At 34.1% G+C, this 139736-nt stretch overlaps 9 protein-coding genes across 14 annotated transcripts; 5 read left to right on the top strand and 4 right to left on the bottom strand.

Annotated features, from left to right (window-relative positions):
- The first annotated feature begins 3006 nt into the window (after window positions 1-3006).
- LOC123311989 (hemocyte protein-glutamine gamma-glutamyltransferase-like) lies at window positions 3007-19632 on the top strand. Its single transcript, XM_044896153.1, has 12 exons — window positions 3007-3081; window positions 3503-3710; window positions 5815-5945; window positions 7275-7410; window positions 9214-9397; window positions 10614-10834; window positions 12768-12974; window positions 13237-13456; window positions 17288-17446; window positions 17606-17835; window positions 18679-18839; window positions 19214-19632. The coding sequence occupies exons 1-12, from the start codon at window positions 3076-3078 to the stop codon at window positions 19487-19489; spliced, it is 2139 nt and encodes a 712-aa protein (XP_044752088.1). The 5' UTR covers window positions 3007-3075; the 3' UTR covers window positions 19490-19632.
- Window positions 19633-20312: 680 nt separating this feature from the next.
- Window positions 20313-21345, bottom strand: LOC123312005 (baculoviral IAP repeat-containing protein 5). Its single transcript, XM_044896177.1, has 3 exons — window positions 21194-21345; window positions 20837-20935; window positions 20313-20703 (listed from the first exon to the last, which is right to left on the bottom strand). The coding sequence occupies exons 1-3, from the start codon at window positions 21194-21196 to the stop codon at window positions 20398-20400; spliced, it is 408 nt and encodes a 135-aa protein (XP_044752112.1). The 5' UTR covers window positions 21197-21345; the 3' UTR covers window positions 20313-20397.
- A 213-nt stretch (window positions 21346-21558) lies between these two features.
- On the top strand, window positions 21559-26404 carry LOC123311996 (heparan-alpha-glucosaminide N-acetyltransferase-like). The gene is made up of 8 exons (XM_044896166.1): window positions 21559-22028; window positions 23041-23141; window positions 23454-23575; window positions 24111-24316; window positions 24531-24789; window positions 25047-25317; window positions 25549-25673; window positions 25732-26404. The coding sequence occupies exons 1-8, from the start codon at window positions 21778-21780 to the stop codon at window positions 26092-26094; spliced, it is 1698 nt and encodes a 565-aa protein (XP_044752101.1). The 5' UTR covers window positions 21559-21777; the 3' UTR covers window positions 26095-26404.
- A 21815-nt stretch (window positions 26405-48219) lies between these two features.
- LOC123314315 (zinc finger protein SNAI2-like) lies at window positions 48220-54834 on the top strand. Of its 2 annotated transcripts, XM_044899514.1 has the most exons (6): window positions 48221-48456; window positions 50933-51201; window positions 51788-51891; window positions 53891-54102; window positions 54197-54571; window positions 54626-54834. In XM_044899514.1, exons 1-6 carry the CDS (start codon window positions 48396-48398, stop codon window positions 54712-54714), a joined length of 1110 nt encoding a protein of 369 aa, XP_044755449.1. In that variant the 5' UTR covers window positions 48221-48395; the 3' UTR covers window positions 54715-54834. The 2 variants fall into 2 exon arrangements, with proteins under 2 accessions (XP_044755441.1, XP_044755449.1); XM_044899506.1 differs by having other exon boundaries at window positions 48220-48456; window positions 54197-54834.
- Window positions 54835-65421: 10587 nt separating this feature from the next.
- LOC123309426 (intersectin-1) lies at window positions 65422-86689 on the top strand. 3 transcript variants are annotated; one of them, XM_044892550.1, is made up of 21 exons: window positions 65422-65577; window positions 65693-65894; window positions 67022-67389; window positions 67549-68053; window positions 70406-70561; window positions 70633-70862; window positions 71133-71406; window positions 71558-72212; window positions 74264-74592; window positions 74714-74972; window positions 77588-77737; window positions 78354-78627; window positions 80215-80388; window positions 82212-82474; window positions 82605-82842; window positions 82915-83114; window positions 83191-83322; window positions 83593-83818; window positions 84581-84682; window positions 84846-85061; window positions 85994-86689. In XM_044892550.1, exons 2-21 carry the CDS (start codon window positions 65716-65718, stop codon window positions 86140-86142), a joined length of 5079 nt encoding a protein of 1692 aa, XP_044748485.1. In that variant the 5' UTR covers window positions 65422-65577; window positions 65693-65715; the 3' UTR covers window positions 86143-86689. The 3 variants fall into 3 exon arrangements, with proteins under 3 accessions (XP_044748485.1, XP_044748493.1, XP_044748501.1); XM_044892558.1 differs by lacking the exon at window positions 84581-84682 and adding an exon at window positions 84481-84552; XM_044892566.1 differs by lacking the exon at window positions 77588-77737.
- Window positions 86690-87794: 1105 nt separating this feature from the next.
- Window positions 87795-91437, bottom strand: LOC123311856 (uncharacterized protein C630.12). Of its 2 annotated transcripts, XM_044895961.1 has the most exons (6): window positions 91279-91421; window positions 90772-91026; window positions 90471-90633; window positions 88630-88887; window positions 87988-88219; window positions 87795-87932 (listed from the first exon to the last, which is right to left on the bottom strand). In XM_044895961.1, the coding sequence occupies exons 1-6, from the start codon at window positions 91299-91301 to the stop codon at window positions 87811-87813; spliced, it is 1053 nt and encodes a 350-aa protein (XP_044751896.1). In that variant the 5' UTR covers window positions 91302-91421; the 3' UTR covers window positions 87795-87810. The 2 variants fall into 2 exon arrangements, with proteins under 2 accessions (XP_044751896.1, XP_044751899.1); XM_044895964.1 differs by lacking the exons at window positions 90471-90633; window positions 90772-91026 and having other exon boundaries at window positions 91279-91437.
- A 472-nt stretch (window positions 91438-91909) lies between these two features.
- LOC123314739 (organic cation transporter protein) lies at window positions 91910-106732 on the top strand. 2 transcript variants are annotated; one of them, XM_044900055.1, is made up of 10 exons: window positions 91911-92199; window positions 94569-94758; window positions 99878-99981; window positions 100100-100254; window positions 100316-100484; window positions 100811-101047; window positions 101110-101324; window positions 101651-101832; window positions 101886-102022; window positions 103430-106732. In XM_044900055.1, the coding sequence occupies exons 1-10, from the start codon at window positions 92057-92059 to the stop codon at window positions 103485-103487; spliced, it is 1590 nt and encodes a 529-aa protein (XP_044755990.1). In that variant the 5' UTR covers window positions 91911-92056; the 3' UTR covers window positions 103488-106732. The 2 variants fall into 2 exon arrangements, with proteins under 2 accessions (XP_044756000.1, XP_044755990.1); XM_044900065.1 differs by lacking the exon at window positions 103430-106732 and having other exon boundaries at window positions 91910-92199; window positions 101886-102026.
- A 2926-nt stretch (window positions 106733-109658) lies between these two features.
- Window positions 109659-128040, bottom strand: LOC123309833 (serine-rich adhesin for platelets-like). Its single transcript, XM_044893119.1, has 3 exons — window positions 127551-128040; window positions 114739-114916; window positions 109659-114330 (listed from the first exon to the last, which is right to left on the bottom strand). The coding sequence occupies exons 2-3, from the start codon at window positions 114913-114915 to the stop codon at window positions 110773-110775; spliced, it is 3735 nt and encodes a 1244-aa protein (XP_044749054.1). The 5' UTR covers window position 114916; window positions 127551-128040; the 3' UTR covers window positions 109659-110772.
- A 5574-nt stretch (window positions 128041-133614) lies between these two features.
- Window positions 133615-139469, bottom strand: LOC123307164 (serine/threonine-protein phosphatase 6 regulatory ankyrin repeat subunit B-like). Its single transcript, XM_044889384.1, has 2 exons — window positions 139166-139469; window positions 133615-134882 (listed from the first exon to the last, which is right to left on the bottom strand). Exons 1-2 carry the CDS (start codon window positions 139467-139469, stop codon window positions 133615-133617), a joined length of 1572 nt encoding a protein of 523 aa, XP_044745319.1.
- Between the last annotated feature and the right edge of the window lie 267 nt (window positions 139470-139736).

Here is a 139736-nt window from a genome sequence, read left to right as displayed (position 1 = left end):
GCTAGCCATCCCGATACTTACCTACTCTTTCGGGGTGGTAAACTGGACGGTGAACGAACTCCTCGATCTTGATAGGTCAACAAGAAAAACGATGAACATGAATCGTAGCCTTCACCCAAATAGCTCGATTCAGAGGATATACCTTCCCCGAAGCCAGGGGGGTAGAGGATTGCAATGTTTGGAATATCAACACTATCAACAAACATTGGAAACAGCAGTAAGGGTCCTAAGAAGCGAAGATCCGCTTCTGAAGTTTGTAGCTCAGCATGAACTCGCGAACCACGGAGCCTTCCTATTCCGAGCTGCACAGAGAGCCTTGGAGAAGCTCGGTATAACCGGCGTGTCGATAGATCCTGAGCGTGCAGGAGCACCGATCACTCAAGCGGACCAAAGAAGGCTAGCAAGACTGATCCGGAAGTCTCAGTCGAATACATTACTCGAACATCATATGAGTAAGAGCCTGCACTCCATATTTTTCAGGAGTTTAAAAGACCAAGATCTGTCGGAAGAATTGTCTTTCGCCTTTCTTAAGTCGGCTAGCCTTAAGTCAGAGACGGAGGGATTTGTGATGGCGTGTCAGGATGGAGTAATAAATACCAGATGGTATAAAAAGAACATCATGAAAATGGACACCCCAACAACGTGCAGAGCGTGCCATAGTCAACAAGAAACGATTATGCACATTCTTTCCGCCTGCAGAGTCCATGCTCCATCGGGGTATATAGAGAGACACAACGCGGCACTCCGAGTTCTCTACTTCCATCTGAGGGCGGCATATGAGATAGACAAAGAACCGGTGCTACCATATGTGCCTCTGGAGATTGAAGCGGTGGCCCAGAACGAGAAAGCTCGAATATACTGGAACTATCCTGTCTCAACAACGCGGCAGATCAATGCAATAAAGCCAGACATACTTCTTTTGGACAAAGAGCTGAAGGAATTGTTCGTCGTGGAATTTTCATCCCCTGCAGAAAACAACATGGTGATGAAGGAAGAGCAGAAAAGGCAAAAATACAAAGATCTTGTTTTCGAGCTTGGAACTATGTACCCAGGTCATAAAGTCAGGATGGTTGTACTAATCATAGGATGTCTCGGAGGAATGAGAGCCAACTACGTGGAAGAATTGAAGATTATTCCGGCCTGCAGATCTTGGGCCGAGATACTAGCGCACAGAATGCAGAAGGCGGTGTTGCTTGGGTCACTGCATATCATCAGATCCCATGAACTCTAGATGCCACTTGCAGCTCATCTCTTTTGTTAAGGGACGCTGCAAGGGCCGGACGAAGAACTTCTCCGTCGAAAGTGTGAGGGGTTTTTAGTGAGTAGCCAAACAAGATCTCGGAGTCTCACACAACCTAGAGTGCGGACCCTCTGGGCGCCCATAAAGGGTTTTCCCCTCACATGAAGGAAAAAAAAAAAAAAAAAAAAATAATAAAGGTCTTTATTTCCAACAAATAGAAATCCCAAGGGGAAGTTCACCCAGAGGTGTTCTACCACTTATCCCTTGTTACAGTTGAACAATTTGGGCATAAACCATTTATAAAGATATAATAAAAAACAAAAATGAAAAATACATTTCTGAGCATACTCGATAGTTCTACACTTATCCTCGGAGACTAATTTTTTAAAAACAATTCATAGACGGCCAAGGAAGTAATTTTTTATGTCAATCCGGAATCGATTTTTGGTGAGCTGTTTCAGGTGTTCAGGTATATATCTGATTTTAAATTTAGTGAGGTAGGTAATGGTTCACTTATCATTCCCCAGAGGAATGGATTGGTCGAAGGGGGCCGATTCTACGGCCACCGCGCTTCCCAGACTTGAAACCCTCAAATTTTTATCTCTGGGGACATTTAAATTCGGTTCTGTGTAGAATTTTTCATTATTATCATGTTTCATTGCAACTTTTCTATTTTAACCATGTTCTATCCTTTTTTATTATTCGGAAGAACTAAGAAAAAAGGAAAAGTGGGCATTTTTAAAAGGCCATCGAATTATCTTTAAAACAAGGTGTCACTCAACCCTCCCCATTTGAAATTTTAAGGGTTGCTGTCATCACGCTCACAGAGTTTACAAACTGGCTGGAATCTTTGAGTGTGAAATAATACTCAATGCTGAAACCAACCCTACGAATCAAAGTTTTGCATTTTTTCTGATTTTGCAAACCGGCCGATATATTAAAGGTGATACCTTTTCAAGTTGACACACTGTATATATATTTTTAAAGTTGGTTATGACTTAACTATACTGCCACTTGCAATTACTTTCTCTACAAAACTTCTGGCAAAGTTCAAATTCCACAATAATGAAAATGTTCTTTAGTTTTTGGAACAAAATCCCTACAATTCTTATGGAAAATGGTCTATGGTGGAATTTCCTGAATTTTTCGAACCATATAACCAGCTTTCGAGATACAGAGGAAATTTTAGCACGGAATTCTTAAAAATTCAGAGCAGAAAGCGTAGGCAATATATACAAAAGATTCCCCAAATGGGCCAACAACCACCACTTTTACTGTTTATGCAATCGATAGACATAAAACACATTTTCAAATAGAATTCCTTTTTGAGGCAATAAACTCTTCCGACATTTAACATGTATATATGTAATTATATTTTTTCCGTGAAAAAAAAACAAGCAGATTTGTACTAAAAATAAGAAAACTGTCGAATCAAAAAGGCAGCATTGTGCTTAAAAGTACTCCTGCATTTCTATAAAAAAATTTAAATCCTTACCTTACGTGACACTGGACCCCCATTCAGGATTATTGAGGGGGTTGCTTAAGGCATCTCCTTCATCTACCCAACATACATTACAAAGAATTTATTACAAAAATTCCAGCGGAAGAATTCTTGAGTACGACTTATAGTAGGATGTCGATACTTCCTCCAATTAAAAAGTAATCACTTGAGGGGGTGGGATGATAATTAATTTATTGGGACATTTTAATTATGAGATTGCAATATCATGCGACTTGTTGATAAATCGCATTATCATTCTATAAAAGTTAAATCGATTTGAATAATATTTGTTGTTAATTCCTTAATTCGAACCTTCATTGTGTGTAACAGGAAAATGGTGGTGAGTGGAACATGACTTCTGTAGCGATATTTTCAGTGCTTTAGGTTTATTTCCATTCGTTTGAAGAAAATCGAATATCTATCTATTGTATTTGTCCGAATGAGAGCATCTATCATTCTTTTTTGAAATGGAATTGATTTTCACAATTCAACTTAGTAATATCTTGTTATTCACCATCTAAGAGCCTTCTGTACCTATAAAAAAATACATAAATAAATAAATAAGAATATAGCAGAATTGAAAAATTCCTGCAACCAAGACACTAATATGGATTTTTTTAAAACATATTCAATTAATTTGGATAACAAATAATTTATAATAATTAATTACCATTTTGTTATTCATATGGATATTTTGACCTGACAGGAAAACCCTCAACTCTTTTCTTTCTCTTCATATACGTATCATAAATATTGTTTAGGTGAGAGATCTGTTGAATGTGGAAACCACATACCTTTACGTGAAGGAAAATGCAAGCCTCCACAAAACCGATATGTTCGATTTGGTGAATGATCCTGAAGATCCAACTCCCATATTTCGAAGGGGTATGAAGTTCACCCTGGCCATCAGGTTCACTAATGGAGGATTTCAAGAGGGATACGATAGGATTCGCCTCCTTTTCAACTTTGGTAGGTCGTTTGAGAAATTTAGGGTGGGTTTTTGCAGACTTTGGTCTCATAAGAAGCTCAACAACTTTCATCGGTCACTTTCTTACAGGGTGGATTTTCAAAAACTTGCGATTCGGCCTATTCCGTAACTTCGAATCAACAGACTTTCTGGTACATTTCTGTTCGACGCATACCCTCATTAGTCTAGAATAATTGAAATATAATACCTGCGTAATATCGGGAGAATATATAACAGGAGATAACCTATGTTTTTAAACCAAACTTTCAAATATCTGACACCGTCCACGAGAAAATCAATTTTGTTTTTATTTTCAATTTTCATTCTCGAGTTCACTTTGAAGTGCTCCTCTTTGGAGTGCTTTTCCCTAGCGAATCATCAACTGTTTGGTTTTCTCGAATCTACAAAACAACTTCTATACGCACTCCATATCCTACGACAGTAATAGGACACCCTGATTTTTAGACTGAGGAGCTACAGGAGAGGAGATACAGGTCATTTCAGCTTGCTCATTTTTGACCCAAAAAATCGAGATTTTCGAAATTGACTTTTTCTGCTAGGGTGAGTGCTAATTATACAGCATGAGTCTTTGACTCGTACAAATATTACAACAGTAGATTCTTGAGGTCAAAAGAAATACTTTTTTGATATAATAATGGAAATAAAAATTCCGAAGGAATTGTCGTTCCAATATTGGAACGACAATTCCTTCGGAATTGTTATTTCCATTATTATATCATTCTTCCGATGCGCCCGGTTAGGCGCTTGGAGTGCTGTACGCTGTACAGTACTCTTTCTTTTTGAAATACTTTTTTTCTTCACCTTTTTTTTTCGAATCGGCCATAAAAAAAATTATTTTTAGTTCTATCTCACAAACGGTTTTATCGAATGAAATGAATTTCGAAATATAGTTCTCCATTTATTTGATGATTTTTTTACGAACACAAGATATCACTCGCATCTTCATTATGACCATTACGTGCCATAAAAATAACAAAAATTCAAAGAACCCAACTCCAACTATAAGTTGGACGCTGTCTGGTGAATATTTGAACGTTTTGTAAAATAAAAGTTTTATTCATATTTTCTTGTTGGATGCGACGTTTTCGAGTAATTTGATGTCCAAAAATTAATAAGTATTTAGTAAGTATTTGAAAAATTGAGAACTTCAGCTGAATACAACTCTGTTTAAGAGATCCACAGATGTGTAGTGTCACAGATTTAGCTAGTTATTCTGAAGGAAATGTTGTCTTTCCAGGGGTGGCACAGCTCATTATGAAAATTTAAAATGGCTATCTTCTTATCAGGGCCGATTCGAAAAAAATGGTATGGGAAAAAAGTGTATGTTTTGATCTCCAGAATCTACTGTTAAAATATTTGTTCGAGGCAAAGACTCACCCTGTAGAACCGGAGATCTCAATTGGCTCGGGGGAATATAACAGGAGATATCGCACATTGAAATTTGCAATTTTTGAAAAATTTCAACGATGAAAATCTAAACGAAGGGAGATAGGCTTTCGGAGTTGCTCACAATCGATTCAGCGTGTTCGAAAAGCTATATCTATGTATTTTCATTCCAAACTTTCGAATAGGTATCTGACACTGTTTACGAGAAAATAATTTTATTTGTTTTTCAATTTTTCATTTTCAAGTTCGCTTTGAAGTGCTCTCTGGAGTGCAATTCCCAATAGAATCGTCAACTGTTTGGTTTTCTTGAATCTACCAAACAACACACATCTAACTTCTCAAAATAACTAAGATAAAAAAATCTAACATTTTTAAATAAATACAAAATAATGTACCATTTGAAGAGGGTTTTTGACTGGCATAAAATGAATTAATATATGAAAATGAATGTGACCCTTATCTGAGGCATTTCTTTTCGATTAAAAATTTGCTTCTACCAGATATTTCGCGAGATATGACAAGAAATACGAATTTATGCAAGAAACGTGACGGCTACTTCGAGGCGAAACCGAAGGGTATTGTAGAGATTTTTTTCAGGAAGGTTGCCCGAATGTTTCAACCCAAATTTGAGGTGTTCCTAGTATGGAGAGGTGGTTCGAAAAATATACTGAAAAATTTCAATTTCAATTTCTTCTTTAGGTCCAAATCCGAATCCACTGAAATCGACGCGTGGTATTGTTGCTATTACATCTTCCAAAGTGGAAGATCAAGATGAGAAAATGTGGTATGGTAATCTACTCGCGAAAGGCGAAGATACTGTTACGCTGGAAGTAAGTACAATATTATTAGGATTATTTATAGATTAATTCTCTGCAATGATATGGTCCTTTCTTCCCGGAAAGCGGACTCAAGACCAAAGCCATAGTGTTCGAGTAGTCGGCCAACAGAACTGATAATGATTTCATTATTGCCATCAATAAATAAGTTTCAATAAACCTGGAACACAAGTATATACAGTAATGTTTCAATTTGAAAAGGTACCACCCTCAATATCAGGGCCCTCATGCAAAATCAGAAAAAATTCTAAAAGAGGTAAACTTTGTTGGGTAGGGGTAGTTTTAAACGGTTGGTTCCAGTCAATTTACATCAACCCTTTGAGCGGGATGACAGCAAACCCTTTAAATCTTAAATGGGAAGGCGGTTTCACTGGCACCTTGTTTCAAAGGTAATGGGGAATTCTCCTAAATTTGGGTTATCACTGCATATGCAAGTTTAAACTGAGGTTTTAAAATTTAAATCGCTTTGTGCGGAGTTTACGATTTGGCAACAGCGCATACAAGACAATGAAAAGAACAATGTCCGATCAGCTTGTTTATAAAATAACAGCTGTTGATCTACAGGCGCTTGCTTACTGGCGAGCTTCAACTGCAACCGGCCATAAAAATCCCATAAAATCTTACGACCTTCCTCGTTCGTCGCAGACTTCATAGACAGCCATCTTTGTCTATCTCATCAAGATAATGCATTTGTTGTCCTTTATTATCAAGGCATATTTCAGTCGATGTTGCCAGCTTGTGCAATTCTCACAAAACGCTTTAAACTTTGAATACCCATTTTTATTTTTCATTTTTAAGTGCTTAAAATAATTTCTTTTCGGAAACGGTTGAAATGGTTATTTCAAAATGTGACGTTTCAAAGATATTTCATAAAAATACATCATTTTCGTCAGAAGGAGTATTCCCTATTAGGTTGCCTTTTCAAAAATGCCATAAACTTGACCTTTTTTTTAATGGTATCCTCTTCCGTTCAGGGCACCAACTAGGTAACATAGGTTCCCCTTTCCTTGGGTATAAGCATGAAAAAAGATCATTGTCACGCCTGAGATCAAGAAAAAAATACTCACTCCACCTCAACCTATTATATTGTTATTTCAAGCAACCGATAACCGATTGAAGTATTTCCTATAGCTAAACGTCAGAATATATTTAATAAATCATTGGTCGAATCCAATTAAGGAATTCCAAAAGAATTATGCAACACTGAATATAAATATGAATGAATGACGATAGTTGAGAGTAATAGTAGACCCACTGCGTCATCTTTGTGCATTCGAATGATGTCACAATTATGAGATCACTGATGACGATGATTTTCCGTAGATTTCCATACCACCTAGCGTCCCAGTTGGAATATGGAGATTACAAATCGAAACTAGCAAAGTTGAGTCACCAGAAACGAGCAAAACTTATAATTACGAAAATGACCTCTACATACTCTTCAACCCGTGGGTCTGCAGTGAGTATGATTTTCCACATACAGTGTCAATTTGAAAAGGTATCACCTTTAGTATATAGTATATCGACCCCCATGCAGAATCAGAAAAAAATGCAAAAAGAGGTTAACTTTGGTTCGTGGGGGGACATTTTATGCGGTTGGTTCCAATCAATTTGTATCATCCTTATCTGCGTGATGACAGCATTGAACTTTCTTCAGTTCAATGGATGACAGCAACCCCTGAAACCTGAAATGGGAAGGGGGGGGTGGTTGCGTGACACCATGTTTAAAAGGTAATTCGCTTGCCTTTTGAAAAATGCAGCACACTTGGTCTTTTTGTTAGTACTTCCGAAAAATAAAAAAAAAAGCAAAAGTTGTTGTCCATAAGTTTGGACCTTAGATTTTGGAAAACTTGAACTTGAATTTCTCGGCAGGCTGTGCGTATTCTTACTATCAATGGGGAATTCTCCTCAATTTGGGTTATCACTGCAAATGCAAGTTTAAACTGAATAATTATGAGTTTCATTCATGATTTTTTCAAATGCACCGCGGGAACTATTCTAAATCATTCTTCAAATATGGGATTTTAAAATTTAAATCGCTTGCTTCCGAGTTTACGATTTGGCAACAGCGACTACCAGACAATGAAAAGAACAATGTCCGATTAGCTTGTTTATAAAATAACAGCTGTTGATTTACAAGCGCCTACTTACTGGCGAGCTTCAACTGTAACCAGCCATAAAAAACCCATAAAATTTTACGACCTTCCTCGTTCGTCGCAGACTTCATAGACTTTCTCCTTTATTATCAAGCCATATTTCAGTCGATGTTGCCAACTTGTGCAATCGACATGAAACGCTTTAAATTTTAAATATCCATTTTTATTTTTCATTTTTAACTACTTTTAATTTTAATTTTTTTGGGAAACGGTTGGAATGGATATTTCAAAATGTGACGTTTCAAAGATATTTCATAAAAAATACATAATTTTCGTCAGAAGGAGTATTCCCTATTCCCTTATATCTGGGGGCTGTGCTTCATACACAACCGACTTTGAATGTCCCCAGAGCAAAAAATCTAAAGGTGTCAAGTCTGGGGAGCGTGGTGGCCATTCAATTGGGCCTCTTCTACCAACCCATTTCTGTTGGAAATGATCAGTGAGGAGCCATTATCAATCACATCGTGAGATAAATTCTCAAAATCAAAGCACGCAATAAATCTTCAGAATCTATTCAATCGCAAGAACAGGAATTAGCAGAAAAATCGAATCCAATTAAATATTTTTACTTGTGTTAAAATGCGCAGAACTAAATTGTTCAGCGATATGTATGCCTGAAATCTACCGATGACAACAAGTTAAGGAGCAGCGATATTGCTGAAAAAATTACAAACATCTTAAAGCACTTATCCTAAATATTACATACAGGGTGTCGCTATTGAGAGCTTCGATGCAATAGAAAAATAATTTTTTTTATAACGGTAATTTCAATTTAACGTACCTGAAGATTATTTTTTTTTTAAACCGTTACTTTTAGAAAGAAACTGCAAGAGGTCTTATTTGGTAAAAATGAATCAAGCTATCAAAAATTGATTTTTCAATGGTATCATATGAATAAGGAAAAAAGTTTCTTGGGAAACATGCAAACTCTAGGCTCTTTTTAGGGGAACAAAACCAAAATTTTTTTACTGCTGTCTCGCTCCAAAAAATGTCTGCCCAATTTCATTGCTGGCAGAGGCTGCTAGAGCCGAAAAAAAGTTGTGTGAAAGACCCACACTCTGTTTTCTCTAATAAAAACAAATTTTTCTATATATTGAATGTTATAGAGGATCTGGTGTATATGCCGGACAAGAGATTTTTGGACGAATACGTTCTTCAAGAAGTTGGTAAGATCTGGGTCGGAGCTTACGGAAGTGCCAAAGGAAGGGAATGGGTGTTTGGTCAATTCAACGCATGTGTTCTACCAGCCATTATGCTGATGATAGACAGGAGCAATTTGCCACATTCGAGGTGAGAATTTTTGAATTCTGACCTATTCATATTATCTCCTACATATGCCAATCAATTCAACCAATTGGTTGAAATTTTTTTAATCGAAATCAATTTTATTGATTTTATACCAATTTCTTCAATTTCCCATAACTTTCAAACCACATATGTATATTTTGATAATATTTGATTCGTTTTTTTCCACAACAACTAGTTCATACTGAATTTTTTTCAGGTCCGGCCTAGGAAAAACCGGAAAATAAGATTGAATTGAAGAAAACAGCCTGTATATCAAAATTCCTTTTATTTGATATGATATTCGAGTAAAGGAGAAGAAACTAAAGGGAACAAGGGATTTCTCTTACTTCCGCATACGATTTAAATACTCAATTAATCTTGTCAAATCTGAATATCTATGTATTCAGACAGTTTAGTCACAAACATGTAACATTTATTTTATTCGGTATTTAGTAATTTTCCCATTTTAATTAAATCTTCAGCCTCTCATCAGGCCCTTGAAAAAAGGGGAAGGAACAGATTTGTATTTGGATTAATCTGTGATCATTTCGAGTAATTTTACCTCTGAAAACGATAAAAAAAAATTATTAGATATCAGACCTCTGCTCAAAAGCAGAGGTACAAATATTGTTACATGTTTGTGACCCGAAAAATTGAATTAAATTGGTAAATTTGATAAATACCGAATGAACTTTAATTTTTTTGAAAATTTGGTTACTGTGATATCTGAATACATATTCAGATTTGACAAGATTAATTGAGTATTAAAATCTCATGCGGATGTACGAAAAATACCTTGTTCCCTTTAGTTCTTTTTGCTTTTTTCGATAATCCTTTCAATTTCTAGGAATTTTGATCTCCAGAGTGTATTTTTGGGTTGAACCTTATTTATCAATTTTTTCTAGGAAGGACCAAAAAAAAAATCATTTACTATGTCAGTATGAATTAGTTGTTGCTGAGAATGAACGCACCAAGTATCATCGAAATATATAGGATGGTTTCAAAGTTATGGGTAAATTGAAGAAATTGACAATATCAATAAAACACTGTATCTCGATTATATAGAGAGATAAACCCTTTGAATATTGGTTATTTTAACTCCCCTTGTGTCCTCTATGACCTCTATCTACCCTTAGCTTCCGCCCATTTACCAGGCAATGAATCACCTTTTATAATATGAAAATTCAATTCATACTACTTCCCTTCATTTCTTTTCAAGTCGCGGAGATCCTGTAAAAATATCACGAATGATCTCCAAAATGGTCAATAGTAACGACGAAGATGGAGGAATTCTTATCGGGGATTGGAGTGGTGATTATTCAGATGGTACAGCCCCATCAGCTTGGACAGGATCAGTTGCTATCTTGCAAGAATATTTGGACACCCAAGAACCAGTTCCGTACGGACAATGCTGGGTGTTTGCCGGTGTTGTCACTACAGGTATGGAAGTTTTTTTGAGTACTTATTGGGAACACTTCTTGTTGAAGTTCTTTTATTATTGTGAACAGAAAATAAGGTCATCCGCCTACTGTATGTTTAAGGGGTGTGTTCAAGGGTTACCTACCTTAAAAACCTTCCTTACTTTTTGCAAGATGCAAATTTGCAGTTAGAAACCTCATTTCTTGAAACCTCTGAGTGTTTGTCAAAAAAAGTAGTCTTGGTCTAATGCCATAAAAATAAACATTTCCAAGAAAAACGGCCTGAGAGAGTAGAAAACACTGACGATTTTTGTAAACATTTTTGTAATATTTTATGTGAGTGAAGTCCTTCACAATTCTGCTGAATTGTGGTTGTTCTGAGCTGCTTTGTGATTTTGGAATTTTTCTTCATTCTATACGCTTCTCAAGATATTTCACCAAATGTATAAAACGAGCCTGACCAAGGGCGGTCCTACGGGTGGCTAAAGAGGGTAATACCCCCCCCCCCCCCCCAGAACCCATAACGAATTCGATTTTTTAAATTTTTCATATGAAAAAACTAAGAAAAAACAATATAATAATTAAATGAAAAGGATTCCTTGTACAATTTTAAGAAAAAAAAATGGAACTCCAAAAGCTACCTAGAGATACCTACAGGGTGTTAGTTGAAGTCTTAATTTGAATACTGACTTGCGATGTTGTGACTCATTTTTGTTGTATTCTTATCTAATTTCCCGGAAAATCGAGAATTGTGGATTATTGAGGTCAAACGAAACTCTTTTTCCTTTACCATCTTTTCCGAAACGTCTCTGTTTAAAAGATAGAGACTGTTGAAAAACCATAAAAAAATTTTATTTTTAGTTCTACCTCTCTACCTCACAAACGGTTTTATCGAATGAAATGAATTTCGGAATATATTTTGTCATTTATTTGATCAATCTTTTTCGAACACAAGACATCACCCACATCTTCCAGTTTTCTCATTATGTCCACGTACCATAAAAATACCAAAAATTTAAAGAACCAATGCAACTCTTGAAACTATAGTTGGACGCTCCCTAATTAATATTTGAACGTTTTGTGAAATAAGATATTCTCCATATTTTCTCGTATATAATGTACCGTTTTCGAGTAATTTGATGTTCAAAAATTAAAAAATATCTGTGAAATTTGAAAAATTAGTTACTTTGGCTCAATACAACTCTGTATAAGAGATCCACAAATGTGTAGTGTCACAGATTTAGCTAGTTATTCTGAAGGAAATTTTGTTTTTCCAGGGGTAGCACAGCTCATTATGAAAACTTAAAATGGCTATAGGTATATCTTTTTATCAGGGCCGAATCGGAAAAAATGGTATAGGAAAAAAGTATATTTTTTGACCTCAAGAATCTACTGTTAAAATATTTGTACGAGTTAAAGACTCACTCTGTATAAAGAGAAGAGACTTTCTCAAAAATTCGGCACAACTCAGTACATGTTTAGTACAATCTATTTCTCAGGTTGAAACCCTAGTTTTAAAACTACGAACTACGAAAAGTATTGTGCTGGCCCATTTTGTGAAATATTCAGAAAAACATTTGGAACAAAGAGGAAATTTCAACAGCCCAAACCGGCACAGACCTAGCACAATCGACACAAAAATTTTCTTGCCTTTCAATTTTATCGAAAACGTAAGAAAAGTACCCATTTTTGACAACTCATATCTCTGACTGAGTGCATGTTTAACTCCATGTTTCTTCCCGAAATATAAGTGTTTTCGGACAAGGAATTCCCTCCGCGTCTTTAGAAAACACCCTTCAAAAAATACAAAAAAAAAATTCTCGCCTCTACTTTACTGAGTGATATATCTGGACCTAAACATTTTCTATTCTACAATAAAGATTAAAACGAATCTATTGCCATCTATCGTCTAGAATAGACCTAAGGAATACCTCTTACTCTTAATACCATTTCAGTTTGCCGAGCTCTTGGTATACCATCAAGAGTAGTCTCCAACCTGGTGTCAGCTCACGATGCGAATTCCAGTTTAACAATCGACAAGTATTATAACAAGGAAGACGAACCGATCGAAGGAGATCCAAACAATCCAAATGGCGAAGACTCCATCTGGAATTATCATGTTTGGAATGACGTTTGGATGGCAAGGCCAGACCTACCTTCTGGTAAGCTCCAGAATCATTCCAGTGAAAGAAATGAAATTTTGGAGAGAATTTCTTGGACATTTCGATATCTTTTCAGGATATAAACATTTCATTTTTTCCTCTCCCTTATTTGAAACGAAGGGTATCACTGTGAAAATATCGAACTGTCCAAGCGATAAGTAACCTGGACATTTTTTTCACTCAAGAGCCAAGTAGTATTTCATCTTGGTCAATGCTCTTGACCCAAGTTCTAAGTTGTAGAAACTAAACATAACATTTCTAGGTTATGGAGGATGGCAAGCCATCGATGCCACTCCTCAAGAACCATCAGCAAATTTCTACCAATGTGGTCCAGCTTCGTTGGAGGCTGTCAAACAAGGAGCTGTTTGCTACAACTACGACGTTGAGTTCATGGTATCTTCCGTCAACGCAGATGTCTTAAGGTGGAAGGAAGACCCCCATCATGTATTGGGATACACTAAAATCTACTGCAATAAGTACCAGTAAGTCATCATTTTTCGATTGCTAGGGAAAGACAGGGCAGCATATTTCACTTCTTTTATGTATTCGTGAAAGAGACATTATTCAACATATCGCTCCAAAGTTTGGATGCTCTAGCCCAGCGAGCACAAAAACATCTCAGAGATGTTAAAACTAAGAGATTTCGAGACATTGAACATCCACTGCGATGTTCTGTTTATACATGAATAGAACTTTTATAGAACAGCCAATGTCCGCCGCAGGCGGCTATTATATGGATGTCCCTGGGATGTCACAAAAAGAACTACTCAGAAGTTTTTTTGATAGCCTTTTCATGTACACAATAGAACATTTCTAAAGCGCTTTGCGCACACGAAATCGCTGTTTGTAAGACTTTATGTAAAATTCTTTTGTGAGGCCTTTTTTTTTTTCATTTGAATGTTTGAGGATACCACATTCTATTTTAAATGAACTACAAAGTTTTTAAATGAAATACAGAATACTATATAAGAATAAAAATATTTTAATGATACTCCAACAGGTACAAAAGGAAAAGAAATCACATTTCACATAAAAAATTGAACAACAAAAAACAATTGATAAATATTATACTACAGAAAAGGAGAATAAACAAAAAATATCTCACATTCAATAAAACAAACATAAATAACCAAAAAGAAATATCACATTTAACATAAAAAAAAACAGAAATAATAGAAAACAAACTGATTATAATATTAGATGTACCGAAAGGGAAAATGAAAAAAAATTTATGAAAAATTTATTTTCCCTTCATTTTATCGTCCCTCCTCCTCTGGCTAATATGCCGAAACCAATCTTTGGCATAAAGTTCGAATACTTTCCTATTGATTTGGAATTTTTTATGGATCACATCTACAAAATAAAAACAACTCAAACAATTAATTCACAAAATATATGAAGGTTAAGATGATTTTTTCCAATTAAAATAAGAGAGAAAATAGCTGCATGAAAGGATCTGGAAGATTTGAGTTGTATATAGCTCCTGAACAGGTTGATTTGCGAAACGATTTTATTTATTTAATTATTTGTACTGGTATTTAAAGATGGAACAATTTAAAGGAGTTTTCAAAAACAAGAACTTTTCTGGGACAATTTGAATTATTTTGTGATTCACAAGTGATGAATGATTATTATCATCGTCGGAAGAGTAATCTTACAATCTTGCAAAATATATCAACGGCAGAGATAGATTATCGAAATATGTTGAAATCCTCGATGATATGGCTTTAAACTTTATAAAGTTATTTCTTGAATAATTATAATAACCTTCCATATACCATTCGATTATTCCAACCAAAATACAATGATCTCTTATACCTAGTCCCAAATACACAAATAATATTAACCACGCAGCGTGGATTCTTTTGAGGTTATATGTATGTTTCTGGACATTATACTATACATTTAATTCATGTAATACTTACTTATTAATTGTATTTGGTTACTATGAAGAGATCGATCCTAAATTCACAATCAAAACCAACACAGAAGTAGTTACTATTATACAAGTCACCAATCAACTTTCAACTCCGAACAGTCCACAGTCCAAACTACGAAGAAAGTGGAAATGGCGGCAAAATGAAATAGGTCAATTGTATATTGTTTATTTGGAATAAACCCCCCAAGGCAAACTATGCGACGCCAAGAGAAGATATCCACACGTTTACATTATTTTCAACACGACAGTACCTCTCAGTAGGTAGACGAAGAAATGCCACAGATGGCACAGATCAGAACAAATAAAGATTTCCAATAGCCTTTGGAGACCTCTTTGGGAAGTGCATATTACGTTTCAAAGAAACATCCTCATGCCAACATTTTCGAAACATCCCAAAACATCCCTGGGATGTTTGTGCTCGCTGGGAGGTAGGTAGATGTACGAAGCACAACTGTATACCAGAGATATATCTATATCTCTGCTGTATACCGATGGTATTAATCTGTTCGGCGAATTCCTCTGACGTTTAAATCATAGAGGACAGCTCTAAATGCATTAAAGTATTTATAGAACAGTGAAAGATCGCCCCAGTCCAATGCGACAAACGCTTGGCTATATTGGAGTCACCTCTATCAGAAGAATAGTCTTTTTCTGGACAGAGTCAAGCTGTACGAGGGAAGTTACTGCTGGAGCACAAAGCACACCAAACATGGAAGCAGTATTCTAATGCCTTGGTAGAGTATTTCTTAGTTGTTCTAAGGGTGAAAAATATTTTGGAGCTCTGAAAAAATTGCAGTTTTTTTCCAGCAACTACGAAGTCACCACGTGACTGCAAATCCCAAGACATTCCCTACGCTTATTCATTGACTTTAGCCTTGCGGCTTTCACACTGCTCTCCAGAGGAAAATTCACTAATCCCAGATATCTCAGATATCAAAAGGATTAAGCCTTGTTGGAGCCCTTTCCAGGTTTTCGGGCTCGTGGTGGTGGTCGGGTCCGGGTCGCTCCTCGGCTCCCTGCCGCCGGTTGGATTCCTGCTCCACCCGCACTTCCTGTCGGAGCAGACGGTGTTCCTCTGAATTTCCCATGTACTTGCGTACAGTTCTCGCCGTTCCCAGCAGTACCGCCTTCTGCATGGCTCTATAGATATTTTCGTCCAACTGAAGTTTCCCCAAGTTCTATAGTAGTTTCTTCGGTATCAGGCCTGTAGATGATATGACAATAGGGATCGTCTTGATATCTTTCAGCTTCCACTGTCTCCTAGTTTGTTCCCGGAGATCTCTGTACTTTGAAATTTTTTCAGTGTGCCTATCTAGAAGATTGTTATTATTTGGAATCGCCACATTGATGAATAGGGCTCTGTCCTCATCCTTATTGAGCAATATGAGGTCTGGTCTATTGTGGGTTATTTTCCGGTCTATGAGAACCTTGGTGATATATTTCATGTAGTTCCTTGTTGGAATCACCTGATCCTGGATGGCGAGCATGAAGCCCTCTGTCTCAGGAAACAACCTTCCGGAAGTCAACCAGTAGTTCGACGCAGATATGTCGACGTAATCATGGTTGACCTCGTTCTGGTGCCTTTTTACTTTCTGCAGAGTGTTCGACGGTTTCCAAGTAGTCCTGCTGTAGCTTTAACGGTGTGGAACTATCAGCAACACAAACTATTTGATGGAGTCCTGATGAAGCAGCCTTGCTAGGAAATATTTTCGAAGTCCTTCAATTTCCTGGGACATACGGTTGGACAAATCAACAATTCCTCTACCCCCAAGATGTCGTGACAGCCTGGTCCGTTCTATTGAGCTTTTGGGGTGATGTTTATTGTGTTTAGTCAGCATCGTCCTTATTTTTCTCTGTAAGGCTGCTAAATCGGTGGTGGTCCAAGAGATGATACCGAAGGAGTAGCTCAGCGCCGAGCAAGCGTAGGAATTAATAGCTTTTATCAGATTCTTGCTGTTAAGGCCAGTTCTCATTATCCTCCTCAATCTTCGGGTGAACTCCTCCGTTAGTTCTTTCTTCGTCTGGCTCTGATTGATTTTTCTTGCCTGTTTTATGCCCAGATGCTTGTATGTGTCTCCTTTCTTTAATGCTTCAATTTCATTATTATTATTATTGGCAACGGAATTGTGGGACTTTTGTTTGAACTCACCGATTATTTGAAGCTCTCAAGGTTCTTGGAACCCCAGTCAGTTGAAGTTTAGGCTGAGTGCTGACACCACATCTTGTCTCCTGTGTGTTCAGGAATGTGGAGCTTATTTTAAACTATCATACATAAATGATTCACCATGCTGTTGTTTCTTCGCAGTCATTTCATATCATTTTAGTATTCAATTCGTTCGATGATAATAGAAATAAAATCTCCTATTTTTTTCAGCATCGGCAGAATAATCCTTACCAAGAAACCATTCGTCTACGATCCAAATGGAGACAGGGATAGGGAAGATATCACTTCTTCCTACAAACAGAAAGAGGGTACAGAAGCGGAAAGGCTATCTTTGTATAACGCTGTTCGAGGATCAGAAATGGCCAAAAAGTAAGTAAAATGAAAAAATTTAAAGAATAAGTTCTACCCCTTGGGATCTACATTCTGATAAAAAATTCTAAATCATTGACGACGACTTTAAACGGAAGACTAGCAATGTATTCTACCTAAGTATACCACTTTGGCGTTGGTGACTATGAAAAATTTTAGATTCTTCGCAATGCCAGATCGCGAAATGGAAGACATGGAATTCGAATTGAAAGACATAGACAAAGTGATGATTGGAGAAACATTCCAAGCAACAGTCACCATCAAAAACAAGAGTAAAGAAGTTAGGCACATAGGAGCAGCCATCACAGCTTATAGTGTATACTACACTGGAGTCAAAGCTCAACTCATAGAGAAAGCTAAAGGAGATTTTTCCATGCCACCTGGAGCAGGTGAAATTTTACTTATGGAAATTATTAGTTTGAAACTATTTTTTTGAATATGTTACATTAGAGCTCAAAATTATCATTCAAATTGCGTTGAGCCATTGAGTATTAAACCCACTGATGAGGGATTTAATACTCAATGGTTAAGCTCAACATTTGATAGGGATCGCTGACCTTCCATCAATTTATTTCAGGAATATTCGCTTCAAAATATTTCTTCTTTTGATCAGATACCAAATTATGTTTAGTTGTTTTTTAACAGGCTGAAGGGTTTCATAGGAATTTTTTTTACAAGCATTGTACTCTTGGACGCATACTTTTTATAAGGAAATTTAAGGAATTTCGAGACAAATTGGTCCAACAATACAGCAAAGCGTTAAATAACTGCAGAACAAGATTGTTGATCGGTTGTTCTAGAGAAGACAGTTTTCTAAATATCTAGACACCGGAGAAAAAATTTCTTCTTGGCATGACTGATGCATCAATGTTGCTTCCATTTCTTCAATTATTGTCAATTCAAATCGAACATATGCTTTCAAATGAGAAAAAAATGGTTTAGCAAAAAATATTCATGTTTTTTTATGCACTATCTGCAACATACTTGAAATAATCGATTTCAAAAGGCAAGAGATTGATAAAGTGAAAAAAAATATTATAAAATCAACTTAAAATATCAGTTTTTCCTAGAAGAACACATGAATAACAGATACTTAGTATTACTTAACAAAAGCCACGAATAAAGAGAAATTTATATGTGATCCCTATCAATATAATTGTTTTTGCGTGAGGTCCATTATTTTCGACACCCTCACATAAACAAATAATTTGGAATATGATTATTTCTTACAGTTGAAACTATGAAAATGACTATCGCTCCAGTAAAATATTTGGACAAGCTAGTGGAGTATGGCATGGTAAAACTTTATGCAACGGTTACCGTCAAAGAAACCAGGCAAACTTGGGCAGATGAAGACGACTTTCAAGTCATAAAGCCGCCAATAAGGATACAAGTAAGTAACAAAGAATGTTTTCAACTTTAGGGATGAAAACCAATAAAGTAGACTGGTGTGGACTTATATTAGTGTTCTGTGGTGTGGACCGGACGTTACCGAGGACCACCATGCTTGACATACCATTAATATACTTGATAAACATTTATCAATTCTGCTAAATTAAATAAAATCTGAAGCGTTTCCATTCCTAGCAACTATAAAACTTCTTCCACCTGCAGATGCTGTTGGAGTAGCAAAACACTTATTGAATTTAACAAAACTCATTATAGTATAGAAATCGTGGCATCAATTTAAATTTCAGTTAAAACCGCTTTGTCTGCCTTGTTGAATTTTGTGTTACATTACTCTCAAGCATGAATAACCTGTTTCAGATTCCGGCAGAGATTCCGCTACAGAAGAACACCACTATCAGTTTAGGATTCAAGAATCCACTTAACATGGTGCTAACAAAATGTAAATTCTACATCCACGGACCGGCCCTTCTCAAGAATTACATTTTAGCATGTCCTGACGTTCAACCCCAGCAAGATATCTCAATTGCTGCAGGTATCAACCCGAGGAGTTTGGGAGAACAAGTTTTGGTTGCAACCTTCCATTCAGCTGAACTTCATGATGTTACTGGTTCTGTTAAAATCCATGTGTACTAGATGACTTCAGATATTTGCGATTTAAAATTGAGCTTATTATATTTTCATCAGTGTTCAATAAAAAAAAATTTGACATTCTCGTTAAGTGAAACAGAAACTATTGTAATGGATGATTATTAGACTAAAATAAAACCTCAAGTTTTTCAGTTTTTCTTATTGTATTTTCAAACTAAGGAACTTGCCATGGTATACATCTGTGTTTTCCGATATCATTAATCCCAAGATCTAAACCTAATTGGCTATCAACTCAAGTAATTTTTTTGTTAAAAATACTATGTTCTACCAGCATGGCTCAGCAACTATGCCTTCAAAGTTGCCAAGTATGAAAAAATGAACTTTAACTACCATTTTTAGTTAGAGTAAATTTTGAAAATCCCCGGAAAACATTTGAATTAATTCAGACAACAAGTAGAATATTCACTGAGGATAGTTCAATTTTCAACTCCGTAACTTCCCTCAGTAGGAAGTTCAACAGACAAGACCACCACAATGAATTTTGAAAACTTTTTAGGCCTAAAAGATTTCTATAAAAAAGAAGACTAGGTATCCAACAGGCAAAAACAAGTTTGTTGTCAAAAAGAAATTGAGGAAAAAGTAAAATTTTAGTGAAAACATTATCTCATGTGGTGGGAAATAAATAAACATGCTTCCAACTCAATATATTCTGATGAAGAGATGATAATCTGCTGCTGAATTATTTAAATTCAGTTTCTACCAAAATTTGACTAATATTCATAGAGAATTCTTCGACCCCTATTGTAAAAAATTTTACCGAGTTGATCTCAATGCATCAAATGAATTCAATGTAAGGAAGAGACAATCATTGAAGCTTCATAATCATAATACTGTAAATTATACATTTTTACAACAACAGTCAGTATTAAAATAAATAAATATTTGAAAATAACCTAGTGTTTAGAATTTTTGGATTCTGCTAATTTGAATATTTCATCTAAAGTCTCAAGTTTTTTATCGAAAATATCAGTGATTATTTTCTCTCCAAAGGAATCTGCTAGATCTAAATACTGGTTAAGTGTCATCTCTCCTTCAGGGGTTCTCATCATTGCAAATTTACATTTTGAGGAGTGGCTTACATGTTCCTCCCAGGGATTATCATCTTGTTCCCATCCATCTAATTGTTTATTACAGAAGAAGCATTTAACCAAGTCAGGTTCTTTTGAAGATCCTATATGAATGAATCCTGCTTCAGCCATCTGAAAAATTAGGTAATGATTGTTTTGGAAAATGTGGTCATAAATACAATGGAAGCATTACTTTCCACCGAACTTTTTACATATTTTTGAAGCAATTAATGCTCATGTACCACCTATGCAGTATCTACATTACCTTTGCTGCATTGCATGAATGTTCTTCAGAAAATATCCATTTCTTAAAGGTTTGGAGTCTGTTCTTCTCACTTAAAAATAATACCATTTCCTCTTTACCCTGGAATGAAAAATTTAGATATCTAAATGAATATCACCTTTTAATTTGCGTATGGCGAATAGACCACACTGTTCTTATTGGATAAAAAAGCCAGGTTCTATTTCCTGGTTATTAAAAGCATATTAAAAATATTGAAATCTGTTCACTTGCAATATTTACAATCGCCCCTCAACAAGAAATATAATTCATTACTAATTCTGGAACTTTAAATTCACAATTACTCTCAGTCATAACTTGAAAGAAAGAAAACATAATTACCATTGTAACTTATATTTTATGAATGTGTTTAATGTATTTGAATATTCGCGAAAATTCGAAATTAAAACTTTCTCAAACGAAATCCGTTGAGTATTTTTTATTTCTATGTTCTGTTCAAAAACTTTTGACAAACTGTCTCAATCACAGATTATCTGGATTGTTTATGTAATGTTTTGGTCTACGCATATTCTTAATCTTTGTCAAATCGGGTTGCTGAAGGCTCTACTAGAATTACAAATTGGTTATTTGTAGAGCAGAATAGTATCTTCTATTTATAATTCATAGATTTTTTCAAATATCTTTTCTTTTTATCTCAATTCATTAATCTCTTATTCTATGCGTCTGACAAAAAAAAGGTTTATTTTTGAATCTGGCATCTGACGTTTATTGTCATTTTTGATCAACAATTAATCATTAATAACTTTTTTGTGATAGGGACTTCACAGTTGAGGTAGACGTTACAAATTGATATTTTATACTTAGTTCTAGAACCAGTACTGATTCTTGGAAATTGGAGAGCTATGGTAGTAGTGATTTGAAATTCCATTCAGAACTTGGCAACCTAGAGTGATTTTTTTATCAACATGTTGTTGGAAGCACCAAATAAATGTTCAAACGAAAATCCCACCCTTATATTTGATGAAGCATGCTTGGATGTTATAAATACATTAAATGAAACAATATCAATTTATGGACAGTATACAGAGTGCCACAACTGCAATTTTCAAAAGCTTGCAACATTAGGACCTGGAAGTAATACTTCTATTCTTTTCAATACTGTATATCCTACTGAAATATATTACACTACAAATAAAAATGAAACAGCGTTTTGTAGGTGAGACTTATTTCTTTATTCATTTGATTTGTGAATTTGGAAGAAGTGGATGAGGATGATATTTCCCTGAATTTTCTTTAGAATATTCTGTAACATCGTTCAATAAGTGCTAACTCATATTTATTTTATATTAAACTACTTTATAAGGATGGACTGTGACAAAATTATTCTGCTTATTATTAATATAATTATTGCCAATATCTAGGTGTATGAATTACTTGAAATATGTGTATGAAGTGATTTTTGGGAAAAATCGCCTTTTTCTACTTCAAATATATTTTCTGGAATTTGATGCTGTCTAAATTAATTCATTGTTTGACATGAATCATTACTTTGCATTATTTATTATTTCATACCAATTTTCCGATTGTATTTTTGGTAAACAGTTTTTATCAGGCTAGCCTTGATAATATGAATTGTTTGTGATGATTATTACTACAAAGAACAAATTGGTTCTGTTTCTAATTACAAAATTCGGCTTTTGTGATGAAATTAAAATTTTATTGATAAGTGATATCCTCTTCATAATTGGATCAAATTACTGATTGACCTGAAATTATATTGATTTTCAGAAGTATCTTTAATGAGTTGGCTCTAATCTTTCACTTTTTATATTTTTTCAACATGGAAAATACCTAAAATTCAGAATATCAATAATAAATTGAAATGAAAGTTGATATTCTAGATTTTGATGGTTGGTTTAGATTTTTATGTTTCGGGTGAATTTTAATCATGAAGCTTTTAAATCCATAGTTTATTGATAGTAAATATACATTATCTCACAACATCAAAAAGCCTACATATTTGGTTCTCCAAACTCGCAGAAGCTTTTAAAAGAGCTTCTGTGATGTATCATATTGGTACCTAAGAGAATCAGGATAATAATATATAAAAAGATTTTTCAGTAAAAAGTGTTAAATATGTATACATTGTATACCTATGTAAAATTATCTGATTAGTTTGTGTATTATTGTTCCAAAAACCTAAGTTTGAACAATAATGTTATTTGAAGATTCCAGAAGACATTGTACGAGCATTACAGATATGGATGGAATGTTACTTCAGAATGTGATCCCTTGTTCATCAAGGAACCTGCCGAAAATTCTTTCCTTCGTAAGTTTTTCACTGTATTATTATTTGAAAGTTTCCTTCACATTATTTTCGAATTGAGACCGAACTGAGTCCCAATTAAGAATGTATAAATTATCAAAATTCAAAGTTTAAAGAATAATATCAATTCTCTTCTCATAAAAAAACTGGCTTTATGAGTGTTAATATGAAGAAAAAAGTTTGAGCCCTCAAAAAAATTGTATTTTGGAAACCTATATTCTGTATCAAAATGCTTCACCCTTTTCATTTGCTCAAAAAGTTAAATATAATGACTGTGTTCAAAAGTTTCTTTATCGATGGTTTATCCTTTTTCAGCAATTCTTACTGCGTTCATTGTTTTATTTTGTTTTGGTACTATGTGGTATATGGTGAAATGTATCTACAAAAATTCTGGGAGGTTGCGAAGATATTTGAACCTTAGCAGTGAAGTAGAGAATGTGAGTAATTGGAGGAAAGAAATAAAAATACTCAATGAATGAAATATTTTGTGTATTTCAGTACTTATTTTCCTCAGGGTGGAAAGTGATTGTCACAATTGGTAGATGTTATAATTTCCTCAAATTCAAAATTTACTGATAATGGTTTATTGCGTTCTTAGAATATTCTATTTAAGGCATCTTTCTGCAGAATGATACCTAATCTAATAAGTATTATATGGCTAAGGGATGAAATGATTTAATTCAGCCCTAGAATCTGTCTAGATCATATATCTGGGAAATATCTCACAGATTCTGTTCGCACCAGCATACATTATTTCACTGAAATAAATAGTTACCTCTCGATAATTCTCAAAGAATTATTAGGGTATTTCAGGAATCATCAATTTCTTGAGGTTAAGTAAAATGATGAATTCCATTATATGGATGAAATTGCTCAGAATATTTCATTTTCATTGCTATTTACAAGTGATTAGATAAAAATGAAATCACTTGTCTGAAAAGCCTTTGTATACTAAAAATTTCCTGTACTTAGGATCTCGGAGAAACCTCAGGATCGTTGCTGGTTATTCCAAAAGCTCCAACAATTAAAAAACATCCCAATAGAATAAAGTCAATCGATGTTTTTCGTGGGCTGTGCATTGTTGTGATGATATTTGTCAATTATGGAGGTGGTAAATATTGGTTTTTTAGTCATTCTATTTGGAATGGTTTGACTTTAGCTGATCTAGTATTTCCTTGGTGAGTCTGACTGTTTTTCTTTAAGTTTACGTTTTACAGTGTGTGTCACAGGTACAAAGAAATAAGAAAGTAGTTCGTTTTTTTGTCAAAGTGACCAAAAATTCAAGGAATGCCGAGAAATAGTGAAAGATTTCAAATTACTAGAAGACTGAAAAGATGCAAATATTATCTCTTGATCTTATAACTCTTCTCTATTTATTGAATTATTCTGTAGGTTTATGTGGATCATGGGAATGTCCTTGGCCATTTCTCTCCAGAAGAAGCTCAGACATGCCGTGCCTAGACGTCTGCTATTCTTTCAGATTATAAGGAGATCTTTAATTTTGATTTTGTTAGGCGTCGTCATAAACTCGAATCATAATCTGTCAACAGTTGCTCAACTTCGTTATCCAGGAGTTTTGCAGCGTCTGGGAATTTCATACCTGATTATAGGGCTGGTGGAAGTCGCATTCAAAAAGAGAATTGAAGAAGAGGTGAGTAAAAAATGTTCTACAATATATGCGTCACTGAAAGTTTGGTTTATGAGGCTATGGCGAAAATTAAATGGGATGTAATGCAATAAAGAAAAGTTAATTTTTTCTCACAATGAGCGATCTGATCTAAGTGATTTCAAAAATTAAACTTTCTGGTGGTCTTTCTGTTGATACCTTGAGTGATAATGCCAATCATAATATGTATTATTATAGGAGAGTTGTTCTTTGTTGCAAGTAAGATAAATTGTTTTTTGCAGCAAACATCCCGTTTTCAAGATATTCTACCGTTCTGGATGCCCATGTCTTTCATAGTTATTTGCCTTTTGATACATACATGCATTACCTTCTTCGTGAATGTACCGGGCTGTGGTGAAGGTTATCTGGGTCCTGGTGGGTTAGATGATGGTGGTAAATATTATAATTGTACCGGTGGAGTAGCTGGTTACATAGACAGATACGTGTTTGGCGAACACATCTATAAAGAACCGATTAAACTTTACGAGACAAAGCAATACTATGATCCTGAAGGTAAGATTTCATAATGAATAATATTGGGAAAACAAACTACTTTTCTACACTTCTGAAATGAAGGATTCAGAGAAGAATAGTGTAGAAATTAAATTTTTTATCTATACAAAAAGGAATTTTAAAAAAATCAAAAATTTCAAGTTAATAGACCTTATAGACTTGAGCGAATGGAAGCTAATTTAAAGGCTTTTTCGTGTTCCTTTCATAAATGTATATGGTATATTTTTTCAGGCATTTTGGGCATCCTGACGTCACTATTCGTTGTATATATGGGCGTTCAAGCTGGGCGAATTTTGAACACTTACCCAACAATCAAAGATAAAGTCATCAGATGGATTGTTTGGGGTACAGTGACGGTAAGAATTTACAGTTCAGAAACAGTTGGAGAATCCCAATAACGATATTTTGTTTCAGCTTATTCTCGGCCTATCACTTAGCGGTTTCAAACAAAATGATGGCCTGATTCCAATCAACAAAAAATTGTGGTCCTTGTCCTTTGTACTTGTTCTCTCTGGACTAGCGTTCTTCATAGAAACCTTCTTGTTTTTAGTAGTTGATATTTATAAAAAATGGGGTGGAAGGCCTCTATTTTACCCTGGCATGAATTCCCTATTTTTATATATTGGTCATGAAATATTCAAGGATACTTTTCCATTTGGTTGGAAACCTGTCATATCTACTCATGGTACATATTTGTTCATGAATTTATGGGGTACCTTTTTATGGGTGGCCATATCTATCTACTTATATAAACATAACATATTCTTCTCGATTTAGATCGAATAAAAATACACAGTGCAACTTTAGAAGTTATATAATGATGAAAGTTATGACCAAACCTATAATACGCGGAATGGTTATTGATTATTTTGATACTCGAGTTTTTAATATTAGTTTGACTGCATACTTACTGTGAAACTCACTACGATTATTAGGAATTTTCGAAATATGTATATTGTAGATGTTACCAGAATATTTCCTTATTCCAATACTTATACATTTTAGACTGAATTTCGATTGTGTTATATGCCAAATTTGTTGAGAATTATTTTATGCAATGAAGTATTTAATAAAAATTGTTATAAACACACATTTTTGTACTCATTTAAAAAAACTCTATCCCTTTCTTGCTGAAAAGAGCAACTTTTCTTAATGTATTTATTACTAGGAGCAAGTTCTCTGAATATTTATACATATAATTACCTGAATCAAAATTATTAGTAGCCAAGGAAAGATATTTCAATCAATGAATAAATGGGGTGTACTAGTCCGCTTTGTAGGACGAATTTTTTCATGAGAAATTTATCTATGTACTGACAATTTCCTGTTAAGAAAAACCAATAAGGACCAATTGGACTGCCACTCCGCCTACAGATGAATGATGCCTACCTCAAACCTTCGAGTATTCAACTCCAAGGTTGAAGATACATAATGCTCAAATGTCACGGTGTAAATTTTAGTTGCATATGTAGTATTTTTGAGTTAGCTCGTTCCTAGAGCTCAATGCATACAGAGCCATCTATTGGAAGCAGAATAAATGACAATGAATTTTCTACAAATTGAAAATATGAAATTTGCCTTTTACAAAAAGGTTTAGCTACTTCCTTCTCTCTATGGTTATCTTTATCAGTGTTAAACTCAATAATAATAGGTTGTAATAATACAAAGAAATGTAGTAATGTGTAATAAATATCAATTACAGAAACTTTACGGCAAAACTACTCATAGTTAGACCTAGTGGGCTTACTCGAAAAAAAGGATATAATTTCCTGCATCAACATTCATTTAGGAGGAGTTTATATCACGAGACTTAGCCATCCTTATAAGGCGTAAAGGGAGAAAGACTATCAGAATGTGGGGTGTTGCCAAAACACTTGAACAATAAGTAGAAGTTACGAATATTACAATAGTTTCCACTTTCGTCGAAAAGATGGCAACACTTCTTAACGAACGTCTTTTTTCAATTCCACCAGGATACGAATTGTAGCCAATGGCGAGACTTTTCGAGAAATTTTTTCATATGGAAATTCATAGAGAAGATAATTTCACCTCGGAAAGTCAACCACATCAATGAATATTTGTTCTTCAATGAAAAAAATTTTGTTTTATTTTTTTTTTCTGTTTGATGAATAAAAAAAATTCTGGCTTTTCGGATGACGACCTGATTGAATTGAACTATAATAAAAACCCCATATAAATTTGTGGTTTCTGACGTAAGATATTCATTTTCTCTTTTTGAACTGACCACTAAATCCCTCTTAATCGAATTTCCCAAAGTTTCAATATATTTTCAACTAACAGTGTAGTATGTTCGAAAATTTTTCTACTATAGTACCTTTAGATAACCGCAATAGACGAATCAAACAAATTAAATTTCATAACAAACAGCATGTATCTCGAAAACGGAACCTCTATTCCGGATAAGGTTCATATGAAATTTTTCGACGTAGCAATTATACCATTCCATTTTTCGTTCCATTCCACGTATAAATACGTAGGTGCTCTGTGATATCTCCTTCAACCGAAGGAGATAATCTCGTAAGATTTTCCGAAACTCTCCCAATTGTTGAAAATAAATCACTTACAATAAATCCTAAATTCTACATCATACACCATATTGATGAGACCATACTATATTGATGAGACCTGGTACCAATAACGTCTTCAGAGCTAAGACAGGTCGACCAGACTTGAAATATTGGTTCTCCTACGAAGTTTTTATATTTTTTTACACACCTTGAAATAAGGGTGCCCACCTTAGACTTAGAGTGCCCACCTTGAATTCGGTGTAGGGTACAGCACTCTTATATCTTAATTTATTAAAAAAAATTCTATGCGGATGTAAAAGCAAATTCTGCATAGTATAGTTTCTAACTGTGTGGTAAAAGTTATACAGGTTGATTCAGAACTCGAGGCGAAAAATTGAGGAACGTATACAGGCTGCTATTCTTGATACAAAAAGTAAAATTAAATTTTTAGATATTGTCTTGTTTCCGAGATATAAGGGTTCAAAATTTCTGCATGTCATCAATTTTAAACTTTAATAGCTTATAAAAATAGGGAAAAAATTGAATCAAATGTTCAAAAATGCCACCATTAGCATCGATACATGCTTGGCAACGCAGAATAAGGGAATTGTACACTAATTGCATGTTTTTCTATTCTGAGTGGATTCGACTGCATTAATAATTCGTTCCATTAATTATTCTTTATCATTCATTTCACTGCGTAAACTTGTTGTTTCAAATGTCCCCATACAAAATAATCCAAAGGATTCAAATCAGGTGATCTCGCTGGCCATAGCACCTGACCACGCCGACCAATCCATCTACCATTGAAATTGAGTACGTGAATGTGATCTCCTGGGTGCAATTTATTTACTTTTTGTTTATGAAATGGATGTAAAACTTCGATTTTCAAGGTTCTCCAAGCAAAACTTTGGACACATTAAGACGGGCGGCAATGCGTCTAGTACTAATTTATCGAGCACACAATCTATCACTTCTTCTTCTCTCATAGCATCATAGTAATTATTCCGGGTAGCACCACCAGCACCAGTACGAGCGTAGCCTTTGAAAAGCGTCAGAAAACACCCGGAGATATGGTTGTCGTCTATTAGGATATCTCATGTTGTACTCCTGACAAGCTTTTAATGCGTTGCCATCACAAAAACCGTACACAAAAATAATATCTGCATATTCTTCTTTAGAAAACTGCATGGAGAAGGACTAATAAACCAGCAAAGCAACTTTTAAATTGGGAAACAATAAGTGTTCTGTTACCAGGTGACATTCATCTCATTTATTTCTAGGCTTACTATAATTTATGTAATTGAATTGGTTGCATACAGAACATTAATGTCCAAAAACTCGGCAACGAAACCTCATCGGCCAAAAATTTTTTTTACTTTTAATCAAGAATATGAGTCTCTATATGTCCCTTAATTTTTCGCCTCGAGTTTTGAATCACCCTGTATAATTGCATAGTTTAAGCTTTCTGCTGAATACCTTAGTACACATGCTCGCGATCAAGAAAAGATTTATTATTTTCGAAACGATTCACTTGTGCCATTGAACCTCTGACCATATTTTGTTGTGAAGAGCTAATTTAAAAATTGTTTATTTGAAAGCTGGCGTGGTGTTCTGCAGATCACCGACACGTGTCTGTTTACAGTGGTCCCAGGAAAGAGAGCTAATCGGTGGTTTCATAACATCCTCCTGTCTGTACCCTTTCTTTGGGAACACCGACACTCGACAGGAAAGGAAGTGCACAAATTCATTACTGCGCTTTTTAATCAGAGGTTTATTATTTCTAATAACAAACCTGTAAAAATATCAGGGGGTCACAATTGTTTTCTCCTCTTCTGAAAGTTTATTATTGAGAATAATAAACCAAAAAAGTTTGGCCGTACGCCGTTCAGGATTTTATGGCAATTTGTTGGTGACTTGTCCCTCCGTAAACTTTACAACTTCCCACGTATTTTTCTCAATACTCGAGACGTGCTTGATTGGACATAATTGATTCTGACTATGTACCTTTTATCTGTGAACCATGAAAATGAGCTCATATGGCAACAAAATAACTGATATGAAAAAGAAGCCAAGGGTGGCCAACCAATACTTGTTACCCAAAGAACTGTGTGTCATATGGTAATTGAGTCGAACCTTTATTCTACAAAAAAAGTTTTCTAATTTTCATATACAGAGTAAGATAAGATATTTTTATTTATAGAAAGGGAGTTTCTTGTACCCTCCTAAGAGGGGTGGACGTTAGTTAAGTGGCTAACTTTTTGTGGCACAAATGGATTGACGTTTTTTGTCATTGATTTATTTTCTTTATTATATAGGGATAAAGGATGAAATGGCTTCAACTTATTGAATTCGAATTTTCCTTTGTATGTATTTTGTATTTTGAGGTAATTATATAAATTTCAGTGTTATTCAAGATGTTTTCAATGAAGTGTCATCAAAACAACATTCTTCCGTAGGTCAGTAATGGTATACAATCACAAAATAAATGAACAAAGTTATTGATACGTTCAAACAGGTTTTGACAAAATATGGGCCTTTCTTTTTTGAATGCAAAACCGGATTTACGGGAGGGAGCTAATGTATAATGGGGTAATTTGGTAATTACCCCCCCTTATGAGTATTGAAATCCATACCATCTGTGGTCGTGCATATAAACTTTATTTCAAAAGTTATCTGAGGGTATTGACCCGCCCCCATGAAAATATATTCGCCCTTTTGTTTGCATTTCAAAGAATGGTGCTGCTTAGGAAAAGTAAAAACACTGAAAATGTTTGTGAGCGACCTCAAAAATACGTAGAAAAAGTGATATTTCGAATTAAATATGAGTAAAACCATTTTAACCCTATCATTACAACACTGCGAATATAAATACGCGTCGGACCGAAACAATAAGTGGGAAAATAATATAATAATAAGTGTGGAAATGAATCAAGTGGCGTATTTGTGTGAATAATTTAGGTAGTAGCACTGGCGGTTTCAGGGTGAGTAATCGGGTAATTACACCCCAAAGAATTTTTTGTTAACTCATATTCTTATGGTCTTTTTTCTGTATTTTTGAAATAAAAATTTTTTTTTGGAATTACAACTCCTAAGCCAATTAGCTGGGAACGCCCCTGGGTAGTAGTGTAGTGTAACATTTTAAAAGTGTAAATAAATTAGTTAAATAAGAATTTGGACTATTTTCATTATACTATACAGGGTGTTTTCTAATTGAATGTCAATATTTATGGGGGTGATTGTCGGGCCCATTTTAAGAAAAAAACTTCATATGAACATAATGTCCTAAACGTCTCACCTTTTGAGATACAGGGCAGTGAAGTTTTCAAAAATAAATCATTTATTATCAATATACCACTTCAAATATTTCAATGAAATTTGTCATACATGTAGGTATACTACGAATCAAGAGGCATTTTTTAATGTATCCCCTTTTTCTTAATTTCCACCAGTGGCGTTCGTACGTAATTTGACCAACCTATTTTGGCAGACATTGATGGTACGCCACAGATTTTTCCTGAAATAAAAATTATTTTTGAAATTCCCAATCATTTCTTACCAAAGTTGATCAGTTGACTTTTTTCAATCCGATTCACGGTTTCCGCTTAAAAAAATAAAAACCGTTTCTCTGCATGATCATAACATTATCCTTAATAAAATCATATGACAATATCACTATGCAGACACTTAAGTAGATTTAATTTTTTTAGATGAAACCCGTGCGTCGGACTAGAAGAATTCAAGAGATCAAATTTGCTCATAGTTGAATACAGTCAGTGGCGTGCCACTAACTGTCTAAATAATACCACCCTATATCTCAAAAGGTAAGACGTTTAGGACATATGTTCATATGAAGTTTTTTTCTTAAAATGGGCCCACAAATCACCCCCATAAATATTGACATTCAATTAGGAAACACCCTGTATAGCAATGACGGCTCGTCCGGGTATGCAGGGTCGGCCGGGCCGACCCAAAAATAATCGAGAAATGGAAAATAATTATAATTATTTTATTCTTCAAAACTTATTCCAAATGATTAATTTCGATATTAAATTCTCGATTAATTCCCTAGTAATAAGTACGACAACTTATTTCGATCAACGTGACGCCCCTGTCGCCCTGAGTTAGTTTATTTCGAAGTTCTCTTTCCTTACGATAAACACGCTACACGCTAGGTCGGCCAGCCGGCAGTAGCCTAGCGAAACCCTTCAAGTTATTGTACTATACAGCACCTACGTCGCACGCAGTTATCACCAAGTTGAACATCGTATTACGTCGCTGCTAGATACATACACGGTCGGCCAGCACGAGTTGGGCCTACCTTGCTATGGTTTGGTCGTTTAGTTGTCATATTTCTAGATTTCCTCATTGTCTATTCTAAGATATTATATTATCGAATGAATAGTTAATCATTAAATATTATATCTATTTTAGAAAAGAGCGTATTCGCACCTTTTAAGAGTAGTTTTAGTCAATGAAAATATAATATATCCCTAATTATAGTTAGATTTTTTTATTATTAAATGAATAGTTAATTTTTGAAAAAGGGTATTCCGACCGTATAAGAGTAGTTTAGTGATTTTTTGACCATAAAAATTCGTAATTCCTAGTGAATTTATAAGGGCACGGTGATTTCGAAGCTTCTTGAATACGCGTAGGCCGGCCGGCCGAGCCTCGGAGTGGGGATATAAGAATCGCATCCGCATCGCTGTTCCCATATTATGAATTGAATTAGGTCAGTGTCGTAGAATAAGAGAAAGGGGTGCACGTGTTTATCAGTTTTCTTCGATTCATTTCGTAAATTTTGACAATCTGAGTGGATTCTAAATTTCTTTAATTGTTGAATAATTGGAGTAGTAGCAAATCGAAACAAACTTTGCATCCTGTCACAAGATCATGTGACAGTAGAAGGAAGAATGGTGAAATAAAGGAAAAATTAGTACATTTTCACTTAAAATAAAATTGTAGATGTGTTTCAGTGAACTTAAAATTTTGATTCGTATTGACGTTTTGTGTTGTAATAAATTTGTTATCGGTATTTACAGAGAGACACCGAAGAAGAATAAAACTATTATTCAAAAGCTGGGCAAAAACAAAGAAGTATAGTACATTCTTTCTCCAAAAACAAGCCTTTATATCGCATTGAAAACGAAACTTTTATACACTGTTGTATAAAAATAAATCAGACTATATCTACAGAATGGGGCATAAGTCTGGAATAAAATTAATATTTCTTCAATATCAATCAACCACTCAAAATGAAGACACTGAAACCCACCAATTGCTTTTCAATTACCTTCTTCTTCTATCAATGAGTAGTTTCTCAACCAATAACTTAACATCAAGATGCTGAAAAACATGTCATTTCTGATTGCATTTATTTTTGGGAAATAAAATTGAATATTTTTTTCCATCCCTTACCATCAACCCTATGCAACTTATCTTCAGAAACTTAATCGACAAAAAATATATCAATATTTAATTTCAGAAAAACAGAGATTATGGTGGGATTCCGCGTTTTCATTTTCAGTTATTGGTTGAAAAAATAGATATTAATTTAATTTCATGATATTCCCCTGTATATCCTGGGTCTGGCCGACCCACACCTTATGGGCACGAGCCGTCACTGCTGTATAGGTATCATGAAAAAAGGGTTGACGAATATCTCCATCGCAATGACCAAATCATTCTCAGTAGCAACAGGTCTATCTAATTTTAGCAGAAAAAGTTAGGTTTGCCATTTAAAAACCAAACTATATACCCTCGTGAAGGGTGCATGACAAACTGCAAAATTACACATGAATAATTGCCTAATTTATTTAAAATAAAAAATGGAATTGTGTGAATATATTTCTCTTACTAATTCTGCATATGGTTGACGGAATAACTTAATTCAAGAATTTGGACTAATCTAAGCGTGCGCGTTTGGTTGCAGTTTTGTACGATACTCCCATATCTAACTTGGATAATGAATTAAAATAAAATACATCAAAATACTGTCAAACAAATTTTTCGCCAACTTAAATCCCTTAGCTGCAGCCCCCTATTCCTTGAGTATATGTGCAAAGGTGCATAACATGAGTTTTCAAAAACTCTCTTATGGAGATGGAGAGATCATTCTATCTGCTTCCTGCCAAGACCATATGAATCTTCGCAAATCGCTGTTTCTGGATTTCTCGTAGGTGTGCATTGGCAGCAGGAACACCAGCTGAAGGGTTCTAAAATAACCAAAGTTGGGGTACGCAAAGACATAATAAAATCCGTGCTTCATGTTGCATGTTCATTGAAAGGGGAGCATAAATTCGATTCTATTTTCGTCGACACTTCCACATCCATTTCCGCTTTCTTATAACAATACGAATCGACAGAAACGGAAATTGAGATTATGGTATGATCTGGATTGTCGGAAAGGTTCGTTGATTTTTTTCAAGTGAACAATGTACAGGGGAATTGCAGACGGTGTTGCTTAGCAGAAAGTATAATCGATGCAGATATCGTGTTGATCACAATATTCAGAAAATAAATATATTTAATTGTTACAAAGTTACAGTGAAGCTGAATAAGAAGAGTATTCAAATAGGAGTAGGTAATTTTTTTAATGTTGATATTTCGGCACTCTTGAGGAGGGAGATATAACCCCATTATTTTTCCTTTATCGATACCCTAGGAAATTGAAGGTAATGAGTCATTACTTTCGGTTTTAACGGAAATGAACTGGCTGATTTTGAAAGACCTCCTCATTTCGAATACATAGTGGAAATAATTTGAAAAAATAAGATATAAATCACTTTAAGTACAAGTACGGTAATAGTTATTTATGTACCAAGGACGAAAAACTGCCACTTTTACAGTAGAGCCTGCAAATTGAGAGCCGAGGCGCAGCCGAGGATAGCAAGCAGACGAGACAATATAGATATACTCCATTTACTTTTATTTTAGCCCTCGGTTGGCCATGGAAATTTGACACTTTTCACTTTGTATAGTACAAAAATGTGGGGTTATGAAGCTTTTCAAAACGTTTTTGGATTTTAAATCAACGCTATGTTGCCCGTTCTACGTAAAAGTTTCTGTTATTACGTATTTTATCACGATATCGAATATCTTCGAAAAATATGTGACGAACAGAGTTGAAGTTTATACAAACTTATTGAAGGCATACCAAATCCAGTTATTTGCATGGAAAATACAAGAGATCAGTATAATATCATAATATGCACTAGCTTGAGGAGAGTTAATGTTCGTTATCTTCTTTGGCTAAAGTTGGAATACGTTACATCAGTTCTAGATTTCAAAAATACTAACACGAAGATGAAATGCATATGATGCAGTGGTTGGGAATGGGTATCTCCCGAAGGAATTAACAGATAATTTCAAGAATGTTAATTTCTCCAACAAAAATCATCTTGCATCAATATAAGTAAAAGGAATTAAAGGAAGTTTCAAGTCAAGATGAACTTTACCTTTGAACAAAAATTTCACATGGATAAACAATTAACAGGACAACTGGAGCGTATTTGTGGCTGTTCATCTTGATACATTGATATAATAATATAATAATAATTAGGTATTTATTGGTACCTCAAGACATTTATAATGTATAGGACAAGTCAAATGAAAAATAGAAAAATCAATTTTCGGGAACTTATTCTACGATGACATTAATCGAAAATCCTGTAGTAAACTTTTCGCATGAATTCACTCAGACACTCAAACATAAAATTCTCAAATGCCACCACTTTTTTGGGTCTCCCAATAGGAGGAAATTCTTTGTCATCCTCTTCATTCACACTCTTTCTGAATGTGGAAATATTCAGCTGAAATATAAGTCGTTTAGATTCAGATGAAACATTATATAAATTCTTCTACATTGAATATGTTCGCTACCATCTGAAGTATTGTGGATTTAAGAATATCAGGGTATAACTATTCGAATGAGCGGACCTGAATTCTAAATAGCACTTCCTGAAACCCTGTCTCTTTTTTCAATCACTTTCGGCATTTTCGTAATAAAAATTGATATTAGTTGTGGCAACGGTGTTATGACATTAACGACATTTCATGAGTGCCAGCCTTACTCCGTTCTAGTTACAAAAACTTGAAAAAATTATTTCATGGCCAACCGACTGCTAAAATAAATGTGAGTGGAGTATAGTTACCCGTTTTATGGCCTCATCTAGGTGTCAGTAAACGTAACTGCCAATTCCTGTAAATTTTGTCAATTCCTGTCAATTCTGAGCTCTAGTGAAGTGTTACTTATCCATATCGTTATCACTTTCCATTCTTGATTATACTAAACACTAACATTCAGACCACGTACCAAATTTACTGGTTAAATCTGTGAACATATGTGAACAATTGTGCTACACGTGTGCTTCTGCTAACTTGTACCAAAGATCGAATTGAAAAACTGAAATGTTCATGATAATCAGTTATAGTAATAGTGTTGGAAAACGTGAAGAAAGTTGGGCAGATTAGCAGATGGTTTCGAAGTTATAGGCATCTTCATTTTCTTTTCGATATTCATAAAAATATAGATCCAATTGAATAGAATTGGAATTAAGTAATATATGTAGTTGTAAAAATCAATATAGGAAGACTTGTGTACAATTTAATGAGGATCGTATCACTAGAAAATAGGGGAAAATGTTAAAAAATTGAATCCCAGAAACTATTATCTGGAGGCCACTTAAATTTTGCGGATCTGTATTTTTGAAAATATTGGAAAAAAAACCTATTTTTTTTAATCAACTTTTAAAGGTTTAGGATTGAAACTCTTTCGTTATTTCTATTCGTGCCATTTTTGCATATGATAAATCAAGTCACCCCTCGTACAAGTGTATCGTTACTACGATATGCCGAACACGTGCTACCGATTTACGTTGTAAAAGGCGTACGCCAACGCAAATCGTAAATACACGAAGGTACGAACATGCTGTGTGTAATTCGAATACTTCAGACATGATGCATCTTGCGAAACCAATTCCATCCTGCAGTTGCATTAAACGTTGTGCTTAGAAAAAGAAAATAACGCTTCAATCGTACATCTGTCGATTTGCATCTTTGAAGTATCATACATATAATAAAGCGTTGAGTAAACAAGAAAAATCAAATTGATTGTTTTCTGAGATGGAGGTCAATTTTCATGAATTTTTGAACATTTTATTGCCGTTGAACGGACATCCTAAAATTGACAAATTGTCAGAGATTAATGAATGATGATGATATTTTATATTATTTAAAAAGCACCTGTAATAACAAGTTTGAGAACTATTTAGGCAAATTTTGTATAGACGATCTGCCTCAGTCAGTCTCGTATTTACAGGTTGATTGATTATATCTGCTCTCAGCTCCCTCTCCTTCAACTTTAAGTGCATCTGGGTAAACAAAAAAGTTTTGTTCAAAAGTTTTATGATTCAAAGTGAATTAACACCCTTATCATTTATGCAGTATGTTGCAGAAAGCCAGGGTGTAATCCTAAATCCTTTATTTCAAAGGGTTACCTTGGTTTTTATTCGATCTTTCCCAGATAATTTTTCATTTATTACCACCCTTATATAATTTTACGCATAAAAAACTTTTAAAGAATAGTGAATATTATGTTATGCAAATCAAATCAAAGGATATGAAGTAACCTTAAACATATCAACATATTTTGAATAGTGCGATAATAAAATTTTTTCCAAAAATATTTAATTCATTTTTGATTACTTACGTCAAAATCTCTTTTAAGTAAAACCTAAGTATAGGATATGTTAGATAAAAAGTTTCAGGTTTTTCAAGAGAATGTAAAAAACCATTAAGAATCTAAGGTAACCATTTTATTTAAGGAATCAGAATTACGCACAGGCGTTCTGAAATACCTACCAATTAAAAATGAAATAAGGATTTTTTGAAACTCATTTCGAATCATAAGAATTTTTTTTGCCACATGGCAGAAAAAGGGAGAGATAAAAATATATTTGTTGATTTGATGGCCGATTTTAGAATTTGTGGCGTAGATAATATACCTTATAGGCACTTAATGTTCTCCTTGAAAACTTTTGCGTTTACAGCGTTAGACCAAGAGATGGTATGTAATTCTTTTTGACAAACAGTCCAGGATTTCAGAGAATGAGGTTTTCAGCTAAAATTTGCATTTTGCTAAAAGTGAGAATAGTTTAAGGGCTTGGAACCCTTAAAAACACCAATGAAATAAACTGTACCTCTTATTGTTCTTTCAGTTTTAACAACGAAAACGTGAGAAAAGTTCCTATTATACCATTTTTTATGATGAGTTTTGTAGGTACGACAACTACACAAGGACAAAACACGTGTTTCGCTGTTATAATAATAGCCTCTTCAGGTGGGTGGAGATAAAATACTGCAATTATTGAATTTTTCTTCATCACCGGAAGACCAAATATTTATTGAGTGACTTAAACTGGATTAATTATCAAGTTATGAAAGTTTGGATTTCTAATTATGGCAATAATATCAATTTTTTCGACTCTGTCACTGCAATACCAAGGTTGTGAAAAATGTATTCAAAAATTTTGAATTTCTCCCAACATGACAAATAGAAGTAAAATATTCCTCTCTTTCGCCATTTCCCAAATTTTAAAGTACTATTTCATGGGCAATCATAATATTCTCCTTCATAGATGGTTCACACTTTTTATCGGTTAATCCTTGCAGGATCTGGGTTAGCCTTGACGAGAGTCATTATTCAAACACTACAACTTAATGATTGATGAAGTAGAAAGCTATTCAAATAGAATATCGAAAGTGTATTAAAATATAAAAATAAGCACAAATATCAATTCTGCAGAACTGAATGAACCCAATAAAGTAAGTATTAAGCAATTATTTATTTATGAAAAACCACAGCAATTTTTTCAGTTCGACCATTATAACATACGTATTGTGTTCTATTGAAGGGGTCATACTATACCCCACATCTGTCTTTTCATGTATTGCCCCATATCTAAATCATGAAGTCAAAGTTTTTCGAACTCTAATGGTTCATCTGACAATGAAAATTAAGGGTCTAAGAAATGTTAACTGAGTATTTTCAAAATATGGAAGTTACATGCAAGTGCTACATAAAAATTTAGGTAATTTTTTGTGTGCTTAGGTACATATTTAAACTTCTCATAACAGATAATTGTGAGTAACTAAGTACCTACTTAAATCTCGGGCAACTAATTCATTGTCAAAATAAAACATTTCGTGAAGAACTTAACTTTAACAACTAGATTCAAATGCCAATAGATTGTTGAATTGTTGGTGAACTTGCACCTGTTGTTATTGTTCCCAGATTATTATCGCACTCCCAAATATTGTCATTTACTACAGATTGACCCGACAAATGACATATGGCCTCTCCTCCTTCATCCTAATAGTGTCCAGATGGGTCCTATCGAGGAAGTAGAGACCTGCACCTTTTGTTCGTATAGGAAGTCAAAAGGTTCATCGCATCGCCCACTAGACAGCCTCTAGACGAAATTCCGGAAACAGCAATCTAAACATCTGAACTTCGACACGGTGGGTTGAGGGCGAATCCTTGTAATACGTTGTTCCGACCCTCGAAACTAAGGGATGCCCCCTTGGCTTTTAACCTGACTTCTGGCATACACGTGCCCGCATTTGCCCCCGTTCGACAGCTTTGCACATCGCTATGATGGATAGGCATCATTACTAGAGGAAGACGCAACAGATAACAATATCCTTGAGATTTTATCAAGGTACCTTCTATCTTCTATCTGACCAAAAGATCTAGTTGAAGTTTGAATGAGCACTTATCGAAAAATTTTGATTTTCACTTTCAGAAAAGGGGAAATAACAATGAATCTAAATTAATCTTAATTTTTTTCTTTTCATCTCATATTCCGATCAAAGCAATTTTTATTTTGTGATCACTTTTGAACATACATTATTGGATATGTAGGGTTTATTACCTTGGGCAGGGGTAGCAACCCTTTCTGAAATTTGGAATTCTTCTATCTCACATCGGTTGGTATATTATAAACTTGTTAGAAGTTATCAATGATAAACTGGAGTAAATTTCGGTGAACACGTAGTTCAAATTAATAAAATCTTTCAATAATGTTTTCCTGGGCATTTTTTAACATTATAAACATTATATATAATTCAAGTTAAGACTTACTTAATCCTCTGATTTCAATTGCACGCTTTAATAAAAATCATAAAAAAAGGAAAAGCCAAAACACCCAGCAATATCAGCAATTTAAGCCTACCTGTAGTTCTACCACATTTTTTTCAAAGGTGAGGCTTTTTTTTGACAGAAGGTAGAACTCATCAAAATAAGTCGTTTAACTAAAAATTGTCAAGATGGCTGAGATACAACCCCTAGAAGTTCGACAAAATTTCATTGAACTTCAAGTACGGGACTGTGGAAGGTGACTCCGGCATCGCAAAAACGAAACAAAACATAAACATATGGCTGGACAATGAATGGTTCAGTACCAAGTTCATCGGATTAGATCCATCAGGTCACTTTTGAGAGAATCAAAATTGATGTATAGTGCAATTTAGGGTGAAAAAAAATGTAGAAAATCGAGGCAGTTTCTTGAAAGTGCTTATGTTAGATATGTTGAAAATGTGCTATGATGTTTCCCCATTTCATCCCATTTTTACGACGATTGTTGGAATGTTAGAACAAGAAGATTGTGATGCCCATTGTGAAAAAATTCGTGAATAATTTAGACGAATTTTATTGGTGAGATTTTGAACTATTATTCTATTTTTTACACTTGGGTCCTAAGTCTCTTCTGTCAGTTGGTATCGAAATGTGCCATTTCATAAAATTGTGTAAGTTACTGAAAAATAATGAGAACAATTCGGCTATCTTAAGTTTACATTCTCATTACCAGGTAAATATCGAACGCACAAATATCCTAAACGAAACCACATGGTCGAATCAGAAAGTAAGGTTTTTCCCACTGCGATAATTCAGCTAACAAACGGTCTAGGGTCGTATTTAGGATCTGTTTCAGTAATCATTTTGATTTTTTTTTCAACTTTGTCATTTTAAAAGTTTTGTATAGGTGATTTTTGGTCAAAGCTTCATTTTGACCAGTTCTATCTTCTGTTGGAAAAAAGCCTCACTTTCAAATACACGCTGTATATAGGATATAGGTACCAGCACCATTGTATAAGCATGCTAGCACCGTTCGTTGATAAAGATGTCAACAGTTGTGTTCTTTGATATTAACGACAAAATCAAATTAGGTAGGTAGGTACTTCAAGAGAAAATTCCAATGGTGTTGAATCTATACAGGTAGTCCCCAAATTAATGCAACAAAATTTGGTTACAGATTCTCGAGACAAAATTAGAAGACTATTATTTTTGATTTTAGCCAGGAGGCCCCCTCTTTTTTGGAGATACAGCCCCCTGAATTTCCCCCCTAAAAATAGTCTTTTCTTTTTGTCTGACGATACAGTCATTCGAGAATCAATGAATTTGGTTTGAGTTTTATGATATGCGGAATCTCATAGTGCTACCTATTTTGGCGATTGACCCTTATAAGATCTTATTAGTGGGCCATAATATCAGCCACTAGTGATTAACAAGTAGAATTCCATATCATTATACAGGGTGTTTCCAAATTAGACGTGAACCTTGGAGGAGGTGTTAGTATCACTCATTTGCTGTCGTTTGAGCCATATTTAATAATAAAGAAAAATCAATAGTTTCCTCCGAGATATTTGAGTTCTTGTGTTTTTCGAAAAATTTCTCACCTTACTTTTTTCGTCAATTTTTTTTCGTTGACCAAGTTTGATTATAATTTTGGATTATTTTCATCAGAAGAAGATATGATGCGTTTGAAAAAAGCAAAACTATCCTGCATTAGATGTTGAAAAAGAATTAGTATATGATTTGAAATTTGGTATATGAAGAAAAGAAAAACCAATTTCTAATATCAATTTGCCTGCAACTTCCGAATTCCACAATTCATGTATGAAAAAATTATTTTAAAAACTTGCCAAATTCCTTCTTCATTCCCTAAAAAAGTTTTCGTTAGAATGCAGTCACTAGTTTCGTTTCAGCAGATTTTTTTATAAACAACCTTTTGAATGTCCAATATGAAAAATAGTGAATTAGTAATCAGGATAGTTTTGCTTTTTTCATTGTATAATATCTTTTTCTGATGAAAATAATCCAAAATTATAATCAAACTTGGTCAACGTAGAAAAAATTGACGAAAAATAAAGTACGGTGAGAAATTTTTTGAAAAACACAAGAATTCAAATATTTCGGAAACTGTTGATTTTTTGTTATCAATAAATATGGCTCAAACGAAAGCAAATGAGTGATACTAACACCTCCTTCAAGGTTCACGTCTAATTTGGAAACACTCTGTATAATCTAAACACTCAGGATACATTTCGTGTTTGGGTCTCAAATAAACAAAAATTCAAAATTCTATTTAAATAGAATTTTTAAAGTTGAATTTAAATTCAGTTTTAAAAATTGTTTCCACTCTCAACTGTTTGTCGCTAACCCCCTGGCCTCTATGACGCTCCATCCTCTTTTTTCGATTTCCCTTTCAACCACTTTATCCAAATTTTGTCTTGAATTCCCTATGCTCCTTCTGTTATTCACTTTCGCCTCCCATATCTGTCTTTCAGGTCTTTCTTCTTCCGTTTGCTGTAGGTGACCCCACCATCCCATCTAGCTTTCTCCAATATAATACTCCTATTACTCTACCCACAATGTAAAATTTCATACGAATCTCGAAATGCATCCAGTCATGTTTTGAGAATTTTTTTTCAAAAACCTTCTGTTTCAAAAATAAATTGCAAGTGACAAGAAACTCAAGAAAGTTTTCCAATTGAAATGGCTTTCTGATGGTTTAACAAGGAATTCAACTAAGCGATTAATATTCAGCAATTTCAAAGACATTGTGGCCTAGCATGGCCGGATTCTGAAATAAAAAGAAAACCACAACTTCGAAAAAGGGAGCTTCCTGGCAAAAATAAAAAAGGTGTCTTTTAATTTTGTCTCGAGAATCTCTGACTTAAATTAATTTCAGGATAGGTACCCTGTAGAATTAGGGCCTTCATTTATATGGAACTACTCCTTCCAATCTAATTTCTAACTACGCCTATGTTCGCCAGATCGCCAATAACTTTTAATTCAAAATAGAAAGGATAAAATATTTTAACATCATAACGACATAAATCTGGCTCTATTCAACATTATTCTCAAGTATTTTTCCAGTGAATTTTCGTCAATGACATTACTCGAAAGACGAAAGAAAAGAACAATATGTAAGAAAGCTGAAAATAGTAAAAACGTTTCCACTGCGTAACCACTAGTTGGCCCGAGATAAATTTAGAGTCGGAGAACGTCTTTCGCTGGAAAATTTGAGGTGGAAACAGTTGTCGGGATAGACTATCCTGGAGTGAATTCCACCGGCGTTACTCAAGTTAAATCTATATTGGGTGCAGGAATGCACCGGGACGCAAGGCGTCTAATTCCGTTGGCCGCCTGCCACGACCACTTCTTGCTACACTATTTTCACTGATTCATAAAAATCCCCGGTTGCTGTACCAACTTGTCAGTTTTCTTTCACGTCGAACAAAGGAAAGAAAGTGGGTGGGCTGCTTTGTTATGATGGATTCACCTCGGTCTTGATAAAATAATTATGTTCTTAGTGGATCCTGACTTAATTTTGGAGAATCTATAGGGCAGGACAATAATTATGTTCTCGGGGAGGTTCAAGACTTCCAAGAATGAAAGTTTGAACTCAGGCTTAAAATGAATAAAATCTCTCGGAAATGTTCATACCTTAGACACATTTTGAGACATGAATAACAACGAAAATGTCATCAAAATCTGAGGAATGTAACAAGTCGAATTTAATTGAAAGTAAAACAAATATATTACTCCACAAAAAAAAATAAAGGAAGCTCCTGTAGAAGATCGATTTCTGACTGTGACTACCCGTAGAGAGCCACTATTGAGTACTTGTCTATCATCATTCAGTATTATTGAGTACTCAAAGCTATCATGAGTATCACGAAAGAGCGGCTTTTGACGCTTATGCTTATAGTGTTTTGGTTTCGATTGAATAAAGAGTTCGTCGAAGACAACGAGACTTAAATCTACATTCTCGACGATTTTTGTCAGTGTGAAGTTTGAGGTAAAAAAAGTAAACCAGAGTTACGCAATAAATTAATAGAAAGAAGATGTCCACCGAAATTGTGAAAATCAAAAAATTGAAGTATAGAGCCATCATCAAGTACCTGTTTTTAAAAGGGTTAAGAGGTAAGCAGATTCACGAAGATATGCTTAATACCCTTGGTGATCAATGTCCTTCCTATGCGACCGTGAAAAATTGGACTGCAAGCTTCAAAAGAGGTAAATTTTCCATTGAAGATGATGACCGATCCGGAAGGCCAGTTTCTGTGTCAGTTCCCGAAAATATCGATGCAGTTCATGACATGATTTTATCAGACCATCGAATTGGACTAAAACGGATATCTGAAGCACTGAATATTTCATACGAACGCGTGCATCATATAGTTCACGTCAATTTGGACATGAGAAAAATTGCTGCAAAATGGACCCCCAAATGTTTGAATGTTGATCAAAAGCGTGCAAGGGCAGAAGCATCGCGTTCGATCTGTGCTCGATTTGAAAACGATGTGACTTCTTAAACCGAATTGTTACTATGGATGACACTTGGGTACATTTCTACGATCCAGAAACAAAGCAACAATCGATGGTTCTCTGGTTCTCCAAGACCTAAGAAGTTTCGTGTCCAAGAATCTGCTGGAAAAGTTCTTGCTTCAGTTTTTTGGGATTGCCATGGAGTAATCATGATTGATTTTTTGGATAAGGGTAGAACAATAGCCGAAGATTACTATTCGACATTATTGACCACTCCACGGGAAAAAATTAAAAATAAAAGACGCGGAAAGCTATCCATAGTTGTTTTGATTTAGGGTTTGAATTACTAGAACACCCCCCTTATTCACCAGATTTGGCACCATCCGACTATTATCTCTTCCCTCAATTGAAAAAAAGGTTGTAACTTTTCTTCCAACGAGGAGGTAATAAACGCTGTGGAGGTCTGGTTTGCAGAGCAAGAAGAAACATTTTTTTTTAAAGGTCTAGAGACGTTGAGGTTCGCTGTGATAAATGTATCCAATTAAGAGGAGAATATGTTGAGTAATAAAATATTTTGACATTGAAATTTTGTTTGGTTCTATAGTAGGCTAAGAATTTTTCAATATATCCTCGTATGTGATTTCGTTGAGCACGTGTATTGGAACGTTCAATGGAGGTCTGTAGTCACAGAAGAGACAAGAATCCCAAGATTTCTGAATTTGATATATTACCGAGAAATGTACTTATTTTCAACTTGATCGAATCTGTATTTTTGGAAATATTGAGAATAATATTTTTTCATGGAGAGCAAGCAGCGTTGGACGGGTTCAGCATCCAGGTGGGTGACCGGTCGCGTTTTGAATTTGAGTGACATAGAAAACAGAATATGATGAATTTATTGGTAATATGTATATTTGATTAAGGTATAACAAGGAACGATCAGATTCTTCAAACATATCTGCAAAGTGGTTTTTGTGTTATCATCTATTCACACAAAAAACAAAAGAAGTAAGTTTATTGAGTGCTTTCCAGCTGCAATTCACATTTGAAAGTCGTACCATACGTTGTGAAGAGCTGCTTTAATTTGATCATGCCTAGAGTATAATGACTAGAAAATTTTCAACAGGTAAGCGAGTTTGATAGAGAGCGAATATTTGCGACTTGCGAGGTTTCACGTGTACATTCTCAAGCCCGGTGGCGTTTTTTTTAATTTTGAAGCTAATGATTCAAGAATAACGAAAAAAATATAATCTGACAGTTTTAGCAAGCCGAAACAATAAAAATTGGCCATAAAGGTCACAAAAATCAGTTTTTTTTAATTATCTCTTCCCCTCGGCTTCAAAACTTTTTCGAATTCATTATAAAAGTTGTAGAGCATAACATTTTCTACAAATTTTGTCCTAAGCAACTTTTTCTACGTTCAAACGTTTTTGAGATATATGGCGATTAGTGCGAGGTGTTTAGCGATAGATGCTGAAGCGAAAATTCACTCGTTGGAAAATAGTACATTCTAAGGTTCAGTCACAGACAACACTAAAATTTTCGTGACTAATTTCGAAATTGTCATCATAGAAATACCTTGTCATTTTGACAATTGTAGATTAGATTGGGATCAAAGATTATAATCTTTGATTGGGATTCTACATTGACCTTGCCCTTTCGCATGTGTGGCTAATCTTCTCGCCCTTATCGCCCTCTAACTCGAGAACGGTTAAGAGTATGTAAAATTGCTTCAGACAAAAGTTGTGTAGAATTTTATTATCTACAAGTTTCATAATGAATACAAAAACGATTAGAGGTACAGGGAGGGAAATATTCGAAAAAAAGGGATTTTTATCATCTTCAAAGTGTCAGATTTAGAAAACCTCCCCTGATTAGTGTCAGATTAATGGGTCAACAGGTTTACAAAACCGAGATTAACCATCTGTATGAAAATCTGACACGCTCGAGTATGTACAAGTAACGATTTTTTTTTTAATTTTCGAAGGACCACTACGACCTTGCGTCACGTCCAAATAGTCAGTCCCTTGAAAAGTAGCTTTCTTTGGGTCCAATTAACATATCCTCCAAAAATCTGACACGCAGGAAATTTTTTTTTACCACTTCCAACTCTTCCGTACGGCCAGTCCCACCGCGCAAACTGTCAGATAAGCATGAATTCAGAGACACGTAGGGCATATACAGTATCTTAATCTGACACGCTCGAGTATGTACACCTGACGATTTTTTTTTACATCTTTGAGACCCTGCAGACGCTTAAGTCCCCACTGCTGAAAGTGCATACATCATAGAACCTTTTTTCTTTCTACCATCTAATCTTCAAAATCCAATAGGTCACCACGACGCTTTAGTAAATCCCGATTTAGCATCGTCGGCTCCCCAACTATTAGAATAATTCTATGGTTTCTATTGTCACGTGCACGTAAGCTTTCACCAAAGACATAGAGACATGGACTGAGCATTCCCTTTCCATCTGTGCATGAAATACTGTCAAAAAAAGAGATACAGGGACATAGACATAGAGACATGGACTGAGCAATGCCAGCATGAAATTGGCTATTTATTAGAAAGAGAGAAAAGCTCGTCGGGACATACCTTTCTCTTTTTTGTTCACATAAAGGTGAGTGTAGACCAATCAAAATTCTAGAAAAAGACAACTGCATTCCCGACGTGTTTTTCTCTCTGTCACTTTTTTTGACCGTATTTCATGCATAGATATAAAGGGAAGGCACAGTCCATGTCTCTATGTCTATCTACAGGGAAAAATTGAACATCAGGTCAGCTGGTTGTCTTTTTCTAGAATTTTGATTGATCCACACACACGTCTATGTCAACAGAAAAGAGACAGGTATTGGTCTAACGATAATTTCCTCATCTCTATGAAATAGCCAATTTCATTCTGCGTATAGCTCAGTCCATGTCTCTATGTCTATGGCTTTAACGTTAAGCATGCTTGAAAATTTGTTGGAGTAAATCGTGCATTCACGTTTTTCTGAGAGTGCCACTACTGCAATGAGCAATAGAAATAAGAGAAAAAAAGTGAGTTTTCAAAAAACAAGAAAACAAAAAGAAGAAAACCTCCGACGTGAAGACCTACTCATTTTGTCTGCGATAAATGCGCGTTTGTGTTCACAGCAGTATAAATGTTGAGATTGATTTCTATTGGATGCTACAATTGATTTAACATCAATAAATATGAAGCCTCACCGTAAAGCCTAAAGTTATCAGTGATAATGGGCTTAAATTTCTTAAAAAGTAAACCCCGTTCATAGGATGGTTATAATTAATTTTTTATCGTTTCCAAAGATTCAAAGTTGGTACTTATTGACCGAAAACCCACAAAAAGTACGTTGTTTTCAATTTATAGAAGGATATCGGTTTATGGAAGAGAATACGCCTTGAAAAAAAATATGGTCAGGGTAGGGCAAAAAAATAATGAAATGCCCAGTCGTCAGTCCTGTCATAATCGTACTCTGAACAAAACGAATCTGGGAGATCCACTTCGACGTAGGAAAGGTGCGGCACGTGATGGTCTCCAGTGGCGTCTGCCTGCTCCCATGCACCATTTGACGATGTTTCGGAAATCTGGAAAGCTGTGCGGGAGGCCCATCGCACCGCTTGGATCTGTCCTCGTCTAACAAAGGGTTGTAGGGTCTACATCTGAAACATCATCAGCCGGCACATCCCTACTGCTTCGTTTCTTGGCACGCGTCGGCAATTTAAATATAGAACAGCTACCGTGTTTCTCAAACTTAGTCACTTTCCGACCATTTGGCCAACAGTGCCTTACCGATCACGAAAATCGAGCCAGCTTCGTCTGTCAGCCAAATCAACTAGTTGTCAAAATTTTCGGACGCACCTGTTGCGGTTCCTCTTGCGAAAGTTTGCGTTTGATGAAAAGGCCGTGGTGGAAATTCGGTTTGAATTAAGGCATGCCGAGAGCTTTTCTACTTACCAACCGACGTTACAATTTGGAAGAAATGACGCATACAGGTGAGTACGTGTTCTTTGGACCCGCTTTAAATAGACTTAGTAGAAATAGATTTCCGTTTGTTGGACAATTTGTAACCGTTACGATTTTCATTAGGACCATACTTGTTTTCTGTGGGCATTTCATGTTCAAACTGGTGAATCGAGTGAAAATTACAAGCATTCATATTTATAAGCAACAATCTTTAGGGATAACGCAGATTTCTCGACAAATTCCATTTTGCAACTATGTTCCTGTAGGAGAACACGTGAGCTAACTTCTGAACCACGCAAATCTTTGTTATGCATCCTTCCAAATCCAAACTTCCAATAATAATGTTTTGATGAAAGATTTAATAGAACACAAAGTAAGGGAAGAGCACGTTTTTCAGGCTACAGATTTGGTTTTCCAAAAAAAAATAATAAACCTTATATGGTTAAGTTCGACCCACTTTCATGGCTTATATGTGGAAGGCTCATTGGAAAAATTCGCAAAATTTAAATTCTCCATATTTCTTCACACTCAACAACTAGCATTGGACAGTTCAGTATGTAATAATCTATGCATTGTTATTGAAATGTGACTAAACATTCTTCAAGATTTGGATGTCTCCTGCTGTGACATTAATATTTCTTGTGAAACATGGGGTCAAATATGCACGCACCCCTTCTGAGATATGGTATATATGGTCTCAAAAATGGAAATTGAAAGGCGAGAAATATTTCCTTACAAAAAAATAAGTAATTCCCTTTTTTTTGCATTGTATAGTTGTATGATCAATGATTAATAAAGTAGGTATTACAAAAATGTTTAAACATGCGTCAGTGTTTTCCACATCTTTCAGGCAGTTTTCCAATTCAAACGATTTTAATTTAAAGCATAGATCTGAAAATGGTACCTACCTTTTTTTACATAAACTCGCAAGAGTTTCAGAGAATGAGGTTTCATCTGAAAAATAGCATCTTTTGAGAAGCTCCATTTGTTTTAAGGGGAGGTAACCCCTAAAAAATTTTCTCCTATATTTTTGCGGCATCTTCTGTAGGTATACAGTAAACCCTGTAGATAGTTTTCAGCAAACAATATCGTAATAATGGTTTTTTAGTCAAATAATAAAATACTCCAGCTGTATCAATGAAAATTAATTAAGTAGGTACTTGATATAATATGAAATGCATTTTCTGCTTAGTATTCACTATTTATCTTGATCAATAATTGGCGAAAACATGAATTTCTCCTAAATTGAGATGTGATTCAGACCCTTCAATCTGTCTTGAAGTGGAAAATATTTTGAGTCCAAATCGTTTTTGAAGATTTAAATGAGCGACAGAAATCATTAGAATGCGTTTCTGCATGTTGGTATTTAGATAATTACAGTTTTGCTTGTGTTTTCGCAAGTTTTGATAGGAAAAAATAGAATCATCTGAAAAAATTATTGACCTACAGCTTTTTCTAGTAATTTTCGAAAATTCAAGCATATGCTTTAGAAGACCTCTTTCAGTCAAGCACGAACATTGCCTTTACATAATCTTGAATAATTGAATGAAATGTTGCTTCTGATATTTCTAGAATAAAACTACAATCTGCATTCAAGGAAAATACTAACAAACTTTTCATAATAACAACAGTGAAGAGAAAAAATAACTCCAAGCGTGAGAGGTTCTATAAGAATCACAACTAGTTTTAAGTCATTTCATTGAGATGTTGTTTACATTAGGATATCTATTCAATTAAGATCTCAACAAAAATTTAGTGCAGTTTTGCTAAGGGAATGCCTTAGGTCGAATGTTGAAAATTGTCATCTACCCACATATTTTTCGAGCAATTTTTTTTAGGAACGAGACTATTTCCATTTTGCTCAATTGCCTAGAATTTTCTGATTTGAAACCGACATTAAAGATAGGAAAAGACTGCCTAATTGATGAAGAATCCTAGTACAAGTTCCACTATGTCTGTTTGTCCCTGAAATCTCTAACTTTCGAAGGAAACGAGCTAGAAAATGCTTTGCAGTTGATGTAGCGGGGCAATTTTGTCAGAAGATAGCCCCTTTTCAAAAATGCATTTTTCTTTCCCTGAAAGATCTCTGCTAAATTCTCAATGTGACACTCTTGTATAATTGTGAACGCAATGAAAATAAATCTATTTCCATTGCAATCAGTTTTTCATGGTAACAAGCTTCTTTTGTGTCTTCTTCTTCCCATGTAAATACATCTAAAGATATCCAAAAATCTTACACGATTATCGCTTGGTATGCATATTCAACAAAATAAATTATTCTGGATAAATAAAAACTACTATCACAACTCCCATCCCTATGTTTGAACGGCTTTTAAAGGTGGATCTTTCTGATCCTTTACTCAAAACTTTGTTTTCACACTCTGGATAGGAATGATGATTCATTCTTTGTTATCCCTTAAAACTTTAACATTTTCATATTTCTCCATGCATTCAGTTGTTTACTGTCAACTTAAAAACTAATAAATTCTTATTTATTGAATACAGGCGATCACAACAGTGACCAACAACACGTGAACGGAAATGAAAAATTTCAAGGATCACCCACAAGAGCACCAGAGAACATATTCGGATGTCCAGATGAGCTTTATAACCTGACCAAGTTAGCGGAAATTGCCGTTGCAACAGGGGAAATTCTCGACCAGAAAAAGTTCCTGAGCGAATGTTCTACATCTGCCACAGAAACTTTTTATTCCGGATATACCCACAAGCTCTTCGACAAATCCTCGAAAATCCCAAGACCGCATTTGAACAAGGTGAGTAACAGTTCTCTTCCAATCACTATAGTTATCAACCTCAATAACCCTCTCAATTTCTTATGTCCCTCTCTTACCTCTGTTAACTCTGATGCTGACGAAGAAACCTTTGGACCAAGAAATTGAAGGAATTATTTGACTCGATATCGAAGAGGTTGTTGAAAACATTTGGACAGTTTGTGAGGGTCTGATAGAGAGTCCATGGTTGTGAATTCGCCATCTATTCTTTATTCTAAAATATTTTCATGTTTTTGTCACTTCCGGTATAACGTACAGATATTATTTTCGGTTTTTCGAATGTCATGCTTAATAAATTATCGCATTTTTGGATTCACCGTCGTATTTTAATTCGAACATGACAGTGATATTCCGAAGCTTCCAGACATTTCACTTCTATTGCCCTTGGACGTTTGAAATATGAAATTTTCCCTCTGATATTGACAAAAAATTCTACACGGTTTTGGACTAGAGACTAGAGTTACAATATACTCACAGTATATTGTTTCAGATTATTCATATCTTGGTCATTTATTTTTGAACTCTTAGATTAGAGTTATTCACGATTGAAATAAATTATAATTTCCAGACATTCTCAAAATCATCACCTGTTCATCAAAAAAATGGAGAGGATTCCCCATCCACCAGTGAACAAGGCGATCATGAATGTCCGGAGTGTGGCAAATCATACAGGTAGGTCCTAATTCCTTTGAAACAAAACTTATTGTATGAAGTAATATTCGGAAAAATTTATTTTCGGTTCCTAAATTTTCGTATTTATTCTTTCGTTTTATATATTTTGACAGTAGATTCTTGAGGTCAAAATAAGCACTTTTTTCCTTTACCATGTTTTACGATTCGGCCTGATAAAAAGATATAGCTATTTTGAGTTTTCATAATGAGCTGTGCCACCCCTGGAAAAATACAATTACCTTCAGAATAACTAGCTAAATCTGTGGCACTACACATCTGTGGATCTTTTAAACAGAGTTGTGTTCAGCCGAAGTAGCGAATTGTTCTAATTTCACAGATATTTTTTAATTTTTGAACATTAAATTACTCGAAAACGGCGCGTTATACGAAAAAATTTGAAGAATACTTTTATTACACAAAACGTTCAAAGGTTCAAATAAACATTAGATAGCGTCCAACTTAGTTTCTAGAGTTGGGTTCATTGAATTTTTTGTTTTGTTTTTTTGCTACGTTATGGTCATAATGAGAAAACTGGAAGACGTGGGTGATATCTTGTGTTCGAAAAATTTTCATCAAATAAATGAAAAACAATATTCCGAAATTCATTTCATTCGATAAAACCGTTTGTGAGATAGAACTAAAAATAACATTTTTTTATGGTTCTTCAACAGCCTGTATATTTTAAACAGAGCCGATTTGGAAACAATAGTAAAGGAAAAAAGTGTTTCTTTTGACTACTGTTAAAATAATTGTACGAGTCAAAGACTCAACCTGTATAAATGATTTACGTCCAGTTGTCCAGGAACATCAGTAATAATTCGAGAATCCATATACAGGATGGACCAAAATATGGCGATAGGACCAAATATACCTCAATAAAATATTGCTGTGGAAAAAGATAGAGGGCGTTAAAGTTGAATTTTTTATAAGGGGACAGAATAATATTTTCTTCGAAGTTCGAAGTCCTTTATTAAAAGAATTGGAAAAGGCATAGAAGTCGGAATAAGCCACGTAGAACATTTAATTTAAATTTATTCTTTTTATATTACATTGTTTTTGATTATGCTTTATCGTCGAAATAAATGAATAAAATAAATAAATCGTTACTTCAAATTCCCTTCCGATGCTCTGAACTGTTCAATTGTGTGTTTCTTAAAAACGGATGAAAAAATATACATTGAAATTATTAGCAAAAAACGAAAAAAAAAATCAACTTTAACGCCCTCTATCTTTTTCCACAGCAATATTTTATTGAGGCATATTTGGTCCTATCGCCATATTCTGGTCCAAATAATCTGCCCTTAGCCTATGTCCCAATAGTTATGAATCACCCTGTATAAATTTTAACCCTCCATTAAACGAGGTGTAGACCGTTAAATGGAGGATTGAAATTTCAATTGTCCGTTTAATTAGAATTGAAGTTCATGCAACTGGGTACTGGGTGTCAGATTTCAAAATGGAATAAACAATTTGTCTAACTATACTACTCAATAAGATAAATAATAATGACACACTCTACATCATTTTCACTAGGAAAAAGTTATTACACATTTTTCTGTATCACAATTGCTTCTTCAGTTGATTAAAGGTGAAAACCTCATTTCAGTGAGAATTATATTATTATAATTTATATTTTCTTTAGTTTTCTCCGTTACTAAAAGAATCGAATTCTCTATATATTTTGATTTGATGTGGGCGATATTTGATGAAAATCAGTTATTTAACTGAAAACTGAAATTACCTGATTTTGGCTATGAGTTATTTAGCAACTAGACTTGTCTACTTATACAAACGAAAGCTTAGTTTCTTTTCAACTCGACTAGCTTCAAGAAAGAGCTTGGATGGTAGAAAGCGGTACTAATTGTTTCACAATTTCCAAGTGTTAAAGTGATCATCATGAATTAACAAACCATAATTTACATACATATATATATTAACATACATATTACATATTTAACATGTATCGAATGAAACCAGACAATCTCTCTCTTTTTATCAGCACTTCCTCCAACTTGGCTCGTCATCGTCAAACTCATCGCAGTCCAGCCGACAAAAAGGCAAGAAGATGTCCACATTGCGATAAACTCTACGTCAGTATGCCCGCATTTTCTATGCACGTCAGAACGCACAATCAAGGTTGCAAATGTCAGTTTTGCGGAAAATGTTTCTCAAGGCCGTGGCTACTGCAAGGGCACATCAGGACGCATACAGGTAAGCACAAACTCATTTTTGCAGGTCCTGACTTCATGTCAGTGCTTTCCTCATTTTTCTCGATCAATCTAAGTCCTCTCATTTTCGGTTCCAGGGGAGAAGCCCTTCAAGTGCACCATCTGCAGTAAAGCGTTTGCGGACAAGTCCAACCTACGTGCACATATCCAAACACATTCCAACACCAAACCGCACGTTTGTGGGAGATGCGGCAAGGCCTTCGCCCTGAAATCGTACCTCTACAAGCACGAGGAATCTTCCTGCATGAGGATCCACGGCAGAAATTCCCCAGCCGCAGCTGAAAAATGTAAGGCATCACCAACGCCTGTGATCGTCTCGGTGGGCAAGGTCGATGCCAAAACAGAGAACAATCCGAAGCCATCGGTGATATACAGATCGACTGTCATATCGCCAAACCCCGAGCGTTTGCTCTACTCCAGATTGCAGCACCCTTCCATCATCATGAGCACTGGTAAATCTGTCCCTTATTGTATTTCACAAGATCAGCCTATGGATTTCTCCACAGGTTCGAAGAAAACTTTCGAAGAGAATAAGGTATCCTGTAGTCCAAACAGGCCAGCCGAGTTTGGCGTTGTTAGAGCTATTGCCGTTTGATTATGAGCATTCGTTTGATTTGATCGTGCATTTATACTCTCGATTCCTTGTAGGGACCATACTATAATTTTGAGTGTTGTGAAATTGTTGAAAGTCAAGAATTAAAGATTTAGTTACCGACGCGCGATGTTGATTCAAATTCGTGTGATCTTCAGATTTTAATTCGTGAGAATTATCCATCAACCAATCAGCTCTATTACCCCAGGAAACATTACATACAGCCCACGTTCGTTCATCATTCTTATGATAAATTAAAAAACTTGCTTGTCCGTCCCTGTGTTATTTATACACTCACAAATACATGTTTTCCAGCAGGTTGGGCGCGTAAAGCTCGGTATAGACGTGTAACGTATAACTGAACTTCCTATCTCGACGCATATGATGATATACTCCATCCAAGAATGATTGACATCCCAGTAGGTCTTGAGCAGCTTAATATCTGGTCTTGTGGTCACGAAAGATATTCAAAAATTTCTGTACTTTCAATCACAGAACTGGAATATATTAATATAACCCAGAAAAATATATGTAAATAAGAAATATTCAATATTATGGCGCAAAAATCAGCATTCAAAATTGACACAATTATGTTTCCAATTTGTAGGATTGAATTAAGAACATAAACAGCTGTACAAAATTCAAATAAACTGCAGTAAGTGCCTAGATTCACATATAAGAGGTCCATAGATCATTGTTATTTGTTCACCATACCAACCCGAATTCCGCAACACAAAATCTTAACTTATTGGTTTATAACCAATCTAAATTCGATTTTTCATAGCCACCCGAGATGTCAATCATTCTTAAATGGACTATACGATACGAAATTCTGTTGCACGTTTGTGCCAAGGCACCAAGCACAACATTCGCACATACACTATATTTTGTTTGCTCATAAATAATGAGGAATAGAAGGGGCTATAGTTGTAATTTTCAGGAAACTAAGATAAGTGACACTGCGGAGAAAAATTTTGGTAAAATGACTGTTGTCATTTTTTCCCACCTTCCTTTTTCTTTATTTTTTTCTTGGGTGTCCGAAAATTAGGTTGAAAAAAGTGAATGTTATATTCTACGTCGAAAAATGGAACAAAAACGAAAAGGCTACGTTTCCGATATACAGGCTGTTGCAGTGAATTCTTCGAAGACGATTATGCTTAATTTTCGCCGAAAAATAGTGGGAAGTGGGTAGAAATTTGTACACTCCTGAGATTTTTCAGCCTTTATGGAATGAAATAAAATAAATGATCCAGGTCACGTAGTACCTGGGGAAGGCGCAGGCAAAATGCCCCATATTTTATTTCTTGGAACATTTTCATAATGATCTTTTATTCATTTTATTTATTTTTCAATTTTTCCAATTTGGTTAGAATTCGTCCAGATTTTGATTTTATATTACATTGTTCGCTTATATAATTCATGTTCCATCACGTTTTATCGTCAAAAATAGTTTTCATTTTCCTACCATCAAAACTATGCTCAATATGCAGAAAATGTTCCAAGAAAAAAAAATTCGCAATTTTTCTACACCTTGATTTATTCCTTGGGTCATTTATTCGAGAGAGGCTGAAAATTTTCAGTACGTTTCTGGCGGAAATCAGAAATAACTTTCTTCTGCGAATCCACTTCGACCGCTTTTATCTTGAAAATAGGACCTTCCTGGATATAGGTTCATATGAGATTTTCGTCCTATTTTTCGACGTACCATATACCATTGAATTTTTTAAGTTAATTTTCCATGTATAAAATAGTTTTTCCACCTTCCAAGATAAAAAAATTTACATCAGTATTAGCTTTGCTCTTCCTTTATTTATGGATGATTTTTTTTCTGCTACTCTAAGGAAATAAATATTCATCAACCTGATTTTGCATTAATCAACCAGTTGGTTGTCGTGTTGAAATGGTGAAAAGTGGTGGGTCCTAGGGTCAATAAACGAATATATTATAAAAGATTTTACGAAATATATATGAGTTTGAAGGACAAAAAAAACTTCTATAAATGAAAAATTAAATGAATCTCAAAATATTACCATACATTCAACACTCAATATCATTGAACCCAATAAAATTATTGAGTTCAATTTTCAATATAGGACCTTTGTTCCCAACCTACTAGTGCACTGCAATTTTCAGGCGCACTGACTGAATATACAGGGGCTCTTGAGAACCATAGCAGCTTGAAAAAAACGGATGACATATTCTCGAATTCTTTTTCCTGAATACCTAATCCACATACAGAACCGGCCTATCATTCCTAGATTTTCGGTTATGAACAAGAATTGATAAATTGCCATTTTCAATTACGCTGAATTATTTACTTTGTTTCAACTCGTACTCGAAAATGGTTATCACATGCTGCGGGCACTTTTTTATGAGTAATTCAAATATGACAGGGATTTCTGATATTTCAAAAGTAAACTATAATTGAAAAATCTTTTATCTTACTAACAATTTTCTTCTGATCAAAAAAATGTAACAATTCGCTTAAATATGTCATAAGAAAAAAGTATGAATATTTTCCCGCATCTTGTTTCACTATTGAATTATAAGGCAATAAGTATAGGCGTTACCATAGCGACTGTTATTTATTTATTAATTCTTCGTGGACTCAATTTTCTGTGATGTCGAATCATTTTTTCTTTGCATTTTTTCCTGATTCAGCACTTTCGAAAATGGCAATTTTTCTATATAGCTCAAAATCTAGAAATGATTGGCCGGTTCTGTTTTCAAATGTGGATTAGTCTGAAAAAAGGAGCTCGATAATTTGTCATCCGTTTTCTTCTAGCTGCTATATAATTCTCGATAAATAGTAATCCCCTCAATAGATAACGAATTTTGCCCACCCAGTACAATAATCTCTTCGGCCACCATGAAAAAATGAAATCAACTATTTTACTATTACAAACCGAACACTCGATCAAAATGAAGATTCAGTGTTAATAAGGCTTCGGCCAAGTACTTACTTTACTTTTAGGTATAGTTAGATTTGGGAATAACATGTATTTGGATTATTTGGAATGTTATCATTATCGATAATTCAAAATAATCCGAGAGACAGAAATTTTGCTGAAATCAACGGATAAACCTTCTCTTTCTCTAACTAGTTACTGATTATAGCGCATGGGCACGTTACTAAACTTATAAAATGAAAGTGATAAGAATATGTATTATTGTCCTACTGTGGCAGCTGCATATTCATAATTAGAATTAAATTAACCCTGCTAACAAATTTTAACCAACAATATTTATGGAAAAGTTTCGTACTTCTAGTCAACCACTTTTATTTCTTTCGTCTGTTTCTTTATATGTTAAATACGACATTTGCGAAAGCAAAGTCTTCATACGATTTTTTTTCGACTTATAGCCAAATCAAATATCTATTGGATATATGAAGCGCGAATATACATGCCCATTTAAAATAACTGAGGAAAATGAGGCAGTCACTATTGGAAATGGAAAATTTGGCAATATATCTTGCAATGTAAAAACTAATGTTTGTTTTTATACGAGAAAATATATAGTGAAAGTCAGAAACTCTATATTGCAAAAAATTGAGTGTAAATGTTCTTATTACTCAAACAATAACGAAAACGTTTACGCAGTATGTATTTCGATCAATATATTGAATGAAAGAGATGCGCAAGTTGTGTACTAACAAATATTGAATAATCATTAACTCTACTAAGATTTCATATTTATTTTATTATTTATTATTTTTTATTTATTAATTTTTATTCATTATGTAAATTGAATAGACGAGAGTGTGTCTAGTCTTGAAAACGTCCTTGAGAATTTTCTAATAATCATTTCTCATAAGATGTTCCTGTTTTGTTGATTCTTCATCGCTATTTATTTAGTTATTTTTAGTTTTAAGTTTATTTTAGTTTAGATTTTTCTAGTCACTATAACAAGCACGCTTCACATCCCTTCAATTTCATTTATTGATTGATACCATAGTAATTTATTATTGCCTATAGTGACAAAACATGAGATTTAAAGCATTATTGTATAATACAAATTTTTTAAATGAGTGCAGATACTGCAGGTACAGGTTTGAGTGTACTGAGCCTGCATGTTTGACGATTTTACCGAGTCGAGTGCCTTATAACGTTGGGAAATTAAATTAATTTTATGTTCTCCCTGAGTGAAATTTCTGTAAATGTTTTGGTACTGAATTATTATTTCGTTTTCCTATTTTATGGGTTGAATAAATTTTTAATTTATACTGACCTGATGATAGGACGAATGTTCATTTTTTAGCATTAGATATGAGTTTCATATTGAATGGATCAACCAGAAGTAGTATATATTATTCAATAAGCGTGACGCAAATGACTTTCAATTATACTTAATTGCCAGTTCAAAATTCAAAATTATACATTAGTAATTACCATTTTGAACTGGCAATTGCTTCGTAGAATTGTCAGTTCAAACTGGCAATTTATATTGGCCAATTCAATTCTTCGAAAAAATCCTCTGACACGTCGATTTTGTATAAAACAAAGGCACTTTTTAATATACGATCCATATTTGTTACGTAATCGATTTCAAGTTTTTATATTTCATCTGACAGTAATAAAAAACATGCTCGGTCGCTAAGGCAACTGTTAGACAACCGTAATTTTTGACGTAAACGTACAATGACACGCTCTTTCAATTGGTATGGTCGGAAATTGGGTGTTGCCGTTAAAAAAAATTACAATGGCGTCATATCTCGAATAACGATTATACGTCACTTTGGTCCTTTGTCGAAAAATGCCTTTGTTTAAAATAAAATCGACTAGAGGATTTTTTCGAAAAACTCTCAATTTCAGCAACAATGAATTTATTCGTTACTTTTCGAATGCACTGTATAATTGTCAGTTCAAACTGATAATTATAGTGTATAATTTTCAGTTCAACTAGTGAAATGTAGATTTCTATTCGTCATAAATGAACTATATTTATAGGATAACTATCAAATCTGATAAATATCATTCATCGAATCAAATGAATCAGTTAAAATAAGGGAATAAAAAAATTATATTCTTCACATCCAAAAACTCGCTATAAAGATATCGATTGATCCATTCATTGTAAAATAAGAGCTACACTAGCTCGAGATAGGCCGTTTTGTGCAATATTAGATAACTTCTTTTTTGTATGTAATTTGTATTAATTTTTTTGCATTTATAAATATCTCTGTTGTACCTATAGTTGCTAGTTATAAAATTTTGAATATGAATCATTTACCTATTATCTGCAGAACAGATAACTAGGTTTATTCAGGAATGATCACTTTTCTGTTTTATCGTTTTTGAAAATCCCATATAATGAGTGTGAGAAATTTTATGCATTTACTGTTAGATTGTTTTCTGTGTAACTATTAAGTTTCAATGTTCCTTCGTGAGAAATAAGTATATAGATATGTACTTTTATACTATTTTGAAATAAAATCAATGAAAGCATTTCTTGAAATTCACATATGATATACCTAAATGATTTTTCGGTTCGCTCTGTTTCCAATATAATAACCCAAACCCAAAGAGCAAAAAGAAATTTGTTTGACAACTCTGGGTGTCGGCATTCTTTCAAGAACTAAGCAATGTTGGATAACTAAAATCCAATATATTGCTAATGGAAACATTATATTTATTTGGTTAAAAATTCAGATGAAGAAAAACTAAGGTGCATAAATATAATTGAAACGAGGATCGAAACTATTCGTCATGAAGTATAAGCTAGGAAATTTCGAATTTCTGCTTCTGAACGTACTGTTTAACATGTACCTTGTACTTGTACAGGGGATTCCATTTTGTGCATTGTGCATTTTGTGCTGGCGCAGTAAAAATGTCTCCAATTTTGGGTTCAAGATTACGAAGATGATAAAGAGGAGTAGGCATTCCTCATTCCTCTCAGATTTTTCTAAGAAAAATGGGAAATTTTCCCTCTGGAAGGTACCTATGTAACTTTTTAACATTAGTATGCCTGTAAGAGGTGTTGGAATAAGATTCAGATTTGATGGAGGCCTGTTTAATCTGAAGCGACCTCAATCTGAAGACCAAGACAGCTGTTTACAAAGCAGTGGTCCTCCCAACGCTTCGATCTTTACGGAAGCGAAAGCTGGACACCCTACAGGAGACATATTAAACAGCTTGAACAAACGCAACAACGTCATCTAAGACAAATAATGCACATCAGATGGTTTCACGAAGTTTCAAATGCAGAAGTCTTGCAGCGCGCGAGTTGTGCAACAATTGAGACTCAAGTAACGAGAGCCCGACTCAGATGGAGCGGCCACATTCTGAGGATGCAAGACACAAGACTTCCCAAAATAGCTAGTATAAGCGGTTTAAGGATATAATACTGCATCAATCCCTAAAATCACTTGATACCAATCATAACTGGGAACAACTAGCGTTAGATAGATCACAGTGGAGGTCTTCGGTCCACAATTATAATGGAGACTCGAGAAAAATGCCCGGAGTGTGGAAGGATCTGTAGATCGCGGCTGGGTCTCTTCAGTCACAGGAGGGCACACAGTCGCAAGTAGCCCTAGGAAATTAGGGTTTGATAGCACCGATTTTTTTTTCAATCTTTTTGTAGGATTATTCTCGGTAACGGGATAAACAGTGGCGGATCCAGCTCTCGAGAAAGGGGGGGGGGGTCACGGTCAGGTGGATTACATACCCGCCAATTGATTTTTTGGAGACAAATCAGCACCCCCAAGAGGAATAGTTCTTCAAACACCTATTATAAATTAGTCAATACTAATCAGTGAATTGGAACTTAGCTTGAAATGGACAAATTATTCTTCCAAAATTAAGATATTTTTCATTATTGGAACTAATTACCCTTCAATATTCACTTAATTATGATGAGCAACTAAAAAAAAACAAAAAACAGAATAAATGTTTACGAACACTCAAATTCAATTCAATTTTCTCAATTGAAACATTTTTTTATAAAACACAAGATTTGAGGGTTCGTCCAGTCCAGGGGGGGGGGGTCATGACCCCCATGACCCCCCCCCCCCCCTGGATCCGCGCTTGGGGATACAGCAATGAATGAATGAATGAATGTATATAGCTTTACAGCTAGTCTCAATTTCTTCTATTTTCTTAATCAATACCATCGAGTATTTTGAGTTTAATACCTACGCAATGTCAATACTCATTGGAAATATCCTGCAAAAAAATTCTTATTTAATCGATACGATGATGTTATACAGGGTGAGTGTTTGACTCATACAAATATTTCAACACTTGATTATTGAGGTCAAAAGAAACACTTTTTTCCTTTACCATTTTTTCCGAATGAGCTCGGTCTAAAAGATACAGGCTGTTGAAAAACCATACAAAAAATGTTATTTTTATCTCACAAACGGTTTTCGAATGAAATGAATTTCGGAACATAGTTTTTCATTTATTCGTTGAATTTTTTTCGAATATAAGATATCACCTACGCCTTCCAGTTTTCTCATTATGACCTTTACGTACCATAAAAATACCAAAAATTCAAAGAACCCAACTCTTGAAACTAAATTGTATGCTATCTAATTAATATTTGAACGTTTTGTAAAATAAAAGTATTCTTCATATTCCGCCGTTTTCGACTAATTTGATGTTGAAAAATTGAAGAGTATCTGTGAGATTTAGATTTGAAAAATTGGGTAATTTGGCTGAATACAACTCTGTTTAAAAGATCCACAAATGTGTACTGTTATAGACTTAGCTAGTTATTCTGAAGGTAAGTTTGTTTTTCCAGGCGTGGCAGAGCTCATTATGGAAACTCTTTTTATCAAAAGGCCGCATCGGAAAAAACGGTATAGGAAAGAGTGTTTCTTTTGACCTAAAGAATCTAATGATAAAATATTTGCACGAGTCAAATACTCACCCTGTATATTGTTTATATCCAAATGAATCCTGAATGAAAAATGAAATTTCGAATTTCCACCCACGGGCCACAGATTACAGTTTACTGTAATCTGTGCCACGGGCCCCGAAATAGTACGCCTATGGAGCCCGAAGGCCGAAACGAACTGTCAAAAATCAATGGTTTCACACTATGCCACGTTGCCAATATTATATATGTATAGTTGAATCAAAGTAAATTAGTTCAAATATTGTTCCAGATAATGACGGTTAAATCAAGAAGATGTAGCAAAGGAGGCGCAATTTATAATTCATCACTTCGTCGGAACGATGATCACAGCATCATTAAAGTCTATTGACAAAAATTGCTATATCTTCTTGGTTAAAATAGGGTTTCTTTATTTCGCGCCCCTTTTGGTGAAGCACTTGGCAAGGCGTTGTGATTGCTATATAAACGCCAGCTTGATTCCCTCCGACTTCTTTTATTTCGACCTAACTCCTACTGCATATGTACATAAGGTAAGTGCCTACCCTAACCCTACTACCCTTATAATTTAAGTTTTTCCTTCTTTTATTTTCATTGAAATGGCGTGCACGGGATGTCTTCTCTCTCATACAGAATTTATTTGTATGTTGAGAGATGACCGTATGAAAGATTTTTTGAGAGAGCATGGTGTGATAGATTTGGTGAATGAGATGAATTGTCCAAAATGCAACACACCTTGCGCATATTATCCCTCATATTCAAAATTTATGTGTAATAATACAATCGCGGTTCCGAATAGACGGAAAAGACAAAAATGCCGTTTTGTCAAATACGTGAAAAATAATTCATTTTTTTCTGGTTCTCCGAAATCGGTTGAGGAAATATGTAGGTTTGTTTCATATTGGCTTATAGACACGAGGCAGGAAGATTTAGAAGCAGAGATGGATTGGTCATCTTCGACAGTAGTAGACTGGACCATGTTCTGTCGCGAGATTTGTTTGGTGTATTATACCCAAAATAATGAGCGTCTAGGGGGACCAGGCAAAATTGTTAAAATCGTCGAAGCCAAATATGGTAAAAGAAAATACAATAGAGGTCGGATAATTGACGGGCAATGGATATATGGGGGGATCGAGAGGGGCTCCAATAAAGTATTCATGATTCCGGTCGCAGATCGGAGTCGGGACACTTTATTGGAGCTGATCAGAGATTGGGTTTTACCTGGTACGACCATCATCTCTGATTGCTGGAGAGCCTATGACTGCTTAAGTCACGAAGGCTACCAGCACCTCTCGATTAACCATTCCTATAATTTCGTTGACCCTGAAACAGGGGCTCACACCCAGAATGTGGAGCTTTTTTGGAGTGAAATCCGGGATCACATCCCGAGATACGGTAGGAGGTCAGAACATTTCCTTTTTTATTTAGCAGAATTTAAACTTCAGAAGTCATTCAATAGAAAAGAAAGATTCCATGAATTTTTCAAATATGTAGCGTACGTGTATCCTACGAACGCTTCAACTTCTGGTGGGGATTGAGCCGTCAATTTTCACGAACTTTATTGTATTCGCGTGTTGAGTTCAGGTTCTATTTTTAATTCTTTATGGAAATAATTCTGTTTCTGATTCTTCCTGTTTCATCCTGCTTCTTTATAGAATCAATTTCTGTTTTCTCATTTTTTTTTAGAAAAATAATCTTATTTCACTATATTTTCAAAGAAGTTCTGCTAAGTTTTTTATTTACTTTATTTTCACCTATTCCCAAACTATCCTAACTGCCTTTCTTTTCCTTCTATTCCCAATAATCCTTTCCTGGCAAAGGTGGCCCAAACCTCCTCGTGGTCTTTGCTGGATTGCTTTTCCAATATGTTATTATTTTAATTCCAAACGCGAGCAAACATTATAAATATAATATTCAGTTTACCGGCCCCTTAAAGGTCTTCGAAATATTTTGCATATTGATTCTATACTATATGATGTTCTTAAACTATGGTCCAATTTCAGCACTGGCAAGCAAATCAATAATGTGTTCTTTTTTTAAATATGATCATTTTTAAGAACGCTTTCAATTCGTAAGGACAGAATGAATGTCTTGTCATAGTTTCCTATAGCTAAAATTTTTTACTATCGAGACATTCAGGAATATAACTTCAACTACTCTACTTAATAATTCATTTATATATTGGAAAAGTAAACAAAGATGGGCTTTTCCCATTCCAACAGTTCGAAAGAAATTCACTGACCAACCGACAAGAAGTTATAGCAATTGTATATAGCTATATCTACTTGCCAACCGATATTGAAACTTGGCAACATGGCATAGTGTTACAGTTCGTGGGTAGAAATATCATGGGGGTGGGGGTAATCAAAGATTAAAGAGTTAACTCTATAATCTTTTGATTAGGGTAATGTTATGATGTAGGTAAACATTGTAGGCAATATAAAAATTCATGGTTTTCCACGAAATTGAAGCTTTTTTACAGGAAAAGCTTGAAAGTTCATAAATTGAACATATCTGAAGACCCTTAACGGGTATTAATTAAGAAATCCTGAGGATGTATTAAGATGAACATCCAAAAATACGCGCCAGTTGTCCTGTTAATTGTTTATTCATGTAAAATTTTTGTTCATAGGTGAAGTTCATCTTGACTTGAAACTTCCTCCAATTCAGTTTACTTACATTGATGCAAGATGATTTTTGTTGAATTTTTTCACTGAACAACCACGGTTTTTTAAGGTCTAAAAAATTACCCTTGAGTTAATTATGTACGCCACTGCAAGGAAACCTTAGAAATTTCAGAGAAGACCATGAAATCAGAGATTACTGTCTAAAAGAAAACTCTGCCTCTGTCTGTGGTATGGAAAAAGGTCCTTGACATTTCTTGTTATTGATTATTTTGACTTAACGTTAGTGGGAGTAGTTGTCAAATTGAAAGAACAAAATTGAAGGTGGAGATGTTTGTAAATTGTTGAAATCATGATAATGTTGTGATTATTAGAACTATTGAACAATTGGGCCAATCTGCAGGTAAAATAAATGCATCTTTACATTTACCTTGTGTACATCATTTTCATTATAGTACAATGCATTGATCTTTGATAATTTTAAAAATTCAATATTCTTAGCTCCCTTATTTTTTCAGCTGAATAAGTAAAACTCTCCATCATGATGTCTGCTGCTGGTACTCCCTCATCGGACCCTTGGGTAATATTACAAAGGGAAAGATTGAGGTACGAAGAACAATTTCGCTCTCTGAAACCGGTCAATGGAATCATAACTGGCGAACAAGCAAAAGGATTTTTCCTTCAATCACAGCTGCCCCCCCTTATATTGGGTCAAATCTGGTAGGCAATTCAATCCACAAAAATTTAGTAGAACTACATTTAAATGATTGGAGATATGACATGTGTTAATCTTTTTACTATTCTTGTGTAGTAACTCATTTGAGTACCAATTAAAATTATACATTCCATATATGAAAATATCATTTTATCAATAAAAATGTAGGTTTGAAGGACCAAAAGTGAAAATATTCCATTTTATGAGAATACAGTAGGCTCTCGAAATAGTGAGCAATGCTTTTAATGAACTACTCCAAATAGTGAACAATTAAATATTTACATTGGTACTCCATACAGTGAACAACTGAAGCCTCTAAATAGTGAACTGAAGAATTCGACAAGTCATAACAAGAAAACGGTTTAAACCTTTTCTTTCATTCACATATATTCGTCATTTCGTCTTGATTACGCGGTATCAAATCGTTGTCCAGTTTTCGAACAGAGATTACGTCCAAGATTTGAAGGAAGCCGAAATTCTTATTGAAAGTGATGAGGATAATGATATCAGAAAATTCAGGCAATGATTCACAAGCCATTACGACAACTAATGCATTAAAATCATTGAATGAGGTGATACAGTGGACGGACTGTAATCAAAATCGTATTGACTATTTTACAATACTTGTCCTAAATAATTTGAAGAATACAATGGTTCAGATGGGTCTAGAGAAATCACAGAAGCAAACAAAAATCACCTCATTTTTTGAGAAAAAACCTTGAATTATCAAAATTATTTGTATGTGTCACATTAGTACAATAAACTCTTGTGTATTCCAGTAAACTATATCGTTGCATTTAAACTTCGTTTTAGTGAACAAATCAAAATAGTGAACTGAGCGTGCACTAATTAGTTCATTATATCGAGAGTCTACTGTATTAGTATATTGCATGTATTTGGAGGAAATTTTTGAAAAATCATTACTTTCAAATTGAAAGTTTGCTGAGATTATTATCTGTACAAATAGATTTTGTATTTTGTATAAATCTGCAAGAAAATTTGATGTAACCACAATGCCAAATTCAATGTAACACTATGAAAATGAAATAATGCCATCTGATTCCTTACTATATTTACTTGATTCGATTGTGTGAATTATTGTTCTGAAAAATCAATTTTGATTTGCTTTCAGGGCATTAGCAGACACAGATTCAGATGGAAAAATGAATATTGATGAATTCTCCATAGCTTGCAAATTGATCAACCTAAAATTACGTGGTTATGATGTTCCTAAAATGCTCCCACCTACACTTCTTGCTTCTCTTAAAGCTGTTTCTACTCCAGCTATCCCTCCTCTACCAAATGCAGCTTTGATTAACGCACCACCTCGACCTGATCCTCCCAAAATTCCACCAGTGACCACACAACCACTTCACACTATGTCCCAGCCAGTACCTAACTTACTACCAAATTTAACAACATCCAATCCTTCAACTACCACCACTTCTGACAATGGTCTGATGCAGCAACCTCTAATTGGGAATTTCCATCCTTCCTCAGGTTAGTTAAACACAAAAAATTTGATTTTGGGTTCTCATACTGTTTGGGATATTGTTTGAGGACTAAATTAATAAATTAAAAATAATAATAATACTGTACTGGTACACAAATAATCAATCAGTATTCATTATTTATTCAATTTCTCAAATTTCATTATAGGTATTGTACCAACTGGTATTGTTACTCCAATGCCCTCTGTACCTTTGATGCAGACCTCTGTTCCTTTGGTGCAGCCCTCCATTCCTATGGTGCAGCCATCTCTTCCTGCTGCTGTAGCTCCAAGACAACCAGTTATGCCAACTATGCAGTCTGCCACTCAACCAGCTGTTGGAACAGTGCAGCCATCTATTGCTACTATACAACCTACAATGGCCTCCCTACCCTCTTCAATGAATATGAACCAACCCTACATTGGCACTGTACCTCCAATACCCCCCCAGCCTCTCATTCCTGGGGCCATGGCCCCAGGAGCAGTGCCGCTTACAAATGCTGGAGACGGTTTACTTTCTGGAGGATTGAAAGGCATGAGTGCAGCTCCTGTGCCAGCAGTTGGCGACACATTGCCAAACATGATGCCCCCAAGTATACCACCAGCTCCGATTGCATCCAGTACTCCAAGGGCGAGTGTGACCAGCTTAGATAAGGCTGCGCCTATTGAATCTCCGTAAGTCTGAAGATTTTTTTCTTCATATAAATAACTTATTCATAGATTGAATATTCAAGACTTTATCTGACAGAAAAGCTACAATTTCTTTTCAAAGTGAATAAAAAGTAACGCACAAAAATCATATCTTCCCTATTTAATTTTTTTATAGAGCAAGTCAATTTTTTATCTAAACAACACAGCTTTTAATATGCAAATCAGGAGTTTGTTATCGACTTTCAAATGGCAACCCTAATTTTTTGAGTCAGAAATGGATAGACCTAGTGTTGCTGAGGACGATTTAGTTGTTGGAGGTTTTTTTATTACAGGGATGATATTGTTGAACTTGTTGAATCCGAATTTTCGCTTTTTTTCATTTATTTTGTGGTTACTGACTTACATACACTTTAGGAGTGATTGATATGCCATTAGCGTAAAATAGTAATTGACGAATTATCTGAAAAAAAATCACACACTTAGAATACAGAAGAAATTCAAGAAACAGTCTATGTTGGATGTATGACTTTATTTACACATTGAAAATCCAAAATACAAACAGACATCTGCCTTTGACTGGTGTTTTTTCTATTCTTCTGCCTGCAATTTGTGTTTTCAGTATGTGAATAAATTAATATATGTACATTTCTCATATATTCAACATTCAATGTTTGATATCTTGCTTCTGCATTCTGAATGTTATGGTTGCGTTCACAAACTTACTCAGAGCAAGCTCTGAGTAAGCTCTGATTACCCGAAGCGTTCACAAACGTACTTTTAGTTCCTCAGAGTATGCTCTCTGAGCATGACCATACTCATAAAGTAAGTTTATGAACACACCCTATGTCATCATTGTATTTATAGCTCTCAAGAAGAACCAATAATGGTTCGAAACGTCCGCGATTTCAATAGGAGTTTTAGTTCTCTTTTTCCCAAATTCTCCAGTCCACAGTAATTCATTAAACAAGACAAGATTATAGAATACATATCAATTACTACCCTACATGTTTCATATACATCAACCAATCCGTGTATGTCATTGATTTCAAAATATGTGGGTAAAGTAAAAATTCTCATTCAGTCATTTGAACCACTGCAACCCTAAAAAAGAAGAAAAGTTGATGAAAAAGCAATTACCAAATCATCCCCATCAACAAAGAGTTATCCATTTCTGGCACAAAAACGGTATGCCCAGCCATATCAGAAATTCATTTGAATCTACAATGAATAATTTCGAAAATTTATTTATAAGTAAACTATAGAAACAACAAATTGTTGAATTATGGTTGTAATTTCTAATAAATAAATAAAAAAAAAAGTTCCGGTTACCTTTGAAAAAAACATCTACTCTCCTTCTCATGTAAAGGATGCATTACCAACTTTTCAATGGGGAATTCTCCTCAATTTGGGTTATCACTGCATATGCAAGTTTAAACTGAATAAGTATGAGTTTAATTCAAGATTTTTTCAAATTCACCGCGGAAACTATTCAAAATCATCCTTCAAATGTGGGGTTTTAAAATTTAAATCGCTTTGTGCGGAGTTTAAGATTTGGCAACAGCGCATACAAGACAATGAAAAGAACAATGTCCGATCAGCTTGTTTATAAAATAAAAGCTGTTGATCTACAGGCGCGCACTTACTGGCGAGCTTCAACTGCAACCGGCCATAAAAATCCCATAAAATTTCACGACTTTCCTCGTTCGTCGCAGACTTCATAGACAGCCATCTTTGTCTATCTCATCAAGATAATGCATTTGTTGTCCTTTATTATCAAGGCATATTTCAATCGATGTTGCCAGCTTGAACAATTCTCACAAAACGCTTCAAACTTCAAATACCCATTTTTATTTTTCATTTCTAAGTGCTTGAAATATTTTTTTTTGGGAAACGGTTGAAATGGTTATTTCAAAAGGTGACGTTTCAAAGATATTTCATGAAAAATACATCATTTTCGTCAGAAGGAGTATTCCCTATTTCACATGATGTGTTTAAAATTAAATTGACCTGTACCAGCATTCCCAAAAAAAATTGTACAGAACAGAAAAAAAGGCATTCCTTTTTCTTACGACCAATCGAGCAATCACGATGAGTTAGTTATTATTATCTACCCTAGAAATAATTTAAGTGGCAAAACTAGGTTTGTCGTGTCAGCTAGTAGTTAATATTTCTACATAGTTTAAGCAACAATACAGTTATTTTATCTCGTACATGTAGCAAAATTTTTAAATAGAACGTAGAACCCTGTTATTGAAAAACACAGTAAAAAGAGGAATTTTCTTGCAAAACATTTAGAATGTCCCTATTTGTCATGCACATTCACAAAAATTCTCTGTTGTATTTTAACAAAAATGGAAAATTATGTCTGATTTTTAGCCAAGCAGAATGGACTGTTCCACACCAAACAAGATTAAAATATACCCAACTGTTCAACACTACAGATCGTACAAGGAGTGGATTTCTGTCTGGAGTTCAAGCTAGAAATATAATGATTCAAAGTAAACTCCCACAAAATATTTTAGCACAGATTTGGTGAGTGCTTCTCTCCTTTCAATCTTTCTTAGATACAACCCAGAATACCAAATAAATTTTTTGTTTCTCAGGTCATTATCTGATATGGATGCCGATGGCCGTCTTAGTTGTGAAGAATTTGTTTTGGCCATGCATTTATGTGAACAAGCTTCTGCTGGACATCCAATTCCGGTGAAATTGCCACTCGATTTGATACCTCCCTCTTTCAGAAAAACAACTAGGGCACTCTCGAGGACTGCTTCTATTTCAAGCCAAGGGAGTGCTCCTCAGGAATTAGATCCTGCTTCAACTCTTCTTCAAAGTATGTTTTTGTTCAATTCTTTAGAAAATTAAGTAACCTACATTACATCAATTATAATTTTTAAAATTTCGAAATTCTCTTTAGTTGAGAAACTCAACATTTTATTAGTCAATTTCTTCATTTTAGAAGATGCTCAGATAGGTGATGTTGATACCTGGTGTTAGGTTTTATAACTAGAGTTACTACTCAAATAGCAAACATCCCTATGAGATTTTTCAATTAAAAGAAATAAGTATATATTTTTCTGACTTGAAATAATTGTTTCCACAGCATCATTTGAGGACAAGAGGAAAGAAAACTTTGAGAAAGGTCAAGCTGAGTTGGAGAGAAGGAGAAAGCAGCTTTTAGATCAACAGAGAAAAGAAGCAGAGGAGAGAGAACGAAAAGAAAGAGAGGAAATAGAACGAAGAGAAAAGGCTAGACAAGAAGCAGAAAGAAAAAGACTAGAAGAATTGGAAAAACAGATGAGAGAACAGCAAGAACAAGAGAGGATCAAGGAGGAAGAACGAAAAAGACAAGCAGAGCAGAGAGAAGCAGCTAGAAAGTGAGTATTTAGAATCTTTACCTCATTCTCCTCAACAAAATTTTGCCATTTTATCCGGAAATTTTTCGGAATAACTTTTAAGCTGTTTTGAATAATAGAAAAAAAAATAGTGCTAACATAAATTGAAACTTGACTAATATCCCACATCTAGAGAAATGGAAAGACAGAGACAGCTGGAGTGGGAAAAACAACGACTGCAGGAGCTCCAACAACAACGACAACGCGAACAAGAGAACGTGTTGAAACTGAAAGCTAAAAACCAAAGCCTTACAATAGAACTTAGTACACTCAACGAACAAGTGAAAGATTTGTCACAAAAAATATGCGATACCCGATTAGGCGTTTCCAATGTGAAATCCACAATTGATGGAATGAGAACCACAAGAGATACCCAAATGCAGGAAATGTCGCAATTGAAGAATAAACTGAAAGAACAGAATGCAAAACTTCTAGCGCTTTCCCAAGAAAAGATCAAGCTGGAAGCAAGAAATAAACAGAATCAGTTGAATGGAGAATCGGATAAGGTCGCTTTCGAGAGTAGGGAAATCAATATAAAAAATTTGAGGGAAAAGGTAGCTGACATGCAAGAACAAATTAAGGGCAAAATGTCGGACATCGAGAATAATAATAGTGTTCTGAACAACTTGAAAAGTGATCTGCAGAAATTAGTCAGTGAATGTGAGACTCTCTACCAGACCTATGAACAAAAGAGGGACGTTGTTCTCGATATGAAGAAAGCCACGAAATCTGTGGATTACAGTTCTTCATGGAAGGATGATTCTGCGTGGAATGACACTAATGCACAGGTTAGTACTTTTGAAAGTTTCAGTCGAAACGTTTTTTATTTTGAAAGCATACAGGGTGGGCCAAGGTCGATGGTATGAGGAAAACGTTGGACGTTCACGAAATTCATTGAAAACTCTTTGTTTTTTATTAGTTGCATCAATACTAGCCACTCCTGAGTGTGATCTACTCTAACCTCACTTTTGTCAAACTGACGTGGATTTGTTTGCATTTTCATGGACAATTTCCAACTTTTCCGATCTGACTTCAGGGTTTAGATTGTTACCTTAGCACTGTCTGACTATTCGACTTTCGTTTGGTTTCTTTCGCGCCGGGGAGACACAGCGGTTTCACAATCTAAGGTTAACCTTTGGTTGAGGAAATTTTACAGGTTAGGCGGTTTGCAATCACGCAAAAAGTGGTTAACTATCAATAAACTTAACCAATACCTGAAGTCCCGGGTAAACCTGAAGTGAAATCACAGAAATCATAATCGCTGTTTGAAGTATACTTCAATCAAAGATATAATAATAAAGATTGGAGTTACCAAGAATTGTTTAACGGCCGGTTTCATAATCAAACCGAGAAAATATCCCCCTGTAAATGGGCCTTAACGCATATAGCAGTAATGAAGAGGAACCGCGACGACCTAAAGTGATCCGTCATAGACCGAATTATCTCGAAGTCTACGACGATTATAATTTTTTCACAAAATTCAGACAATCAGAAATATGTTCTTTCAGTATTTTAGATAAAATAGAGCATTTGATAGCCCATCCAACAGGAAGGTATAATCAAAAAGTTGTAGAGTGGTTCCAAACTGCGCTGATCTATAGAGAATATGTTCCTTGTATGTACAGGGTGGGCAAACTTGGTGATACCTGAACTACAACTTTTTCAACCCAACGAGATAGGGGAAAATGCATCTCATTTTTCTCGAAACTAATAATGCCATCAACTGCATTCCTCTATCTTCTTTTGTTTTCGAGTTACAGGCCAAAATTAAAATTTAAACTTTGGTCATTATCTACATTTCTGTTTGTCCTAAGATTTGAAATGAAAACATTATACAGACACTTTTTTGATAGCAATCCAATGGCGTACTATGATTTTTTCTAAAAGGTACATTTGCTGAGCTATAACATAAAGATGTGTTTTTTCTTATGGAAACAGTAGTTTAAAATGACATAGAAAGACTGAGGGCGATGTATGATATATTTCTGAAACGGGGAAAAAAATGGAGATTCTTTCTAAGTCATTTTAAACTACTGTTTTCATCAGAAAACACACCACTTTATGTTATAGATAGCTCAGCAAATAAATCTGTTGGAAAAAATCATAGTACGCCACTGGATTTCTATAAAAAAAGTGCCTCCATAATGTTGTCATTTCAACATCCTAGCACAAACAGAAACGGAGATAATGACCAAAATTGAAATCGCCCAAATTCCAATTTTGACCTAAAACTGAAAAACAAAAGAAGATAGAGGAATGCAGTTGAATTCAGTATGTCCTGTTCGTACATACTCAAGTACAGGGTGTCCGAGTTAAAGTGTCCCTATACCTTATTGTGGAAACTAACTAGAAGAAAAAGTTCTAATACAAAACTTGTCTGTAATCTATTGAACATCCTGCATTAAGGTGAGTTATAAAAAATAAAAGTTCAACGGATTACAGACAAGTCTTGTATTTAACTTTTTCTTCTAGCTCCTTTAGTTTCCACAATAAGGTATAGGGACACTTTAACTCGGACACCCTGTACATACCATCGACCGTGGCCCACCCTGTATAGTGAGGATAACATAAAAGGCACCTTGATAAGTTACAATATCCTCAATCATCCAACACTGATGACCGTTTCACTCAACAATAATTAAATTCTTAAACCAGTTTAGTTCAAAGAAATCCTATGAAATAAACGCGGTTTGAAAATTTTATCATTGTTTACAGAACACAGATTCGAACAATGTTGATACAAGGTAAAAAAAAAACAAGAAAAACGGGAATTACTTCATCATTATCATTGAACATTAATATTAAATCTGTATAAATCATATCTATATTTATATTCTAGGTAAATGATTGGCCTACAGACAATTGGCAATCGACAGATTCTGCCGTAGAAGCTGAACAGATCGCAAGTGTTGATTTTGTGAAATATAGAGCGTTGTATGAATTTGTTGCCAGAAATCAGGATGAAATATCATTCCAACCAGGAGACATTATAAACGTGCCGAAGATACAAAATGCGGAACCTGGTTGGTTGGCCGGGGAGATCAGGGGACAGACTGGTTGGTTCCCTGAATCTTATGTTGAGCCTGTAGATGGTGTGGGCATTTCTGGAGCAACTTCTCAGGAATCTGCAAATACTTTTACTGGTCTATCAGACAACGCTCCCCTTGAGTAAGTTAAATTCATAAGCTCAGTTGAATGAAATTCCGTATTAGCAGAAAGATTTACTGAAGACCAATAATCCGTCTATTCTGTGATATTCTTGTAGGTTAAAAATGAAATGTACTTTCAGGGGAATAGCTGAAATATCGGAGACAACTGAAACAGTTGTCGAACCAACTAACTCTGAGATCATTTCGCCATCAGTTCAACCAGAAACCATCATAGATTATTATGTAGCTAACTACCCCTACCAATCTCAAGAACCTGGAGACTTAACCTTCAATGCAGGTGATGTGATAGCTGTGATAAAGCAGGAAGGAGAATGGTGGACGGGGAAGTTAAAAGATAATGTTGGGATATTTCCCAGTAATTATGTGCAGAAGGTCAACGTGAGTATTTGATATTCATGAAATTCCCGGTGTTACGCTTCACTAACATTTCTTTTTTTTTTTTCTAGTTAAGCTGTGTTATTGATATTGAATACTGTTAGTTGTGATTTGTTTTGTCACCTGTGTTCAATCAGAAGACCCCTCCCCAATGTTTTAGGATTTTGGAAAAATCTCGAGAAGTCAGTTTATACGAGCGAATAAAAAAAAATCAAAATTTTACCATAATCTTTTTTTTTTTGGAATTGAAAATTTCACTATACCCCAAGTTCTTTCTCCTGCTGCCGCTTTTCAACAAATTCAAGTTGAATTTGTTGTTCAATTGCATTTCCCAAAAGAGTATGCAAAAACTTCTACCTTCAAATTATTATTATCATTGAACAACTTTATCTACAATTCAGAGCAAATCTTTGAGATTTAAGTTGTAGTGTTCCCTCTCCTCTTCACTGCCCTTGGTGAATTTTCTAAATCAATATCTTGGTGATCAATAATGTTTAAAATATGAGGAACAGTGTCTATTTGATATAATTTTGATTCATCAATACAAGACTTCCTGTAGATGGTCCCAAAGTAGCCCTTTGTTATTCTTTATTATTCCTAGGAACTGGAACGATGACATTTTACCAAAATATCTGTCTTGAGCTTGAAAAAAAAAATGGTTTGAATTGAAATGAAGAAAAACCTTTCAAAGCATACAGTCCCTGGCCAGTTTATTAGACGCACTGAGGATTTTTCTTATATTTACTAGTATTGCCCGAGGAAAAAGCAGAATATTTGAATTTCATTTCCACAGAATGTCAGTTTTATTTACGACTCTCATTAAATTGTTCTATTTGGCATTTATTTTTGATGTTGTAGTATTAGTACTTAAGTATGAATCAGTACTATGTCTTCCAGTGGACGTCTTGCATTCTGCAGGTTCGGACGTTATTTCGAAAATCCACATATGAAATCATTATCCTTGAATGCAGCAAACTGAACAATTCTGCATTGATAGTATGAAGCTCTCATAGCTACATAGGGTGGCTCAGCAAAATATTAGAATTTCATGTTTAATCATCAATAAATCAATATTTTTTATTGAATATGATATATGTGAAAACCATTTACAGATGAAGTATATGTAACATATACATTCAATTTAATAATTCAATATTGAGATTTTGCATCGAATCAATGCGTCTAATAATATGGCCAGGGACTGTATTCCCTTTTCATAGTCATACTTTTCCATGTGTATTAGGGAATATATGTACTATATGATATATTTATCGTTCAAAAATGTTTGGAAAAGGAGAGGTTTGAACACATTATACATTGTTCACACTTTTCTAGAAACGGGCAACTCAGTCTCATCTCTGTCATTGACATGAGGTCCTTTTGTTTGCATAAAAAGTGTAGCACTTTTCTACACTCGATTTGATTTACACCAGTGTAAATTCAATCAGCAAACCAATACTAAAATCGAGTGTAGAAAAGTGCTACACTTTTTATGCAAACAAGAGAACCTAGTATAAACACTTTTACTGGCAGTTTTGTGATAAAAGAAATCGTCCAGGAACATTAAATCTATAGAAATTTTGAGTTTTAAAATGTACATCGAAGCCAAAATAAGTGTTTCAGAACAGACGGCAGTAAAAATTCATTTGTATTAATTAGATTATAAGGGGGTGAGTTATGTTGCACCCTCCTTAATGATTATGATGAGAAACGATGTTGGCGATTTTTTTAATTTTTCAGAAAGATCTTTTTTGTGAGTTCTTGGAAATCGATCAATCGAATCATATTGAAATTTTAGCACCCAGCTCCCTAACTATTAGATGCAACAGTTCCTAAAATTTTTCTTCTAGTCCCAGTTGAAGATCTCCTCTATTTTCTTCAAAGCATCTAGGTTACAAGGACGGTTATTTGAAAGGCTGATTGATAACTTTTTGCTGAATATACTATCGTGCAACACTATCTGTTCTTATATTTTTGTCAGCAGGCTCCCACTTTCTGAGTTACAACCCCCTGAATTTCGCCCTTAAAAATAAACTTTATTTTTTATCTTGGAATCTGTTCATACGAAAATCACTGAATTTGGTACATAGGAATTTTATGATATGCGAAATCTCATAGTGGTACCTATTTTGGCGATAGACCCCCTTTAGACACTTTTTCTGGGTGAAATTCGGGGGCTATATCTCCGAAACAGGGGGACCTGTGGGTAAAAATCAAAAATAGGGGTCTCCTAATTTTGTCCCGATAGTCTGTGATCAAATTTTGTTGCATTAATTTCGGGACAACCTTTGGAAATGGAGAAATTGATAATGTGTTATTCAATCCTAATGTTCAATTCAATGTTTTTTTCAAAATGAAATACATAGTTCCTATAGAAATCGAGAAATTCCATATGTAAGAGCCTAAGCTGTTTCAATCTCTATACTCAATTTATATATTTTTTTTTCATCAATATGTAATGCCTACCTTGCATGAAGTTTCCATTATGTTCAAATTTTCGTTAATTTCTGAACACATCATAAGACTGATTTCCCTTCCTTCTCCTATGATCAGTGGAATTATGCATGATGCACGGATCTTCCTACAGTCCATTTGAAAAAATTTATATTTTCCATTAGAACTCCACCTCTACAGCTGTTCAAGACCTTAGCCCTTCAGCTGTGAGCGCCACGACTGAAACTTCCCAGGTTGACAATGAGGTATCCCAAATCAACGAAGCTAAGCATAACGAAATACCTTTCGATTCTTCCATCTCGTCTAATGCACAGGTGTGTGTGTCATTTTTTTTTTTGTAGACATGTTCTCAGCTTATAAGAGGGGTGAATTATTCATTTGATGGCTCAGTATTGAAATTTTAAACTGTTTTTTACACGAAATTGAAATTGTCGACTAATCAAATTATATTTCCTTAAAATATTTCTGTACTATACTTGTTTTTGTTACTAATCTTTTATTAACGTACAAAGGGTGATTTGTTATTCTAATTTATGCTGGGTGTGAATTTATTGATGGATAATGGTATGGCTTATGTTGTGTTCTGTTCAATATAAAAAGGTGTTATAAAAATATGTTCTTTCTCAGCTGAAACTGAAAATTCTTGAACAATTCAATTAGTAACCCTGAGTATTTGCAAGTTAAATACACAACGCATTTTAAAATTGCTCGAAAAATTCTCTACTCAAAAAGTATAATGAAAAATTTTAATTATCACATGATCCATCCTCTGTTCAGTTTCCGTTAATTGTTGTAAATACACGTGCACAAAATGAAATATTTAAAGTCATTCTTATATTCCTTACATTCGGCCCTCCTCAATATGCTGGAACATTTTGGGATTTAATTATATTCTAATGTCTATCATTCAAGAATTATCACGTTTCCCAGGTTGTTAGAACCAAAAAACCAGAAATTGCTTCAGTAATTGCCCCTTACCAAGCAACCAGTCAAGAACAGCTCTCTCTACAAAGGGGTCAACTAATCATGATTCGAAAAAAGACTGATTCCGGATGGTGGGAAGGTGAATTACAGGCAAAGGGCAGGAAAAGGCAAGTGGGCTGGTTCCCTGCCAGTTATGTCAAAATCCTGAACAGTAGTGGAAGAGCCAGTGGTAGGACCACTCCGGTTTCAACAACAAGGATGCAACAAGAAATTGTTTTAGGTAAAGAAATCTCGATATAAACTTATTGGACGGGTCAATCTTAGGAATTGGAATTCATTCGTAGTGTTGAACAAAATGTGGCCTTTCATTTTACTATGAACACTGTACAGTCATGTTTCATTCAGGTCAGTTGCCTTTAGTGTAAATTTAATTTTTGTTTTAGTTTCTTAATCGAATATTTCGTATTGCTGTAGAGGGTGAGCAAATTTCGATGTTTTAGCACTACAGCTTTTAAACCAGTGGTTAAATCTGATACCCCATTCTCGTTCTCTTTTTCTGAGAAACTAACAAGAGTAGTAGTCATTTTTGCCACCTTCTTTTGTTTTCGAGTTATAAGCGAATATTGGAAAAATGGCGATTTCGAAATAAATTTATATCTCCGCTAATACTGATGATGAGGTATGAAATTAAGACATTATACAGGCACTTTTTTAAGTAGAATCCATTGGTGTGCTTGGCTTTTTTAGCAGGATTTTTAATTACGAAGCTATGACCCAAAGTTATGTTTTTTTTTTTAAATGGGAACACTAGATTTCTGTGCAATTTTTTAAAAGCTGGACAAAATTGGTGATACCTGAACTACAACTTTTTAACCCAACGAGATAGAGAAAAATGAATGTACCATTCATGTTGTCGTTTTTCGAGAAACTAATAATGCCATCAACTGCATTCCTCTATCTTCTTTTGTTTTTGAGTTTTAGGACAAAATACAAATTTGGGCGATTTCAACTTTGGTCATTATCTCCGTTTCTGTTTGTGCTAGGATGTTGAAATGAAGACACAATATAGACAGTGGCGTACTATGATTCTTTCCTACAGGTTTATTTGCTGAGCTATAACATAAAGTTGTGCTTTTTCTTATGAAAACAGCAGTTTAAAATGACTTAGAAAGAATCGCCATTTTTTTACCGTTTCAGAAATATATTATACATCACCCTCAATCTTTCTAAGTCATTTTAAACTACTGTTTTTATAAGAAAAAATACATCTTTATGTTATACCTCAGCAAATATACCTGTTGGAAAAAATCATTGTACGCCACTGGACTGCTATCAAAAAAGTGTCTGTATAATGTTTTCATTTCAACATCCTAGCTTAAACAGAAATGGAGATGATGACCAAAGTTGAAATTTTAATTTTGACTCGAAAACAAAAGAAGATAGAGTAATGCAGTTGATGGCATTATTAGTTTCTCGAAAAAGACGACCGTAATATGCCATGCATTTTCCTCTATCTCTTTGGGTTGAAAAAGTTGTAGTTCAAGTATCACCAATTTTGCCCACCCTGTACATATACAAAATCGTTCTTTAATTTTATTTTTGAGCAGTGTATATGAAAGAACCTGAAAACGCCTTTGAATGGCAAGCAAATCATTCTCCATATCCTGTTGCACAATACAATATTTGGGCCCTAGCTATCGAAATTTTCTCAATTTTGGAAATTTTGATATAACAATGGTTCTGTTCATTGAAGTCGATAAAAGGTCACATTCTATTCCAACTGAGATACATGTTCCTAAGGTTCATGTTGGCATATTGATGCGCAAATTTCCAGGATATATAAGTATCATATTCTCTGTTTTTCCAGATAAAGTGATAGCTTTGTACCCATATTCAGCCGGCAATCCAGACGAACTTTCTTTCAATAAAGATGACATAATTAGTGTGACGGCCAGGGAAGAAGAGGCTTGGTGGAAAGGAGAATTGAATGGTGTATCTGGCTTGTTTCCTAGTAATTATGTGGCACCACTCCAGCAACAATGTAAGTAATTGCATGACTTACGCCTTGTTGTGATGCGTATTAGATTTCGTGCGTTTGTAAATCAGCTATCGTGTTGTGTTATCTACTATCAAAAACCAGCTCAATGAATTTCACACAACATATTGAAAAAAAAAACGAAAAATCAAGTTTACAATTGATCGTATTAACTCAAGAATTGATATACGTGAAAAAGTCAAAAAATATGAATAAAAACCAACTTAATTTCTTATTTCTAGGAACAGCACCATGCACCCATCCTACCTTGTGATGCTGAATAGTTAGGATTGTTTAGCGAAATCTAGTTAACTTGAACTATTGGACATTTAGAAAGAAGCATACTATTGAAAATCGAAATATCATAGGTTTATTTGAATGTGTTTGAGTTGCGATTTCATAATTAATTGTTCTTGATGGAGTCTCCCTTCGAATATTATAATAGTTTTAGGAGATTAGGAGAAATTATTTAGAAACATAGTATAATGAAATGATTAAAGTAAAAAATTTCAAACCACTTCAATAAGTCATTTATTTATAAGATGAAATCTTTTATTATTTCCATTTTTATATTTTTATCAATAATCTCATTATTATTTAATCTATAAAGACATTTTATTATCATTACTGATTTACATAATTATTGACTCAAACATGTCTTCATGAGACCTTGCTTAAAAAAGTATTTATAAATGTTTTAAAATTGATTCCATTCTATTAGTATGTTATATTGTTATTTGCTCATTAAATTTTAATTGTGAGGTATTAACTTGAAACAACTGACACTTTATTAATATTGTTGTTTCAAGTGTTATTATATTAATTGTTGTTGTAATTTTTTACCTTTCAGTGTTTGGTAGGGTGGGTGTTTATGGTAAGATTATTTCATTTTACATTATACCTGACAATTTATGAATCCACCCTACGAAACATCCCTTTTTTTTTATTTATGCCTCAGAAATGTAATTTGAAGATCTGTTACAAATTTAAAATTTAAAAATTCAAACTGTATTATCACTTTCAAAGGGAATACTCGTATGTATCTGTTCATAATTAAATTGACTTGGCAGTAAAATCTGGTTCTTTCTTTCTGAAAATAGTATGGAAAATTCGCGATACACTTGTTTCAAAAACCAATTTTTATTCCCAAAAGAGATCCGAATTTGAAATGAATTTTGTAGGATTTCAACATAATCATTTAAATGATATATTATTCAACGAGCATATTATGTGATGGCTCTTGGCTATCATTCACGGGGAGGTAGTTTACCAAACGAAACGAAATCAAATTTGGTGCATCCTCCAAGTGAATCATATCTATAATATGCCAGTAGAATATTGTACTTTATCAACGGTTATGAAAAGATTATTAATGAAATATCTCATCTGATTTTCAATAATATCTCAATACCTGGTACGGCAACTTCTGACATTTCAATATTGATCTAGGGCAATATCTCTATGTTCAGAGCCTCTGTCTGTGTTTGTTTGATAGACCAGTGAATAATGGCTCATAAATCACACGTGATTTATGAATGTCAATGCTCCAAGGGATAGATAGATATGGTTACTTTATATATCGATAATGGATAAGCATTGTTTTGACTACAATAGTGAAAAGTACACTTTGAGTTCTTTGTAATAGTCTTATATTTATCATGAGTTTGAGGAACATTATAGTAACAATTCAATTATGGCTGGATTTTCTTTACATAAGAACAGTTAGCACATCAAAATTTGAATGTTATTGTGCAGTTTTTCAAACTTGCATCATGGTTTTTGTGGGAACACTGATTAGTATGCAATATGATTTTTCATGAAAAATGCAGCTCCATTTCATAGTGCAAACCAGAGGCAGGAGTGTATTAGGGAGTTGGTTGATACAGAAAGAGCCTATGTTAAGGATTTAAAAATAGTATGTAAAGTTTTTGAGCAGCCACTGAAGAAAAATAAGATTATATCGAACAAAGATATAAGTCGAATATTTTTGAACTGGGAAGAAATCCTCAGATGTAATCAAGACTTTTTGAGAGACCTATCAAGAAGGTTGGATCAAGGTACCGATGCTATTGGTGACATTATTCTCTATCATGTAAGTATGAAAATCATCATTCTATTCTATTGTATTTCAGGGAGTCTTGCAATACATTATGATCATTTCACTGAACTCTTTTGATTTCAAATCAACTGATTTTTGTTCTATTGATGGAATGTTTTTACAGCTACCTGAATTTACTCCATACATATCATTCTGTACGAATGAATTAGACGGTGCAGAATTACTCCAAAAATTATTAGAAAATTCAACCACCTTCAAATATTTCCTAAAAAAAGCACAATTAGATCCATCCGTCAAAGGAATGCCATTGTCGTCTTTTTTAATAAAACCAATGCAAAGAATCACGAAGTATCCATTAATCATAGGAAAAATTTTGGAAAATACCGATGAAATCCATAAAGGTATATAACATTTTTGATTAGAGTAATGAATTTAATTCGCACAATCAATCATCAATCATAACATATTTTCAGATCACAAACATCTAAAAGAAGCTTTACAAGTGGCAGAAGAATTTTTGAATTGCATTAATGAGAATATAAGGGTTAAGGAAAATTTAGACCGAATGGATTGGTTACAAAAAAATGTACAGAACGATTTGAATTTGGTGTTCAACAGTAACACAAACAAGTTAGGTCCTCGAAAATTATTACACTTTGGTGTTCTCAGCAAGGTAACAACAACAAAATATAAATGCAAACCTAATGTTTGGGTTCATTACATTCAAAGTTATCTAAAACTTTTTTTAGTTGAAGAGTGGGAAAGAGTTAATAGCCTTTCTGTTCAATGACATGTTTTTATTAGTACAGCCTAACAAAGCATCTAATGCACAGTTCTCCTTCCCTAAGGGCTCAAATAATAGTTATAAGCTTTATAGACAGGTGAGTAATATCTTTATTGAAATAATAAATGAATAAAATCGCCTAGTTAGATGATCATTATCACTCATTCATAGATTGGATATACAGGGTGGCTTTTCAAAAACTTGCCATTGGCATACCTCCGAAGTTATAAAGGTATTAAAAAAGTATTTTAAAACGTTTCAATAGCATAGAGGGGAATAATAATGACACCATTAGGCACTAACCCCGATCAACCCCCTGTGCTGAACTTTTACAGCCTAAATGATCGACATTTTGTTTGGTTTTCAGCCTGTTTTGATTCAAAACCTGTCGGTGAGTGTAAACAGTGCAGATACTCTAGACAAAAATACAGACTCAAATAGAGTGCTCAATGTTATAGATGAATCTACCAAATTGTCCTTCTTGCTACTAGCACCCACGGTAAATGAATGTAGTTTATGGATTAAAAGTATAGACGCAGCAAAGCTGCTATATTCGAAAATTTTCGATCTCAATAATACCAAATCGAAGAAAAGTAAGTACTTCTTCTTTCCTACATTTGGCAAAATGGTTGGGGTTGTAGCAAAATGCTTGAACCCTTATTCCATTGTGGTCTACTGTCTGCTTTATGACTTGACCTATATATTCATTGTTCGCTTTCTAACATAATTTACAATAAAAAAATGAAATAATATTCACAAAATGTAGAAAAGTATTTTCTGTTTTTCTTCTAATAATTCAATATATTGGCATTTTCAAAATTATGCATTACAAATCATCCAAACATTCTAAATTCAAGAAAATCTGGTTATGACCCTATCAAGAGTTGATTTTGAATATTTGTACATTTTGATGGACTGCTCATCAGCACCCAATCAAACACTGATGATACTTTGAAGTGCTAGTTATTGGAATCTCAGGGAATATCCAATTTTTTTTGTTGTAGAAAGGTTAATTTATTCATATGTATTTGTCTGTATTGTTGTAATTTCGAAAGGTCACGTTATATAGCTTGGAAGGAAGTGTGTAAGGCTACCTTTGGGCACTATAGATTTTGTCAACAATGAATTTTATGCTCTTACCAACAAGCGCCAGCTTCTAGCGAAGTTTCTAGGCGCTTGTTTAAATTCTCCTTCATATCATTCAATGTTATCCTAGTGTTCTGTAAACTTATGTTTTGCTTTTGTATGTGATCAGAAGTCCATATAGGACCAGCTTGTGGACGTCTTCTTATCGTTGTGCAGAAGGGACAAAATTTTGTTTCGATGGGTAAGCATTAACTTTCTAATTATTTTAGTTAAAGGAAGTGGTGTAGTTCTATCTGTAACCGTATTAGAAGCCACTGAACTCATGTCGAATTTTTGGAGGTATAACAAGAATAAATCACTGAAAAGAAAAGGTAGGCAACCAATTTTGAAGAGTGAATATTCATCTGAGAAAATATAGCAACAGCAAATACTTTTTGCCAAAAGATTTTGTGAGTACATACCTCCCAAGATTGCAAGAGGAGAATTTAGTTAACATTGCGTGTGGGTATTATTCTTAGGAATGTTTGTTGGCAGGAAAAAATCACGTGGACAACATTTTTTGCAAAGTAACTCTTGGTGATCAAGAACTGAAAACGGATATCGCCAAAGAATCCGCTAGCAACTCCGCAAATGGAAACCCTCACATTTCGTCCCTGATTTGGAACAATCCAATGCAGTTTCATCTGAAAAATATTCATGACGAAGTTGTCACTTTCGAAGTTTTCGAGCTTAGTGCATTCACTCCAGATGGTAAGGGCTTTTACTCTTTAGAATGAAGTTGAGGTCTGCTTGAATCATTGTTGAAAACCTTCTGAATGCTTGTATGTATGAATGTATGATTGTTGTATTATTGATCTCAAATTAATACATACAAGAAATGCCTTCAGAGACAGTTTGTCTCTGGCCTTATTATGTTCAGGGTGAGTTAAAAATAAAATACAAGATTCATATCTTCTATTTAATTGAACAATCCTCGAACAAATCAATTTTTATTTCAAATTACGCAAATTTCTATGTGTAATGGAGTAATTAGTCTTGCACCCTCCACCAGAAGCGGGGGTACTTACTACCCTTAACCTCTAAGGGAGGAGGAGGATACTTGAGTTTTCTCAGTTGGCAATTCTTACTTTTTGTGCCAGAAATGAACAGACCTTTTCTCGCTGAGGATGATTTGGTCATTGAGTAAAAGAGTATGTCACTGACCTCAAAATACACAAAAAAGAGTAAAAATTCGAATATATTAAGTTCAACCATTTAATCCTATAATAAAAAGAGGTTAATAAAAAAAAAACAATGACCAAATCATTATCAGTAACAATGCCTATCCATTTCTGGCACAAAAAGGTAGTATTGCCGTTTACAAAACTCAACCACCCTCCTCCTCCCATCGAGGGTGCATGCATCCCCAACTATACATGAAAAGTTGCGTAATTTAAAATACAAATTGACCTGTTAGAGCATTTTTCTACAAACAAGTAAATACTGAAGATATGAATTTTGTGACTTACTTTTAACTTAATCTGTATGATCAGGTGACAGAAATAGAATTTATCATTTAAGCCAATGTGCATGCCGCGAATCGTCATTTACTAAAAAATTTTCTGGAGATATAGGTTGAAGAATCATACATAATGTTTAAAATATCGTATATTATATGTTTTATAACATTGTTTCGTTTTCAGTTTCTTTGGGTCGCTGTGAGTTGAGAATCACAGATATTTTGAGAGAAACTGAAAATTCCACTGGGCCAATAATAAAGAAACTTTTACTGCGTCAGGCTGAGTCTGGGGAACTAACTATTAAACTAGACTTACAATTGTTCAAAAATTAAAGAATACAAATACTAAATCTCATAAGATTTGATTTAACAGTTCAAATAATGCTAGTGATCGAATTTTGTTAACAAAGCTTCCCATTATTATTCTTTCCCAGTGATCTCTAGTGAAACTTTCTACTTTAAATGTACAAATATTGCATCACATAGCTGAATGATATTCCCATTCATATTTATAAGTATACACTTTATATTATTTTTTTGTTATTGAAGATATAAATTCAATAATCATTAATCGAAAAGAAAAATGTTTCAACTTGAAAGACATTCATCAAACCAATGGAGAATAAAGAGATTATTTCAATCTCAAATGAATATCATACAGGTTCAGCTAAAACTTCCAGAAGGTTCCAATATATTTTAAAAATAACGGTTTTCTCATTCCCTTGTTATATTGTTGAGTAGTATGTAATGATTTATAACTTTCTACTTTGACCATGCTTAGAATTTTGTGTGAATTTGGCATTGGTGTAGCATCACAAAATACGAGAATTAAGCTGGCTATTCACGATTGAGCCAATTCCGCACAGTAAGATGGCTTGAGCAAAATTTCCCCATACACAGTGGAATATGCATAGGACCGAGCCGATTTGATGAATAGCCAGCTTAATACAGATAGATCCTGTTTGTTTTTATTATTCGCAGAGAAGTGACGTATTTTCATTTACACATGAGCGATTTAGATGTTTAATTAGTGGATATATAAAATATACGCGACCGCACTTCGATTTTAACATAAGAATAACCTAATATTATCATAAAATGGTGAGATAAAGTTCTTATGCCGAATATTTGATATTTAAGCTTCACAGAAATACCACCTGATTTCTTTAGGTTATTCTGCTGTATAAAAATCGTGTATATCACTGCCCCAACAAAGCTTACTATGAAAATGTTGCAATATACAGAAATGTTTTTCAGTCCTCATACTGATGAAAGTGTCATCGCAATGAGGCAATAAATTCAATATAATTGTCAACAATTCCCCATCTATTAAGTCCTGAGAAGTTCACATATGTCAGTACCATTATACAGTGTGAGTGAGGAGTGCTAGATCATTTAATATCTCTTAGAATTATTGAACGATCGAGCACCCTGTTTATACCCACTAACTATTTTCATCCCATATTATCATATGATTCGATTCCATGAAAATTGCAATTTTTATAAATTGAAAATGGTCCAACTATAATAGAACACCAAAAAAATTTACTATTCTCGATGAATAGATGATAAATCAATATATCATGTGCACATATTTATAAATAAGACTGTTGAAAAAATCGTATTTTTTTCCAAGTTTGAACAGATTAACATCCACTAAATTATCTTAGCATATATGCATAACTAGTTTGTGTTGAATACTTTTGTATTGTAGTTGAAACTGAAGCAGATATTTAATAATGTTATGCAATGAAATATTTAATCAAATTATTGCAGTATTGTGAAAATTGTCTTCCTCAATGTTTGTAATTTTGGCTCCTGCTGATATTATTCAGTGAGAAAATTTATTGAGATTCAATATACATATATCATATGCTTTTGTTTCATTTAACAAAAAACTATCTGAGGAGTTATCATTCCGTATCAATGCATTTAAAACCTTCATAGATTGTATTTGAATTTTTTACTACCAAAAGATAAGATTGAAGAGTGGTAAACAATTTATTTATAAAATTTGATAATTATAAAACATACCAACAACATTAACAACACGAAAATATAATTCCAAAGTTGGTGGAATCTGGACGGAGACCAAAGCACAGTGTACTTCAATTCATCATTCTCTACAGAAAACAAAAGACTAATCATATACATATATAAAAAAAACTTACTGCTTACCAATAACAGCATAACCGAAGCCAATATTTTCAGTGCCCATTCGATAAGAACAAGTGGGCACAAGAATCTCATATACATCATTCAAACCCAGGGTGAATTTGAACACCTTGTTGTATTCAGTTGTTATAGGAACAATGTGACGATCTTGTCTGAGAAACGCGGATGTACTGATAATCATTGCTCTGTGCTTATGACCTGCAAATATCAGCTGCGGTTGTAGATGTGACATCACCTAAAAAAATGGGAGTGGTAAATTATTGATATCTTCTTTATATGAGAATGAATCCATATTTTGCTTGAGAACAACTCAACCGATTTAATGAATCCTTAATGGTTCTTATACTTGGTGGTAGGTTCTTCCGTTATAAAGAAATAAGAAAACGGCGCAGAAAATTGATTAATTTAAGAAAACTTCACTTTTCAACATTGCATGTTTGGCAGTTCTCTCGTTTTAAGAATGTGAAATAAGACATTGTAGATTTCAAGGGCACTGCTTAGATCATCACTAAGATCTAAGACAGGAAAACTTTTTAATCAGGCTTATCATCGTCTTTTTTTTCGCATATGAAAGCATAACTTAACTGAATGCAGTGTATGGTGATTACAGGAAGAAATAAAGATATTTTAGACATATATTCTCACCTTCTCTACAAATACAGATGGTACAAACATCAGTGGCACATGGCTTAAAGCAATGTTGATCATGCTAGTATTATAAAAATTTCCTTTTTTGTACTTGGGGACAGAATGTGTTAGATAATTCACTTTCAGAAATGTTACTTGCTCAAATTCTATCACATCTGCTTGGTCAAAGTTAGACATAAACCTATTAATTTTTTTGGGAGTTATTCTCTCCAAGCCTTCCCCACCTATATCATTATCTCCTGGGATCCATATGTGCTGAAATATGCCTCTTGTTAATAAACAATCTCAAACCAACATTCATTGAAAACAAAATTTTATTAGTGTGTTAGTTAAAAAGTATCAAGTTTCTTCATATCACAAACATCCAGTTAAGTGGATTAATATAAAATCGATCATACACAGGGTTGTTTGAACTCAGTAGAAAGGGTTGGCTAACATTCAACGAGAACAAGCAATAGTTCGACAACCAAATCATGAAATGGACTTGGGCAATAATTGATATTTGTAATAATTTCGGCTTTCTTCTGTTCAAAGGACAACACTCTAACTAAACAACATTTTGAGAGGAAATAAAGGCAATTCACTTTCTTGGTATCAAGTGAAACAGATTATTTAAAACTATGTAATTCGTAATAATTAGTGAATCATTCGAGGAGGTTTCAAAAAAATAACATCTAGATACCTATACTACCATAAAAATAAAAGAAATCACATTGTATTAACTCTGAACTATACTTAATAGTACATATTTGGGGTTCTAAGTATCCAGAAAGGGATTCAATGAAAAAAACCTTTTGGATTTTTGCTTCTGAAATATCAAGAGCATTTAATGAAAGCGTAGTTATTAATACCAAACTGCCAGTTGAATACAGGGTGTTTCACGAAAAGTGTCCACTAGAAGTACCTATAGAACTTAATGAAATGTCTTTCTGAAAATTAATGGATCATAATGAATGGCTAGGATCTATTCAACTCAAGTATTCTTGTCTCGGGTTTCCACCGGTAATTGTCACAAATTGAGTCATTCTTTGTTATTTCAAATGGGACACCCTATATTTTATTACATCTTTGGATTCTCCATATAATTTTACCCACAGTTTATTTGAACTCACACCTACTCAAACCCCAAGGTTCTGGAGATATTAATTCAATTGTCTCAAATTAGACATAAAGATCGTCTTGAATGAATTTCTATAACTTCCTTCTGAAATACTAAAGATTTTTGAGAAGTTTAACAATTTATTCAAGACTATCTTTACTATAAATTCAAGACAAAAGAATTGAAATCCTCTGGTATTACCGGAAGTACCACCGAGACAAGAATATTTTATCGATTGAAATTCAATCTGGGAGGACCCTGTATTTTCTGAATATTTTAATTGAATATATTTTAGACCATTCATTATGATCAACAAATTTTCAGAAAAAAACTCCTTCGGATGTTTAGATAGGTATAGGAACACACTGATGATGAACATCCATAATCAAACTACATAACTGTTAGTTTTTAGTTTCATATGAAAAACTTTCTGGGCACATCAAACAACAGTTTTTTATTATGTAAAACAATAATTATTATTTAGCAGCACAGCTAGGGTTCCTTATGGTATAAATTGTCTAACAAAAAGGGACTATGGTAAGTATATCGAACTAGATCTAGAAGTTGTTTTAAGTAAGATTAGTTGCATTAGAATTGAAAAACCTAGAACTAATAGGTCAAAACTCCTTACAAGCTATTAAATCAAATGTTAAGAATAAGATTATGTAACTAAAATCTTCAATCTCTGTCAACTGAGCAACATCCATGTTAAGAAGTGATATGAAATTTGATCCTTTACCTTGTTATCATCTTGTTTAGGAAATATATTAAAAAAACGATTGAGATTCTCATTGTATTCTTCATCAGTAGCTATTGATCCTTCATCCATTAAATCACCCAAAAAAATTGTAACATCCGGTTGAGCAAAATTCAAAGCGTGACGGTAAGTTTTCTTAAGATAACTGCAAGTACATTTATGTGGAAATAGAGATGTGATATTATTGAACCCTAGTAATTTGAAGGCCAATTCCACAATCATCACAGATTTTTGCTATCGGGAAGCAAAAATATGGTACTTCCAAATCACAGCTTTAACTCACCTATCTGAATCATACTTTGTAATGAAGCGCAAATGGTTCCAAATATCTTTCTCCTCATGCTCAATAATCTGAGGGTCCGCTACCAATAAAATTTTCAGGCACTTTGAAGTATTTGAACATTCTATATGAAACCAATTTCTTTCATTGTAGACATGTGAAAGTATTTCTACATAATAGACGTAAAAAAGAGATAGAAGGAGTATAAATATGATGATATGTTTTTTACATATTGAGAATATTCTTCTATTGAAATATCTGAAATATATAATAACATTAAAAAAGCATTGTTATGAAAGCTAATAATAGAAAAGAGGAGATACGGAATTTATAACTTCAATGCAGAGAACTCAATGTTTATTGAGTTGGCTCATAGCTTACTAGAACTTCTAATAGGCTATGGTTGACTACTTTAATGTTGCAATAATTGGTTTTGTACTATTGTGTTTATTCAACCTCTGTTACTGAAATTTGGCTGTATTGGAGAGGAAAACAATTATTTGACATCACCTGAAATAAACCATCCTTAGCATTCGAAGATATCCTTCCTGTCATGTTATAAACATACTGATATTCACACAATACAACAAAAAATGTCCATAGTTCATGTTCATATTTCACATTACTTTTTTATCAACAAATAACAAAAACAAAATGATTTATTTTATAGGTTATATCAAAGAGGAACTCTTTGGTTATATCCTCTTTGGTTATATCCAGAGATATCTCTGGAACATAGACTTATACAAAGATATTACCAAAGAGTAACCAACTGGTTACTCTTTGATATTACACACCTGTGTGTAATATCTTTGGACTTATAGTACAATGTTATTTATAAGTCTATGCTCTGGAATGATATCAGAAAAACCAGAGACAAGAGAGACTTTCCCTTTCTCTATGAGAAAAACTTCCCAGAGATATATCTCTGCAAACTTCCTTGCTTGTGTTCTCTGTTCTCTGCTTGTATTCGAACTTTCTCTATGACCAAAGATTATAATCTTTGTCTATGACTAAATGCACTAAACGTCATTTTGGCATCACACATGTATGGTTTCTAACCTCAATATTTTGATATTTTCTTTTCACTTTTCAGTAGACTTTTGTTTACGGATGGGTGTAGAAGTTCGCGATGTCGTTTAATTAAATCACAGAAACACTGTAATCTGTAATAACCAACAGTTATTCAAGAACAGTTTCATTCAGGACAACCTCTTCATTTACTTTTTTCCATTCAACATATAATGTTTTTCGATTATTAATGATACAATAAATTTTTCTTCACATTATGGGGTACGAAGAAGTTATTCATGTGTTAGGAGATTTCGGAAGGTATCAAAAAAGGATATATTTCCTCTTATGCTTACCTGCTATTTTATGTGCTTTCCATAAATTGGCGAATGTTTTCTTAATAGCAGAACCTCACCAGAGGTAAGTGAACTCTGATAATATATTTCATAATATAACTCAAAAACCACCTCAAAATTTGTCCACAAATTATCGATTGAAATGTTAGTCTTAATATTAAAAAAAAAGACTATACACTTATTTTCAAGACAATAAAATAATTATATTATCGAGGATATTATTCAATTTGGATAATTATAATTCCTCAATTGGCCAATAAGTTAAGAGTTGCCTTGAACACCTTCAGAAAGAAAATTAAAATTTGTATGTGGTTGTCATGTTTTCGATAATGGAAAGTCTGAAATAATAATTATTAACTATGAATAAGGTTGAAAAATCCTATATCCTGTCTGAAGTACCGTACTAGATTATATTTTTTTTATCAATAAAGAGCTTTTATCCTCGGTGATAAAAATACTCATGATTTAATTTGATCAATTAACTGCCTAATTAAAAAATGTGTGGTCTTTGAATATAATCGCTCGAAGTTTTAGCTGTTTTGATTTTTTGAATCGAATGATTGAGTACTCCATCAATATAAAACTGTTGGCTACTCAATACTAAGTGTTGTGATATCGGAAAACTCATATTATTCAGATAGAATATTTTTTATTACTAATAACTTGATTAAGTTGAATTCTATATCTCGATTCGTAATCACCAAAAAACAATTTTTATATGATTGAATGATGAATACTGAATTTAGTAGCTTATACAGGGTATGCATAGACCTTAGTGGAAAATAGTAAAGCTACATTCACAATCAATTCACGGGCCGAAGTGCACTTCGGCACGGAAGCTTAGCAGATGGCGTTCTCCGTTACCATTCACAATGAAATTCAAGACCAAATTTCTTGCAAGTCGCAAACTATCACTTCGGCAAGGAATTTCGTGCCGGCTATAGATGATGCTGATGCTTATGTTTTGATCAGTTACATTTTTGATTCATTTGAGTATATGGTTCCAAGATTATTGCGCATGGTAAATTTCGTGCCGAAGTGCACTTCGGCCCGCGAATTGATTGTGAATGCAGCTTTAGTCTATGTATCAAGGAGAATGCGATGTCGCGTGCGATATATAGAATATTGAAAAAATTCACAAGTTTAGTATAAACTCTGTTATTTCAAACTACACACCCTACATTTCATTACAGATTTATTCTGTTATACAAAATATTAACTGCGATTTATTTGATTGATTTGATTTATTTATTCCCCAAACCTAAAATTTCTGGAGATATTAATTAATTTCCCTCAAACTTGACGTAAAGATCTCGGTAAAGATAGTCTTTTATGAATTGTTATTATAAATTACTGCAGACCCAGGTTTCAGAGGTTTTTTAGATTCTATATCTTGTCTATGGGGTGTCCCATATGAAAAAACAAACATCCAGTATAAGCGGAAATACTACCAAGATAAGAATATTTTAGTTGAATGAATCTAACCATACATTATGATCAACAGATTTCCAGGAAAAAATCTCATTTCTCTGGATACTTCTAGTTGGCACTTCGCTTGAAACAGCCTTTATACAGGGTTAGAACTATTTAGAGGGGGACTACAGGGATATCGAAATACAGGATAGCTTAATTACGAACAAGTTGCGTTTTTCAAGGATGAGTGGGTGGGTGTAAACAGTTCCCAAATATCTCTGATGGTTCCTGAGATATCTCGAAAAAACTGAAAATCAAGATTATCATTTTTTCTTCATAACTCATTTGTTTTTGGAGATAACTACACGAAATTCGGTTTGTAGTCATAATCATATAAACCGATTATACTGGTGTACTACTTTTTTGTAATTTAAGCCACCCTTTATTGTTAACGGTATTCGATATTCCTATAGTCAGCCTCTAAATAGTTCTAACCCTGTATAATATATATGAATATTGATGAAAATTTTCACTTCATAATTGCCTTCTAGATAGGTATATACGAGGGTATGTAGTACAAATCTTGGAACATAGATACATGTATTTATGTTCTAAGGTACAAATAAATTTCTTATGAAATTTTGCGATCCAATTTGATTTGTGTTACTACTTCGAGCCATACTTATAACAGTTTTCCGAGTAGTTTTTCCATCTCCCACTTCATACGAACAGAAACTAGTGTGACACAGAGTTCTAGCATTTGGTATTCAGCCTTTCAGCCCTCATACTCAATCAGAGACAGTTGTCTCTGTACTCAATGGTTCTAGAGACCTGACCAAAAACTTTGGAGAGTCACATTGGGGTCTAATAATATTATTTTTTTTAGTTTTATCTGAAACGTTCGATTTTATTAAAAAAAAATCAAATTTGCAGTTTTTTGAAATTAATAATGATGGAATATTTCTTCGAATGAATGCATGGAAACAAAAAAACACTTGAAAATATTGTATTTTTTTTCAGATGCCGACTACCATTCGAAACTAAAGATGCCACCTACAGCATAAATGAAACCCTTTTTCCAGAATATTACCCATATGATACAATCAATAAAAAATATTCAGAATGCGAAATCATAATAGACAACAAAACTGAAAAATGTACCGAATATATCTACGATCACTCTGTATATGGCTATACCACTGTTATAGAGGTAAGTGTTATTTTCTTTTTCACATTTCATCAGTTCACCTTCTTTCACCTTTAAAATACCTTCATTTAGATCGTAGGGATGAAGTCCCAAAATTAATATCGCTCAGGGTTCGTGATCATTCTTATAAATGATTTAACAATAAATCATTTTCATGAGGAATGCCGAATTATCATCAAATAGATTGGAAAATTCCTTTCGCTTATAGATAATTTCTATTAATATAAATTTGGTATGTTGTATCCTGAATGCAATGTTATTATTGGAAAGGACAAATTAAGTGTTTACCCTATGTCGTAAATTATTCTAACGGATAATGGAGTATGCTATTATTCTGCTCTGCATTCGACAGTTCCGAAAGTTTCAGCCACCTGAAGGTGCTATCATAATAACGAAACGCGAAATGAAAATCACGCAAGAAAGATGCGGTCAAGTTACTAATTAGCTTCATAATAAGAAATCCCGAAATATGTTTCAAAAAACGTGGAGGCTGAAGAATGATTGTTTACTGTTGGAATGGAAAAAAAATTTTCTCATTGATCGGAGTTTTTTCAAAGAAAATCACTGATGATAGCAATTGACGTATGGCGAAACCCATATATAATAAATAAACCCAGAATAATTAATTGAAATAAGAGAAAACAACTTTAACTTCTAGCATCAGACAAGCATGATACCTTTGAGTATTCAACCCCAATACTCAATGATGATACTGATACTGGCTGACATCTCTCAGCCTTCGATACTTTTTTTTTTGGATACTTGCAATCGCTTATTTTCTTTATGATGTTAATGATAATCCTTTACTTGAACATTTTTTCATTGTTTATCTATTACGGAATTTTTAGTTTTCAAATAAGGTCGACCACTTTTCAGGCGTTTTAGGGGAAACTGCGCGACTCGCTACGGGATGAAATTTTGTACTACTTACTACTATAATATAATAATAGTCGTCCCAGATTTTGACTCATATCACTTCTAAAGATCAGAGGATTGATTCAAAATCAATACTTTGATAATGCAAGCTTAACTTCTGTTTACAGAATAAAAAGAACTATCTAATAATGTGTTTCTTGGGTTATCACTTCGAGGGCTATTCTTATTACGTCTATTGGATTGACATTATATTTAGGAATTTAGGTAGATTTTTTTTCCAAATTTTTGGGTTGGATGTTGAAACACCAGTTCGATTGGACATACTGTATAGTGTATGGTATTCCGCTTCCAGATTGTGATGTGTGTAAGTTGCTGATTCTTTTTTTTGGAAGATTAGATTGTTGAAATTTGGAACTATATTCCCAAATTTTCCTCATAAATGGACCCGTTCAGAGATAATGAGGTCATGTTATATCTCTCCAGTTCTAGCGGAGGTTATCTTACGTATGTTTCATTTACGCTATTTTAATGATCTAAAGGATCGCGTTTTTAACGGAACATTAGCCTCTTGGTAATTCTTTTATAATAATATATGGCATTCAAAATTAGAAAAATTCCAAAGCTCCTATTTTTACAGTTTTTGGTACGCAAATTACAACGATATCTTCTAGAAAACACTCCTATACCTAATCGAAATTTTCGGCTAATGAACTCGATTTCGACTATGGGTTTGTTTGAGTTATTTACAGCATGCGGAACCTTCAGTCATGCCAATTCTGCTCACACTTGATACCTGATTTCTTTTTTTCTTCCACTTCAAGAATATTACTCGTACTAACAATAAAAATTGGCCTATATGAATATTGTTCATCGAGGCTCTCAAATTGATTGCTCGAAAACTATTGAATAGATGTCGCCGATACTTTGCACTTCATAAATAACATGATTTTTACAAGTTTCATAAACCACTACACCATTTTCGATACCTTTAGATTGACGGAGATAAAAATAAAAACAAGTTTTACTTCAACCCACATGATGATGGATCCGCTATTATGATAGCGGGACAAGTGCAGTATTTTATATAATAATATGTTTAAGTTCTGAAAATTCTGTCAATATCAGTTTCACCTTTGAGTATTCAATGGGGTGAATACTCAATAGTTTCACTCAAAAACTACTGAGCTAACTCCGTGAAGCTCTTAAAACCATCGTGAATGGCAGTCACTGCCTTTTTGGACTAGATTAAATCAATTATTAGAAGTTTCCGCGAAGAACCTGGACGGATGACGAGTCAAATTTTTTTTTATTCATACGACGCAGAAGAAAAGATCAGCTATGAATAATCCGCACGGTTTTTTCGCTGAATTTAAAAAAAAATTTCATTCAAAATTATTCGCCTGATTTTGATAAACGAAACATAAGAATATATTCCAGAAAAATTCTTCGATGTGTATTTATGAATCTCGGGATGTGCAGTTTTTCAATCTGCCTTGGCACAAGATGAAATTAATAATTACATATCAAAAGAAAAAAAAGAGGATTCGATTTTGGAATGCTATATTATCTTGGCGATGTTGATAACCTGGAAATTTTCCTTTCATTAGATATATCCGTTCCTGAATTAAATTTGTTTAAAATTTATCTATAAATATAGTGTTCACAGTTTCTTGAACTATGATGAAATGATAACCATATTTATATCGCATCCGAAGGGTTTTATTATCTTCATCTGCAGTAAAGGTCACGATTATAATTCACTTGAATTTCTCTCTTGGAAATGGCCTAGTTGAGAACACTATATTATGTTGAATAAATAAAATATGTATTTCCTGTTCTTACAATTTAATTGGGTAATAAAAAATGCATTTCGTATGATGAATTCTAAGGGATCCCCAGATGTAGAACAAAGGTTCTAATTCAATAACCTTTTTTTCTGGCAGAAAATTCAAAAGTTCGACCAGAAAATCTTCATTATTTATTGAAAAATCGTTTCAACTCGGATTTGTTGAATACGACAAATGCAATTCTGAACATTAATTGACTATGAGATTATTTGAACTCATTGTCAATATTAATCCAATATTTCAAGGCTATCCCTTACATATTTATGTAGGGGGTAACCTTGAAATATTGCAAATTCCTATATGTCACTAGTGAGTCCAGACATGTTATCTCTAATAAGCTTCCAAGCATGACCATCGGGTAATGAGACACATATACATTTGAACTACATATAGAGAATTAATTCACCTTTGCTCTTGAAATAGCATTAATGAAAATCATGAATTTTCCTGTTATTAATCACTGGGAATAGGGGAAAAATGCAATTTATACAGTTCAGAATTACCTGTAGAAAAAAAAGAGATCATTTCGAGGGGATTGGATCCTATTTCGTTTTATATAATGAAAAAAATCATATGTATTATGTAGAACGTCTTCCGGATCCAGCTAAGTTGCTATGTACATAGCCCTAGTTTGCTGAAAATTTAAAATTCAATGTAAATATTTTCACGCACGAACTGGATATCATTTTTAATCGTATTGCATATATTGCAGAACTTTGTAATCCTCATAGGAAATGTACGATTTCCATCTTACATTACAAATATCAGTGTTGCAATTCTTGAGCAATATTAAATTCACTTATTCAGCATTCAGCCTTGAACTTTTTCTTGATGAAGTTCATTACCTAGAAATAGGTCAGCGGCATCATGAATAAGTAACGTATTCTCGATTTCCTATACCTGGTGTCCTATTAAAAAAGACCAACTCCTGATATTTCTCATAGTGTACCTAATGATTAGGAACAAATGGAATACGAGTATCATGTATCATATCGACACTATTGACATTTGTGACGATTTACGTCAAGGAAGCAAATGATGCTGTGGGTTCAATGATCCATCTATTTAGAAAAATTTAAGACTCTTTTCTGGTTGTATTTCTTTGAAACTTGCTTTCTTCTTCTCGCTTGAAATGCATTAGAAATGTTTCATATTGGCATATAATATACAGGGTGTTCCTAAATTGGAGGTACAAACGAAAAAGGGGGATTCCTTGACTGATTTTAAGAAAAAGTCTCATAAGTTTTCTTGTAGTAATACATTTATTGTAATGATTTTACGAGTTTGATCAAATTTTTATGAATAATTGCTACAGGTCGGTCAAATAATCATAAAAACTAATAATGAATTTATTCATCACAGCTTACTAACTCGATTTTTATGACATTTTGGATTATTCTGAGGATTTCGAGAGAATCGTTCAAAATTCACAAAACAACAAGAGACCATAAAATTTAGTATAACAACAAAGCTTCTTTTTACATTTTTTCAATTTAACAGTGACTCACCAATAAAAATACGTTCTGAAGCAAAACAGGGGACAGTCTTTCATAACAAATATCACCCTGTAGAATTTGCTGTCGAAATCGGCATGTCCATGATAATATTCATCCAAATTTCAGTTGAATATCTTTTGAAAAGTAGATACTATAAGAGAAAAAAATTCTAACTAAGGACACCATGTATCTCGAAAACGAATCGTTGGCGGTCTCATGCTTATGAGAATTTTTTTTTCTTAAAAATTTCTCAAGGAATCTCCTCTTTTCGTTTGTACCTCCAATTTACGAACACCCTGTATAGTGCGTTAAAAGTAAAGTACAAATTCATATCTATTGTATTTACTGAGTATTTTGTATAAAAATAATTTTCTTTTTAAATTACGCAACTTTTCATGTAAAATTGAGGAGTTGCGGGAGTCATGCACCTTTTACTAGGGGTGGAGGGTTGTTAGGTTTTTTTTATTAAGAAATCCTCATTTTTGTGCAGAAATGTATAGACCTTTTGTTACTGGAGGATAATTAGGTCTTTGGTGCTTTTTATTTAATTCGAATTTTTATTTTTTTATGTATTTTATACGCTTTAGGAGTGATAAATGTTTTCGAAGTTTCATCGAAACCTTGCCATTTTCGTTGGGTAGTAATTGATAAAAGATTTCCATTTATGCTTGTAATGGTGAATTTCATTTCAGGTAATTCATTGAGGAATGACCCTACGAAAAATGTTTATTTTGGATAACACTCCAAAAACATCTATCACTCCTAAAGTGTATGTAAATATACGTATACGTATACATAAAAGAAGTTAGAATTCGAATTCAGTACCCAATAATTCTCAGCAACAAAAGATCTATCAACTATTATATACTATTATGCATTACTGAAATTGAGATATTATTTCAGTGGGACCTAACATGTTCTAAGACGTATCTTGTAGCCACAGGAAATGCTTTATTCATGTTTGGAGTCATGCTTGGATCTATCATATTTGGGCAACTGTCTGACCGGTAAGTTTAATCCTTGGCAAACAAGTTTTAACTTGCCACTTTGGTTGATTAAAATGATTCCAAGTATCATGGTGTTTGTTCATCATAATTTTAATTCTATTTTTTGTTTCCATCGAAGGTATGGAAGAAAGTTAATATTTTTCATATCTCTGATACTCCAAGTAACCGCTGGAATCCTCGCTTCTGTAGCACCAGAGTTTTGGAGTTTTACATTCGCTAGAATGATTATAGGATCAACAACTTCTGGAGTGTTTCTAGTAGCATATGTTATTGGTATGTAATGTATTTTCATACATTGAAGAATGACTACTTAGTAGTTATTATTTAATTTTAGCCTTGGAAATGGTATCAGCTAATAAAAGACCTATTGCTGGAACAGTCTGCCAGATGTTCTTCTCTGTTGGTTACATGCTCACTGCTGTATTCGCCATTTATATAGATAATTGGAGAACTCTACAATTAGCTTTGTCACTACCTGGTCTCTGTTTCCTCTGTTATTGGTGGTAAGTACATTTTTGAATGTATATTAAAATTTTTTTAATCTCTGTAGTAGGTCCCTGCCTTTGTTTATTTTCGAAAATGGTGATCATATGATCTGAAAACTGTACCCTAATGAAAGAGTTACATATAATCATATGATACCCTTATGATGAGTTCCATGTATTTGAATCTATAGGATCTATTTTTATTTATTATTTGATTAGAATGATTCTGAGAATAGTTAATGATTCCAGAATGTAAGTGGTTGATGAAAATTTCGATTATCACTACCACTGTTGAATTGTATATAGATGCATAGCATTACCTGCCAAAAACATAATTATTTTAGGTTTATTCCAGAGTCGGTTAGATGGCTGCTTTCGAAAAACAGATTAGTAGAAGCCAAGGAACTAATTCAACGTGCAGCGAAAGAAAATCGAGTGCATGTGACAGATAATGTCCTGGATGAAATGCTAATAAGTGAAATAGAGAAGACTGACAATCCCGGAAAGAAGGAATCAACGGTATTGGATATTTTCAAGTATCCGAAATTACGAAGGCGTGCCTTAATTATATTTTTCGATTGGTATGAAGTTGAAACGATGTAGATTATGAATTTATTCAATGATTAGTAATTGCAATTTACAGGTTTGCTTGTAACATAACTTATTATGGATTGTCGTGGAGCACAAATAATTTAGGTGGAAACCCGTACATAAATTTCGTTCTGTCTGGCTTAGTTGAGATACCAGCATATGCCTTTCTCATTGTGGTTCTGAATAGGTGGGGTAGGAAAAGGGTGCAATGTGGATGTATGATTGTAGCAGGGATGGCTTTACTCTCCTCCCTTATCATTTCAGCTGGTGAGTTTGATGAGATAGAAGTTCCTCAAGTAACCAATTATTAAATTTTTCTGAACTCAGATCTGCAAACGCCGATCTAGACTCTAGGTCTAGGAGGTGTTGAAATCTCAAGATAGTTTTCAGCTTTTTCTTGATCCACAAATTACCAGAAATGAATTTCTTTTGGTTCTCTAGATACTTCTAGTGGACACTTTGCATAAAACACCCTTTATATAAAGATTTTAGGTGATAAAATAATTCAAAACGAGCAATTATCCAGTTGGAACAGATCTTTCAATTTCTCAGAAGAGAGTTTTGTTCAATAGTCAAGATGATTTTTTTTACAGATCAATATTTTTTCATTGTACTCGCTGCTATGGTTGGGAAATTGGCAGTTACATCAGCATATGGAACAATTTATATATTTTCGACTGAACAGTTCCCTACTGTTATTAGAAATGCAGGTTTGGGGGCTTGCTCCACTTGTGCCCGAGTTGGTTCTGTGTTGGCGCCATACATTAATGTCTTGGTAAGCGGACCATTGTCCAAAAATACTTGTGTTGTTGATGAATTAATTTGTAGAACAAAATATGGCAGCCGTTACCTCTAGTCATTTTTGGAATAATTACGTTAATAGGAGGAGTGCTGAGTTTGTTGTTACCTGAAACATTGAATAAAAAACTTCCAGAAACCATGGAAGAAGGGGAATCTTTTGGACAGTAAGTACAAAAAACAATTTTGAAACAAAAGTACAGGAGGGGAAAAATTCGTTGTCTACTGAGAACTATAGCAGCTAGAAGAAAACTGATGACACATTTCCGAGCTCTTTTTCAGAGAAACAAAGAATGGCGAAAATCTTAGCTTCCTACGATTCTTCGTTTTTGAGTAATTAGTAGAAAATTAGATGTTTACGATTTCGAAAAGTTCTCATAACTTTTTTGTATTTGAAGTTACAGATCTGAAACTTGAACCTTCCACAGGCACTTTCGAATCATTAGGCGAACATTCGTTTTCTGAAATGCAAATTTTTATTGAATTTGTAATTTTTGAATTGGAAAAAATCTTTTGTCAGTAGATTCTACTTATAAAAGTGCCCAATGTTATATTTCGTATTCTGTTGTGTGGGTTCGCTATAATAATAATCTCTATCATGTCTTGATCTAAACTGTTCTTTATTAGTTTATTTCATTCTACATATGACATCCCCACTTATCATGAGGATGCGCAATGACACAAGTATATTACATCTCCCTTATTTTACAAAAGAAAAAAATAATTTGGATTTATGCATTATTGAATAAATATTCACAATATTATTTACATAAGAATAATTATATTTACAAATTATGAATAGGATAAAAGATCAGGTTTTTTAATCTTTCTTCCATATCGAGAGACTGGTGTTCGAGAGGTTGAAGGCTGAACATCAATTTCATTATCAATTACATTTTTCTCATTTTCAATCTCTGATTTACATTCGATTTCACATTTGGAAGTTTCTGGCAATGTTTCATCTTTTATCAAAGCTACAATCATCATCATCATCACTATCATAATACAATTGATTATTAGTATACATTGGTTTCAAATAATACCTATTTCTACGTTTCAATTCAACTTTTATTAATTGAATTTTTTACTATTTTGAATTAACTTTTTACTATAGTTCGCTAAATCGACTGCGCCATGTTATATTTCGTATTCTGTTGTGTGGGTTCGCTATAATAATAATCTCTATCATGTCTTGATCTAAACGGTTCTTTATTAGTTTATTTCATTCTACATATGACATCCCCACTTATTATGAGGATGCGCAATGACACAAGTATATTACACCCAAGAAGGTTCAAGTTTCAGATCTGTTACTTCAAAGACAAAAAAGTTATGAGAACTTTTCGAAATCGTCAAAATCTCAATTTTTATTTATAACTCAAAATCTAGAAATGATAGGGCGGTTCGGCTTTCAGATTTGGATTAGTCAGGAAAAATAAATCGAGAATGTGTCATCCGTTTTCTTCTAGCTGCTGTAGTTCTTGAGATCCCCCCAGTAGACAATGAATTTTGCCCACCCTGTACATTGAGGTCTAAAGGATCAAATATTTAATATATTATTTCAATATTTCCAGGAAAAAGACTGAAATTCAACAAATGGAGGAAGAGCCAATGAACAATGTTAAAGTTTGATTAGGCTTTAATTGACTTGGTGTATAACGGCATTTCAAAGTTAATTCATATATTTGTTGGAATTTCAAGAAGCCTTCTTCAAATCTGAATGAATTAAAGATTCAAAAGGCAGTACCAGAGACTCTGGCAGTACATATATAATATATTAGAAACTATGAAATAAAAACAATATTTTCATTCATTAAAAAAAAATTGAATTTATTTCTTGGCTCCATGAAATTTCTTTTGCAAATGAGAGTTCGGGGGTGAAGTCAAAAATCGACAACTATATCTCATTTTTAGTCTGCACTCCAACGAAGTAATGTAAGAAATTGCATTTGAAGATTAAATTTACTTGAATCAAAATCTGGATCAACTGTGTTCTTTTTACGTTTTTTTTTACAAAACTATTAAACCTGCAGCAAAGTTTCAATCGAACAACACTATCAATTACATGAATTTTTCTCTGAGATAATCTGAATACGTTTGAAAAATGCGATTATACTTTTTAAATCTGCTTATATTTTGATGTAACATATGAGGATGTATCGTACAACTGTTAATCTATTCTTTGGAGTTTTTATTATCATTGTAAATATAAACTTCAGATAGATTATTGTTTCCTATCAAGATCAATCAGAAAATTTGAATTTTTTTCAACTATTATACCAACTTAAGTTATTTATATTCTTTTCATTATTACAAATTTTTACTTCTTTACATTGTTATGTTTTAAAAATTATTATGATAATCTATCATATATTTTCGTTGCTCTATTATTCATTGCTTTTTCTAAAAACATAATATATAAATGTTTAATATGGTAAAGAAACAATTTTCTTAAGCCTATTTGTCGAACTTAACCCTAAATCAATTGAACAAATCTAGTCATTGTTTAAAGATTTCATAAACTCATAACTCAAACAGAATCATATTGATAAGGGGATGTAGTATTTTAAGAATGAATCAATGTATGTAATAATTTATGTATGAATTTTGACTGTGAATCTGGATGACATTTCATACTTTTATAAAATAACTTTAGTTTTGAATCTATTTAGAAACAAAATGTTGATTGCTTGTTCTATTCAGGTAAATTTTCCAGAGTTATCGTATTTGTAACGAATGAGGTGGAGGACCGAGTCAGAAAAATAAAATATCTGGTTGGTGCTTCAGCATTTCAGCGGTGGCGAGAGGTGCAGAGCACCCATAAAAATTGATATTCTAAAAAGCTTTCACTGATACCTCCACTACCTCAGCTTTCGCGTGGCTATACCCAAGTTTGCGTTACCGCGCAATCGCAATTTTGGGCATATACCATTAAGAACAAAATATAATTTTTCGAGATCCAAATTTATATTTTACGTTCCAAAGAAGACAAGACTGAGATAATATGCCTGTATTTATCTTATTAACAAACCAGCCCATGATATTATAGCATTCCTTCGTCATCAAAGAATAAATAACAAACAACAATTTGCCGAATACATTAGAATGATCAAAAAATAATAAAACTTGTCCAGATGAATATTTCTTGCACGTCTGGTTGTAATGGTTTGATTGATTTCCGCCTTTCTGTACGAAATATGCGAGTCAAAATTATTTTGGTAGGTTCTAACTTGTATGTCCTCCACCTCTAACTTGTATGTGCTAAAAATTTTTGCTCAATATTTTATCTTTAATTTAATAGTTTTTAGTTATCGTTTATATTCACTATTTACATTAACTACAACTTTTCGCCCATGCTCGAAAAATAGTCTTTCAATCATAATACGGCAGTTTCTCCGAATTGGGTGTAAAACATAACTTCTTTATGTTTTTTAAGGTCCTTTCGTTTGCATAAAAAGTGTAGAACTTTTCTACACTCGATTTGATTTGTAGTGTAGTTTATCTACACATAATCAAAAGGAGATGTAGATAAACTACACTGGTGTAAATTCAATCAGCAAACAAATACTAAAATCGAGTGTAGAAAAGTGCTACACTTTTTATGCAAACGAGAGGACCTTTAATCATTAGAATCGATTCTGAATCATGATTCACTGGTTCTCAATGTGGTATTTCACATTTCCCACAATACCTTCAGAATAATCCTATGTTTGCAGCTGATAAAGGACTATTTTGTTGACTGGTTTTGTGACCGGTAATCCTTTTTGACTAACTGGTGACAAATCAGAACTTCGTTTTGGTGATACTTTCCGATATTATGAGAAATTTTGAGATTTGTGGAAAATTTCTTTATAGCTAGCACCTATTAGATGCTTCTCATCGGTCGGTTGTTTGATCCGCCTTTCAGATATCAATACGTGTGCATAATAAAAATATTTCAAGTCGGAAGATGAGATCTTCGGGGTAATAGATGAATTTATGGGACCAGACTACGAATTTGATCCGCAATCCGCACCGTCTCCTATTTAATTCTTTCTTTACGCTGAGTAAGATACATCAAAGACTTTGGCCGATACTTTGATCGGTCTCGGTCTTTGAATAACATAAAGCTACAATCACATTATTTGAAAAAAATCGGTCGAGTTTGATGGGCTATGGAATTTGCCCAAAACGCCGGGAATTTGAAGTATTTCTACCAAACTATCGTAGACTACACGACACACTTCTCAACTACGATTATAGCTATAATCTTTGCGCTTAATTACTATTTGGCTGTGTTGTAAGTGGATTTAGACGGCAGAGGCAAGTCTATGGGTCGAATACCTGAGAGGAACCATTTAACCCTCTTAAGCGTGGTACACACTGCAGAAACCCGTTTCATGAAACCTGTAACAAGATTTGCAGACTGATGAGATTACGTGCACAACCGCGTTTTATGAAACTGGAGTTTCTTCGGCATCATACAAATCGTAGAACACCGTTTCTTCTGTCTGCGTGTTCTATAAAACCTGTGATATGAAAAACATTTCTAGAATTTTCTGCCAAGAATCGAGTTTCTCTAGTTGTACACGCGATTCCCGACGAGTATGGAGTGAACAGACTCTTGAGATAGCATATTTGATCTAAAGGCTCTTTACGAATGCATATGTTATAGCTAAGACTCAGTCATTGTATTAGATATTATTTTTTATATTCAAGTCTACATGTAAACGCAATTCATATTTTGTCTGGTCTAAAAATTATTGCTTGTTGCTTTGAAATCTCTGATTATTATACATGTGTTTATGTAGCTGTAAACAATAAATTGGGTTAGTTTGTATCTATACTGTATATGTCAAGTTCAAAGCTTGGAAGGAATAAAATATGTTTCATTTGAAGTATATAGTTTATATATGATTCAAAACAATACCGAAATTTTCGAAATATCAGTCCTTTTCACCATAGCTACTTAAGTATTGGAAGAGTAACAAATAGTAAGGAAGCTGGATGCCAAAATTTTTATATGATTTGTTTGTGTAGCATACATTATTAAATCCCACTCTCGTGCTATAAGAAGCATTAGGAGGCCTGCAATACTATACTGAATTTTTGCCAGTTGATAGAGCTTCAAAAATGTAAAAATGAAAAGGTATGCTAAATTATTTGTTATATACCATCTCATTTTCTGGACATACCAATTTTTATTAATCGTTTTCATTATTTCATATGATCTGTATTCAACATTGTTTCTATGTAACTTCTTATATTACCCCCTAAACGAAATCTCGATACGCCACTGCCTTTACTAGTCGATACATCAATGGTTAAGCCCAAAGATAGAGAGATTAACAGAAATTCCTTATTTTTTCCATGTTTCTAGTTAGGTTAGTTTTCAGTTTTGTGAGGTTATTTCAAGTCATTTGAAGTTACCAGAGTGTAAATAAACAATACTCAAAGATTAAAGAGTTATAATCTTTGGCAATACTATACATAACAATAATATATCGTTTAATAAATAGTAATAATAGTCTATGATGTCACCGAATAAAGCAAAGATGGAAGAGAGCAGGGACCAAGTCTCACCCAAAACTAACAATAATTTGTAAGTAATATTTTTCTCTCACATTTCGTTATTTCGTGAAACATGAAATGATAAACGTATGTACTTCTTTTACTCGTCTGATTATATCATAGCAGAGACAAACTTTGTCTCTGATCATAGTCTATGGATTATATTCACACTTCACGCATTGTCGTCGATTTTAATGAGTTTATGTTTTATCGGTTAGTTGAGAGTATAATATTGAAAATATAATTTTACATGGCAATACATAAATCCTAAGTACTAGTGATGTAATTAAAGAATAACTTTTGGACAGTAAGTATCCTAATATCAGGGCTTGTAAATATCATACTGTTTCTTTGAGAAAAAAATACTTATGAACGTTTCCATATCGTTACTATTAAATGTTATGTATTTTATTTTCAGATGGACAAAAGTGGACTCCTCAAATGATATGACGAAAAGGCTTGCTTTGCAGGAATCTTTGCGGGGACTCCAGGGAAATATTAAATTTATTTTGAGCATAATGGAAAGGAAAACATAATATATATATAAATATACACTCTGCAATTTTTATTAATCTCAACCTATACTGCTTTACCTCTTCTGCTGTTCACCCTTACCACAGATGAACCTGAAAAGAAGAAATCTTTAAGAATATTATTACCACGTTGACTGTCCCATGCATCACATATGATGCATAAAGATTTTCGCCAGGAGTTCATAAGTCGTATGTGATTCATTTAACGTTCAAGATAAATATGGTTACTATTCATGAACGCTACAGTGTGATCAGTTTATATGGGCTGCACATCGTGTAGAAGTATGTATAGATGACCTCAATCATAATGAATCATAGGTGATTCAAGAAACGTCAGCATCAAGCATTCCATTGTACTTGAAAATTTTGAACATGAACACTTCATTAAATGGCTGCGGAATCAATTTTTTGAAGAATATATATTTTATCACTCAAAAGTAACCTTAATATTTCGATAAATGTGTTGAACGTGGGGGGTGAAAAAAAAATTAGAATGGGGACAGTCAAAATGTTAAAATAATATGTATTTCAAAATTACATAACTCTAGGCATCATTCATAGAGGATTGATTGTCATAAAAGTGGGATATGAAAATTGGTCAATTCCGTTTCAGTTGAATGTTTATTGCATTTTAGAAGGTCTTTTTTCAAGTTATATATTAATGATCGTATGCAATGTTTCATTAAACAAAGGTTAAATCCTTAAACCAAGTTTAAGTATAGATTTACTATGGAATTAAGACGTTTTGACGGTTTAATCTCATTTAACGCATACAGCCATAAATCTTCTTTCAACATGAGCTAATACTTTAGACTCTACCTATGGAGAATGGGGAATTCTCCTCAATTTGGGTTATCACAGCATATGCAAGTTTAAATAATGATGAGTTTCATTCATGAATTTTTCAAATGCACTGCGGAAACTATTCAAAATCATTCTTCAAATATGAGGTTTTAAAATTTAAATCGCTTTGTTTCTAGTTTACTATTTGACAACAGCGCCTACTAGAAAATAAAAAGAACAAGGACTTGTTTATAAAATAACAGTTGTTGATTTACAGCCATCATAAGGCGCATACTCACTGGCGAGCCTCAACAGTAACCGGCCATAAAAATCCCATAAAATTTTACCAGACTTCATAGACAGCCATCTTTGACTATCTCATCAAGATAATGTATTTGTTGTCATTTATTATCAACGCATATTTCAATCGATGTTGCCAACTTGTGCAATAGAAACGAAACGCTTTAAATTTTAACTACCCATTTTTTTTTTCATTTTTAAAGACCGTTTGTAAGAGCTGGAGAATTCTCTACCAAATTTTGGTAAGAAAACTGCAGAGATTATTTTGAATGCAAAACTGAACAGTGAATTCTACCGAAAGTGCGTATGTAACGGTAAAGAATTCACGGCGCATGAATTCTCGAGTAAGTTCTCTAGCGAATTCTGGGCTGTTGCAAACGGGCTTAAGTACTTAAAATAATTTTTTTGGGAAACGGTTGAAATGGTTATTTCAAAATGTGACATTTCAAAGATATTTCATAAAAAATACATCATTTTCGTCAGAAGGAGTATTCCCTATTTCCTTCAATATCATTTATTGTCTACCTATCTTGGGTAAGAAAGATTTCATTTATAATTTTATTTCAATGGGATTCTCTGCCTTGATTATTCATAGTGCATTAGTGAGTTTAAAGAATCGGAAAAAACCTACGTCAATGATAATTTATCGATAGAGGAGGTCTTTAAAGTAAAGTCAATCATGTTAGATTAAACGAGACTATATGACAAATCCTTATGTCAGAGCTTGAATAGAACTTTTTTTCCTTTCACCCCCAACCAGAAGAAAATATTACTGTTATTCAGACAGAAAATTCCGAAAAAAATTCGTCAAGACCAAACGATTGCACTCAGATCCATGAAGGTTGGAAATTTATTGCTAGAAAAGTTACTCTTTTCGAATATGTAAAAGTCTTCGATGATTTTTCTGTCCCGTTCAGCATTTTGTTCATGGAAATAAGGAAAATACAGGAATTCGAAAGGAGTCCTTTCAATTTTTCTTTATTATTCGATTCGCAAACCGACCAATATGATTACAAATGAACATTCTCTTTTAAAAGATTATCATGGTAAATATGTACATTATGATATAAAATAAATAATAATAAATTAAATAAATAACCTTCTAATGTAATTAAGAATATTATAAAATATGCTATTTCTATTTCTTTTACATTTAATTTGTGACTGAGCTCATACCTTGTATAACCCTTATAAATTGGATAGAGTAATAATTATTGCTTATAATAGAATCCCATTCTCCTGCCCTAAATTTCGATGACCCATTTTCAGAGGGAAAGACAAATTGGCTTTTGCGATCCCGCTGAAAATACCCAGTCCTTCAGAAATATTAATTTCTGTGTCTCATAATCTTTCATCATAACAGCACTATCAAACTAGCGGATAAAGTTTACCAAGAATCGCTTACTGCGTTACATAACACCCAATTCAAACAAAAATATATATATTTTATATATTTTGTAGTAGAGAGCTTCGTCTTCGAAGAATAAGAAATACACGAGGTAACTTTTCCAACAAAAAGAGTACATATCTCCACACAAGGGAAATTTATTATCTTTTTCGATTGGCAATTTTTTTTCTTTTCGACAGAAATATTTGAAAGCAGTATAAAATACTACTTTCGCTATAATCAGTCTTATATATTGCATCAACTCGATTCAGGTTGAAATAAACGAAATTATCGAGGAATTATCTATGCGAGTAGATAACTTTCAAAAGGCTAAATTGAAACAACTTCATTTTACGAGAGATAATCATTCTTGTCTTTCGTCAACTTTGGTGTTAGCATCCTCACTTCGGAACGTGTATATTGGCCTGAATCCACCTTCAAGTTGAGGTTTGAAATTTTCTATATCGAATTCGCTCGTAGTAGCTTGAATCGTAGTGGTTGTTTCACTTTCTTCGGGATTTTTTAACTTTGCATCGCTTCTTCTTATCACCGACCATCCTTGTGATGGCGAATCCACTTTAACACTCGCTTGGAAGGGAGCTTGAAAGTCTTGTTCAGTTCTCACATTCATATTATCACTGATATTATCTTCAATTCGGTGATTGGATAGAGAATGTGAATTAGCCTCAGTTTTATGATTTTTCTCGGTTTCCTGGTTAGCGGAAACGAAGAAAACATTAGGACCTGGAGATTCGGATGATGAGGGGTTGAAATAGTCGTTACGAACACCCTGCTGTGGAGGTTCGGTTGGGGTGTAAGCGACAGCTATTGGCTTTTCTGCGAATACTTGGTTGTGCACTTTACTACCAGTGACAATTCTCGATTCAACGCTGCCATCCACGGTATTCCATTGATTATTAGACAAATAGGTTCCCTCGATTTCAGGATGGGAAATGTCTTCTGATCCGATTCCGTTATTAGAAGCATCCGGCACAGGATGAAGTCCAGAAATATCCGGCCTCTCGAGGGGGTACGGGAAATCAGACTTCATAGGAAAAACTGGAGGTCTCGACTGAGGTTTCAGAACAGGCGCATCGTTCCTATCAATTACGCCAATGATTGGGTCTCTATCTTGAGTGAAATCTTTGTTTATTTCTGACGGGGGTAGCGGGAGCTCTGCTCTTGTACCAATCACAACACTCTCCCTTTTGTTGGAATCTATCACATCTAGTTTTATAGGGGGAGTATTCACTGGGTAAACAACATAAACGGGTTTGTCAGTCTTATTCGTTTCTTGGACTATGCTGTTAACCGGTTCTTGATACAATTCTTTTTTCTCAGATTGTTTGGCTTGCAGCATCTGTAATGTTTCAACAGCTCCATCCTGTTTCTTCAAGTTTGTCATCACTTTTGGTGGTTCTAAAATATTTTTCGATAGCATGGGCGGTTTCCTAACATACTCTTCACCTTTTCTATCCTGCGCCATTGGCGTCCTCTGTTCTAAATGCTGTGGTACTTGGGGCAAAGGAGGAATTTTCCTGTAACTATGCAGATTCTTCGGAGGTAAAGGAGGTGGCTGTAACTTTTCGTAAAATTCTAATGGACGATTCGAAGGTCGTTCTAGCAGAGGTTCCCTGTGCAACCTATTGTCGTAGAAATTAGATGGGCCTCGGTGGATTCCATGGGGATGATGATGCAAACCACTAACTGGACCATGTGGTTTCATATTAGGCCGAAATTGTGGAAGGATATTAGGTAACGTGTCTATCCGCTTGAACGCTACATCAGGGAATGGACGAGGAGGTCGGGAGTATTCTAGTTTTCCACTGAAGAAATGTCCTGGTCGAGGGTCCCATGGTGGTCTCGGAGCTTCCATTCGGTTTGGATGTTTACCTTCTTTTTCTTTAGGAGGTGTTAAATCACTAGGTAGCTGGTGGTACATAGGTTTAGAAGCCAATTTGAGAACTTCTTTATTTGACAGAGCTACTGGGGGATTTGATGTTGATAAAGGTGGAACCAGACTAGTTAATGATACTTCCTTCTCATTCGGAAACACCACCTTTGAGCCACTCGAAGATTGTTCTGCCACTTGATCACCCAAATCCAATGTGGCATCCATAACCTTCCCAGGGATCTTCTTAACGTTTTCGATTGGTACTCCAATGGACAACGAAGCTTCTGAATTGGTCTGTGTCTGTATTGTAACCACACTTCCACTCACCTCATGATGTGGTTTCATTTGTGGTTGTTGGAATATAACAGTGTCCGGTGAGTTTTTGTATATTATATCTTCATTTTCGTAAGAACCTTCGCCATAAGAAGGTTGGAAAAAATTAGAGGTATAGTCATCTTGAGAATTAATTGTTGAAAATGAACCTCCATCTGTTTTTTGATGGTGACCTACAACGAATGAAACTGTATCCTGGTCTGGTGCAATATGAATGCTACTAGAACTGGGAGCATATTGGGTATGTACAGAGAAAGGCTTCGGCACAACCCTTTCGTTATTGAGCTGGTCGCGTAGGTTTTGGGTCGCAATTATTATTGGGTGGTAATCACTGGAGTCCGACATCTGTTGGTTGGCAGGCCAGGAGGGAATTTTGGGAGTTGTTACATGATTTTCACCTAGTGGTAAAGACGTCACCTTCGAAGATGGATTTGAATCATCTAATAATTCTTTCGTTGTTGAGGGAATCATCGGGGAGAAAGATTCCATGTAACTGTGAGAATTATATATCGTTGGAGGTTTAATCGTGGTTTTTATAGTTGTTGGAGGGGGTGTTGTTGTGGTCGTTGTAGTTGTTGTAGTAGTTGTAGTGGTAGAGGTTGTTGTTGAGGGCGACGTGAAAGCAGCAGTACTTGATGAGGATACTTCTGAGCTTTTTGGGTTATTATAGTAGTAATCATCATATTCTTCATAGAAATTCTCCATTTCCATCTTGGAACCAGTTGCAACATTTGGAATTTTTATTTCAGATTCAGTAGTAGTATCAAATTCTCGCTTAGGGGCTTGGGTATTCACAATTTTGTTAGAAGGCAGATTGGCGAAGAGCGATGGAGACTTAGTTTTTTCTGAAGTCGAAACAGTTTCATCATATTCACCAAATAGCTGATCGAATAAGCTAATTATTTTCCTAGTTGTAGTTACTGGAGGTATGGATGTGGTAGTGAGGAAGACATCAGATATTTTTGGAGTGGTTTGATAAGCGTCTTCAGGTTGATCATCATACTCGTCTTTGCCCTTCTCGGAATTACTGTAGTAATCATCAGAAAAATCCTCGCTGAAACTGGAATAACTGACGGGTTTGGAAGACGGTTTGTGTATTTTTGTGGTTGGAGGGGCATTTGTTGTAGTAGTTGTGGTTGAAGTTCTGGTATCCTCATATTCGAAAAAGTTTTGTAAATTGGAGGATGAACTGTAAGAGTTAGATGGTCTGTATGTTGGATACTTAGTTATGTGAGTTTTGTGATTATGGTATTTATTTACGTTTCCTTGCACCTTTGTGTTTGCATAGCTGCTCGATATCAAGGGATATACGTATTTATCAGGGTTATATTTGATAGGGAGATTCAGGAAGTCGTGAAAATTTGGTGAAAGTTGATTGATATCGCTAGGCCTATGGCTACCTATGTTTCCATCTTTTCGATCTATATTTGCTTTATCATAAATGTTATCGGATTGTTTTGTATCTTCATCTGAATAATCATAGAAGTCGTCTTCTATCTGTGACAAGGTTTTGTTGTTGAAATCTATATTCCCCGTCACTGGATCTTTTTCCATGTAGAATGGTTTTCCTTTGTTGAAAATATTCTCTGGCAAGTTGTATCCAGGTATAACTAAAGGGGATGGGTCTGGAATCTCTTCGGAACCACTTGAAGATGCCATGGTGCTGGAATGGTTCTCTTCTTTTGCACGGTCCTTCTGAAAATTTGAATGAAATAATGACTTAGTGAATTGCGTGAGAGAAAATTCATTATTGATATTTTGAGTAGGTGATGGACGTCCTTCCCAAGCTTCAATATTTTTAGCATAGTCTCATCAGTTAAGAGAATCACATTTGATTGTGGAATAAAGGAATGATGTGACTGAATTCAGATATCTTTTAGAGGCTTTCTGATGAAAACCTTAATTGGACATTGAATATTTTGTTGGAAAAATTGATGAGAATGGAATGGAATAAAAATATGACTCCTTTTAGTTTGTTGAGGTTTCTCAACATCTACATTTCTATTGGTTCATAAGTTGAATGAAAAATGAAATGCACATAATGAAGAAACAATTTGGAATAAGTCATGTTAAAAAGTTAGCAGTGATCTAGAATACACTCACCAAAGATTCGTCTCTATGAAAGCCACCATCTGTGTCAATTGGAATATTTAGGAAGTCATGGGTATTGTTACTATTATCCATATATCCTCCCATCATAGCAGCCGCATTTACATGGAAATTGCCTGGAACTGATATCAGTATTTTGATGATTGTGAGAATGATGTATTTCAGCTCCATTCTGCAAAAAAAGGGAGAAGACTTTAAAAAAGTGTGATTATATATTTGCATTATCGATTTTTCGAGACAATTTCATTTGCGTGGGTTCTATTTTTCAGATTTCATTCTTCAATAATGTTAATTGAAGACAGGATAAGGAAGGATCATTGTCTGATGCTGATGATATGTTAGTTCTCAATTCAATTTGATTTATTTTCCGTTTTTTTTTTAAAGGAAAGTCCGGAATTATGAGTAAAAGTTCGAAATATTAACAAGGACAAATGAATTAATATTTTATGATGCGGCTCATAAGAGCTTATGGGAACTAGATATATTTCAAGTCATAGGAAACCATTTTATTCGCGATTATTCGGAAGAAAGTAAAACGGACTGATTGAACAATGCTCAAACAACGTAACTGCATCACCCAAGTAGGTACGGTATCTACGTATACATAAACATTAATCTGGTTTCGTGGTTGAAAGATATAGGTACTCAATTCAAGAAAACTATAACGGTATTCAGAGTCTAGTTAACATTACGGCAGGTCCGGAATAGCCTTGATGTTCATGGATAATGGTATAATACTTGAGATTATCAAATTGATCAATCCAATGTCGTTTCAACTGAAGATCCCGAATTTAAAAAAATAACGGAAAAGTATATTATTCCAAAATTTTTGATATAATATCAGTAGTCTATATAAAATTCCTCTATCGAAACTTGAAATTGAGGCTTTCACGTTATAAGACCTGTAATCTGCGTATCTGCGATAGCATCACACACACACACAACTTATCCAAAGAGTGTTTACCAAAGATGCGGCAAAAATGCAGGAACTGATTTCTTGCCGAAAATTTTAATATGTATTTAGCTTTGGGGTGTCAGAAATGGAAAATTTTTCACGTTTTCTTTGAAATTTTCAAAATTTTAACAGTCTTCAACTGTTTTAAATGAAGGTTATTTTTTTTGCCAATCACTTCAAAGTTCTAGAGAATCAGGTTTTCAGTTACATATTTGCATCTTGGGAATGGTGGTTTTTTTTTTCCTAAAACAAAAAAATTGTGAAACGTAAAATATTTGAATCTTGAATAACTTTACGACAGGAGCTTAAAACATTACTCTATAGGAACTTTTTTGTTGCAAATTTCCTGTGAAATCCGAAATTTGTCAAGAGATTTTGTGTCAGAGATTGGGAGTGAAAACCCTAAAAAGTTTCAAGAAATGCAGAATCCTCCCAGAAAAAATTTCAATCGATATCTGAAAAAGAAAGAGATAACTTGCATACCCTTTATACAAAAGTGTATATTTTCAGTTTACTCAATTGATGTGGCCGATGGTGTCTAAAATTGATAATTTAACCTTAAACTTTAACTCGGTTTTCAATAATTATGAGTTTTTTTTACCACGTGTAAACATACATACAACATATATATTATTCAAATGAGGATATACAGGGTGTCTTTGACTCGTACAAATATTTTAACAGTAGATTCTTGAGGTCAAAAGAAATACTTTCTTCCTATACCATTTTTTCCGATCGGTCCTGATAAAAAGATACGTATTGCCATTTTAATGAGCTGTGACACCCCTGGAAAAACAAAATTTCCTTCAGAATAACTAGCTAAATCTGTGACACTGCAGATCTGTGCATCTTTCAAACGGAGTTGTATTCAGCCAAAGTAGCCAATTTTTCGAATTTCACAGATACTTTTTAATTTTTGAACATCATTATACGAGAAAATATGAAGAATACTTTTATTTTACAAAACGTTCAAATATTCATTAGATAGTTTCCAACTTTGTTACAAGAGTTGGGTTCTTTGAATTTTTATGGTACGTAATGAGAAAACTCGAAGACATGGGTGATATCTTGTATTCGAAAAAGACTAATCGAATAAATGAAAAACTATATTCCGAAATTCATTTCATTCGATAAAACCATTTGTGAAATAAAAATTGAAATATCTGTCAAAGCTTCACCCTGTATATTTTTTCTATTCCTGCACGTTTTAACTACTTCGCATTCATTTCAGTTAGAAATGGGCAACTTTTCCGCACTTATGCGGGAAAGTGAATTTTCCACTGGCTATTGGCGAAATCTCATACTTAATAAACTAAAATGAGTGAAGGAAAATGGAGAAAAAAGGTAATAGAAAAAAATATAAAAGTAGCAATTTCTCTAAGGGCCTGTTTCACCACTTACTGTTAAAGTGGCAGATAAGCTATCCACAACTAATCCATCAGATAAATCTGAAAATTGTGTTTCACAGGTGTCTGTTAGGTTATCCTTACTGTTAAACTGTCGAATATTTTGACTGAGAGATCGAATGGCTGATAAAAGTTCATGTACCAGATAACGTCACTCCGAACTGTCAAAACTTCGAGAAAATTTTGCTCTCGATCAGTTTATCTCGAAGGTATTTCGTGAACGTTTGCAGACGCAACACCAGATTTTGTGATAATGGATCTTTTTGAGTGTCTTGAAGATGAGAGTGACTATTATTTTGCGAGCTTATCGAGGCCTCGCAAACGTCGTGAAATTAGAACTAGAATGGAACATTTTGCAAACTATCATGACGAAGAATTCAGTCATTTCTATATCTTTCCACGCTTTCTCCTTCTCTTGCCAAGTCACAGCATCACCTTTTTTGTTCTCGATTATATTTTTACACTATGTTATAATCGAGACAAGAGCATCGGTCTCCTCACGTGAAAAATTCACATTTCTTTCCCTTTTTTTAACATGCTTTCACATTCACTAAAAATTCACCAACCAATTTGAAAATGATAGAAAAATTTTAATTTTGAATATTTCAAATCAGAGCATAGAGACATGAGAAAAGTCTTCATAATTCTTCTTCTTCTGTCAATGTACTTCATAACTGACTAACTCTGTCCTCATTCTATGCTCATTTATCCTAATTTCAATCACGAGTACGGCGTTGCCAAACTGTCATTCAGTAAAATTTTCAGATAGTTTACTAGCAGATAAATTACTTGGAACTTGGGCGGTGAAACTGATAAATATTTAACTGACAGATTTATTATGATGTTGGCATATCTGCTGAATACATATCGAACACTTTAACAGTAAGTGGTGAAACAGCCCCTAAGAGTTTTTCTTACGGTTAGGCGAAGAATTTCTAAAACCTGCACATTGATTCAAAGAAAATATCACTTGTGTGGTAGAGATATTTAATTGCAGGTTTAGTTCCATCATTATTTGGAATTCCACATACAGACTGTACAGGATGGGCAAAATTGGTGATACCTGAACTACAACTTTTTAACCCAACGAGATGGAGAAAAATGAATGTATCATTCATGTCGTCTTTTTTCGAGAGACTAATAATGCCATCAACTGCACTCCTCTATCTTCATTTGTTTTTGAGTTTTTGAGGCCAAAATTTAAATTTGGGCGATTTCAACTTTGGTCAATATCAACGTTTCTGTTTGTGCTAGGATGTTGAAATGAAGACATTATACAGACACTTTTTCGATAGCAATCCAGTGGCGTACTATGATTTTTTCCAACACAACATAATGTTGTGTTTTTTCTTATGAAAAGAGTAGTTTTAAATGGCTTAGAGAGACTCGCCATTTTTTTACCGTTTCAGAAATATATTATACTTCACTCTCAGTCTTTCTAAGTCATTTCAAACTACTGTTTTCACAAGAAAATATACATCTTTATGTTATAGCTCAGCAAATACACCTGTTGGAAAAAAATCATAGTACGCCACTGAATTGCTTTCGAAAAAGTGTCTTCATAATGTTTTCATTTCAACATCCTAGCTCAAACAGAAACGGAGATAATGACCAAAGTTGAAATTTCAATTTTGACCAATAACTCGAAAACAAAAGAAGATAGAGTAATGCAGTTGATGGCATTAGTAGTTTCTCGGAAAAAGACGACCGTAATGTGCCATGCATTTTCCTCTATCTCGTTTGGTTGAAAAAGTTGTAATTCAGGTATCACCAATTTTGCCCACCCCGTACATTATCTTTTAATGCTGAGTATTTCAGAGGAAACACAGAACAAAATTTTGATGATCGAAATGATTTAATCTAAAAACAGTTAATCTATATTTCCTAATTTGTTCTAAGTCAGAAATTCCTAAAAAAAACAACTCCTAATATAAGTTATTAAAAAAAGCATATATTATGGTAGACCGTTCCAACTACCGTATCTACACCGTTTAATCATCCCAAATAACGATTAATATTCCGCAGATCGAACTTGAAATACCAATTCAGCGTTGTACTCGTTCTATTAAATAGGTAGGTATTTGTGATAACGGAATTGAAAGGCAATTTTATGCAACGATGGTAAGTATCGAAGATGATATTCAATTAACCTTCCTTATTATAGTGATATGTTCCACAGGAACTATGCTATTATGTATCGATATATTCGAAAATTAGTAGAAATTATTAGTTGAATATTCGTATTCAGTTAGGAATTCGCAATTTACGGGGTGTTTATTGTTCCATGATAGTTTTGAACACATCCGAAATGGAAAACTGAATTTAATAAACGAATGACTCGGTTGATCTTTTTTCTCAGAAAAGTTATTTGGGACTGTATAATGGTGGGTTCACAGAAAGGAACCAATGTAATCGGCAGACGACAATCACGTGAAACTAATAATGCCATCAACTGCATTACTCTATCTTCTTTTGTTTTCGAGTTATAGGTCAAAATTAAAATTTCAACTTTGGTCATTATTTCCGTTTCTGTTTGAGATAGCGATGTGTGGGCGATTTCAACTTTGGTCATTATCTCCGTTTCTGTTTATGCTAGGATGTTGAAATGAAAACATTATATAGACACTTTTTTATAGCAATCCAGTGGCGTACTATGATTTTTTCCATAAGGTATATTTGCTGAGCTATTACATAAAGATGTATTTTTTCTTATGAAAACAGTAGTTTAAAATGACTTACAAAGACTGAGGGCGATGCATGATATATTTCAGAAAGGGTAAAAAATGGCGATTCTTTCTGAGTCATTTCAAACTACTCTTTTCATAAGAAAAAACACAACTTTATGTTATAGCTCAGCAAATATACCTGTAGGAAAAAATCATAGTACGCCACTGGATTGCTATAAAAAAGCGTCTATATAATATCTTCATTTCAACATCCTATCATTAACAGAAACGGAGATAATGACCAAAGTTGAAATCGGCCAAATTTAAATTTTGGCTTATAACTCAAAAACAAAAGAAGATAGAGGAATGCAGTTGATGGCATTATTAGTTTCTCAAAAAAAGACGACATGAATGGTACATTAATTTTCCTCTATCTCGTTGGGTTAAAGAGTTGTAGTTCGGGTATCACCAATTTTGCCCATCCTGTACAGTTTGATACATTGAAAATGATGCGATATGATTTTTAGTCATAGTTCAAAATTTAAGCAAAAGCTTTAATTACTCTACCAATGGCATTATATTCCAGTATTAAACAATTGTGGCCGAAGAAAAATTGTATTGATTCATTGGCTGCGAGTTTTTGATATACATGGTGTCAAATTTGAAAATTGAAGCTTTCGGTTCAGAATTTCGAACAATCTCTAGAATTGACAAGAACTCTATACAGGGTGAGTCTTTGACTCGTAAAAATATTTTACAGTAGATTCTTGAAGTCAAAAGAAAAATATTTTTCCTTTACCATTTTTTCCGAATCGGCTCGGTTTGAAAGATACAGGCTGTTAAAAAACCATAAAAAAAATTATTTTTAGTTTTAACTGACATCGAATGAAATGAACTTCGGAATATAGTTTTTCATTTATTTAATGAATCTTTTTCGAACACAAGATATAACCCACGTCTTCCAGTTTTTTCATTATGACTATTACGTATCATAAAAATTCCAAAACTTCAAAGAAGAAATTGAAACTAAGTTGGACCCTATCTAATACATATTGTTTTGTGAAATGAAAGTATTCTTCATATTTTCTCGTATAATGCGCAGTTTTTGAGTAATTTGTTGTTCAAAAATAAAAATATCTCTGAAATTTGAAAAATTGGGTATTTTGACCGAATGCAATTCTTTTCAAAAGATCCACAGATATGAAGTGTCACAGATTTAGCAAGTTGTTCTGAAGGTAATTTTGTTTTTCCAGGGATGGCACAGCTCATTAGGAAAACTTAAAATGGCTATATCTTTTTATCAGGACCGAATCGGAAAAAATTGTTTCTTTTGACCTCAAGAATCTGCTGTTAAAATATTTGAACGAGTCAAAGACCCTGCCTGTATATTGAGCGAATACGACTGCTCATTGATTGTACAATGTCAGATTAATTGGTGCGGAGTATATACCAATGATCTAGATCCTGTCCTTCAGGATCTAGACCCCTCAGTCAACTATGAAATTTGTTTGAAGGTTTTAATTTTTATTATATTCGATTCCCAAGATCAATAATCCCAATAAACAAGAAGTATCGTTGATGGAATCGAATGAATAAGATGCACCTGAGCATTTGAATCTCCCTAAGGCGGACGTTAGGTTAACAGAAAATGACCTTCACCTCGTTATACTGCCCCAGACTGTCGTTGGACCAGGCTCGACCAAATTACACATCATGATTTCCTACACAAAGACGAAGTCGCGCTTGTGGAAAATGAATCATCGAATGATCCTTATAGGAAACTGACCCAAATAACCCATATTTAATTTTCGTGTGGCCGAAGTATTTGGAATTGTAGGTGTCGGAAATAACGGATGTTCTTGGCATGCATTCATATGATCTTACCACGCATACCTATAATAATATAATCAGGTGCTACTCCGGAACCGAAGTAGAGGAGCTTGGTCGCTCGCCTTTGTGATGATGAACCTGATAGCTGACCTTGGAGTCTTGACCTAGTTAACTCCTCTACGGGGGCCAGCAGCTTGTTCTTGATCTTGCTCTCTTGTGGAATGTTGAAACGGAGGAGCCGGAAAACTTTCTTGACAATGACAGTGTTTTTCGTGTTCTTGTGAAATTGAAATCGATAAAACGTGTACTTTCTTCGGTTGAACACATTTGTGGGTTATAGCTCTACATTAGCATAAGGCATACGGCATACGGTTTTTATTCGAGAATTCTTCAGCAGTATCCTATACAGGGTCAATCTTTCTTGACCTCACCCTAAATTGTACTATTGAGAACTGCTCAAGATATTTTCATGTGTTCATTTTCCGGATGATATTGGATGGTCATGACAACTTTCCCTCTAACTATCAAATGATGAACTTTTTCGGCTTTATTGATGCCATGGCTCTGACCAAAATATTCTGAAGGGTAATAATGAAATCATGCCGAATTACTTTTTGAGTTTTCATCAAAAACTTCCGTATTCCGAGATTTTTTTCGAATTATGATTTTCTTTCTGAAAAAATTAATACATGACGTATTAACTATATGTGTAAATCAATGAATAAAACGTTCCTATAAGGTTAATCACAAAATCACACAAAAATTATTTCACCGGCGATGATTTAGATCTGAGAAATGAAAAAGGAAATTGAGCTGAAGGAGATACTCAAAGTTTGACCTTTTATGTCATGGCAAATTCAAAGCCCTTTACGTATAAAGAGAACTGCATTCAACACGTCAGAATATTTTAAATTATAAATAACCTTTTTTTCAATTTATTCACTAATTGCAGATATCTTCCAGATGAGATCAGCAGAGGACCGCAGGTAGCTTTTTAGTGACATGCTTTGATTCAAACTTCAGAACTTTGAACATCTCTTCTAGATCAATTTCCATATTCAGTCCTTAGATCTCGATCAACGCTAATGAAATATTTTTTTGTTTTTCACGAAAAAATACAACAGTGATATTAGGTCCTTTCGTTTGCATAAAAAGTGTAGCACTTTTCTACACTCGATTTGATTTACACCAGTGTAGAGGAAGTGTAGTTTATCTACACATAGTCAAAAGGAGATGTAGATAAACTACACCTCCTCTACACTGGTGTAAATTCAATCAGCAAACGAATAATCTAATAATAATGAACTAAAATCGAGTGTAGAAAAGTGCTACACTTTTTATGCAAACGAAAGGACCTATGGTCATGATTAAATGCATAACCTTCCGCAAAAACGTGTAATTCTTCAAATACCACGAAGTTTTACATTATTGATAGGACATTATTTATTAATTTTTCAGGAATAGAAGCATAATTCGATTAAAGAAATACGAAGTTTTCGATATAAACTGAAAACTCTAATCAGAAAACGGTGTTTTTGTGAATAGCCTTTAGAATGTATTCGCCAAAATCATAAAGCTCCTAAAAATTTTATCCTTTTGAAGCTGAAGGCCAAGTAGTTATGACCACCTTTCTGATCATCCCGAATAGAACGACACAACTAACATAAGCACTTTCAAGAAAATGCCCTTGATTTTCTACATTTTTTTCACCCTAAATTGCAAGATACAACAATTATGATTCTCTCAAAAGTGACCTGATGCATCTAATCCGATGAACGTGGTACTGAACCATTCATTGTCCACCCATATGTTTATGTTTTGTTTTCTTTTTTGCGATGCCGGAGTCACCTTCTACAGTACCGTACTTGAAATTCAATGAAATTTTGTCGAACTTTTAAGGGTTGTATCTCAGCCATCTTGACAATTTTTGGTTAAACGACATATTTTGATGAGTTCTACCTTCTGTCAAAAAAAAAGCCTCACCTTTGAAAACATCCTGTATTTACTCCATGAATTCTTCATGTGACTCTATTGATTGTATTTGTGGGATATTTATTGAAACTACCTGTTTGCAGAGAATACATCGAAAATGTTAAACCAATGCAGGTGTAAAATCTCCTACGTTTTTCCGCAATGACACAGTATTCCTTGCTTTCATCTCCAATTACACTTCCGATTTCCTCGGCTCTCTAGCGATTTGAAATCTCGATTTCATCAATTAAGTCCATTGAAGTGATTAATGTTGATGAAGATTGATAATGACCTTGGGCGAGCTCCACAGATTGATTAAATGGAATTACTGTTGGAATACTGCGAAATGTAGGATATCATCGATAGTAATATATTTTAGTGGGAATTTCGATTAATAACGCACACTAGGAAAGGAAAGTTTGTCCTATTTGAAGATTTGCATATCATATTATCATACAGTCGATTGAATTGTGATTTCCCATCGAAATACGACAATTTATACCTTGAATTTCGGGTGGACCAGTGGGTTTTGCCGTGTTTATTACATCTTGTTGCGAGAATTAATATAAATATTTCGGAAAAACCTTCAGCTAAGATGATCTAAGTTACCCGAAAATCGGCTATACAATATGGTTTTTTCGACTTGCTGAGCAATCAAACGATGTGTTATAAAATATTGTCATAGATTATAAAAAATTCTGGTTTCATCTCAAATATCCGACTTCTAGTTTGGAAATGATTGGATTTGAAGCATTTTCTGACAAATAATCCAAGGTGTAATATGAGCTTTTCAGAAGAAAAATTGCGTCTTTCGAGAAATAAGGGTGGGTTTAAGGAATTGTAACCCCTAAAAACACCACCGAAAGAAAGAGTAGGCGAATCCCTTTTTTGACGAGAATAATTTAAAACCTTTAGTTAACATAATCAACATTTCAGGGAATATCTCTAGTTCTTTTAATTTATCAATGAAATTCCCATTTTTGATACCCCATATCCCAGAAGGGGTGCATATTTGACCCCATGTTTTTCTATTAATATTTTCAGACAAGAAAACCTGCATTTTTGCCGCATCTTTAGTAAACATCTGTATATGAAAAACAGTAATAATTGCCTCAAAGGAAATTTTCGAATTCTAATTAATAATCACAAAATTGAATAGGTAGTTTGGAACTTTTCCCAAATTATGTGATAACCTTTTGTTTACACGATACTTTCCACGGAAAATTTTCGATTTTTACCAACGCTCTTTATGTATAAGATTTTTCAGATTCTATTAATTGAATAATAATAGTTGTAAATGTCAATATAACTTCCTTAAAACCTGCTGCATTCAACACAGTTCTGACCAAGTCACCTCTGGAGCGTTGTCGATTTTTGTCTTTCTAGGACATCATAACAGAATACCATGAAATCTGTGCCAATTGCCATGCTTTTCGAATAGGATCAACAAATTCGGTTTTACCGGTTCGTACTACTAAATAGGCCACTAGAGTCACGACTTTGATCAAAAGGAATTTATTTATATGGACGAAATTTTTAGCTTCTTCGGTTGTATATTCTCAGTTGTTTGGGAACAGATGTTTGTTCTTTTTTTTACATATTATAGCTTATGAGGTATAATTTAATTCATAAGTTTCGTAGGTTTAGTGGTTTCCTACTATTTGATACTATGTAATTGGTTTTTTCACAAAAATGCTCTTTTTTACGAAAATGGAGAGGAAAAAAATTGAAACTTAGATTGCTTATACAGTATACATATAGTGCTGAAAAAATTCGTCGTCAAGTAGGCTATTGAAATTAAAAGAATATAGTTATGTAAGATAACTTCATAACTCGGACTGTCAAAAATCTCCAGTCCGAGTTATGAAGAATTTATTGTGTTTAAATGTGGCTCTTAGTTTCTACCATATCATTTTGTTGCTTTATTTCAGATTCGTCTCAAATTTTGTAGTAAAGTATTGTGAATTATGCAAATGTCTACTAATATTCTTGTTTAAAAGTTCATTCACATGGATTACGCTAGAGTCATTGTCATTGTCATGTTTACTTATTTTCAATCTACAAACAGTGGTGGTTGGTGGTACAAACTGAGCTACGTTTTGACAAGAACATCAATCATCACAATTCCACCAGACTTCATATTTGCTGTCATATGTTGAGTTTAACGATCTAAAAAACACGTTACATTTGAAATGGGTGATACATTATTAATGGCAATAAAGGAATCGTGCAAAAAAATTAGATTAATTATTGATCATTTCTGCTGCACCTATTTTTCTAGGAACAAGTGCGTTATCATGTTGCCCAATTGTCTCAAATATTCGAATCATGAGCCGAAAATAGTCTTAAACGGTTGGTTCTGACCATAGACAATTTCTTTAGTCTATGAGATGAGTCAAAACACTCATCTCATATCATAGAAATATACTGGACATTATGAAATATACAAGAATATTTTAACAGTAGTGGTCAAAAAAAACACTTTTTTCCTTTTCCATTTTTTCGAAATCGGTTCGGTTTAAAAGATATAGGCTGTTGAAAAATAACCTTAAAAATGTTATTTTCGTTCTATCTCACAAACGCTTTCATCGAATGGAATGAATTTCGGAATATAGTTTTTCATTTATTTCATTAATCTGTTTTGAACACAAGATATCACCCAACTGTCCTAGTTTTTCCATTACGTACCATAAAAATAACAAGAATTCAAAGAACCCAACTCTTGAGACTAAGTTGGACATTATCTAATGAATATTTGAACGTTTTGTAAAATTAAAGTATTCCTCATATTTTCTCGTATAATGTGACGTTTTCGAGTATTTTCATATTAAAAAATTGAAAAGTATCTGTGAAATTTGAAAAATTGGGTACTTTGGCTCTTTTAAACTCTGTTTAAAAGATTCGCAGATGTGTAGTGTCACAGATTTAGCTACTTATTCTGAAGGTAATTTTGTTTTTCCAGGGGTGGCACAACTCGTTTAGAAAACTCAAAATGTCTATATCTTTTTATCAGGGCCGAATCGGAAAAAAAGGTATGGGAAAAAATGTTTTTTTTACCTCAAGAATCTACTGTTAAAATATTTGTACCATAGTCAAATACCCGCCCTGTTTACATGGTGTAAAAGAATAGTCGCGAAAAACTTGTCAGGGGTGATTCCTTGTCAAAAAATAGTGTGAGGGGATTCATATATTTTCTTAGCACCTCTGTTTTCATCCATCCCCCTAGGAAACTGATGGAAATGAAATTAAGCATACATATGGGAGCTAGAAGGCAAAAAAAAATTTTGGTGGTGTTCCGTATGCAAGGGGCTGAAAAAACCACCTCTAAAATTTGTTTTATGTAATTTAATTATATTTTATTTTTTTTATATTATACCTTTGAAAAATCAATTTAGAATAGCTTGACTTATTTTGGACAAATAAGGTCTTCTGTATTTTCTCGCAAGTAACGGATTTTGAGAAAAAAAATTATCAACAGTTATGTAGAGTGAGTTCTATAGGCTGAAATATTCTTCGAACTATAATTTTATGTTTACTTAGTAAGCGGATATCATGCTTCCATATGAATGTCTGCTCAATTTCATTTCTATCAGTTTTCTGGTTTCTAAAAAAAATTAAATTGCTTTTCAGATGCCAGCTTTAGGGGGCTGTATCTAAGCAGGAGCAACAAAAAATTTTTTTAGAATGACCTACACTATATTTTGGCAAACAATAACACCTTAATTTTTTTCGCAACTATTAATTTACACCCTTCTATATGCGTGTAAATTCACATTATAAAAATGTATTCCTGTTGATTGGAGCTAAATGTATCGCCGTCATATGGTACTCAAAGTCTCTTACGAATCTTACATATCCTCTATGAATCCTGAGAAAAGTCTTCTTCAAGGCCACAAACAAGGCAAAAAAAATCATACTTCTGGTAACAATCTTCGTAGCAATAAAAAAAAAATTGAAGAACTGTGAGGAATCACTCACCTTATATTGCTAAAAACTCCTTGCCTATAAAACACAGATTATATCATTTTTTTTTCAAAAATCAATTTTCACGTAACCTGCCGGATAAGATACCCCCGGTTAACAGTCTTCTGAATCGAACCGAACCGCACAATCCACAGCGGAAAAACCGACACACCAAGTTCCTGCTGAAGCTTCGGACGGCTCGAAGAAGCAGTGAACGACTAAGCCTGCTGGCTGCGAAGAAATGAGCCCACCGATGAGGAAGTGTCAACTAACGTTCACTAAAACGTCTAAAAGAAGAACCGAGAATGAAATCTATCCGATGACCACCTCACGGTACTGTGTAACGTGCGGTACCTTCATTGACGTTCGTGATGGGTCAGGACGAAGAAGTCTTAATAAGAAAGTGCATTTCGCAATTCCGCAGGAACTTGTGACAACACCGTCATGGGTTTTTACGAATGATAATTGCATGCTCTGTCTTTTGGATGCCCGAACTGACACAAATAGAAGCGGATGCTGTCTCAACTCCCTGCAGGACTGAGTGTTTTCACTGTTTTCAGATAGAATGAATAAAAGACGTTATATTGAAAGGAAAATAAATACTTAACTTTGATGAATGGCTTGGACGATTCAATATCCAAAAAACATCGTCATGTCATATTTGATGATTGGTGGGAAGTTGATATTGGAGAGAAAACTCACTTTTTGCACTTGAAATGAAATTTTCAGTATTGCTATACCTACCTACAGGGTGGGCAAAATTCGTTGTCTACTCTACTATGGCAGTTAGAAGAAAAGGGATGACACATTCTCGAGCTCTTTTTCACAGAAACAAAGAATGGTTAAAACCGTTTTTGAGTTATTAGCAAAAAATCAAATTTTGACGATTTCGAAAAGTTCTCATAGCTTCTTTGTCTTTGAAGTTATAGATCTGAAACTTGAACCTTCTACAGTCTCTTTTCTACGTAGAATCCACTGACGAGCACCAAATACACTGCGCAAGAAAATTAACGCACATTCTGAAAATCTCAATTTTAATGAAAGTTAACTCTACATTGACTTTTTAACTTATTTTTTATGTTCTCTCAGGAAGGTTTTGAACGAAACAAGACACATTAAATGGGAGAAAAATTCAGGATTTCACCGAATCTTATGTGAAAAAGAAATGAACAATTTTCAAAATACTGAAATGCTGATAAGTGATTTAATACTTGGTATTTCCACCCCTTGCGTTAATTACAGCTCGGCAACGACGGTTCATACTCAAAATTAGTGATCTTAAAATGTTCTGATCTAATCCTTCCTAGATTTCTCCGAGTTGGATTCCTAAGTCATTAAGACTAGCTGGATGATTTTCTGAACTTCTCAGCCTTCTATTGAGGTTGTCCCAAACCTGCTCAATCGGATTGAGATCTGGACTTCTTGCTGGCCATTCCATTCGAGAGACTTCAACCTCTTCAAGGTACTCCTGAACGATGCGCGCACGATGGAGTCTGGCATTATCGTCCATAAAAATGAAATTTTCACCAATGTATGGGGCAAATGGCACTACATGCTTTTCAAGAATGTTCCCTATATACTTATCAGCATTCATAGCTCCATTATCAACGTCCACTAGGTCTGTGCGAGCAGTCAAAGATATTCCACCCCATACCATAATCGATCCTCCCCCGAAACCAGTAGTATTCAGGAAATTGCACTGAGCATATCTTTCATGTGGACGTCTGTATACAAGGGAACGTCGATCACAATGGTAGAGGCAGAATCTAGACTCATCTGTGAAGAGAACTGTTTCCCAATCGGCCTCTTCCCAATGGATATGCTCACTCGCAAAATCCAAACGCGCCCTTCGATGTTCTGGGGTAAGAGCTGGGCCTCTTGCCGCGACACTAGGCCTTAAATCATATTCTCTGAGGCGATTTCTTATTGTCTGAGTGCTAATTTGCACCTCATGAGTTTGCTCAAGCTGAATTTGAAGGAGGCGAGCGGTTGCAAATCGTTGTCTCAACGAAGAAACTCTCAAGTAACGTTCTTGAATGGCAGTTGTTACCCGATCGAGTGTAGAAAATCAAACGAAAGAAAAACTATTGATCACTAGAATTGATCGAGAACAACTGATTCTAGAATGGAGCCAATACATTCAAAATCTGATAATATCATCTTTTTTTATTCCTGCTGGGAAAAAACATCTGTATTGAAGAAAACCGTTGAAAGTGGATAACATATGCATTCATAATTCTGATAAAAATAATTATCATTGAGAACACCTTCAGTTGTAGAATAAATTTGAGATTTCCATAATGTGCGTTAATTTTTTTGCGCAGTGTATTTTTTCATTTCGAAACATTAGGCGAACTTTCGTTTTTTTAATGCAAACTTTCATTGAATTTGTTGTTTTTGAATTGGAAAAAAAGGTTCTGTTTGTAGAATCTACGTATAAAAGTGACTAAGAAGAAGGTTCAAGTTTCTGATCTGTAACTTCAAACACAAAAAAGTTATGAGAATTTTTCGAAATCATCCAAATCCCAATTTTTGTTCATAACTCAAAATCTAGAAATGATAGGCGGGTTCTGTTTTTAGATTTGGATTAGTCATGAAAAAAGAGCTAAAGAATGTGTCACACATTTTCTTCTAGCTGCTATAGTTCTCGAGATCCCCCTCAGTAGACAACGAATTTTGCCCAGCCTGTACATATAATGTGGATTGTGGAGAGTCAATGTTTGCATATTACGCACACACACACACAAATATGGTCCTCATGCCACTAGATGGCTTAATTAAAAAAAAAGGAAAACTAGGTTCTTGTAGGAGTATGATTTTTTTTCTTGTGGTCCGTATGTGCGATAATTGGCTCTTGAAACTAATCTGGTGTTGTGTAGTATTACCCACTACCCTCTCCATCAAGAAATATGATTTTCTGAAGTCTTCACTTCACCGGCGATGAGAAGAAATGCACTATACAGCTCCGATTTACTGCTTTTATGCATTCCTTGTTCTGTAAAGGGAGACATAGGAAATGGGGCAAGTTCATACTTGTACCTTGTACAAGTTTCTCAGGTCACCCTCATATTGTTTTATGATACAATCGTTGGAATAAAGCAAGTGGATCTACTGTGGTCTGTTTGTCCTTAAGCTTCCTAGAGCAGGAAATAAGAAAACCTTAGTTTTTATCCGTAAATTTTGAGGTTTTTCCTCGATGTGTAAAACTTGACAGAGTCATCCCACACAGCTCACTGAACAGGTTATTGAAGTTATTCCTAAAGATTGTAGTAGAAAGATAGGAAACGCCCTCATATCTCTAGTAAAACACAGACTACATTTTGCCCAGTGAAAACACATTTGACAATGAGATGGCGTTGAAAACGTACTGTCAATATAGACAAACTGTTTAATAAAAGTTTTCTGTTTTATGATTGAGGGGCGCAAAATTCTATTCCTTGTATTCAATTTCAATATCGACTTTAGGTCCTTTCATTTGCATAAAAAGTGAAACACTTTTCTACACTCGATTTGATTTAAACCAGTGTAGAGGAAGTGTAGTTTATCTACACATAGTCAAAAGGAGATGTAGATAAACTACACCTCCTCTACACTGGTGTAAATTCAATCAGCAAACGAATACTAAAATTGAGTGTAGAAAAGTGCTACACTTTTTATGCAAAGGAAAGGACCTCTTGTTGGGACCAGAACAGACGAAACAAAAGTATGGTTTTGTTTTGTGACCAGGATGTTGTTAGTTTTCATCTGAACATTGTTTGGAATCAGTTGATATTAATGAAATACGATGTGGATGTGCACTATCTTTATTAGCAATTAATAAAAAATTTACAAAAATTTTAAATTATGGACAACGAATAGAGCATTGACCAGGACACAAAAGTATAATAATATGGTAATCTGCTGTAAGCCAAAGGTGTTATTTCTGTGCAATATGTTGTTTTGAATCAATAAACTCAGTTAAATTTGTCATTCACAGCAGGTTCCATAAAACTTCGACTTTCCTAACAACTTGACAGTCAGTCGATTCCCAAATCGAAATCAATAAAACCTTTGCATTTCTGAATATATTGAAGGAGTTGCAATTGAAAATCTTTGAATGGACGTGTACAAGTCATAAATTCTCCTAAAAATAGGCCCTTCATGCAAGGAGTGCAGTAAAATGCATACTGCACATGGTGTAGTCAGTAGTGCTTGCAGGCCTTTACGCCCTGAAGATTTTATCCACTTCGGAAAATAAAAATCAATTAATGACCGAGTCACATGTTACCAGGTTTAATATTTACATTTCCATTTTCCTTAGTAAAGTAAAAAACTTGGTTTCGGAAAATCCATTTCATTTGATCCACAGTTCTTCACCATAAAATAACTTCAGAACGATATTTTGCGGTTTTCACCAAGGAATTAGACAAAGAAATTCAATAATCAGCAACTACAACGAGCTAGATAAACAAAAGGCGGTACGAGAATCAAAACATGTTTATGCAAATCGCGAATGGCCCTAGAATTAATATTTTAACCAGTCTTAGAAACACATTTGAAACACAGATGGCGCTCACATCACGTTCGTCGCTTCGTTTCCCATCTTTCTACTCTATAATCTTTAGTTATTCCATTAGCTTCGGGTTCTTTTCAGCAAACCCCACTTTTTTTGCTCTGTAATGTACCTACATTAAAAAATATCTGATAGAAAACGAAATCATATAATCTTTTTTACCTACAACGGCATAACAGTCATTCGATTCACACACCAAAATAACTAAGAATCAGGGTAATTAAATTATTCAAATCAAGGCAGTTTACAGTGGGTTTTTATTGTTTGATACGAAATATTTCACAATACATATCATCTATCTTTTTGGTGGATCCATATTTTACCAATTAATGAATATAATCGAATAAAGGCAGGTTCCAATAATTTTTTATTGTTTTATAATACATATAATGGAAAAGAAATCTTTATGTCTGCTCCAAATTTTTCTTTATTGTAAATGCGACATATGTTTCGACCCTCACAAAAATAGGGTCATCTTCAGGCATCTGCAGACAAATATGTATGAAAACAGTCATCAAATAATAAAGAAAAATTTGGAGCAGACATGAAGATTTCTTTTCCGTTATCTTATACCTCCAATGAATAAGATGGAAAACAGATTTGAATACATATATACAAAAAAATTACATTCATATTATACAAGATTGATGAACAATAAAATGTTCTTTCGGATGACATCAATTTATTCAACATAGAAAACAGAAGAAATAACAATGTCATTTTCGAAAAAAAAAAGATTTTTATTGAGATTTTCATTTTTTGAATTAATTATCAAACTATTTACAAAAACTTTTCAGGATTCAATAATTATGAAATATACTAGGTACTTCTTAATATTTTATTCTCATTAGGTCACATTTTATTATTATGTACATGGTATCGATATCGCTTTATTCAACGTTTTTAATATTCGTTTAGCCTTCTTCAAACCTAAGATAATATAAGAAGTAAGAGTTCAACACAAGAAATCTGATTGAACCGGTTATACAGATGTCCTAAGAACTTACACAAGAAAATTGTTCATCTCTTGATTGAGAAGTTGTACATGTACATTTTTTCAAGCAATAACTTCGTTTTGAGTAGTGTTAAATATATAGTAGGAATTATGAGTCGAAAAATGGTGTTCAACAAACAGAAAAGTGATTACCATGATATATATTTTTATTTGTGATTATAATATTATTCCTATTTTTCACCACTCAGAATTAATCGAAGATTCTCTGCACTATGTTACTATGTAACGGAAAGACATGAGAACACAGACGTCACGCTCACTTAATAGTGGCTTAATTTTTAGAAAGAGCTGCATAAGAACTATTGCATGATGAGGACAGAAAATAGTATTTTACAACCGCCTTAGTAATAAGATAACAATTTTGGGATAAAATTACATTATTTTTTGGGGCTCAAAGCAGCAATACAGCAATTACCAGACTATTGTCGAACATTTATATTAATAAATGTTCGATAATAAACTTTCATATCAATGAAAATTTATGGCTCTATGTATACATGTTGATATTTCTTTCATTCAGAAGTAATAGGAAATGCAGAACGGCCAAAATGTAGCAAGGTTTGAAATACCCTATCATACATAACCGACTTTCTTGTTCCCCTGCATTGGTACCAGTACTTTCGTGCCAATGTCATAAGATCCTCGTTGGAAAAGTTACTGATTATTTCTGTTATACAATGTGGTGGAAGTATCCAGCCAAATATTTCAGTAAGACATCTCTCTGCCACATCCTCCAAAGCTCTTCTGAAGAGTATTTTTCTCGAATTTCTTTTGATTTTGAATCCGTATATGGGGAAATCCAATTCTCGAAAGCAATGCATTATTCTCCTAACTTTTATACTTCTGGCACAACCTATCGCTTTTCTACTCTTCCAGTAGAATGCTGCACAACTCAGGTTACCCACCAAGTCCCTAAGCCTTTCAATCTCTCCTTCGCAATCTTCCCAATATTTGCGCAAAGTGCTATCAGAACGGATTAGTTCCATATTGTCTTTTGATATTTCCTTGCCCCTAACATGCATCGAGATAGTCATAAATTCTATCATGAAACATGCCAGGGTTTTCATGTTGTAAAGGTAGGCCCTTTTAAGTGGCGTTACCCCATTTGCGTCCTCCATGTTCATGTCGGCACCGTGCTCGATCAACACTATGCACGATCCGTTATATCCGTTCTCAATGGCCAAATGAAGGGGCGTTTTTCCACAACGATTTTTCACATTCAACGCGGCTCCTGTCTCTATCAATATCACTGCTTTTCGGAAAGAGTCGAGACCGGTAGTGAAAAAGAGATTATGCAGAGGTGTGTTGCCACTATTATCGGCTATGTCCGGATCACAACCATGTTTCAATAGGATTTTTAGCGTAACCTTATCGAATGTTTCGCTGTCCTTGATGGCGTAATTAAGGGGTGTATTTCCATACTTGTCAATAGCGTTGATGTTGGCCCCCTTCCAGAGTAGTACTTCGTAAAAACATTCGAGGGACGTACCCAGAGCGGCGTAGTGCAATGGTGTTCGCCTATGGTAATCTCTGACGTTGATGTCTATACCGGCTTCCAAAAATAATTTCACAGAAAGAGGGTCAGCAAGGCAAACAGCTTCATGCAGATGCGTTATTTCTCCAGGGTCGCGTTTTCTGTAATCAGCCCCCATATCCATCAGCCTCTTGACCATGAAGGAGTTGGATTTCTCCAAGGCAATGCTTAGGAGTGGCTTATTATAAAATGCTGGGCGATTCACATCTTCTATGAATTCCAACACGGTTAACATCAAGTCCAGATCTGGAAAAAAATTACGTAGTGATACATTGTAAATATTTCATTCCTAGCCTGATAAAAATATTGAAACATAATGATGTGTGGCTACTCTTTCAGTCACCACCGCTCATATCCATATGATATAAGAGTCTACCACAACACAGCCCTCTTAACAGAGCTCAAGAGGCTCAAGGGGAAGTAGTACAAACGATTTGGGATCAAGACGATCGACATTGGTTGCTTTACGGATGCTACCCCAAATAAATGTGCCAAATCTTGGAGCAATATCCTGAATTACGAACTGATACAGTTGAAAAATAGAAATTACCACGCGAGAGGTAATATTAGCAATATTTAATAATTCCTTAATTTTGGTATATATCGCTATGAAAATGTTTGCAATATACAGGGTGGTCCAGATCGTAACCAAGAAATTTTAACCACGTATTCTGCATCAAAAATAAGCCCTAGTTCGTCATATAAACATATGTCGAGAAATGTTTCATCTCCGAGATACGGGGTGTTGAAATTAGAGAAAAAAAATGTTTTTTGTTGATAGCTTTCACACTGCTTGAAATATTTTTATGAAATTTGAGACATAGGTTTTGAGCGTCAAGGAGCACTTTTTGCATAATATTATTTCGTTTCTATTCTACCAGTCGCGTACGTACTGCAGCGAGTCTGAATATTTTCAGATAAAAAAATGATACGCCACTGGTTTATCCGACAATAAAATTTACTATTCAAATCCTTATTTAATTTGGAACAAATTCGGTCTCTTGACTTTTTGCTGTACGAGACACCGTTTCCGGTTAAAAAAATAAAACACATTTTCATTCAAGAAATCGGCGTTCACAAAAATAGTCTTATTAGTTATGTACCTACCATCATTTCAAATTTTGGCGATTTCTTCATGCATGAGAATGTGTTTTATTTTTTTAACCGGAAACGGTGCCTCGTACAGCAAAAAGTCAAGAGACCGAATTTGCTCCAAGTTAAATAAGAATTTAAACAGAAATTTGTATTGTCGGAAAAACCAGTGGCCTAACATTTTTTCATCTGAAAATATTCAGTCTCGCTGCAGTACGGACGCCACTGGTAGAATAGAGAAGAAATGATATTATGCAAAAAGTGGTCCTTGACGCTCAAAACCTATGTCTCAAATTTCATAAAAATATTTCAAGCAGTGTGAAAGTTATTAATAAAAAAACCTTTTTTTTTATAATTTTAACACCCCGTATCTCGGCGAGGAAACATTTCTCGACATATGTTTATATAACAAACTAGAGCTTATTTTTGATGTAGAATCCGTTGTTAAATTTCTTGGTTATGATCTGGACCACCCTGTATAGAGAATAGAATCGCCGATGTCTCTCTGCCGCTATTTTTATCGAAATATGTTGAAAAACCGTCGAAAAATGATTGTGAAAACAAGTTTTATGGACACTAAAGTTCAACTTTTTTTTCTCATAAAAAACCAACTAAATTGGAAAAAAGAGACGAGGTGACATCAAGTCGTCCTTTAACTTCAATTTAAAAGAAAAATCAAGGCATAACGTACAAAATTGAAAGCGTGAATTAAGAACTAGTGAATGCCGTTTTAGAATGGAGATTCTTGAGGTTCAACTTCCGTTAAGAGGGCTGTGGTTCTACAGATCTACATCATCATGAAGTAGAAACTGGCTGAGTCAACATGCCTGATGACCTGATGATACCATCAGCCATTTCCGGTATGAAACACGCCTATCTTCAAAAGCGCGTCTTTCTCGAAATGATGCCCAGTTTATTCACTAAAAATACATCCTTTTACAATTTTTTTTAGTATTCTTCGTAATCATTGCATTGTTTCATGCGTGAAAACCATTCTTGAATATATTTGCTTATGGGCTAAATCAGCCCGATGTTTTCTAACATCTTAGGTTTCTGAGATTTCTGTTTTCGATATTTGAAAAAGTAATGATCGTAATGAGTTAAAACGCATTAACTGATTGTAGTTTCTAGTGTAGAGGTACGAAGTTTTAGTCTCTTGAATTTGTCATAGAAATTGGAAATTTTCAGTACATGATACTAGGATATTGTAGAATTTTCGTTAATTGAAAATTTATCATGAATAAAATTGTTCGATATAAGGATTAACGGCTTGATGTTGAACAAATATATCAAACCTTTTTTCCCATTATTATTTTCGCAATTCGTAATATTTTTTGCGTTATTATTCCCTCCATAAAGGACAACTCGATTTTCAAATATTCAAATATTATATAACTCATAATTTTTACTGAGGGTAGCTTTTTACCACTACACACGTGTTCCACTGTCAAAATAGCTTCAGGCACCTTCGCCCAGCAGAAGAAATTCTTCAGGAACACTGAAGAAGCTATTGTGATAACGAAACACGTGTAGTGGTGAAAAGCTTGCCCTAGTGAAAATCATGTAAGTAGGCATGTAATTAAGTTTCTTCAAATTGATTATAGATTTTCAACAAGAATCTGCCACATAAAGTCAATATTCGAATCAATCGAATATGTAATTATTGAGTTTGATTTTTTTTCAACATCAACTAAATAAAATATTTTTGATTTATGGGGATTGTTTCAGTTCATTATTTTCAATAATGAGCTTTCGCGAATGTTAATGAAAAAAACAACAATTAATAAATACATATACTTAGAAATATATATGTAAGTCATAAAACACTCATGTAAACACCAACACCATCAGGAAAGATAGTAATCCTAAGAAACAACCCCAATCATAGTTGATCCGAATATTTTTTCAATTATTAATTTCACACAAATTCGTGTCTTTGGACCTTATAGTAGTTATGTATTTTCGGTTTTAGCTTTTGGCTTCACCGACCCATAACGAGAATATCGAAATGAAACAAATATTAAACCACCTACCACCTTACAAAACTAAATGTTCACACAAAAGTTTCGATATCAATACTTTTGAAGTTAGATAGTCCAAAGCCATATTCTGTCAAAAATTTTGTGTCTGCATGTTGGAGCTCAAGCCTCGAGAAACACGATGTTTTCATGAAATTGTAAATAACTTGTGGTGTAGGTACCTACCATTCAAGGATTATCTTGGGATGAAATAAAACGTTGGCCTTGAAATTTGGGTAGTAGAATTTACGTCCTTATTCCCATGCAAATTAAGGTGAAGATTTTGCCCAAAATGCCAAAGAAATACCGATACCTCTACCTAGACCCTCTGCGAACAATTCTACCAGTTTCGCCATTAGGGTAGAACACCTGTCGCATACAATAGTGTCTTGACCCAAATTTGAGATTGAGAACAATTTCAAATTATGAAGAATTCCCTTTAAAAACAAATTTTTCTCATAACAATCAGTACCACTCGCCATTGGCATTTGTCTTTACCTGCTTCCTCCCAGAACGTTGAGAATTGAACAGTTGAACAGAGTGAGAATTACTAGCAAAATTCATCTATGAATTTTTTCAACCCTTTTTTATTATAAGGATGAAATGTTTTAAACATCGAATTCGGATTTCTCCTTTTTTTTATAAATTTTGATTAAATATTTTTATTGGAATTCAATGAGTTCATCTATTTCGTCTTTATATTAACAAAATATTTGGTAAAAACCCATCATTGACCAAATGATCTTCAGCTACAAACGTTCCATACATATCTGGAACAAGAAGTTAAGGATGCCATTTAAAATAACCCAACTACCCTACACCCCACGTGGAGGAAGCACTAGGAACTCCCCAATTGCAAAGATTATAGATTATATAATCTTTGCTCCATTGTACATGAAAAGGTGATTTAAAGATTTACATGTTCAAGTATTTTCCAAATAGTAGAAACCGAGGGTATGATTTTTGTGCGTTCATTTTTTCTCACTCTGTAAACCAACTCTTTTACCAGTTTAATTACAAAAATAAATGGACCAAAATTCGCTTGTCATTCGTCGAGGATTTCTTTTTCAGATGAATCGAGATTTTATTGATGAAATCAAGAGCCAAAACTTTCATCAAAAGATCAACAATCACTTTTTGAGTAATCTCAAATCACGCTATTTATTGAAGTGTTCTGCAATGAATTAGGCGAAATAAGACTAATATGCTTAATGTTTTTTCATTTAACGCTTATGCCATAGATGAACAGTATCTATATTCAACACAAATTCTTTGTGAACATATTTTTCTTTATGTAAAACTTTCAGCGCTTTTGTACCAAACCTTTACTGCGGATGGCTGTATTTTTAAATGTTATATGGGACCTACTCTCGACACAGTAATAGTGATTTTTTTTACCAAAATTTCATAGCCACTCACCGTTTTTCTGGAAAATATGGTAAGCTGCTGAACAATAGTTGCATTGTTTCAGGGGGTCTGCGCCTTTTCTGAGTAGCAGCTTGATAATTAATCTATTTGCCGGTGTATATGGCCTCAATGTAGCCTCTATCAATGCAGTTTCGCCTTCACGTTTAGTTGTATCAATTGGTATCGTTTTAATCCTCTTGAAAACCAACAAAATATTCTCACTCTCCACTGCATCATGTAATGGATAACGATCATTTCCACCAACTGATATTTCATCACTTACAAAATCCGAAAATTTATCAAGAACACAATCCATAATATTGTAAAAAAAATTCTCCATTTTGAAAATGTTGTACTGAGTCACTGGACACTTCAACAGTAAATGCGTATTTCAACAATTCTCGAAATGCCTTTTCAATTGTTGGTTTCTGAGAAGCGCATGAGGTACTTAAGTATATTTTTGGCGGGGTAGGGGAAAGCCCTTAGGCGAATATTCCATCTTTGACGTATTTTACTCTGCACTTTAGGTAAAAGAAAGTGCAAAAGTAACCAGGCTTCCAAATTGGAGGCATACCGTCGACGC

This window comes from Coccinella septempunctata, chromosome 1 (assembly GCF_907165205.1).
Source record: "Coccinella septempunctata chromosome 1, icCocSept1.1, whole genome shotgun sequence".
In the NCBI taxonomy this organism is placed as follows: domain Eukaryota; kingdom Metazoa; phylum Arthropoda; class Insecta; order Coleoptera; family Coccinellidae; genus Coccinella; species Coccinella septempunctata.
Note: the sequence above shows the minus strand (reverse complement) of the source record. Positions and strands in the feature narration are given on the sequence as shown.

What these genes read in the sequence shown, in the direction of transcription:
- LOC123311856 (XM_044895961.1), bottom strand. Translation starts at nt 91,301, where the DNA reads ATGCTAAGGATGGTTTATTTCAG. An exon ending in CTAAGGATGGTTTATTTCAG is followed by an intron (nt 91,027 to 91,278) that starts GTGATGTCAAAT and finishes TATATATTTCAG; the next exon opens with ATATTTCAATAGAAGAATAT. An exon ending in ACAAAGTATGATTCAGATAG is followed by an intron (nt 90,634 to 90,771) that starts GTGAGTTAAAGC and finishes ATGTACTTGCAG; the next exon opens with TTATCTTAAGAAAACTTACC.
- LOC123311996 (XM_044896166.1), top strand. Translation starts at nt 21,778, where the DNA reads ATGTTGTTGGAAGCACCAAATAAATGTTCAAACGAAAATCCCACCCTT. An exon ending in GCAATACTATGATCCTGAAG is followed by an intron (nt 25,318 to 25,548) that starts GTAAGATTTCAT and finishes ATATTTTTTCAG; the next exon opens with GCATTTTGGGCATCCTGACG. An exon ending in TTGTTTGGGGTACAGTGACG is followed by an intron (nt 25,674 to 25,731) that starts GTAAGAATTTAC and finishes ATTTTGTTTCAG; the next exon opens with CTTATTCTCGGCCTATCACT.
- LOC123312005 (XM_044896177.1), bottom strand. An exon ending in ATTCATGCAATGCAGCAAAG is followed by an intron (nt 20,704 to 20,836) that starts GTAATGTAGATA and finishes CTAATTTTTCAG; the next exon opens with ATGGCTGAAGCAGGATTCAT.
- LOC123309426 (XM_044892550.1), top strand. Translation starts at nt 65,716, where the DNA reads ATGATGTCTGCTGCTGGTACTCCCTCATCGGACCCTTGGGTAATATTA. An exon ending in TCAGACAACGCTCCCCTTGA is followed by an intron (nt 74,593 to 74,713) that starts GTAAGTTAAATT and finishes ATGTACTTTCAG; the next exon opens with GGGAATAGCTGAAATATCGG. An exon ending in TAATACCAAATCGAAGAAAA is followed by an intron (nt 83,819 to 84,580) that starts GTAAGTACTTCT and finishes TAATTATTTTAG; the next exon opens with TTAAAGGAAGTGGTGTAGTT.
- LOC123307164 (XM_044889384.1), bottom strand. Translation starts at nt 139,469, where the DNA reads ATGGATTGTGTTCTTGATAAATTTTCGGATTTTGTAAGTGATGAAATA. An exon ending in CCATATTTTCCAGAAAAACG is followed by an intron (nt 134,883 to 139,165) that starts GTGAGTGGCTAT and finishes ATTTTTTTCCAG; the next exon opens with ATCTGGACTTGATGTTAACC.
- LOC123311989 (XM_044896153.1), top strand. An exon ending in CTTCAACCCGTGGGTCTGCA is followed by an intron (nt 7,411 to 9,213) that starts GTGAGTATGATT and finishes TGAATGTTATAG; the next exon opens with AGGATCTGGTGTATATGCCG. An exon ending in AGCAATTTGCCACATTCGAG is followed by an intron (nt 9,398 to 10,613) that starts GTGAGAATTTTT and finishes TTTCTTTTCAAG; the next exon opens with TCGCGGAGATCCTGTAAAAA.
- LOC123314315 (XM_044899506.1), top strand. Translation starts at nt 48,396, where the DNA reads ATGCCGAGAGCTTTTCTACTTACCAACCGACGTTACAATTTGGAAGAA. An exon ending in GGAAGAAATGACGCATACAG is followed by an intron (nt 48,457 to 50,932) that starts GTGAGTACGTGT and finishes TATTGAATACAG; the next exon opens with GCGATCACAACAGTGACCAA. An exon ending in GCACATCAGGACGCATACAG is followed by an intron (nt 54,103 to 54,196) that starts GTAAGCACAAAC and finishes TTTCGGTTCCAG; the next exon opens with GGGAGAAGCCCTTCAAGTGC.
- LOC123309833 (XM_044893119.1), bottom strand. Translation starts at nt 114,915, where the DNA reads ATGGAGCTGAAATACATCATTCTCACAATCATCAAAATACTGATATCA. An exon ending in TTCATAGAGACGAATCTTTG is followed by an intron (nt 114,331 to 114,738) that starts GTGAGTGTATTC and finishes TCAAATTTTCAG; the next exon opens with AAGGACCGTGCAAAAGAAGA.
- LOC123314739 (XM_044900055.1), top strand. Translation starts at nt 92,057, where the DNA reads ATGGGGTACGAAGAAGTTATTCATGTGTTAGGAGATTTCGGAAGGTAT. An exon ending in GCTATACCACTGTTATAGAG is followed by an intron (nt 94,759 to 99,877) that starts GTAAGTGTTATT and finishes ATATTATTTCAG; the next exon opens with TGGGACCTAACATGTTCTAA. An exon ending in TCTAGTAGCATATGTTATTG is followed by an intron (nt 100,255 to 100,315) that starts GTATGTAATGTA and finishes ATTTAATTTTAG; the next exon opens with CCTTGGAAATGGTATCAGCT.